The sequence below is a fragment of the Mizuhopecten yessoensis genome, unplaced genomic scaffold (genome assembly GCF_002113885.1).
Source record: "Mizuhopecten yessoensis strain PY_sf001 unplaced genomic scaffold, ASM211388v2 scaffold11045, whole genome shotgun sequence".
In the NCBI taxonomy this organism is placed as follows: Eukaryota; Metazoa; Mollusca; class Bivalvia; order Pectinida; family Pectinidae; genus Mizuhopecten; species Mizuhopecten yessoensis.
The window spans coordinates 189,536-314,367 of record NW_018408851.1 but is presented as its reverse complement, the minus strand read 5'-3'; the positions used below and the strand labels follow the sequence as shown (position 1 = coordinate 314,367).

At 34.0% G+C, this 124,832-nt stretch overlaps 6 protein-coding genes across 10 annotated transcripts in view; 5 read left to right on the top strand and 1 right to left on the bottom strand.

Moving 5' to 3' along the window:
- Nucleotides 1–3,348: 3,348 nt before the first annotated feature.
- LOC110464959 lies at nt 3,349–20,623 on the top strand. Of its 2 annotated transcripts, none has more exons than XM_021520469.1 (19): nt 3,349–3,473; nt 3,950–4,015; nt 4,685–4,737; nt 6,842–6,898; nt 7,392–7,479; nt 9,537–9,607; nt 10,499–10,558; nt 12,281–12,386; nt 12,783–13,045; nt 13,666–13,759; nt 14,439–14,524; nt 14,936–14,995; nt 15,375–15,519; nt 16,166–16,210; nt 16,686–16,826; nt 18,133–18,210; nt 18,526–18,687; nt 20,093–20,107; nt 20,538–20,623. In XM_021520469.1, the coding sequence occupies exons 1-19, from the start codon at nt 3,434–3,436 to the stop codon at nt 20,558–20,560; spliced, it is 1,653 nt and encodes a 550-aa protein (XP_021376144.1). In that variant the 5' UTR covers nt 3,349–3,433; the 3' UTR covers nt 20,561–20,623. The 2 variants fall into 2 exon arrangements, with proteins under 2 accessions (XP_021376144.1, XP_021376143.1); XM_021520468.1 differs by having other exon boundaries at nt 18,130–18,210.
- A 7,454-nt stretch (nt 20,624–28,077) lies between these two features.
- Nucleotides 28,078–42,405, top strand: LOC110464985 (uncharacterized protein PB18E9.04c-like). Its single transcript, XM_021520523.1, has 20 exons — nt 28,078–28,169; nt 28,721–28,841; nt 29,909–29,965; nt 31,012–31,114; nt 32,057–32,134; nt 32,365–32,573; nt 33,459–33,552; nt 34,212–34,297; nt 34,421–34,480; nt 34,723–34,867; nt 35,204–35,236; nt 35,884–36,027; nt 36,628–36,669; nt 37,343–37,390; nt 38,092–38,139; nt 38,944–38,991; nt 39,347–39,388; nt 40,564–40,725; nt 41,849–41,863; nt 42,320–42,405. The coding sequence occupies exons 1-20, from the start codon at nt 28,078–28,080 to the stop codon at nt 42,334–42,336; spliced, it is 1,644 nt and encodes a 547-aa protein (XP_021376198.1). The 3' UTR covers nt 42,337–42,405.
- Nucleotides 42,406–44,973: 2,568 nt separating this feature from the next.
- Nucleotides 44,974–49,448, top strand: LOC110464984. Its single transcript, XM_021520522.1, has 7 exons — nt 44,974–45,097; nt 46,645–46,709; nt 47,014–47,067; nt 47,451–47,595; nt 48,055–48,119; nt 48,847–48,906; nt 49,287–49,448. Exons 1-7 carry the CDS (start codon nt 45,058–45,060, stop codon nt 49,446–49,448), a joined length of 591 nt encoding a protein of 196 aa, XP_021376197.1. The 5' UTR covers nt 44,974–45,057.
- Nucleotides 49,449–50,939: 1,491 nt separating this feature from the next.
- On the top strand, nt 50,940–74,062 carry LOC110464997. 4 transcript variants are annotated; one of them, XM_021520538.1, is made up of 25 exons: nt 50,940–51,094; nt 52,897–52,955; nt 53,402–53,455; nt 54,401–54,503; nt 54,996–55,054; nt 55,836–55,892; nt 56,382–56,487; nt 56,795–56,859; nt 57,413–57,469; nt 57,846–57,948; nt 58,235–58,422; nt 58,879–58,990; nt 59,862–59,983; nt 60,392–60,479; nt 60,769–60,851; nt 62,125–62,184; nt 62,531–62,663; nt 63,421–63,663; nt 67,203–67,283; nt 67,786–67,881; nt 68,314–68,388; nt 70,801–70,875; nt 72,002–72,133; nt 72,454–72,528; nt 73,861–74,062. In XM_021520538.1, exons 1-25 carry the CDS (start codon nt 51,031–51,033, stop codon nt 73,998–74,000), a joined length of 2,430 nt encoding a protein of 809 aa, XP_021376213.1. In that variant the 5' UTR covers nt 50,940–51,030; the 3' UTR covers nt 74,001–74,062. The 4 variants fall into 4 exon arrangements, with proteins under 4 accessions (XP_021376213.1, XP_021376212.1, XP_021376214.1 ...); XM_021520537.1 differs by having other exon boundaries at nt 52,891–52,955; XM_021520539.1 differs by lacking the exon at nt 67,786–67,881 and having other exon boundaries at nt 50,941–51,094; nt 52,891–52,955.
- A 3,774-nt stretch (nt 74,063–77,836) lies between these two features.
- On the bottom strand, nt 77,837–100,961 carry LOC110464983. The gene is made up of 24 exons (XM_021520521.1): nt 100,877–100,961; nt 99,887–99,934; nt 99,439–99,465; nt 98,859–98,903; nt 98,392–98,421; nt 97,124–97,236; nt 96,746–96,814; nt 95,075–95,180; nt 94,802–94,870; nt 94,360–94,401; nt 93,628–93,663; nt 93,395–93,436; nt 92,911–93,066; nt 92,362–92,388; nt 92,081–92,125; nt 91,739–91,780; nt 90,198–90,239; nt 89,412–89,453; nt 88,273–88,425; nt 87,595–87,621; nt 86,203–86,234; nt 84,597–84,734; nt 78,564–78,578; nt 77,837–77,881 (listed from the first exon to the last, which is right to left on the bottom strand). Exons 1-24 carry the CDS (start codon nt 100,923–100,925, stop codon nt 77,837–77,839), a joined length of 1,440 nt encoding a protein of 479 aa, XP_021376196.1. The 5' UTR covers nt 100,926–100,961.
- Nucleotides 100,962–112,806: 11,845 nt separating this feature from the next.
- LOC110464982 (mucin-2-like) overlaps nt 112,807–124,832 on the top strand; it is a 41,394-nt gene continuing 29,368 nt past the window's right edge. The window contains exons 1-11 of the mRNA XM_021520520.1: nt 112,807–112,889; nt 113,287–113,334; nt 113,658–113,684; nt 114,007–114,051; nt 115,280–115,309; nt 115,847–115,959; nt 116,260–116,322; nt 116,690–116,795; nt 119,950–120,411; nt 121,039–121,089; nt 121,674–121,826. Of these exons, the coding sequence (XP_021376195.1) occupies nt 112,853–112,889; nt 113,287–113,334; nt 113,658–113,684; nt 114,007–114,051; nt 115,280–115,309; nt 115,847–115,959; nt 116,260–116,322; nt 116,690–116,795; nt 119,950–120,411; nt 121,039–121,089; nt 121,674–121,826 (1,135 nt within the window). The 5' untranslated portion in view covers nt 112,807–112,852. The remainder of the gene's footprint in view (nt 112,890–113,286; nt 113,335–113,657; nt 113,685–114,006; nt 114,052–115,279; nt 115,310–115,846; nt 115,960–116,259; nt 116,323–116,689; nt 116,796–119,949; nt 120,412–121,038; nt 121,090–121,673; nt 121,827–124,832) is intronic.

Sequence of the window (124,832 nt, the reverse complement as noted above, 5' to 3'; positions counted from 1 at the left end):
TAAGGAATATCACTGTATTGGTTCACTGTTGTCTAAGATATAAGGAATATCACTGTGTTTGTTCACTGTTGTCTAGGATATAAGGAATATCACTGTATTGGTTCACTGTTGTCTAAGATATAAGGAATATCACTGTATTGGTTCACTGTTGTCTAAGATATAAGGAATATCACTGTATTGGTTCACTGTTGTCTAGATATAAGGAATAGCACTGTGTTGGTTCACTGTTGTCTTAGGTAAAAGGAATAGCACTGTATTGGTTCACTGTTGTCTAAGAATTAAGGAATATCACTGTATTGGTTCACTGTTGTCTTAGATATAAGGAATAGCACTGTGTTGGTTCACTGTTGTCTAGATATAAGGAATAGCACTGTATTGGTTCACTGTTGTCTAAGATATAAGGAAAATCACTGAATTGGTTCACTGTTTTCTTAGATATAAGGAATATCACTGTATTGGTTCACTGTTGTCTAAGATATAAGGAATATCACTGTATTGGTTCACTGTTGTCTAAGATATAAGGAATATCACTGTATTGGTTCACTGTTGTCTAAGATATAAGGAATATCACTGTATTGGTTCACTGTTGTCTAAGATATAAGGAATATCACTGTATTGGTTCACTGTTGTCTAAGATATAAGGAATATCACTGTATTGGTTCACTGTTGTCTAAGATATAAGGAATATCACTGAAGTGGTTCACTGTTGTCTAGATATAAGGAATAGCACTGTATTGGTTCACTGTTGTCTAAGATATAAGGAATATCACTGTATTGGTTCACTGTTGTCTAAGAATTAAGGAATATCACTGTATTGGTTCACTGTTGTCTTAGATATAAGGAATATCACTGTATTGGTTCACTTTTGTCTAGATATAAGGAATATCACTGTATTGGTTCAATGTTGTCTAAGATATAAGGAATATCACTGTATTGGTTCACTGTTGTCTAAGAATTAAGGAATATCACTGTATTGGTTCACTGTTGTCTAAGAATTAAGGAATATCACTGTATTGGTTCACTGTTGTCTAAGATATAAGGAATAGCACTGTATTGGTTCACTGTTGTATTAGGTAAAAGGAATAGCACTGTATTGGTTCACTGTTTTCTTAGATATAAGGAATATCACTGTATTAGTTCACTGTTGTCTAAGATATAAGGAATATCACTGTATTGGTTCACTGTTGTCTAGATATAAAGAATATCACTGTATTGGTTCACTGTTGTCTAAGAATTAAGGAATATCACTGTATTGTTTCGCTGTTGTCTAGATATAAGGAATATCACTGTATTGGTTCACTGTTGTCTAGATATAAGTAATAGCACTGTATTGGTTCACTGTTGTCTAAGATATAAGGAAAATCATTGAATTGGTTCACTGTTGTCTTAGATATAAGGAATATCACTGTATTAGTTCACTGTTGTCTAAGATATAAGGAATATCACTGTATTGGTTCACAGTTGTCTAAGATATAAGGAATATCACTGTATTGATTCACTGTTGTCTAAGATATAAGGAAAATCACTGAATTGGTTCACTGTTGTCTTAGATATAAGGAATATCACTGTATTGGTTCACTGTTGTCTTAGATATAAGGAAAATCACTGAATTGGTTCACTGTTGTCTTAGATATAAGGAATAGCACTGTATTGGTTCACTGTTGTCTAAGATATAAGGAAAATCATTGAATTGGTTCACTGTTGTCTTGGATATAAGGAATATCACTGTATTGGTTCACTGTTGTCTAAGAATTAAGGAATATCACTGTATTGGTTCACTGTTGTCTAAGAATTAAGGAATATCACTGTATTGGTTCACTGTTGTCTAAGAATTAAGGAATATCACTGTATTGGTTCACTGTTGTCTAAGAATTAAGGAATATCACTGCATTGGTTCACTGTTGTCTAAGATATAAGGAAAATCATTGAATTGGTTCACTGTTGTCTTGGATATAAGGAATATCACTGTATTGGTTCACTGTTGTCTAAGAATTAAGGAATATCACTGCATTGGTTCACTGTTGTCTAAGATATAAGGAAAATCATTGAATTGGTTCACTGTTGTCTTGGATATAAGGAATATCACTGTATTGGTTCACTGTTGTCTAAGAATTAAGGAATATCACTGTATTGGTTCACTGTTGTCTAAGATATAAGGAATATCACTGTCTTGGTTCACAGTTGTCTAAGATATAAGGAATATCACTGTATTGGTTCACTTTTGTCTTAGATATAAGGAATATCACTGTATTGGTTCACTGTTGTCTAGATATAAGGAATAGCACTGTGTTGGTTCACTGTTGTCTAGATATAAGGAATAGCACTGTATTGGTTCACTGTTGTCTAGATATAAGGAATAGCACTGTGTTGGTTCACTGTTGTCTAGATATAAGGAATAGCACTGTATTGGTCCACTGTTGTCTAGATATAAGGAATATCACTGTATTGGTTCACTGTTGTCTAAGAATTAAGGAATATCACTGTATTGGTTCACTGTTGTCTAAGAATTAAGGAATATCACTGTATTGGTTCACTGTTGTCTAAGAATTAAGGAATATCACTGCATTGGTTCACTGTTGTCTAAGATATAAGGAAAATCATTGAATTGGTTCACTGTTGTCTTAGACATAAGGAATATCACTGTATTGGTTCACTGTTGTCTAAGAATTAAGGAATATCACTGCATTGGTTCACTGTTGTCTAAGATATAAGGAATATCACTGTATTGGTTCACTATTGTCTAAGATATAAGGAATATCACTGTATTGGTTCACTGTTGTCTAAGAATTAAGGAATATCACTGTATTGTTTCGCTGTTGTCTAGATATAAGGAATATCACTGTATTGGTTCACTGTTGTCTAAGATATAACGAATAGCACTGTATCGGTTCAATGAATTTGCAAGGCAAACTAAACAGTTGAAGTCGAAGGATGTGTTGAGGGGTGACTTGGTCACCACTCTCACATTTCTTACCACTTAAAAAGTCACACGATAATATTGTTATATTTATTTCTAAAATAAATAATCTTGAATTCTATATTCATGACAACAAGTACACACTCGTTCGGAAACATAGATACATTAGCAAATGATATAAGAGATAAAACAGCGCAAGACATGTCTCTTAAACACGGTCCCAACATATATTTGCTTCAATTTGAATACATATATACAATAATGATTTTGTATTTGGCTTATTCTTTCACAACGTTGTATATTAAAGTGCTCTTTGCAGAAACCAGTGCCCGCGCGCCCGCGCTACACGTTGAACAATTTCCCCGGAACAGTGACCTAAGCGAGTGAAGGTCTTTTGTCCGGTCTTATACGTCATTCTGAGATAACACGAAGTTACCGAAATCACACTATCCTGAATCGAGGTCATAAGACGATAGGCGGAGCATACTCTCTGTCGTTTCTTTCGCAACGTGAAATATGAAGCTGTATTTCATATCTTTGTTTCTCTGCTGCTTAGGTAAGATTTTTTATGCTGGATAACAGTACAATTTGTTTACTATGGGTGTCTGGTATATTTATGGTGTCAAATGCTTTACACTATTATAGAGTAACGGAGTCCTCATAATCTTTAAACGAAGAAATTTCAAATAGCTGATATAGATAGCCTATCAAACACCTACGTCAACGCAAGGTACTCAGTGAAAACAAATTCAGACCATGTTTAATGAATAATACAGTGCTTTTATCCCGGTTTGGCTATCGGCATCATATCTGTTTACTTAACAAATGTATTGCCAAATCTTTGAAAACAGCATATTTCCTGATAAAAGTATCCACAAAATCATAATATGCTACATTACTGCTGTTCCAAAATTTAAAAAAAAAATATCATTTTGGAATAAAAGCTTATTTTGGTAATGTGTTGAGCAAGGTCTTGTTGTTGTTATTGTGTGACCTCAAAACAGTTATTGCAAAGTCATGATATTTTTACAGGTTCGATCGATGTGACCTTGGGTCTATCAAAGCGTGTGCACCACCATCCAGGCCACCCAGATCCACGTACGTGTTATAAAAATGATATTGTGTACGAATTTAGCTTGAAAACAGACGTTTTACGATTACCTGTAGTAACATATTGTAGACTGCGGGTTATGTGATTGATTCATGAAAATTATATAATATAACATGGTTTAAGTTGTCCTTGATCGAATTGTGCACATCATATGGACACCCTAATGGTATTACGTTAGACTCGCGCATTTTACAGTAAAATTGTATTATTTAAGTGACCAGGAAGATATCGTTTTATCTTTTGAGAAAAACGAAAAAATAGGTATATGATTGAATACCATTAACAATATTACACCAAATTCCTTGCAGTTGTTTTAAGCCTACCATTCTTGTGTACAGTACATGTGTGACGATAAAGAAGCCAATCGGCCCTCTAGATATTGAATATAGCAAAGATTGACAAATTTTAGCTTGGTGTTATTTTTGCGTTACCGTGTGCAATGTAACTATTCACTCAGAGTTAATATAGTGGTATCAAGACTTACATTACGGCAAATTAATATTAATATTTCCATACAAAACATGTTTCCTTCCGTTCAAATTATATTTTAATTAATGTGCAAGCATAAATATGATGATTTTAAAGTCACTTTTAGTTTTTGTCTCCTGTATATCACGAAATCAAACATGATGTTTAATGTTTTCGTTGTATTTCAGAACAAGCCGGTCATATATTCTGTGTTGACAGATATTGCGATGACCACAAATCGGTAAGATCAATCGTTTGAACAAAAAATCACCGCCGCTTTGTCAGCTGTGATTACCCACGTGACAGAACACAGACACCTTCTATACTGACGTCACACTGAGATATCATGGATTGTACCAGTTTGACACTGAACTATAAGATTTGAAAGCGAGACAGAAAATACTTATGTGTAACAGATAAATGTAGGAAATATATTCAGCATTCGTAACTGAATGTAAATATTCTGAAAGTGCACCAAGTAAGTGTTGTCTAGTGGCACTACTAGCATTGATAATATCACTTACCTATTTTAAGATTACAGTAGATTTCCCAGCTTAAACTCAGAGGTGACAATTGGGCCATAAGAAATGCAAAGCAGCTTCTAGAGTACGGATGAATCAAAAGTTAATTGAAATGAATTCAATGTAAAGTACACATAAGCTAATTCTAAGCCAATATTTCTTCCTCGATCGTGCTAAAATAATATTTTTTATTCTATATTAGTTTCTTAAATTTCTTATTTTTGATGTTACTTAAAGGAATGTGCGCGATTTCTAAACAAATTCCCGATTTAATGCCGATTTAATGCCTGTCTTCAAGTTTTTTCACTCTTAGTTGACAACAATATTTTAACAGAATAGTTAACTTGGTAAAGCACATCATCAATTCACGTACTTAACACATCAAATAAAACCGTTGTTAATCCTTGTTTAATTAATGAGACAAAATCCGGGTCGTAGTTTGTCGACAAATGCATTACAATAATTATCTTTCTGACCCACTTTAGTCTTCTTTTCTAATTATTATGTGCATATGCTTATTGTTTCTGATTTCGTTGTTTTTTTGTAAAAGAGAAATATGTTATACATTATAATGTTGACTACCGGGGCACCTGTAAAACATCTAAATTATAATGTTGACTACCGGGGCACCTGTAAAACATCTACATTATAATAATGACTACCGGGGCACCTGTACAACATCTAAATTATAATGTTGACTACCGGGGCACCTGTAAAACATCTACATTAAAATGTTGACTACCGGGGCACCTGTACAACATCTACATTATAATGTTGACTACCGGGGCACCTGTACAACATCTACATTATAATGTTGACTACCGGGGCACCTGTACAACATCTACATTATAATGTTGACTACCGGGGCACCTGTACAACATCTACATTATAATGTTGACTACCGGGGCACCTGTACAACATCTACATTATAATGTTGACTACCGGGGCACCTGTACACCATATACATTATAATGTTGTCTACCGGGGCACCTGTACAACATCTACATTATAATTTTGACTACCGGGGCACCTGTACAACATATACATTATAATGTTGACTACCGGGACACCTGTACAACATATACATTATAATGTTGACTACCGGTGCACCTGAACAACATATACATTATAATAAAAGCATACTTTAAATATACCCTATGTGTGATCAACTGGATATGACACAGAATGACTGATGTGTTAGCGGGAAATAGTTTTAGAGCATTATTCACTGTTTCAGCTGATTGTAAATTAAACTGTGCACCTTTGGGCTGAAAGTGTAGAACTTTGACCGCTGTAAATGTAATACGTTCGCATAACCCCCTCCTTATAACCGATAACCAGTCTTATATATATATTGTCTTTTTGCAAATAATTGGATTGAAAATAAAAATAATATGGAATTGCCGACAATGATCTATTTTAACTACCTTAACCCTGCTCTTACAAGCATAGCTTAACTGTGAAATACTGGATGTAAAAACATTGTCACGGAAGGGAAATATGTGACAGTAACGGACCAATTAGACCCTTGGTACTGACCTTTAGATAAAAGGGAATAATTCAGCCGGTTATTTATAGAGACACTTAACTTTTGTTGTATTATTCATGTTGTATTGATAGTAGATGTATTTAACACGGCATAGTTTTTAAATCAAAGTTAGACCTAATTAGTATTAAAATTGGGGGGAAATCGAATTAATAAACTTACATGTATTTCAAATGTCCTTTATTTATCGGACATTCAATTATAGAAAAAGAGAATGTGTCTTCAAACGTTGTAAATACCTGTCTGATATGTTGATTTACATTTCTCTCCATATTTAGAGCTGTATAATGCAAGTAGATGGTCCACACATACATGGCCATTGCGCAGAGCCTCCGGTACGTATTCTTCATTATACAGACTATGATAGAAACTTAGTTGAATGCCAATCTAGGGGCGAATAAAGTGTCTACCAGGAAAAAGGCTGGCTCATTATTTCAGATAACAGTTGACTTGATAGTCTCGGGACTATACATTTCCTAATCTGGAACTTTCAACTGTGCAGGTCAAGGAATAATACTATGTCCTAATGCATATATAGACTAATAGGGTGTTTTCGGCATAGGGGACATTGAGGGAAACATTGTTTTCTGTTTCCCCATTAGCAGCACTTCAGACTTTTTTTTTAAAATCTCTCCCAAAGAGTCATTTTGTCAATAGGCGAACGTCTACATTTGACCTTAGTTGCTATGAGGATATAAACAATTGATCATATAAATCCCAATATTACCCTTTGACATCAGCGTCAACACATCATGACAAAATACCAGCCATAGCAGTATATATATGAATTTTGTGGGATTTGGTAATCGTTATAATGACATGTTTTAGCATTGCGACCATCTACAAACGTGTACTGGAACTATGCACAACGGAGAGTGTTGCTGCCGAACCCCAGATTGCGTCACTAATTACTTGGGTAAGTGTTAAATATTTAATATCGCTATTGTATCAAGATTTCATATGGTGATAAAGGATAGTAAATGACAAGTAAGTATCTATGTTTTCGAAAAAACATGACGTACATTGTATTGTTCCATTATCATTTTTTTGTAAATATAAAGTTAGTTATCACAAACTATAGTATATGATGTTAAATATGAGGGGTTAGTACATTGTGATAAATATAGTGTGATAATAGGATTTGCGTAACATAACATTTTGATAGCGTGATATGTGGACTGATTAAAAACATTTTAGTATAACATGATTGGTTAGTGATATTATGATATGTATGAAAGTGCGTTGTGATATAATAATCTTAGTAATATGTAAATTGTAATATAATAATATGAAGGATAGGTACATTGTGATATTATTATAAGACTGATTGTATATGAGTGATTGATACATAAGGATATAATTATATGAGTGATAGGTACATGTACATTGATATGCTATAATATGAGTGATTGATACATTGTGTTGCTATAATATGAGTGATAGTGCACTATGATACTACATTGTATAGCGGTTTTATTTCGCGGGGTTTTTAATTTCGCTATATTCGCTCTTTGACTAACTAATATTCGCAAATTCTAAACACCAGCAAAGTTATCGATATTGTTAACCACTTTTACAGACCGTATCACAACATGTTAAATTACTTTCATACCAACGCTGTTATGCAAGCTTAAATGATCTCACATCAGATTATCACCTGACAACTGGGCCGTCCATGTAAAACAACACTTACATATAAGTCGCCACAACATATTTATGTGTACTCAGTATAGGTGATTAGTTGATTTTCTTTCCAGTAAAGTCCAATCGTTTTTTCCTCGTGCTATACTAGACTGAAACAAATTACCATCTGACATCGTTAATGCACCCACTTTCAACTCTTTCAAACCATCTCTTTAAATGCACACCTATAAAATTGAAGATGCAGAGTAATTAGTCAACAGATTTTACATAATAAGTTAAACACTTTTCTTCTTTTCCCCCTTTTCCGAACAAGCTTTGTAGGTGGGGGTTGCCCAATCACTGGCTTGCTCGGATCTCGCTCTCGAACTCTCCTCGAATAAAATGTTCCTTCTCTTAACTCTACCTTCTTCTCCACTTTAGTGCTGACTGACGGTCGGGATCGTCCCAATCACTTGCTAGCTCAGACTATACTGCCAGTACAAACCCTAACCCGTCTATCCTTTCCCCTTCCTTCAATCTGTTACCTTATCCTCTGAATAACTAAGTAGATAATTATTAATTATTATGTAAAATATATAGTCTTTCATTTGTGCTGCGTAAACCCAATTTCGTGACAAAATGTTCAATTAGTTGAATGTGGTCACTATATGGTTGAAGTCACTGGCGAATGATGACGCTAGGGATACGTGTTTTCAAACGGTTTACCTGTATTTCGAGGTTTAACCCTTAAATGACAACACTCAAAATACTTTGCACGACACATGGGATTCGGGTGCACAGCGGGTGAATAGGAAACCGCGAAATATTGAGCCCGCGAATCTTAAGCCCTATACAGTAATAAAAGTGATGGGTACATTACAACACTATAATATGAGTAAATGGTACGTTGTGTTATTATTATTTGAGTAATTGATACATTGTGTTACTATGATATGAGTGATAAAAACATTGTAGTAATATTATAAGATTGCTATGTACATTGTGATATATCAATATGAGTGTTTGATACATTGGTATGCCATAATATGAGTGATTGATACATTGTTATGCTATAATATGAGTGATTGGTACATGGTTATGCTATAATATGAGTGATTGATACATTGTTATGCTATAATATGATTGATTGATACATTGTGATGCTATGATATGATTGATTGATACATTGTTATGCTATAATATGAGTGATTGATACATTGTTATGCTATAATATGAGTGATTGATACATTGTTATGCTATAATATGAGTGATTGATACATTCAATTGTTATGCCATAATATGAGTGACAGGTATATTGCTATAAAAACACAGTTGTTTGACTCTCTTCAGCTGCAATACATACACCACATCAACCGAATGTTCTAAACTGTTTCGGATCTCACTGCAATAGCGACCACCAGGTAATCTTACAGAATAAGTCAATTATTCTCATGGATTTCTTATACAAACTTTCTTAATTAAGGATTTACTCTTATATTGTTTGATCTAGCCTAATGTGTTCTTATAAAAATTAACAAAGACTTTTCAAAAGAAAAAATCACCAAAAATGCATATTGTGTCCACCTGGTTTCTTCAACCGATCATAACACGAACACGAACATCCGGTCCAACAAGAGTGATTAGTATAAGATTTAAAAACTTGTTTCATAATTGTTGTAAGATAAATATATAGATCACGAATACGAACACAAGGACATAGTTGTTACCTCTTCCCATTGACTCCTATTTGCAAAATTATATCTAAGAGAAAAAAGTTTAATTTAAAAGTTGGCAATTTCTCAGGAAGTACATCCTTAATGATAAATTACGCAAACATTTTGTTGTGCGACAGTTTATTATTTTAAAACATGAATAGTTTTAAAAGTTCACTAAGTGTTGTTTAGGTATAAAGTCGGGCAAACAACTATCATACAAAATATTCGAAACCAAAAACGAGATAATAAATATCCCAAAATTAATTTACAATTTTTTTCGGGTTGATTCTTGAAGAATATTAACATTTCATATATACAAATATATTTTAACTCCTAAGTGGTAAGTGGTAAATAGAACATGCACTTTTATAAAAAGTTCTGTAAATTTAAAATGTGTAGTATCATAATGTTGCAATTTCATGAAGCCTGTTGTGTTATTGTTTATGTTATTGCTATGGTTTTATCAGTTATATTGTTTAAACATTTGGACAGTCTTTCACTTGTTGTTTATCTTGATATATTCACTTTTATTTTCTTGGTACTTTATTTCTATATATTTGTTTTGATAACATAAACCTCTATTATTCTGACCAATAGGGTTGCGTCGTCAGTCATAGACCTGGCGGGTCCATCAGTGGGTGGTGTGAGGATCACCACGTAAGTATATATGTACCATGAACAAACACACAAAGTAGAAGGAATCACAATATGAACCTTTGAAAACAATGGAGGCTTACCAGGTTCTCAACAAGAGTAAACCATTCCTGTTCGGCATTATAGTGTAATAACGGTCTGTTAAACCTGTACAACTGAATCAGAAAGGTGTCTTACGTCAAACGTTGTCAATACTATAACTCAATAAAAATATTTGCAAAACTTAATACAGCACAGGAATTGTTATTAAGACTTTTCAAACAACAACAATTGAAAGTTGACACGGTAAATAATTCATAATATTTTCCTTTTTTTTTTCACTACCTTTTTGTAATAGCAGCAATGTATGTTGCAGAAACCTAACAGTCGATGTTATGACCTGACTTTTGAGTATTTCAGAGTATTTCAGAATATTTCAGAGTATTCAAAATATTTCTTTGCATCTGAATCGTTAGTAATTGGTAAATCAGAAACATCATCACATCACATCACATCACATACATCACATCACATCACATCACATCTGATGTTATCATAAACCCGCAACAATTAGCGTATTACGTTTTCACGTAACGTCCGTCAATTGTTTAAGCAAGTGAATTTTCGACCAAAGCTTGTTGCTTTTCGCGTGTCGTGGATCATATTGTTCGCAGATATCGTGAATAAACCTTGTTATATAATGTACGGTAGTTATGACCCTTTCTCCAACGCCAAAGCATTTTTTTTATAAATAGAAAAATCAACAACTTGCAAACCCTTAGCCATTTTGTTAACAGTTAAGAAGAATCTTGTCTGATTTCCATTTTAACAAATCTCAGAAATATTTCAGCTTTTCTAGGTAATGAAGTACATTTTTTTTCTTGTAACATTCTAATACTGTATAGTAGTAAAAGTTTGTTTCAGAAAACCTTGCAAAGAGTTCCAAGTGCTTGCTACTACCAGCATCGATCAACCCGATTATCTTCAATTATGTATTGTAGTAAGCTTTTGATTTTGTCTTTGAACTTAGACAATGTTCTTTCTCTATTTTACAAATTCAACAAACATCTGCCAAGCCTAGAGATTGTTAAGAATTAGAGATTATCTTGGTCTCAGTGTTATTATTTGACACCATTTGTGGGATATATTTCCTTCATGATGAACGCCTCTATCAAATGATCTCTACTAAACCAACCTGATGATTATTTTGCTAGTTTATTGTAGATCATTGTATAGCAGAACCATTGTTGCCCCTCAAAACCGCATAAACTTTACGTCATGTTAATCATTTCATAATTTTTGCATTCTTATAATGAATCGGTTTTTAAGCACACCTTGTATTTTTTAATTGTAGTCCGACCATATTTGGATTTCCCCTTTTTTGGTCCCCAACACCATTCGATGGAAGAAATAGCTGTCTGGAGCGGTGTAATTAGTTGTTTTGCCTACTCTATCTTTAAGCCAATTGTATAGGTACAACTACATGTGTGTATACGACGTGTATCTAATGGAACACGTGGTCCTGTTCTCGATGTTCTTTTTCAAGAGTCTCCATGGAAACATATCCTTGTTCATAATTTGTTCTGGTTTTGTCGATTTTGAGTTTGAATTATGAGTTTGTTTTCATTTCTAAATCCAAACCTATGAAAACGAATGGACACTATTTACACAACAAAGGGTATTGTACTATCTTAATGATAGTAGATTACTAATAATAGTCCATATTCCATACATTATTTTTCGCAGCATTGCGATAATGAATACTGGGGGTGTATAGAAGGAAATGGACATCTAACACATCACCACGAATGTTGCTGTAGAGATTCACAGTGTATCGCAACTCTGAACAATGGTAAATATACCGCATCTTGAGGACATATGCTATCTTATCTTAATTTGAACCTTCTGTTTCAAAAAAGTCCCACTCTAATAAGTTTTATACCATAAATACTATTAAGAAAATATTGAAATTGATTTAAAAACTAATGATACATGTGTTAGCTTCAGAAGAATAGAGGCAGTTAAAAAAATCGGGTCATTCTAAATATTGATAATATTTGCAAGTTTTTAACAATATCGAATTATAATTTTATGACAAGTTTCTAATATAATGTGTTAAATTATCAAAGAAAAACGATGACAACATATGTTGAATAGCATACAGTTATTAAAGACTGAATGACAACAGTTAGATATTTTCTACGCTAACAAGGTAACAAAACGCAGATTTTCTATTTTCTCGCTAAAGCTTATTTCCCGACCAAAGCCCCTATTACCAATGCTCCTGTGACACAAGCTCCCGTGACACAAGCTCCTACGACCGCCGCACATGCAACTGTTCCGGTCACAACAAAAGCACCAACGGTCCAGATAACAACACCGACACCGCTCTACTGCCCTGTATGCGCCGATGATTTCACTGCAGACTGCCAGAGGAATGCCATGTGTAAAGCGAACGAAGGATGTATGCTTCAGGTTATTGCAGGCAAACTTCAGACGGGCTGTGCTGAGGTAATTATCGATTAGATTTATATTATGCATAATCACTGCTTGACTGGTTCTGTCGATAAAACAAACGACGCTTACCCTTCCGGAATGTTTTTCTCAATTTGTTCTTGTGCTTTTTCAAATGTGTAAATATGTTCTTTGGTTATATTCTGCCTTAGTGTTATCGAGTTTAAGCTTTTACTATTGAAATGTTATGCTTCGATTTTTTTCTTGTTTTCTTTTTGCATAACATTTTGTGTGTTTCACCGTGTTCGGTATGTAGTGCTATATTTTCTTTCGGGTATACAATTGTGGCCACTGTTATGCATACGGTTATATTTTTTCATGGAAATCGGTTTTTAAAGTGTTATATTTTTCATGAAAGAGTTCATATGTTATTTTTTATATATAATCTCGTCAAGATACAAGTAGAGAAAGACATTTTAGACCACGCCATATTTGCTTACAGAAATAAAATCACATAATTTTATAACTACATAATCGAATAAAGCTTAACTCGATATTCTGTACATAATGGGTTCTATGGAATTTTAATTCAAATAAACATTTGAGCGTAAAAGGATATAGGATATAGCCGTTCTCTAAGGTTAATATGTAAGGTAGCATATTTCAACCTTTTTCAGATTAATGACTGTGAGTACCACGAGAGAGTTGGTGACAGTATATGTTGTAAGGACAAGAATTGCACTGACTACGCCTTCCGGAACATGCACTCTAGTAAGTAGAAACGTCCGGTGGTTCATTGGATGTGGTGTTCACCATTACCCGATTTTTATAGCATAACTGAAAGATTGCAATCGAATCCCGTTTTAACTGATATCGTTGGATGATTTTCAATAGTAATATCTAAATGGTTAAATATTGGAAGATAAAGCATATTGATGAATTAATTGCAAAACGTGTATGTGAAAAAATGAGCGTCATCTCAAACAATTTACTTCATACATCATAAAAATACGGATGTGATGAGTTCTTTATTACTACATTGATAGCAAAACCAAACCAGAGCAACCTTTTTGCAAGTACCTCATTTCGAAGATATTTATTGCTATTCTTTAAGTTTTGTGTGTAAGAAGGCTTAAGTTTTTCGTAGTTCATTTAAAATTGGACAATAAATTTCCCTAGTTTCACAAAAATAAAAGTATCCATTTATAAGTAACATGCGCAATTTACAGCATTTCAGTTTCGTTTATGTCAATTAAATGTGTCAAGCTTTCCCTTGTCAAAGTAACATATTTTGTCTTATTTATATAGTTGACCGGCAAATACCATTTAGAAAAATCAATATAACTTAAGGTGATAATATTGCAATACAGTTTGGACTGATACCTTAGTAATTTATATTACTCTCAATGGGCCACACTCCAGTTCTTCATAATTGTTTATGTATTTGTAGTGAGTTACACCTGTCCGACTTGTCAGAACACTCAAAATCCAAATTCATGTTTGGCCCATCAGGGTAAATGTTCTTATCGCAGCAAGGTAAAGTATGCAGAGTTTTATTGTGTTTCCAATGGTTATTTGATTCAAGGTGTCTTTCTATTCCCTATGCATAAAGTTAGTTACCTCATACAAATATTGGATGTAAATATCCAGTTTTCAGAGTAGCAAAGATTTTTATTCATAATGTATAAACTTCGTTTTTTTAGTTTTTATCTTCTACAGTATTATAACTTTACAAAACTTTGACAAACATGACTTTTTTTTTTTTAAATAATAAAGTGTTCTTTGTTCTTCGGTAGTAACATACCAGTCTCCCCTGCGTTGACATGCCACAACTGATATGCTTACACAAAGATTATTCTGTGATCTTAGAGGCTAGCAAATCATATTGAACTATTCTGTTTGATATAAACAAAACCGAACATTATTGTAATTTTTTCGTTAATCAAGGGTTGCATGATAACACACAACAACGGAGGAATTTCATCTGGCTGTAATTCACATCCAACGGTAGGTGATAATTGTCTTTTACCTAAAGAAGCATTAAGTAATTAAGATTCCATGAAATTTCGCCTTGAAAAGAACAAATGCCCACAATACGACGCAAACAAGATGTCTTGGGCGACATCATCATAATCAGATCATACACGTAAATAAACGTTTCACTTGATTCATAGCATGTTTAAATGCTCCAATTGTTACATCATAACAACAGAAGGTAAAAATGACATCTTGCTGACAAGATATTTATTTTACAATCGCAATTGTTTTAAAATGTAATTATTTTCGTTTCGGATCTCATTGATTTTTTATGAAGTATTCTTATATCAGTTTCCGGTTCCGGTTTCTTTATGTGATGAACTGATTACTTCAATACTTGTTTATACAGGCTTGTCATATGGCAGAGACGACAAACAGTGTACTGTGCAATGTTCATCCCATTCCCTTCGCTTTTCAACCAGCACTGCAGTGTAGTTTCTGTTGTCACAGAAATGCAAGTACATGCATTTTGGATGCGCTGGGAGCACATGATGGTACATTTATACAATATTTCTAAACTGAAAAATATATCACTTATATAATTTAATCAAGATGCATCTGCATGTTTTTCTATCCTATCGTTTAAAAATTATTTGTATAATGTCGTTGTTCATTAATTTGAAATAAACCAGTACTCCTCTCAGTTTTAAAATTCATAATAAGGGGTTTTACGCACTGTCCTTTTGTTTCAACGGCACTAAAGACTATTGGATTTCCAAAGTTTTGGCTCCAAGCTTTACTGATAAGTTCTAGTAGAACGAAACAGCTCTATGATGCAGCGTAGTTCGTTTTTGGCTTGTTATATCTGTTACCAAATTTAAAAGGTGTAGTGTAATCACATGTTAATGTGTTTCGTTCATCTTTCTTTCTGCATGTTTTTGATAAAAAAAAATTAGGCGTTTCTGGAACTTAAGTCGTTATGGAATCACTGCGTTATATAACCTGTCAAAATTCTGAAAAATCTTGAAATTTGAATTAATTATTCTTTCACTCTTGTTCAACAGTATGAATGGATCCTGTGTAATCCAAAAGTCGTCAAGTCTGAATTCAAGAATTATCTTATTGCTGTTGGCTTTAGTTAAGAATCTTTGTATCATTATACAATATTATCGCTATGGTCTTTTTGTGTTTTTATTCTAGTATCAACCCCTCCGCCGACGTTGGGTCATACGGCTGGAACCACAGGTAACTAACTGATAAAGCAAAATTACTTAATTAAAAACTCTCTTCATTTGTCCTTGATGTTTGTAGATTTGTTGACTTCATTTCAAACCCTCCAAAAGGTATTCATTAATTTTGTTAGAGTAACTTTTCATTTAATCATATCAGAATTTGTTTTTACATACATTACTGATTACATTAAATAACAATACTACTGTCCTATTTTGGCTTGTATATTGTTCAATAAAGCAGGGCAATTCACATTAAATATTACAGCAAACATGGTCTTAATTATTTATGACTAATAAAATGGATTATTCTAACATATTCAATACAATTGTATGCATCGTTAATAGAGAACTTTATCATTAGTTAAACAGTTCGTATAATATAGTAAAGACTTATTACACCACTGCTATCAAGCTGTATCATTTAGCAAGTGCTTTCCTAATGTGGCAGTACTCACATACATTTTGAGTTATCTCCATCATTTATTCAGCGGCGTCCTGTTTCGATATCGAGGATGCTACGTTCAACTGTAAGAGTTTCGACGCTACGTACAACCTCTGTGTCCACTCCAGTGGTCTGATGGCCCAACTAGCTACTACTAAGTGTCGTAAAACGTGCGGTATATGTGGAGGTATATACTACCGTTTTATTTCCTTACATAGATAATTGAATAAAGAGATTTTATGTTACAGATGTGTGACCGCACATCGCACAAAAATACCGTGTGCACACCGTGCATACATCGTTCACACACCGTCCGCACATCGTCCACACATGGTGCGCACAACTGTGCGATTTATCAATCGTTCGCCCCGTTGTGCGCTTTTCTCCGCACAACTGTACGATTTGGTTCAATTTGTTGAACAATATTACGGAACGCAAAAAATACGGAAGGCTCGTATGCAATAATGTACACTGTATATATTACTGTAATTTCTCATCACAATAATTAAGATTATGTACAATTTTACAATACGTGTTACAAAGTGTTACAGTGACCGTTATACTGTCAAGAATGGGTTTAGCTTCTAGGTAACAGAACAGGTAAATAACAATTTGATGAGTGACCGGAGTTTTAACTGGCCTGCCCCTGACACATAGAGCTGATATGTGATACCGTATGACCGTTATGAAAACACAACTGGACGTTAAGTATTTGTTATTTGCATTCGTTTTGGTCTATAGATCCCCTTCACCTGGTTTTCACACCTTGGCAAGTTACGTAAGTGCCCCGGGCGGAGGATAACTACGGTCTAGGTACAGGTACAAAGTGGCTATGTTTACCTGTATTGCCGAGAATGTGTTGTAATTTTACATGGGTCGATTTAGGCGGGTTAAAAAACACCGAAAACACCATTTCTAAATTTAAGAAAATATAGACAGAAAGATAAGCTTTTAGATGTAGCTAGACTATAGAAATATACATAAAAATCAAGTTTATATGTTTAAATACAAAACCGTATATATTGTTAAGGAATTCCTCAATTTACATCAACCACGATTGTTATCGCACAACATTCGCCAATCGTCCGCACAAATGTGCGCAAGCAATGATCGTCCAATTTTTTTATCGTTGGCACTTCGTGCACACATCGTTCACACATCGTTCACACACCGTGCACACATCGTGCGCACACCGATCCCACAACTGTACTTACAATAATGAGAAACAGTGTATCTAGTTATATATTTTATCACTCATCAAATAATTCGTCTGAGTGTTATTCATCCAATTTTGCATATTTGAATTGAGACTCTAAGAATAATGGCATGGTTCGACATGTCTATATGTAAACAGTATATGCAGTTTTTAATAATGATAATAAATAATATACAATTACTTAACAAATTATGTATAAACACAATTCTTAATAACGCACATTTAAAAATATCTATCTACGTTGCCATAATATAGTCAATTTACATTTGATAAGCAGGATCAGGTGGAGTTGTTGGTGGTTCGGGAGCTGCTGGTCCTACCGTTGGGGTGACTGTTAGAACAACGACGCCTGGAGGTCAGTGGTTACATTATTATAGGATTACATTTTCTTTCCATTAGCCAGATGTTACGTCAAATAGAAATTTGAAGATATAACTATCTACCTTTAAAGTGTATACAATATTAATATGATGTTAGTTTTAAAAGATCAATTTAATCTAAATGCAAATACTTAAAACAAAAATGGTTTCAACTTATATTGATCACTATCGTTTGATCGGAAGGAAGCGCACAGGTGGATGAAGCAAGTAGGAAACAAAACGTGATTGGGCAGGTGACCCCATACCTTTGAATTGTGATTTGAGCATGTTCTGATATATTTGTTGAACAGCTACATTTCCAACGACGACCCAATTTCCCTGCATCGACCACGACATCAACAATAACTGCGCCCTAATGTCAAGTGTACTCTGCCTATCACAAAACAACCACGCAAGAAACTATGCAATTGCTAACTGTGCCAAGACCTGTAACCTATGCAAAGAATATCACCGTAAGTTGTTTAATGATTAGATTAGCATTGTCTACTTATAAATCAGTGAAAAATATTTTCCTTCAATTGTTCTTATAACAAATTACTTCCTGCCATATTATACCAAAAATAGATTTACTGATTATCTATGGAACGATCATAGGCAAACAACAATATTTCATTGATCATTATAATAGCGTTCGCTTAACAAATGAGAATTATCTTTACAACGAATTAATGTGGTTTTGGTATATATCTACTCCGTTTTCATATTTTTGGACGCGTTGCTCTTATTTCAAATATTCTTTCCGAATTATTCGTTAATTTCTCAGAAATCCATTCAATAAGAAACGACATAATCTAACAAAATACTAACAAAACACATTTTACCTCAACCTAGGCACACTAGGACAAATTGTTCAATAGCGTCAGCTCACAGCCATAGCTTACCACAGCGTCAATACACAAAGTCAAATTATACCACTAAGTCAAATCACAAACAAAAAGTATACCACAGCATTGAAAGATAAAGTATACTACGGCTTCAAAACACAAACCAAAGTATACTACAGCTTCAACACACAAAACCAAAGTATACTACAACTTCAACACACACAAACAAAGTATACTATAGCTTCAACACACAAAAACAAAGTATACTACAGCGTCAACACACAAAAACAAAGTATAATACAGCTTCAACACACAAAGACAAAGTATACTATAGCTTCAACACACAAAAACAAAGTATAAACCAGCTTCAACACACAAAAATAAAGTATTCTACAGCTTCAACACACAAAAACAAAGTATACTACAACTTCAACACACAAAACCAAAGTATACTACAACTTCAACACACAAAAACAAAGTATACTGCTTCAACACACAAAAACAAAGTATACTACACCTTCAACACACACAAAAAAGTATACTACAGATTCAATACACAAAGGCAGAGTATACCACTGAGTCAAATCAAAAACAAAAAGTATACTACAGCATTTGAAGATGAAGTATACTACAACTTCAACACACACAAACAAAGTATACTACAACTTCAACACACAAAAACAAAGTATACTACAGCTTCAACACGTAAACAAAATATACTACACCTTCAACATACAAAAACAAAATATTCTACAGCTTCAACACGCAAAAACAAAGTATACTTCAACTCACAAAAACAAAGTAAAGTACACCTTCAACACACACAAAAAGTATACTATAGCTTCAACACACAGGGACAAAGTTACCACAGCTTCAATACACAAATACAAGGTTTACAACACACAAAGACAAAGTTTACTACAGCGTCAACATGCAAAGACAAAGTACACCAGAGTGTCAGCACACAACAACTTTACCTTGTTTTAGCACACGAAGACAAAATATTTGTTTATGTTTCGTTTTTACATTGTAGAACACTTATCAGGACGTAAGTAAAACTTTAAAGATAAAAATCTGAAAAAAGACAAAGAGAGATTTGATTTTAATAACCGAAGAAATTGCAGAAAATAACTTTGATAAAATATTAAGGACTAACATTTAAAGGTTTATTTCCTGCCATACAATAGTGACTTGAATTGTAATATTTGTTCATTTGATATATAAATATTTAAAAGCAGTACTTGCTATATGTATTAATGTTAGTTACAATATATATATACACACGAAGAAAGTGCTCCTGTGAAAAATCTTATTACTTCTAAACAAAATCTTCAACAGAAATAGAAAATCGTTTGTCTTTTAAATGTCGGTCATTACAAAAGCATTAATAAAAATCAGTCTTATATTAAAACCTATGATATGATTCTTTGTTAAGTAATGTTGCATTGCATTGACTGTTGATTATTGTTTAATTGTAGTTACCGTTCCGGGAAAAAGATAAAGGAATGCTTCTTTATACGTGATGTATTTGTATAATTTGGAATTAAAAAAAAGATGAACACACCATCTCTGTGCTATTTTTTTTTTTTTTTTTTGCGACATTTCTAAACTGCTGTAAAATGCTCATTTGCATATTGATAAGCTTTACTGTAACTCTGTGTATTTTAGGAGATATTAATTTTCACGTTCATTCGTGTGCTTAATCCCTGGATAATTAATGTTTAACAATTTTGGTATAACACCCCTGTAATCCCGAATTAAAAAAATGGTGAATAAAGTCTAAAAAAAAGCGTTTTACAGTATATTTGAGAATCGATAACGAAGCCGTATTTAAAATTCCAATGCAAGTCGCAATATTTCAGGACTGCTTGAACAATTTGTATAGAAGAAAGGTCAATTTGTTCCCAAAGTTGCTGACTGGAGAGAGTAAAACTAACAAACAAGTAGTTGTTTGATTAAAGTGTACAACTGATTGTTGAGGGCATTTATGTAAATATGTAATAAGACTCGTGTGAAGTAACAAAGAAAACGTGTAGCAACATTATTTTTTATTTATTGCACAATTAATTAACAGTACACATCAATAACGCGTCTGCAAATTTAGTGTTTGGATGTGGCCAACATATGGACCATCATGCTCTATTGTAATAATATATAGGGTTGTAAATAGCACACCCGTAAAGTGCACTGCTTTGTCATATAATCAATCTAAAGGTATTGTAACACAAATTCTCAAGATTCATTACTTCATGCTTATGATTCATGCTTTTAGAATCTTTGCAAAGACGTTATGTAAATACCACCCTTTTATTTGTTCAATTATGTACACATTGCTTGCTTAAAAGTATAAAAGTGATTGTAAGCCTTTGTTTTTTGTTTTTACAATTATAACCATTACTACTATCCATATGTTGTAAAGCTCTTTAGAGTAATTTTACAAATTATATAGGGCGCTATATAAATGTTGTATATTATTATTATTATTATTTATGTCAAATTAAGACATTAAACTTGATATTCGAAGGTCAATACAAATGCAAAAAAAGCCCTTTTAAAGGATGAGTGCGATAAGGCACTGGTATATCCTGTATATCCGAATTTTTACCTCCTCAATTGGTCCATAGATGCCTTATAGTATCACATGCGCAAATACTAAGGCAAAAGCTTGACCGAAAGTGGGTTTTTGAGGTACCAAAAGCGGTAGGCTAAACCACAAATATAATTTCCTGTTTTCAAAATGAGCTAAAACAACCAAAATGATACCACTTTTGGTTTTGGAACCATGTTTAAATCAAACAGGTATATCTAAAAGAATGAAACATTTCCGAAATTCAATCGTAACTTAAATATTGTTTATACAAAACCGAGGATTAAAAAGTCAGGGGGTTATTTTAGGTAATTTTCAAATGAAAAGTGTTTTGTTTTCTCAAAAGAAATTCCTTCCTCATTTATATTTTATGTTGAAATTTACAACTCATTTTAGTATACTTACATAAAAAGGATATTCACTACACACTTTCCTTTTGATTTATACTCAATCATGGCTTCTGGACACATTTCAAACTTGGCAATTTCAAATATCTCTTAATCTTAAGTGAAATAAAAGGTGCAGGACACCCTTTATATGCTATAAGTATAAGATATTAATAGTTAATATTATGCATTATATATCTGATAATATTTGCTCAACACCTGTGGTCCGGATTAGTTTTCTTACTAATCAAAATAACCTTAAAAAGAAAAAATGTCATTTGCCACCACAACTACTGTAAAATGATTAATCTAATATATGAAGCTTGATTTACTGGTAATTTTAAGTCTCTTTACCTTAGGAAAAGTTTCTGTTTTAACTGTTACAGTTACAATTGTTCTGCCTATTTTCAATAATAAGGGCTGATTGTACATAAAAGGCATTTTGTGATAAGCATGTAACTTGCGAATATATTAGTTATATGATAATATTTAATTTGTTAAAGTTTCATACCTATCTCACAATGACGTTTTACTTAAAAACATTTTTTCTTGCGTTTTGGAGTACAACGACTAAAGTGCATCTCATTGCTTAACACCAGATATTTCCTTACAATACATGCCAGTCTATATGAAGGTATGTAAATTAAACAGGCTCAGTAAGGTGTAAATAGTTGTCAGAGGTGCGTATGACATGCCAGGCTGACCAAAAGCCAGAAATTTCATATTTTGTATTGACTAGTATTGTGAGAAATATCTGGTTGGTTGCACTTTAGTCCTTGTATTCCAAAACACAAGAAAAGTTGTTGTTTTTTTAGGTAAAAAGCTATAAGTATGAAAATTTACAATGGATGCGATTGAAAAAGTACAGCATCTCATTACTTCCATGATTGTATCAAATACAATGAAGATCGTATTGTACTTTTTCAGAATTTATTCCATGAAACTCACAACCATTTATCATTAGATGTCATGCTAAATGGTTGTGCGAGATGTGATGAAAATGAAAACAAACATATTCTCCTATCTATATCCAATTACATTTTAATTTCAAGAAGATTCAGGACATTTAACTTCAATTTTGAAAGAAATTTTACTTTTTATTTATTTACACTCTATCTATTTATTTACATTTTATTTTTTCTCAATGTAATTCTTCTGATTTCCAGAAATGGTACATGAATATTAATATTAAGATTTCCTATTTGTCTTCATTGTTTATTTTTAAATATTGTTAGTGAGGGGGGATGGGGTTCAGAAGACCAGTTATACTATTTTATTAAAAAATATTGGGAAACAACTACATAAATAAGAATATAAAGCTTTACAACATGTTAATTATATATCAAACCTGTGTTTAATATGCATAAATTAAACTATTTGGTGGGATTGAATTTCCAAACTCATCAGTGGATGGCCTTGTGTGATACAATGGACTTTTTGGCCTGTATCTGTTGGGTGCGATAATTTAATCCCATCAAATGTTTATACATGCAGCTCCATCAACAAATTATTTTTCTTTTCTTTTCATAATATGTATATATGTATATATAGATACATTATATGTCTTTTCGATATCAAAATAACAGGTTGGAATTTAAACCATTAGATTCAATTATAATAAAAATGAGTATTAGTAGTTGTTTCCCCTAATTTGATTATTAATTTGATAATACCAACTTATATGTGTTTGTATGTGTTCTAATGTCTATGTCTATGCTTGTACCATTGTCTGTTACTATGTTTGGAAAGGGCTTAAATAGGCTATGCCTGCTGTCCAATCCATTTGTCATTTGACAATAAAGTTATTGAAATTGAAAAAGTACAGGAAGAATAAGACAAAGTGTTCCGAAAGGGTAAATGTCTTCTGCTTCATGAACGACACCTACACTGTACATCGATGTCAAATCCAAGTAATGAGCCTAATAAAAAAAAAAAAAGACCAACATACCACACAAAGAAATAGCACATTTCCCTACAGGATCATGATGGCGACTATAAAACCTGTCCTTGCATCTTTGGGAACCTTTTGTTGTAAGTCGGTGTCTATCACGGAAGTTATGACATTCGGATTTATATAGCGTACATTTAAAAACTTACATGACAGCATATAAATACTGTTCGATAACATGATCATAAGTATATTATAAAATAATGAATTAACATATTATTATATTAGTACATATTATATGAAAGTTAAATGCTTCCTTATTTAGGAATGGCAAATACGAATGCAAAAAGGAATAAGATGACAATAAGAAAGATTGATAAGGGGTAGGCATAACCTTTTCGTGAGTATACGTTTTATGCATTCCCTGAACTTGTGTTAGGTATCAAAACTAATGTGAATAGTTTAGAATTTTAAATGCTATAAAACTAAGAATTAAGACACGTGCAACTATTCAGTGGTAACTGTCCAGGGTAAGAAAGGGGTGTAGGAAATTTCTATCTTACAACCCATTTCACTTGACATCACGTCACAATAGCTCAACAATGACCTGACGTCACGAATTTGGAACTCTCTGATGCCACAATGCGGAAAAGGCGACGTGATGAAAGTAAAACCAGTTGCGATATATTTACCGTACACGTTAGAAAGATGAGATTGTTTTTTCTGTGCAAGCATTGTTTGCTGATAAGGGATATGCTAAATCTGGCTGACTGATTCGTTTTCGTCTAAAAAGAGGGGGAAATTGATATTTTCAAAATGGTGGCCAGTCCAAACGCATTTTCATGGTTTCTGAGCTTGTTCTGGTGGTTGGAATGAGAGAAATATACTCTTTCATGACCCAGTATGTAGGATAGGGAAGTTCCACCTCGGACTTTTCAAATTTGGCAAAACCCTCGGCAAAACCTAGGTTTTACCAAATTTGTAAACCCCTTTGGGGGAATTTCCCTATCCTACACCCCTGGGCATGAAAGAGTCTTATTTTCTTCACCAATTCGTCCAGAAAACTCATACGTTGAACATCACGATTACATTCAAAACCATATCTAGACCTCAATATTATAACATACTATTTACAAATTAAGAATGCTTCGTAGTGAAATTGATGCTATGAGGTATTTCACGCATTGTTTATTATCAACATATTTTTTTGTTTTGTTGTAAGACAGAAATTAAATCAAAAGATGGAATGCTGACTTCTCGTTAATAAACCTGCAAGGCGATATGCATAAAAACTTCGTATTTTCGTATTGTACAAAAATGGTAACTGTTGTTATCATACTTGTTAATGTAATGTGGTATTGTTTATAATATAAAAGTAACGGGAACCATCTTCGTTAAAAGAGCCGAAAGATAATGTGTTTAGTAGACGAATTCTCGACATTACATCTGATTTAATTTCTTATCTCTTTTTCTCTGCTATATATAATAGTGACGACAATAAGGTTTTTGTCAAACGTACATTGAGGTCGTTTTGATAGATAACCCTACGTAAGTGGTTATTTGTCAATATGACGCATTCTTTCAGAAAAGTATTGATACATATTAGATTCTCTGGAAAATTGCTAAGCTGTGACCTCAGTACACCATACACCATATAAGTATTATCCTTAGGACATTGTAATTATGTTCTACAATGGGAGCAAATGGCCAAGGTCGACTTGGAGTGTCTAGAGGTTCATTGATAATTTGAGTAGGTCACAATCATTACTCACAGTATCAGTTAAGGTCAAGTTTACGCCTTAAACTATTACAAAGATAAGCCAAGGAAACAGAATGAGTTGGCGTAAGAAATCGTGCAAAATTGGTGAACTGGGCGGATGTGTGGTCACAATAAACAAAACTTACGTCTGTAAACCGTCCAGGGACCATAGCATTATCAACATGAAGTCATATGTTGTGACTTTATTCATCTATTGGATATGTAAGTTATGTTACTGATCGTGGACAATCTATCATCTTTTTAGTGGGTAATATATGTATACATCAACATCACTAATTAAAAACAGTACATTTTATAAAATCGAACAAAGCATCCGTGTTGATAAGTCGCTTATTAAATAAATATCAAAATAATATCTCAATCAATAATTATAAATATTTTCACATTAACGATGACCAAAACTGAAAGTGAACGTTTCAATCCACATAATTATAATTTAAGCTATACCATTGAAGGTATATGGAGTGCAACAGCAGAGATTTTGGACTGTTTCGGACACCAGTGTGGCGGCCATAGTTCGGTAACCAATTTTACAGTTAGAATCAATTTATTTCTTTTTATTATCTTTCGACATACAGTGAAAGGTGAAGCATGTTTATCATTACGGTTATAATTTCTTTCTCAATTTATTGGAATAATTACCTATTCGATTTGAAGGTCCATGCTACGTTGGAATAGGAAAATCATATCATTTACATATCGATTAGCTTTCTGTATTCAATCAGTTTTGTTCTAATGTAAAATTGAAATAACACAGAAAGCTGATCGCACACACAATTTTTGTTGGAATGTCGACCTATTCAATTTAAAAATAATAGTTCAATCAAGTAAAAAAAATAAAAATTGAAAACTAGATTAGTCAATGATGCGGTTAATAGCAGTGCTGTCTTTGGCTCACACTAGCCGTAGTGTATATTAACATTTAATATTCAACTCTGTTGACTGTTCTGTATTTTTCTATTGATGTGCTATGATAAAGGAGTAGAACGCTCTGAAGATTTTTGACATCGTTATATTTTCGATACGCTTTGATTCGCTTGCAATATCCCCCTTGCCACGCAAGTAATTCGTATCCTACTAACAATTGGATTTTACCGTTGATATTCCTTCTTTGACCAATATATATTCATTATTATGCACGCTTGTCATTTTCTTCACATGTTTGTTTATGTGTATGATGTTAAGACTCTCCATATAGTTTTTTTAACATGACTGAATATGTCATTGGGTACATGAAGTTTAGTTATGAAATTAATTGAATGAAAGTCTACAAGGTTATCTTCTGTAGAGTTAATTAAGTGTTCTGATGACGCTATGTTACTTAAATCAGTAAACATAACTTACACAAGTGTGCCTTTACTTTCATCAATTCCGTTAATGTTTGTTATATTATTACTTTATTCTGCTGTATGTTTGTTTGTGGTGGCAATACATGGAATATTACTAATTATGTTACGATGTTATCGAAGAATGAACGCTAACATACTGTCGAAATTATTCAAATGTTGCGATGTCCACCTCACATAGCCGCTCACAGATTGACATCAACATTTAACTCTTCTGTCATTTCTTATACTCCTTTTAAACATACATTTGGTAGTTCTAGAAAGAAATCTGCAAGCATAAATTGTGGGAGTGTTTTAGATTGATATTTGTACTCTTTTTTTACTGCACACAATGGTGCCAAACTCGTTGTCTTCAAATTCTTATTTTCAGAGGCATAATAAACACGATACAACAATCATACAGTATCGAGAACACCGTGTCGTAAAGTTTGTCTTAAAACAATGGAACAGCCGAAATATATTACGGGAATATATCACTCAGATTCCCAGCCTTCCTTCGTCTTTTGTTGTTTATATTTTCTTTTTTACTAATGAACGTGCTATGTTTAAGAAATATCAGAATATAAGCGTGTATCTTGATCACACTAGAATATATCAACAGGGTGAGATAATAATTGAAAAAATTATCATAGAAGGCCCCTTTGGCCTTAGCCAATTAAAACAAAATAATACGATTCCCATATTATATATTCCACCAAAATAGACAAAGATATGTTGATAATATCTATTCTATTGCGTTCAATGTAATGTAAATGTGTTTTCGTGTCTAGATCACTACCCATACACAATGTACGATATTTTATGCATGTTGGCGTACATGTGGATGGTATTTACATTTCAACTTGGCTGTTTTTAACGCGTGCAAACGTTTTGCCTATTTAACCTGGATCTATTTGGGTAGAATCATATTCGCCTGACAATGTTTTTGATTTATATTAAGTTTACAAGAGACGATGAGAAACAAAAATAATGAATTGTGGCCGCTTCCTATGCGCGATTTCCCTCGTCAGCAAGTTGTGTTCAGTTTAAGTATGACTGGTGGAAGTCAACAATCTGGCAGAAGTCGCCTTGTTGATCGTGAATCCGCACAAGCTTCATTAACAGTCGCCATTTTAGCGTTTTTGTTAGAACATAATACATGCATGCTTATGTATTAATGTCCAGAAACACTTGACTATTTACGAATGGAAAGCGTCGTTACATTGTAGGCGTGGTTGAATTCCTAATAACACACTCCTCTCCACTCGACTGATAAATATCTTCTGTTTTTTAATTATATAGTTGTTCAATAGTGACAAGTATACGTTGGCGAATGTAAAACGTTGGACAGGAAGAAATATCGCGATTCAAAGTATCCCTTTTTTTCTTGTCAATTACAGCTATGCCTTGTCAACAAGGAACATACTTTTTCTGGGAAGTGTGTGAATCAAGAGGTAAGTATGGTGAATGTTATTTCATCATTTTCATATGTTTGCATCACGCAATCTATCTTATTGATGCATATTTAATATAATAGTCTTATATCAAGATAAGATAAAGCAGGTAGATACATTTAGTGAAATATCAGCACCGTCAAGTTTATCTTGGAATAGAAGTTTTTCAAGACAAATGTACAACCATAAATTGAAGCATTGAATCGAATTGTATTTTAATAATGATTTTTGGTCATTGCAGCATTGTCGGCACCATTCCAGGTGTACTGCTGGTCACGAAGGACACGGTCCTGGTCACGAGGTTCACGGTCCTGGTCACGAATGCTGTTGTGAGGACCAGCAATGTATCGATAGCCTTCGGGGTAGGGCGTGAACACGATTGAACTGCAAGTGAAGATGAAAGCTTTAATAATATTATATTGATAATAGGTATCATGATAGCATCAGTATTTTCAGACAAAGGACGTCTTTTCTTTAATGTTGCTCATGGAGGTATTGCATGCAAAGCTGTTAATTGCATACATATACATATACGAATGTATAACTAAAACATGTTTCCACGATGTAGTTTTGTGCATTGCAATATTGCTTAAACAAATAATCGAAATTATTGAGAAAGGCTGTTATCAAAGGCTGAAGGACAGAGTTTATTTTTGTATCATGAAAGCAAACACAAATGGTTCCTTTCATTTCGACAAGAGCAAACAGTTTTATACAGAAATAAACCTTTTTATTATCATTATCCTATGTCATATGGCTAATATCTCTATATGTGTACGGTAATGCGAATGTGCTGGAGGCGTAATTTGTATTCTTGTTTTGTTTTGTGGGACCGTGAATATTACAAAACATTTTTCTATTGTGCAACTTAATTTAAATGTAACCGGTGATTGAATCATGCGCGTCTGAATGAAAATTCGAAGTGTCATCCAATCGACCTATTCTGCTTTGTAACAGATTCGATTGCGAGAAATTACAATGTTAGGTTTATTATATGAAGGAATAATCTCAACTTTTTGGAAACTCTAGAAGCTTTTTTCAAGACACTGAATGCTTATTCTTTTCTTTATGATAGACGTCTACACTGGAACCATAATTAACTGCTTCGGAAAACGTTGTGATGAACATCATTCGGTACATACTGTTTTACATTGTTTTGTTAGAAATATAAAATTTCTAATGTAAATATTTGTTATTTTGATTATTGCAAATAAATGTATATGAAGCCATGGTGATACTTTAAAAGTACTTTCGATAACCACGACAAATATCAACATTTCAAAAAATATATATATTCTAAAAGTTTATCATAATAAGGCTTGACGTCATTCGTTTCTAACTTGTTAGCAGCAAATTTAACAATCTTAAATATCATTCACCGTGAAAAAAGCCTAAAGCGTTATGAAATGTATCTTGCTTTTGGTTACAGATGTGCGTTATCGAGAGGGAACACGGCAGGCTAAGTGGGTGGTGCGACGGACCGGATGTCAGTATTATCTTTATCACTATTTTTTTTGAAACATGTTATTTATATTTAAAGTTAAAATATACGAATTGTTTTTTCAATTATGTCACAAAAAAAAGGATTTGTTTATTCATTCAACGAAAAACCCAAATTTGCAATAAAAATGATTAAATACGATTTTGTTCTAGCATCATCATCACTACTCAGCCTGCACTACCACTCACGTTCACGCTCACGTAAACGACCATGATTATGAGTGTCGCTGTATGAACCAGCAGTGTATCGACGGACTTATGCCACCACTGCTAAACTGTCTTGGGAAAATATGTACTGGTAATCACCCGGTAACTCAAGTAGTCTTATTAAACAACAACACAATCATTACAGTGTTATGTGTAAATAATGTCAAATCAAAATTGTTTCAAATCATTTCAACGATTAAGTTTTCAACTATTTGTAGAAACACCGTTGGCTTACAATTGTGTTTTCCTTTTCACTTGAAAATTGAAAAATAGAAACAACATATAAATGGACCCATTCAATAATTTGAATTATGTCAATTACATACCATACCTCCGATTAATAAAATATCGTTTGGAACAAATATATCGTCACCAAACTCATGTTTGTAGCACTAAATGTCATTATTTTTATACATTTACACCAATGCTAGAATTGTGAAATTCACAAGGAAAATGGTCATCTTGTTGGACATTGCATTGAAGAAAGGGTAGGTAACATTAAAATCAAATGAATACTACTAATGTAACAATGATTTAACCAGCAAATGATCACAGCTGGGTCTATTCATCAATATGTTTAAGATATGTAGATGGTCACTGATCAAAGAACAACTGTGTATACTATCATAGGATAAATAGCCTTGATAAGTTTACTGATAACCAAAAATGGCTGACTAGGTAGATAAACAATACTTGTAATGAAATCTGACTATCAAGGTTTCACTACTTATTTAAGAAAAATTTAAGTATGATATAATAAGCGTTCTCTGTCTTTTCGTCCAAGTAAAGATTGTCTATTACGTTCTAATTGTTTTCGATCCTCAGCAATGCACGGAACACCACCGTGGGATATGTACAGGTGAACACGACACGCACGGCCATGGAGGATGCTGCTGTCAGGATGATAAATGTGTCGCTACCGTCACAGGTAATGTCAGTGATAGTGTTGGTTTTCAATTGTTTTTACAAGGTGCTTCAATTTTCGTATTAATAAGTGCCTCTTTACGTCAACAGATGTTTTACTCTGCTGTCGAACTACTAAGCATCAGTCGCACACCGAGGTTGGCTGTAACCTTGTAGCTGGACTGTAGTCTAATTCGGTTTTAATGAAATACTAGCTTGAGATTAATTTATCTACTATTAAAAGTTGTAAATTGAGAATTTTATAAAAGGTTGTATATGCACTTCCACCCATATGTATCATTTTCACATTTTACCTTACAGATCAATTCCAGGTAATTGTTTCAATCAATCTTTTTCATTGTTTCGCTCTTGCTTCAACATTCGAATGGTTAACCTTGCTAGACGAGATCGTGACTATGTTGTTTACATTCTACGATTTAACGAGATACCATAATCAATAGCACAAGTTGTGCAAGAGACATTTATCATCAAGTGTCTTTATACTATCTTACTATTGTAAAATTGCGTTGAACGGACTTTAAAAATGGGACATTTGACTAAAATGTATCTGGCAGGTGTAGCATACCCTCACCGCTTCGGAATACCTGGTCATATACCCCTTTTTCTTGTTAATGGTATCTATTTAAACATTTCCTTTTGTTCATACTTGCCCTATTTTTATGGACTCTGATTTAATAAAAAAAAAAAAAAACGGTTTTGTTTGTATTAATCATTTTTGGTATTTTCTATTTACTCATTTTACAGAACAATAATGCACCATTGACCCAATGTTATGCATTTCTGTACTTATATCTAAGGCCCATAATACAGGTTAAGTTAACCCATGTTTACTGAAATAACGACCCGCTGTAGCTGGTTTGTTTGATTTATTCTTATAAGACAATATCACTAGTTTTTCTGAATGATTGGTATATTTTCATAAAATCTATAAATTTTCTCGCATTAGTGATCACCACTTCGGCCCCTTTGACCAACGCTCCGACGACAAAAGTTGATGCGGTCACGACGGATGCTACGACCAGTGGTAAATACATTTCAACAATTCGTGTATTACTATATACCTACCCTTAAAAAAAAGTTCTTGAATGGATCGTACTCTAAATGATTGAATTTTATTCGCCGTTTCCAAAACTGAAAAAGTGAAATGATATGGATGTCGCGACGTATGCATATTTTTCGTACAATAAATACTGTAGAACGTAAATTGTAACACAATTTCTTTTACGGCATAACAACGTCTAGTTCTTTTTACAGCTTCTAACACAACAACAGAATACCAAATAAGCATCACAACAGTCCCAATTGTCACAGACAGTTCAACAACTGCCACGCCCAATGTCCTTCATTGCCCAACATGTACCGACGATTTTGTAGCCGACTGTCAGCAGAATGCTGAGTGTACTGCAGATGAGGCATGCATGCTGCAGGTTACTGAAGGACAACTTCAAACAGGATGTGTAGAGGTATTTATTTACCTTGATATATATCTTACTGTAAGTCAGTTTTAACGAAGATATTTTTCAGCGGCAAATACCTATACTTATCAACAATTGACCTTATTTATATTCTGAGTATTGCCCAAAAGGATGATATATTAACATTGATGTAAAGATGTTTTAAATTCCTAGATCCATACGTAAACTATTTGCGTTTGATAGCATTTGGATTCCGTCATATGATAATGATAAAGATTACTCGCAGGTTTTGAGACCTATAAAATGAAACTTAATGAATATGTATTAATGTGTTCGTGCCTGTCAGTACTATGTTGTACCCAGATCTCATGTTTTAATTGTTTTGGGAAATCTGGAAATACAATCTCTTTCTGAATTAGGAATTGCTTATCTATTTATTTGTCACATCTGTCGTATGTGATCAAATACATCAATATATATATTGTACCAACGGGACTATAGACATGCTGTTATTTAACTAATGATATGGTAGTCTTCTTCATTAAAAAAACTTTACGGCCACAGACACATTTTGTCACACTTGGTTCCCCTTGATAGACCATTGCCAGAATACATGACATCATCTGTTTTCAATACTACCGGTTCGAAGATGACATCTTTCAGTGTGGTGGCACATTCAAATAACACTTAATTGGTCACACCATATATGAAAATGTTGCCATATAACCGTCACCGTATTAAAGAGGTGTACTGTAAAAGCACGAATAAGTTAATAAATGATAAAATGAATATATATAAATTAACCACAATGTCACTGAAAGTAATCGAGAACCACCATATATCAAGTAAGATATCTTATTAGTATTCTATACTACAGATCAACGAGGAAAATAGATTCTACAAAGACAGGAATATGCATGTGATTAATTTCAGATAACTGATTGTGAGTACAACGCCAGAATAGGAACTAGTATATGCTGCAAGGACAAGAACTGTACCGACAACGCCTTCAGAAACTTTCATGATTGTGAGTAGTGTATTTACCATCATCTTTTACTATTGTCTTTTGTGGCGGAATTAGTGATGTTGTCATAGTGTGTCTAAGATAATTAATAGTGACTGAAAAAGTTAAAGTAAAAACTAAAGTAACTGCATCCACAAGAAAATGTTTTAAAAGTTACTTCAAACAATAGACAAGTACCTTCAAGAACAACAAGTAAACAAAAATAATCTCAAAATCACCCCGAAGGCCGGATTACTAAGTGCTCTTAGATCATTTGGTTATGACACAACACACTTTTTAAAGTCTGTTGTAATATTACTCTGTATTTTTAAATAGATGGCCATACACTTTTTTGGAAGATCTGCTCGAAAGAGAAATGAACAGATTTAACTTATCAGCCGTTCTGTGCATATTTAAAGCAATCCTTTTTTAAATTAAAGGAATTGTTTATATATATATGAGTCGGATTTGGATCAATCATTCATTTGTTTACTAAAACCGATTTAAATACTTTAATGTCACTATAAGGCAAGGTCTAATTGAAATAAATGTATCCATCATTGTGTAGATGTTAAATGTCTCATTTGTTGCCAAAAATGCAAGTTCATAGAAAGAAATATTAACTAAACATTTTAAAGGATATAATTACTTTATCATACCTATGAATTATTTATTTCTTGTAGTCATTTTTACTTGTCCGACTTGTCAGAACACCCCGGACCCCAAGTCTTGTATGGATACGCAATGGAAGTGTGCTTACATGAACAAAGTAAGACGCACACATCTTTTCTTTATTTATTATTTCGGGGAGGTCTTTTTTATATTAAGAAACAGATTATTTTTCGTTATTTTATTACATCATTTAATCATATTTATGTTTTTCTTACATCAGGGCTGTATGATTTCACTTACTACCAGAGGATTTACATCTGGTTGTAACACAAATGGAACGGTAAGTAAATATTGAATAACCTTAACAATAGGTTGATTTTTTTTTTATAGATTTATCAATATATACATATATGTCAATTTGACTATTTTCAAATGTGTTGATAAGACGCGTTCTATAAGAGGTCGTACCCACTCGATCAAAGTTCTATAAATCTCGCTAAATAAAATTCATGTGGAACACCTTCTGTCTAAAATCAATAATTTTGTTTTATAAACCTCTTATACCTTACACTTTTTAAACAGGATTGTCATCAGGCGCAAGCAGCAAACAGCGCTCTGTGTAATATAAACCCTATTCCCTTCGGCTTTAACCCAGACCTACAATGCAGTTTCTGCTGCCACCAGAATGAAAATACCTGTATAGTGAACGCATTGGGAATACATGAAAGTGTGTTTATGTTTCTATGTAACATTTTATAAAAAAAAACTTGTTGTCCTCAAAACAAAAATGAATAATGTATTTTCAAACTAGGATCAATTGCAATTTTTCATGTTGCGTTCATTTTCTGTCTACAATAACTATTAAAGCGGAACGATCTATATCAAATACAGTAAAACGTTTCTCAAACTATAATCATAAGAATGATTTGGAAATAATAACAATTATAAGGTCAGTGGAACATATTGTTTTGCTGTTCGTAGCATCAAAATGTGCATAGGAAGATAAGAGGGGAAACGGAAGATGCTTCACTTATGATTGAAATGTTGTTTATTTTTTATCTAGTAACAACACCGCCCGAAGTCACTGGAAGTGCAGGTACATAACGCTGACGTATATACATGTATAAATAAACAACGTATGTCTATGATGGCTCTTTATAAGATCAAAATCAATCCATACGTGGTATCGGTTCAGATAGGTTGATCAGTCAATCACTAACAACTATTAACACATTATATTTAATAACAACATACAGAACATTGGGTAACATGACAAGAAATATATCTACAAAAAATCAGATTAAAATACTGAATATTTTCCTGCACTTGCGAGTTTCAATAATTCTGCCCTGAATGCTATTTGAGGAAAGGGATACTTTGAATCGCGATCGCTCTTGCCATACAACGCTTCGCATTTCAAACTGCTTGTTAAATACAATGCACATATTGATTTTTTCGAAGCAAGTCAGATGATTGTTTTTTTTTATATGGTATGGGTATGGCTCTATCATTTTAAAAAAAGAGGTTAAAGTAATTTCATGATTAATTATAACCTAATTGAGAAGTTGAATCTGTAACATTCGGATGAAAAAACTCGTTTTGAGTGCTGGTTGTAAACACAAAGACGAAACAACACTATACGAAAATTTAAATATGTATGGTATGCTTAAGATTTTTGTTGATAAAATATATTGTTTGTTTAATCTTAACGATATATATTCTATACGCCTTTATTCATTACAGTAGGCTCAGCCTGTTTCGACATTGATGATGATACGTTCAACTGTAAGATGTTTAACACGACGTACGATCTTTGTGCGCAGACAAGTGGATTATTGGGGCACCTTGTCGTCACCAAATGTCGTAAAACATGCGGTGTATGTACAGGTATGTTGTCACTTACACCTTCTCTCAAACAATAGGATGGCATACGGTTATTTGGTTATAGTTCGCACGTCCGGTTATTGACAAAATATCGTCTTCTTTTACATTTACTCTTGTGTCTTTTCCGGAAATATAGACTACCTTATTTTACGAGAGAATTTCGATAGTCCGGAAGATAGTAATTAAATTTCTTCTCTTTTTTAAGATTTGTAAACGTGATTCCTATTCTAATGATTCACTCGGCGGGCTTCTTAAGCCAATGCCAATCATAAGGTTCGAATCTTCCTGTGTTCATGATTTTATTTCATTTACTGATTTTAGGGAAACAACTCCATTATGTCTAACTTTTAAGAAATTCTCTAAACCTTGTTTCTATGTAATCACTGAAACGCATTTGTGAAAAGATGAACACGAACACATTGATTAATTGATTTATTTAATCAATGACTATCAGGTTATTATCAGAAATCTGTGGTTATAATCTTTTTAGATAGCGACGAATATTAAACTTTGGTTACACATATTTTAACAGTTGTCCATTGAAACAGTGTGATAAGTAAAAACATTACATGAAATGACTGAATATTATACTTTTATATCCAGACGGCAGTCTAACCACTGAAGGTGTAAGTGTTGCCACGACAGGTAAGTTACTCATCTCCTGCATTCCGTGATTATAGAGTATTACCCAGTCAATAATTTATCATTAATTTTGTCATAGTGATTATAAAAACAACATATATGTTATGTCATATGAAATATCGTTTAATCATAAGCCAGATAAAAACATATTCAAAAAATCGTGCTTTCAAAACATGAACCATTGAAATGTTAAACAAAGAATAAACCCTGAAAACAACTCTTTGCAAAGATCAAGTTTTTATGACTTCATAATGACAAAAAAGGAATGACACGATCTCCAAATTATATAAATGCTATAGTTCTCATGTGAAAGCATATATTCATGTTCGTCAACATACACTATTAAAATTATGAAATATGAAATTTGTTTAACCAAAATTGTGGTGTTATTTGTCTTAAATGCGTATATTGAAGTACAAATGATAAGTTGAGATAGAAATTTATCAAAATTTATTATTTTAATAACAGGGAAAACTCTTGGAACTTATCATTTAACTTAAAAATGCATGCCCATTATATGCCAGATTTCTATGATGGCATAATGTTGTTTATGAATTGACAATTAAGTTATAAAACGTCCTAGCGATTAAACTTAGAAATTGGATAAGAAAACAAAAACAAAAAAAGCCCATCTAATTCGATGCTAACCACGGTCATGTTATACTGTACTCTACAGGTATCAGTGTAACGAATGAAGGTGTAAGTGTCGCCATGACAACAACAAGTAAGTAACGCATACTCTGTATTTCGTTTGTATAGGATTTATATATTATCCTGTAAATTAATTATAGCTCACGCTGTTCCAATGCTTGTGTGACAAACAAACATATCAATTTAAAAACATTTACAATTGATCGGTAGACAGATTCCATACTATCGAAATGATATGCTAACTAAACAGTAATGGAAGCAAAAATTGGACCAGTTTGATATTTTGAGCGTTTGGGTCTTTAAACTATTCAGCATTGAAATGGAGAGAGCACGAAGTTCATTCCGGACGTAAAATACATAAAAACCTGCGTTCTCGTAGCACCACCTTATATTCATAAAGGCCGTGACGCGATATCCTTCTGAAAAGAATATGCTTTAGTTTATATGTGACTGTACAGATACGTCAACATTTTATGTTTCTGAAAAATAAAATTGGCCAACTGAAATGTTGAGGTGTTTTGTTTTGAAAATGTATTCTATGTATATACCCTATTTAAGCTAGCAATGGTAAGTTGAGGTAGAAAATCTTGTTCATGTGAGTTACAAAAATACAAACTTGAAGGGAATTAATGTAATCAATGATCGATGTTTTGATATTATAATTCTTTGACGTCATCGTGTTTATTGAGTTTGAAATGGCCATTATGTAATAAAATGTCTTAAGCGTAAAACAAGGTATTGAGAAAAGCAAACATGATAAATTTGTATTTCCAGGTGGCAGTGTAACAACTGAAAGTGTTAGTGTTGCCATGACAACAACAAGTAAGTACATGTAGCCAATGTTCTGCATTCCGTGTATACAGATGTTATACATTATATTTATCGTTGTTCCAGGAGTTGAATAGTCAGTTAGCATGTCGTGTTATACGGTATACCGTTCCGTTCGATTGTAAGCTAGACAAGATAGACACTTTTGGCTTTGGACTAGATCAGGTGCTTTGAGTCCTGAATCCATTCACAATTGAAATGGTAACTCAGAACTTATTCTGGAGACAGAGGATCTGAAAGACAGCGTTCTTTTTACGACGACAAATTGCATAAAGGGAGTAACACAACATTTTAATTAAAATGCTTTACTAGATACGTCAACCATATATATAATATATAACTGAAATTGTGAGGTATTTTGCTCTGAACTTTATATTTACAAAATTGACAAATTTATATCTATTTAGCGAGCAGTTGTAAGTTAAGGTCTGATATTTAATTCATTGATCCTATGTGTTACTAAGATAAACACTTAAATGAGTTGATGTGATAAAGTATGGCTGTCTGATGCCCCATTGCTGGGAAAGCCTTATCATTAGTATGAATTATCCACTAGGTTATAAAATGTCCTGACGATTGAGCTCATAAAACAGATAAAAAGAAAAACATCCAATTCAATGATTAAACATGATCGATATTTCCTCGTCACGGCACCACTGTCGAATAATAAGAGACGCGTCTCTTCATTTCCCCGGTTGGTTTATTTCTTATCGTTAACCATTATGAAGACACGATTATGATGACGTCGTAAATACAAAGGACATAACTATACATTTCGCGGCATACTTTTATCTCCAGATGACAGTCTAACAACTGAAGGTGTAAATGTTACCATGCCAACAACAAGTAAGTGACATATTTTCTGTATGCCGTGTTTATGTAATGTTACCTAGAATTTGTCATCAATTGGTGTTTGTTCACATTATGTCCATGGTTGTTTTAGCAGTTAGTGTGTCATGTCATATAAGTTATCGTCTGATCGTAATCCAGAAATGAAACTTGAAAATAAAATATTTCAACCCTAAATATATGGTGAACACAGAACTTACCATGGCGATAAAAAAATGCATCCGTTAATTATTATGTCATTAAACTGTTAATTCTTTCACATAATGTTTTGACGCTAACATTCCTGGAATGTGTTGTGCTAATTATGAATTTTCCATTAGAAAATATTATGATAAGATTATTTTGTGTTCAGGTGGCAGTGTGACAACTGAAGGTGTTGCCATGACAACAGTTAGTAAGTCATACATTTCCTGCATGTTGTTTCTTTTTTCACAAAATCTCCTTGGGTGCCATTTCATTTACATAACCGATTTTGTTAGCCTTTGATGTCATTTATGTTATTATTATATTGATATGAGCATATAATAACCTAAAAGATAAAATGGTTTAACACAGATCAGGGAATACTGAAGTGTCAGTTAAACCGTTATCTGAACTCTAAAAATCTGTATAACTAGGGCAAAATAAGAACAAAGGAAAGGTTAACATGGAGGACAATTGAACAATACAAGGAAAATATGAATATGTGTTGAAAGATAAGCGATAAAGAAACTGACGCCATATTGATATCAAGATGGTTATAGCTCTCACGCTTCCAATGTTAAAATGTTCACTTAATGAAATAGGTAAATTGAAAACGTGTCATGTAACTTTTGCAAAAAGCATGTATGGTTAAAGCATGTATAAAGGTAACAATGCATATATACTATAATGTCAGTGTTAAATTGTGAATAGAGGTCGAAATTCTAAGCTAATAATTATACAAATAATCTAACATATAGTTTACATTCGAAATGAATTGATATCATTATTAAAACACCTTTGAGCTAAAATTCTGAGTTTAAATGTGTGGATTGAAATATTTATATGGAGCTTCGAAACCAGATTAAAGGACTGCAGTCTAATTCAATGATCACGATCACATTTTACTCCAGATCGCAGTGTAACAACTGAGGGTGTAAGTATCACCATGAAAACAACAAGTAACATCTTTCCTACATTCTCTGTATATAAAATATTAGCTGATAGGCTATCATGTTTTCCTCATCCAAACTTCAAAATAAAAAGCAATCAAAAGGGGGATTCCTATTTGCAGAGGACAATGTAATCAATATATATTTGTGCCTTGAAACAGTCACCATGGAAATGGTGAGCACGTAAATTACTCGGACGATAAACCATCTCAATAACTAAGTTCAACAAAATATTAACAGACTTATACATCTTTCCATTATATCATGTTAATGTGTTGTTTTCCTTACCAAGACAGTTAACGTATTGCTTTTGAGTAGTTTTTATAAATATTAGCGGTAAACATATTTTGTAAATGCGCAATTACGATACTAAAATTTGATGCAAATGGAACCGTAAACATTCATATATCATGTGATATCGCTATTTATTTTTAAGGTTCTCCTCAGCCAACTACTCCAATGCCTTGCATCGACCATGATGTAAACAACAACTGTGATTTGATGCGCGACGTTTTATGTCATGCAAATGATCCCCATATCATGAACTATGCTGTCGCTACGTGTGCTGAGACCTGCGATCTCTGTGCGGAATATCTTCGTAAGTTTGTAAATGTCGGTTCTGAATATCTCTAAAGGTGTTATAATCTCTGTACTGATTATCTCTAAAGGTGTTATAATCTCTGTACTGATTATCTCTAAAGGTGTTATAATCTCTGTACTGATTATCTCTAAAGGTGTTATAATCTCTGTACTGATTATCTCTAAAGGTGTTATAATCTCTGTACTGATTATCTCTAAAGGTGTTATAATCTCTGTACTGATTATCTCTAAAGGTGTTATAATCTCTGTACTGAATATCTCTAAAGGTGTTATAATCTCTGTACTGATTATCTCCATAAGTTAGTTTTGCATCCATACGGAATATGTCTGTGCTGATCATCTCAGTAACTTTGTAAAATCTCTTCACCGGATATCCCCTTAAGTTTGTACAATCTTTGTACTGAACATCTTTATTTATGTGTAAGATCTCTGTACTGAATATCCCCAAAAGATATTTACGATTTTTTTCACAGTGTTATATGCTGTTTTATGTGATATATTTAACCTTTTTTCATAGAGTTCTACGAAAAATATATAAAAAAAAAAGAAGACTTATAAGGTAGTTTATATCTGACAGACATCATAATGTTATATTAAAATATATCTAACGAATATTATAGAGATACTATGAACTATTCAGTTGAATAGCAACAATAAAAGAATACCAAAGTGTCGACAAAACTCTAATTCAAACGCAAACTCGGCCAAATATGAACGGAGTAAAGGTTTACATTGATATTCTTGTAACATACAAGGAGATTACGACAAAGTATCTGGAAGGGAGAGCGACTTCTCCACTATCGATCACACCGGCCAAGTCTGTGTACGATGTAATATCCTGCCCTCAATATAAAATAAAACCTCGGGTATTGAATCTTACTTAAATTTATGCTATATACATGTAGTCTCAAAGATTTGCTATTGATTTCATGGTATAAAATACAACGGAATACAAAATGTTTACCACGACATGTGATTACTTCAATTTTTGACGTCGGCCTTTTGACTTGCCATTTTACTAAAAAAAAATACATTATACATGTACCTACCGATCAATTGATGGTAATGGAATACTGAGGTCTGACAGTTTGTTATATTCATATATGTTTTCTCTATTTCAGAACATTTGTCTGGACGTAAGTAAACATCTGCAACAGTAAGCTTTTACTATTGACACCTTTTTTGTTGTAAAGACTATTATCTTTGTCAGTATTTAACATTAATATAATAATTGTACATCTTTGGTAGCCTTTTGGTTTGTTGGCCTATTGGTAAGAATAATAATACATTTATTCGTAATAAACAAATGAACTATAACGTATATTATCTAAGCAAAATAAGGCAATTTCTATAAAGTTTAGGTATGCTAATCAAATATGTTCCTCTGTTGAATATTTTATTAAGCCCGACTTGTGTTTAAGTTGTTAAATCTCACATCAACTACTAAAATACAAAAGTTGAATTTAGCATATTCTAATTAGAACTAAAAACAACATTCATGATACGAAATTCATATAAAACCGGCGAAATATGTCATTTGTAATCAATCAACTTGTTTTCTGTTTGATTAAATGTAATTGTTTTTCTTGCAGTTGTCGTCACTCCGTAATAAAAGGCAGTGCACGTGCGATACATTTGAAACGTTGTAAAACTTGAAAAAATAAAAAGGATACATCTTTGTTATTGTCCGAGTATTTCTTCCAAATATATGAAAGATAGCTCTGAAGGTTAGGTGTTACAAAGCAATGATTTACCAACATGTCACAACATACTGCATAGTCTGGTACAATATAAAGACACCCTCAGTATTGCATTTCAACAGTTTAGTTGTTTGTGGTGTACGTCCGTTTAACAGCTATGATCGTTCCAGGACGTACCAGGGTTTGCTGTTGAGGAAAACCGGAGTGCCCGGAGAAAAAACACCGACTTGCGGCTGTATCTGCCGACAACTTCATGTAGGCCTCGAACCCGCGACCCAGTGGGAGAGGGCTAGTGATCATAGACGGTCAGACGCCTTTATCACTTAGCAATTGCCCAACAACGTGGTGCTCACATATTACCTTTCACTGTTAAGTGAGAGTACAATTTGTGCGGTGTGAAATACAGTCAATTGTTAAATTTAACAAAATTAATTACATTTTGAATTAATAATAAAGAACAAATACAAATAAAACTGACCCGCCCCAAATCTTCTCGTTTCGAAAAGAAAAACAAGTATTTTGGTACCGTTTAACGGTAACATACTGACCGTTCAATACCTTCCACTATTTTTTCATATTTCATTTTTTTTTGTGTGATCATCCCCGACTTTACACGAGGAGGAATTGGTAATTTTCTTTCGAATAGGTAAGGAGTTGTAAATACCGACCTTAAGTTTGAACACTCAAATGCCTGCTCAGGATCTTAAAACCCTTCATCTTCAAACCATCAATCAGCACTTTAGCCACTTCTGGGTATGTAAAGGATATGACAAATTTCTTTCCGGAGCCTCTTTAGTAATACAGGTGAATCATTGATCTGATAACAACCTGATTAGCTGTTGGGGGATACCTGCGTGAATGTGATTTGGATTTCTTGTGTGTAATGATCAACTCGCTACCACTTCTTTGATCTTGATTTAACACCCTGCCTTATTTCATTTATATATATATATTTACAAAAGGGTGACACCCAACCAAGTGTGATCGGAATAAAAAGATTGTCGCTGGCAAACACTTTGATTATACAATAATAGCGTGTCATGTTATTATACAAATTTTGTTTCCCAATGTTGGTCAAGCATTACTGCACGATTGACACCTTCCTTGAATGTGAGCTACAAATCCACATTAATCGATCCCTACGATTGAGCTGGATCCCTCACCTCTCAAAGTCGAGACAGAATGTAATATTGTCGCCAACCACAACCCTTGAATCACTTATAAGCTAACATTACCGCGAGTGATGTTAGAAGTACACTTGATGAAGTGAATTACCTGATGTGTTGTCTTGCTTGTCATGCTTGAAGTTCCACCAGTCGCTGAAACCAGCATGGCCTGGACTGGGGGCTAGACATAGAGTTGCGAACTGCATTGGTGCTGTTGATAGTTGAACAGGAACTTGATCTGCATTGGAGTTGGATTGGGGGCGCATGGTGATTATTGGCACCCAGGTAGCTTGCTGAACCTCGGCATAGTAATGAATTCGCAAACAAAAACAAAGATAATTATTAAATTAAAACCAATTTTTAAAATGTAATGCAAACATACTAAACCTTGAATTAATTGATAACCAATTTTCTAAAAATTCAATATCACGGATTGATTAATTGAACTGATTTATATAGATTATTGATGGAGATTAACATATCTTCCTATTCCCATCCGTCCAAACAACAACAATGAATGTGCACACTCTTGGCTCCCAGCTCAGCCAAAGCACAACACATGCACTTCCAACAAACCATTTTACGAATCTTCAAGTAGAGTATATATATGCAAATATTACTTCGAAAATGTTGAAGAGGAAAAGACAGTTGCAATTCTTGCATGTCTCAAAGACTGAACAGTATCTATTAAGATTAATTGAATTTTTTACTACTGTAACATAACTTCTTATAATGTGTCACAAGCAATTATGAATATTTTTTTCTCAAAAAAATCTTATTCATTGTAATTTCATCAGTACACAATATTTGTTCAATGATTCCAATACAGTTTGTTTCAGATGCAGTTATAAAGAGTAAAACAGTAAATACATGTTGATTACAATAATACGGGCATAACAGCAGTTAGAGAAAAGTACTATACGTTTTGCCTGTGGACTTGACGTCTTTTTTAAATCCAGATAAACTTGGAGTTCATCCCTGGTGCACTAAAATGTTTACCTGGATTCCGGACGGAGTGTTCTACTAGTCTACATGAAGTTGACTCCGACTACAACTAGTTACTTTAGACTACACACAGTTTTGTGTCATTTTCTCTGTTTAAATGCAATGACGATTTGTGTTAACATCTTACGTGTTTCCCATCAATAAAATGCAAAACAACTTTTTACAGAAAAAATACAATACAACCCTGTTCTTTTCAGAGTGCAAAACTGTTATTTATTTCATTTCAACGACATTTGAGATATGTCTTATAAATGTGTCTGCTTACAGTTCTATACTATCTAGGACATGATATAAAGGTATTATCCTGGCCTTAAGTTCAAAAGATTACTATAATGCCAAGGCTAACTTTCAGGTTTCAGATAAGGTAAGTTCTCTGTAGTATTAACAGTTGTCAAGGCGAACAAGATACGATCTCTGTTCAGAACACCCTGATAGACCTTGGAAATTCGAAGCAAAAAAATGAAGTTATTTCTTCTAGCTGTGTTCCTCTGCTGGTTGAGTAAGTCCATCCCCATATTCGTATAACCATATCGGCTATTTGCGTGTTTATTAGGGTTTTTCACTTATGGTGAAAAGACCTATTGTTTTTGTTATGTTTCTTCTTCTTATCATTATTATTATTATTATTCTGTCATGATTTTGTGGCCACCTCATCTTTTGATTGGTAGCAGATATGTTTATAGTCTTACAAATACATTGTAGGCCAAGGTCAAAAGATGTCATTGCAACAATTTTAAGTACATGTAGGTCAAAAATCGATTATGGCCGCCATGATGTCAAAGAATAAAATCTTATTAAAATGGACATAACTCAAAAACCATTGATTGTACAGCAGTTATGCAATTATATTACTTGTAGACATTTTTCGGGGTTGACTTTTTTCTTATTACATGTTAATACAATTAAAGTAAAACAAAATATACTCGCTTTTGAGTCAAAGATCACCAATCTTTTAAAAAAAATCATTTTTCAATTATTTATTTTTTTGTATACGATGGAAAATTGCATTACATTGTCTTCATATTTTCTGTAACATTCACCGTTAACTTCTACGCCATTTTGTATATTTCCTTTGAACTTTTTGCAAGATCGACAATATGTTAAAACCGTTTTCTTTTGATATTCTGCTACGCAGATTTCATCCAGTGTAGGTATTTATGTTTCCCCAGTCTACCTACCAAATTTTTGGAAACTCTCTATTTGATCCCAAATCGAATATGGCGCCATGACGTCATATCCGTTTTTCTACTAATTGCAAAAACTATTTAACGAATAAAGCCATCAAAATGCATCTTTGGATATGATATGTAGACAAACTTTTTCTCAGGAAATATTTTTGTGTCAATGGTCTACTTTCGGTTTTTGGTAGGAGTCATAGTTAAAATGCACTTTTTTCGGGAACAAACTTTGAAGAGCTTGATCACAAGTTCTTCAGGGTCTTGAGCCTTGATATTTGATACGTCATATGCTGAGAAGGTGCGCTATCACGTTTGACAAAATGGTTGATTTGGATTAATGATCAAGGTCATAGAGGTAAACAGTCTAAAACAATAAATAGTTAATGAAAATAAAGCTCACTTTCAGAACTGTGGTTCATATTATCCTTTTCTTCATAGAAGGTAAGGCCATGAGGTTTTAAAAAAAAATTGTTTGTGATCAAAGACCAAATCATTCCTAACGGTGAAAAGCTCGTCAAATTGTTAGCCAACAATTATCTAGTTTAGATTTGTAATTATCCATGAACATAATTATTTAAATACGGGTTCAGCTTAAATATTGACTTAATTGTACCATTTACAAACGAAGGCCCTTTACGTTATCTGTTGAGCCCCTTTAGTTCCAAATTACTCCCTTTTAAACGATGTACAAAGTTAAATTAACAAATTGACGAAGAAAGGAAGTAAATGGTTAGGAGCAATTTGAACCAAAATTCTTACATTTAAAGCACTTTGTTTAAATTTGTTGTTGACAATATCCTGTAAATCTAGGTTGTTGTTCTCAGCGAAGTGGACTCGGAGGTTTACTCTATCTGTTATAATGTTAAAGGTATCGGGTATACTACGGCAGCGGTTAGGACGTGCTTCGGAGAACACTGTAGCACTCACAAACCGGTACGTATCGAAACATCTCATCACAAATGACGGTATTTCTGGGGTTGGGAGGTGGGCTCTGTATCCCAAGGGTATCTTTAATTTCACGTACAATGGGAATGGAAGAATATCTGAAGATATACACGCATTATCATGTTGCGTTTAAAATTAAAAATATTTTGGAATTATTAGAATTAAATAGATCCATACTATGGTATATAAACAATGGTTCAACTACGTAAACAAAGGTCAGTAATGAGCAATGAATTGTTTTTATTAATTTGTTTTTCATTTCATTAAATTGGTTCGTTCTGAATGTTTACAGGTATGTCTCGTGAACAAGGAGCATGAAGTAACTGGACATTGTGAGGCAGTGGAGGTCAGTGTCTGCTATTTTATTTAAGATATGGACGGAATAGGAAACAATTCATTCTAAATTTGAAAGAGTGGGCTATATGCTTGCTTTACCTGACTTAAATGTCAAAAAAATCAAGTTTTAAACTATCTCATATAAAATAAAATAAATAAAATACTGAACAGTAACAATTTAAAAAAAAAAAAAAAAAAAACTCCTTAAAGGTCACCTGGAACTGTATTCTTTATTTGTATACAAAATGACAATAATAAAGTTATTATCAATAAACCTGAGTACAAATGAATATGTTCTAAGCATTTAAAGTGAGAAACTCATTCAAAATTCATTCTCTCGAAATCAAACACAATATTTCATAAAATATAACATTATGAAAATATGATTTACAGCACTGTCATCATATTTCGGATTGCACTGCCAGCGGTGGTCACGAACACGGACACGGTCACGAGCACGGACACGGTCACGAACACAATAAATGTTGTTGTATGGACCAGCACTGTGTGGACGTACTCAGCAGTAGTATGAATGATTGTAATCAAACTTAATAACAAAACGAAATAGCCGAACCGTTAACCAGATATTCACATGCTGGTTGTTGAAAGAATTAACGAAATAAAATGCGATACAACAGGACATGTTGTTATAAGACCATCAGATAATTGTTATTAAAATAAATAAAACAAAACAAATATAACTTTTTAATCGTCAAATAGTTATGTTTCGATATTTAAAATAATATCTGCGTTGCTGCTCCTCATAAAACTGTAAGAAGAAGAAGAAATGACTGAACCATGACTACAATGTAGACTGTACAAGGTGAAATACAATTATTTAGAATCTTGTCTTTAAATCGACTATGGTCGACCGGTAGCGACAATTTATTGAACATAGAATACTATACTTAGTACACTTGACATACATCATTCATTGGATATCAGACCAGATTTTTTTTTTTTTTTCTAATTTTGTTTTGCTTGTTTACCCAAACAGCTGCGTCGCAGTTATTCACCACACCTATCTCCTGCCTCGGAGCCTCGTGTACAGGAGACGAACCGGTAATGTCAAATAATTCCTACCTAAATAACCAATTATTTTACTGATGTATACATGTATGTATGTATGTATCGCATTATCACTAAAAACACCTTAAACGGCTGTCAATTTTTTTTCTATATTTGATACTTTCCAAACTCTTAAAACATTACCGACAAATGTGCTTTCTGGTACTACCTCATTATGTGAAAATCGTTCAGACCTTGACAACAAACGACGGGTACTCCAGATGACTGAAAAAAACACGGGCCCTAAAGCATTTGAGACATCCGAGTCAGAACACATATGGCCTCAACAATCTTTGAGATATCTGAGTTAGAACACATAGAACCATCACTGTTTTTGAAATATCTGAGTTAGAACACATAGAACCATAACTGTTTTTGAAATATCTGAGTTAGAACACATAGAACCATAACTGTTTTTGAAACACATGTTAGAACACATGCATGTAGGACAACAGCAAACTTTGAGATATCTGAGTCAGAACACATAGGACCATAACAAATGTTCAGATACCTGAATTAGAACACAAAGAGCCATAACAATCTTTGGTATATCAGAGTTAGAACACGTGGGACCATACAAATCTGATATATCTGAGTTATTATACATAGTCTTTTAAATTATGTATTAATCAATTGGATAGGGCACATTACCTCATTTATTGTATCATATTTATATTTTGATATATTGTTAAGATATTAACAAGAAAAATATTATTTACAGTATTGTCAAATTCACCTGGACACAGCCAATGTTTTAAGAGGGCACTGCATTGAAGAACGGGTGGGTAACATTTACGTCAGGTATTTACGTTGGTATCAATTCACGGTAAAAGGCATTTTAAAACCATAGAAGAGAAATAATTTGGAATCATAAAGCAGAAATATAAATTTTACCAGAGATATGTTCGAGCGAAAAAAATGAATGCTGAACTTTATATGTGTATTCAGTGACCGGTAAAGGAAAGCATCAAAACAAAACGGGACGAGACACATTTTTTATTGATACTATATTATAGCCGCAGGTTATTTTATAAATTGCCATTGACATCATTTGCCTCTATTCAAATCCTATTGAAAAGAACAAACTTACATAATTTGTCTCATTTTAAATGTTATCTGGTTGTGAATTTCTAATAGTAAATAATTTGTAATTTTCCTCAGCACTGCCTCGATCACCACCATCGACTGTGTCAAAGCATACATGACACGCAAGGACACGATGGGTGCTGTTGCCAAGACCAAACCTGCATTTCGACCATATCAAGTGAGGCATATGCAAATTTGCTTTCTTTTTCCTGCGATTTCTCAGTTTTGAATTCGTAAACCACACAGCTGAGTTAATTCATTCTCATTACTCAAACTGTAAGCACAGTCTCTATCAAGCTGCATCTCTGGGAACACTGTATTGTAAGTTTTTGTTCCGTTAGCAGCCGTCATTTGTCAAGGAAATATTGATATTCGGATCAAGCGTGAATACCAAATCAGCTGATATATGATAACAACGTAGTTAGGGAGGCAGGAATATAACCATCACGACAGTGAACAAAAAATCGAATTAAACACAATTATAGCACGTCTGAGTATAGTTATATGTCTCGTGTGTCATGTAGTCCAAAGTTAAAGTGGCTCATGTAGGTGAACGAACAAGTTCCTCCAGTCTGGTGGTACAGTATATTGTAGAGGGGAAAAGATCAAATGGTCTTAAAGAGGAAACATTTAAAGGGGTGATGTTCAAGATTAATTAAAAAATGTTTAGATTTTTTCAATAGTCACGCTCCTCTAATTTCATGTCTCAAATTTACAGTGTCACAATTTAAAGGTAAAAAATGTATAGATTGGATTCCTAAATAAAGGATGTTATAGTTTTTGATACTGAATCGCATGTGTTTAACGACATAAGATTTAATTGAGGTCTCACTAGCTCCTTTTTTTTCAATTGGATATCCGTCATGTCCTCCGACAACAAAGAGATATGATACCGTAGTATCGCATGTCTTAATGACATATATTAAAACGTTTACAGGCTGTTCTCGGTTGTTGTTATTGACCTGTCGTTTACAAGCTGTTCTCGGTTGTTATTGACCTGTCGTTTACAGGTTGTTCTCGGTTGTTATTGCCCTGTCGTTTACAGGCTGTTCTCGGTTGTTATTGACCTGTCGTTTACAAGTTGTTCTCGGTTGTTATTGACCTGTCGTTTACAGGTTGTTCTCGGTTGTTATTAACCTGTCGTTTACAGGTTGTTCTCGGTTGTTATTGACCTGTCGTTTACAGGGTGTTCTCGGTTGTTATTGACCTGCCGTCTACAGGCTGTTATCGGTTGGTATTGACCTGTCGTTTACAGGTTGTTCTCGGTTATTATTGACATGTCGTTTCAGAGTTATTTTTGTATATAACATCTTCACTTACAAAAGAGCTGACTTAACTTGATCAAAATTTTTAATAATTATGATATTATATTTTGATAGAAGTAGAGCAGTCAATGTCACTGTTTCCAGCTGCTATATTCATGTTAGATACGGTGGTGAGAGATTAATCCGAATTGGTCTTACATAGGTCGTACATATAGAAGGCTATACTATAAATTATTACGCCTACCTGTGACACCGATATCCATAGGCTCAAGGAAAGGTAAGATTCGTGACAAACTATAAACCAAGGCCATCACTACTCGACCTTGTATATTTATCATTTGTCTATGAAATCGAACAAAATCCTTATCTGTGGATATTAGTATAGGTCACTAGAGTCAATGGGTGTCAGGGGTAACGTACGTACATGGCTTCTAATGGCGTCATAGTCATTTGTTCTCAAAAAGAGACGAGTAGCACGGTCGGACGTGTTGCGTGGGGAATTCGACGTCAGCAAGGTCAAGGATATCTCTTGTATTCCTTTGAAATTCATTCAGATGGTGATAGAAAGTCAAAGAAACATGAAGGTATTCATCTTGGCTTTGTTCTTCTGCTGGACATGTAAGTTACCCTGGACACAATGGACATACTCAGTTCAATTATCTTGTTAATGTTACAATGTATCATCATTAATATATTGAAATTATCCTAGCACATCCTCTACGAATTACTTATCTTAAACTAAAACAAATGTTATCTTTTTTATTTATTTATGATATGTTATCGTTCATGAATTAGAAGTCTGGCAGCTTTGGAGTTTTGTGCTCAGCACTTTTTCAAAAAGTATGTGATTACGTGGGAGTGGATTCATATATCTTTTCTTTCATTTATGTCTGCATATTTCATATATACCCATTCAATAAGCAATGCGTTTTTGAACAGTTCATTCAAACATTTTTGTATTGACACAATTTTACATGGTACAAATATATTCAAATACTGTAATAAATTATACTTCAACAATACTTTACTACTATAATTGTATACACACATCGTTATAAATCATACGTAAGACTAATTTATTTGGCTCACTATATTTGTGACATCACATCCGGATGATCTGTTTATATCTAAAATTAACGATTCTTATAATAGTATTCGATAGCATGCTATCAATCTGTCCTTGTTATCTTCCTGTGTGACTTTAGTGTATAGTGATATTTTCTCTGAGTAATTTGGTAATTTGGTGGGTGGATAAGGAAAACGTTGATGTATATAGATATATATGTTTTAGGCTTCTTACTTTCCAAAACACCCACCACTTAGTTGTGTGATAACTAATGTATGCGACAGCTGATATTTAATTTATCCGAATATCTCCTAATGCTAGCATCTCCTTATCTCATGCACAGTGAATAACTTAGCTTTGCCTCTAAGCATAGTCCTTAATACAGATAAAGTTTTATCAGTGATGTATTCCATCTTTGCGTATTGCAGAGTTATCTTCTCTTGTGAGCAGGTATTGATTGTTACGTCATTGGTTTGAGTGAGAAAATTACGTCGTTTTCTCAAAAAAAAATAACGTCACTCTCACAAACAAATGACGTAACAATCAATACCTGCTCACAAGAACAGATAACTCTGCAATATGCAAGCACGGAATATATGCTTTTACTTTTTACATATAAGATATTACTAATTTAGTTATTCATTTAGTTCACCCAACAGTACATTTTACTATATTCTACTAGTATTGATGATTAAAATATATACTATTAAAAAGATGTATCAAAGATGTTATGCTGTTGATCAACAGGTTAAGTAAATTCTATCAGTTTTACATGAGTACTGACCTACAGAAATACTGTCAGAGATAAAAACTTTATTGCTAGGAAGGCCTATGATCTACGGTCTTATTCAAATGGAAATTGTGACCACGAGCAATTATTTCATGACGTCACTACTTTTTACTAAGTTTACTAATTTTCATCTCGATTCGTCTATCATCAGAATGTTATCAAAGCAAAACTGCATAGTTTGATTAATTTAAGCATTTGGTAATTGTTGTGATTTGTTGTGATTTTAATCCCAACAATAACTTACGTCAACCACCTTTATTATATACATGAGCATACTGGAAAATAAGATCCTTATACTGATTTTAAAAAGCTGAAAACGATATTTTAAGTGGCTTGGAAAAAATAAAACTGTTTTTGGGTTCAAAGCTTAAAGTTTCTGTTTTACGGGTTTTTTAGACCATTTTACCTACAACAACATTTAAAACTGACATATCTATTCGTATATCGTGAACATTATTTATACTTAGAATTAATCGTAGGTAGGTGAAAATACAACATTACATAGCTTACGATATCAAAGAAGTCTGGATGCTTCTTCACCCATAATTTCTGTTGAAGGTGCAGGCGCAAATGCAGCGGCGCATTTGAATTGCTTCGGCCATGTGTGTGATGGTCATAGATCGGTAATTTAACTTCTCACGTTTTCGTTATTTCATTTGAGCTAAGATTGTCTGTTTGTTCACATAAAGTATTGAGTATCTGTATCATCGTGTTCTGTATAAATGAAAGTTTCTAAAATTCCTTAATACTACATATCGTCTTATTAAGCTGTAAATAAATGTACATTAAAGGATATTTTTACAAAACCATATTTCAAAGAGACCTTATTCCACTGTGTTAGTTGATAACGAAATATACCAAACAAGGCTTTGCAACCACGTTTATATTTTCTATGATAAAATGATGTTGTAGGACTTCAGAGTACTCAAATATAACGTTCAAATATAACCGAGCGAAATCCTCGCATTACATTGTCTTTTTGATGAAGTATGGTATTTAGTAACATTCGGTAACACATATTCGTTAGTTAGCATTTTTTTTTCTTCAGACGCTTTCTTGTTTTTTACAGACTTGTCTCGTTAGAAATGACCATGAGCTAACAGGCAGATGTGAGGATGCCCACGTCAGTACAAAATACCTTCATTGTTTAGATATTGTTTTACTTGTGACTTGTGTTAGAGCCACCTACCTTATATTTAATACCTTCATTGTTGAACATTTCGTTTTATCTGCGACTTGTGTTAAAACCACTTCCTTTATATGAATATTTTACTAGCTGTATGTAGAGATTAAATCATTATCAAAGTATCATTCTCATCAAATATTTACAAGTATCTCAACTTCAAACTCTTTCTAAAAGTCGATGTCCAATGTAACAAATATATAGCATTAAATATGCAGAGATATTATTTATTCATGAGATCTGAGCGATAGAAAATTGAATAAATTTGCACTTTTGTTAACACATTAATGAAAAAGAATATGCCGTTACGAGGAGTGCATGTTGAATAATAGCCATACGCCTTACAATACCATCATTTTACATTAAATTTACATACATTTGTAATTAAATTATTCAAATTTCGTTGAAGATTGTCCAAAGCTAACTTTTTCAACGAAAGAAAAGATACGAATAAAACAATATTTGTTTTCAAACTAATGACAGATTTATTTTTACGTTGTTGACATAAGCGCTTTATAGGACGTGTAAATAAAAGATAGCTATTCATACTAACTCAAAAATGGAATAAATCACTCAATATGTAAATACTAAACTATATATATTTGCTTTCAATTAAAAAAAAACATAAGGCCATCCTTCCTTTTTACGATAAAATAAAAAAGCATGTTTCTTATTCTAATTTGTTTTAGTAACGATATGTTTACAATATATAACATGTCTGTTTTGATATTGTAGGCTTCTAAAAAGTAGAAAATGAGCCCTGCTCACAATATATATCAACTAAATTTGAAGATTTTATCATCAAGATGTTATTTTATTGTGTCCTTTGATATTGTTGATTTCATGTTTTGTCTTTGAAGCTGTTTTTTTTTTATATAATCGTAGGTGTGCGATGATCATTTCTTATGCAGTGCAAACCATCAGCCTGAGCATGGTCCCCACCACGAATGCTGCTGTACAAGCCAACATTGTATCGACGCCTTTAAAGGTATGTATAGGGCGGCGTTAAGTTTATGTCATAATTAGAAAAGAAAAAAGGGTGTTGTTTTATCATTTGCTTAGAGAATAGTAGGAAATAGAAATTAAACTTAACAACAACAAAATCAACAGAATCCTAAATCTGAATCTTAATATATGAACCTCATCCAGGTGGCAAATATCATAAGAGGACCATCTGAACCTCTTATTTCATATGAATATGTGCAAAATATTTTTATTTCGAGGATCTTAGTATATCACTTATACGTCAAATCCTCTTGCAAATAATGCTTCTTTTAACTCCTTTTTTATATGCACTGTCATATTTGTTTCTGGTTTTTTTAAACACAAGGAAACCAAATTTGATACGAAACAATTATTTGAAATATGCATCAATATTTTGGATAAAAAAGTATTTATTTGCAAAGAATTTCGATAAAGCTTTACTCAGAATAATATGGAATTGTGATATTTGTTAAAAACAATTGTTTTTTCATTAAAGTTTTTCAGTCTACAACACCATTGACCTGTTTTGGACAAATGTGTGGATCTTCTCATTCGGTAAGTGTGTTGACTGTTTGGTTCTGTTTGGGATGGTTTAGTATAATCACTGCCTATTAGAATACCCTTGGAATATCTTTGCTTTTAAAAAATATCCTGATGTTTTTCTTTCTATTATGCCACCAACAAAATTGAATTTATTACATTTTTACGAGTGGAATATCAGAAATGATCAGTATGATATATAAAAACGTTTATCTTCAATTCAGTAAGATCCGATATCGATTTGATATCGACCAGTCAAAATTGTATTTTCCACTTACTGCTGCATATTTTCTGTTCGGTAACGGGTAAAGCGATGGTAGAATAGCTGGTTGTTTTTATATAATTTTAGAGTATATCATAAGGTACTAATATAATTACGGGATTGATAACATTCTTGTAAGCAAAACTTTCCACAGGTAGAATAACTTTGATTCGTATTTTCAAAAGTGCACACAGCCGTGTTGTTAAGCACGACTTCATAAGAACATGGTGTCAAATTTTAAGATATTAACTCCCGCACTTTATTTATCGTTTTACTGGTTAAAAATTAAATAAATGGAACATTTAATGGTGTTTACGTTACATTTCTTATTTGTTTCACTCGTATAGCAGAATATACAGATATTTTCATCCTTGATGTTCTGCCATTCAATTGAAATATTTATGGTTTTTCACGAGAAACCATTAAATAACCTCTAAGTACCGTGCACATTGCAAATGTAAGCTACGCACACAGATAAGATAATGTATTGATAACCTTTAATAAAAAAATAAATACAAAAAATGTTATTTACAGATATGTCTTGTCAACAAGGAAGAACACGGTTTTACCGGACGGTGTGAGGCACCTGAGGTCAATATATCCCTATCACCTGTTCAATGTGCATATTATCAAAATCTATTATTTTTATCGTTGGATATTTTAGCAGTGTGACGGGTTTAAAGATTAAATGGATAATAATAATAAACGGAGTTGCTCATGAAAAGAAAATCCGTATGAAATTATGATATACCATTGCCACATCGAATTGACGTAAATAGCTATATGTGCACATTCAATAGTTTGAAAACGAAACAATATAAAAAAAAAAAAAGGTTTATACCAAAGTAATTATAAATTATGCTGACGGCTAGAAACGGGTCAGTTTAATTAATAACTGAGATTAATTAAACACTTTGGCTATTACAAAATCTCCGAAAAAATATTTGAAAGTCTCTGATGGACAATCTTAATAAACATAAAGTATCGTCTATGAATGACGTTATATTTAATTACAATAGCCACATGTTTTGAATCAATTAACAAAAAACACCACTTACTTTATGTTCTACAATGTTTTAGCACTGTCACCGCCATGCTAAATGTACTGCAAGTTACGGGACGGTACATGGCCCTGGACACGAGTGTTGTTGTATGGATCAGCAATGTGTCGACAATCTTAGCAGCGGTAAGTGTTCATGATTCTAATCCAATTTTTACAACAATACTCGATTTAAGATCTTACTAAAATGGCATTGCAGAGGGGCAAGAACAAGAAATTACAAATGGAACAACATAAATGCTTTACAGATTATTATTTTTTTATAATTTTAATGACATTTTATATCAAATATGTTGTGAATTCTGTTGCTTCAATTTAGAAGTATTTACTAGGTAAATTTTATTTCAAAAATGAATTATAGCATCCAAAAATTTATATTACACTGACCTGTTTATGTTTATTTATTATCATTTATTGTAACTTACTTCACCAGGTACTATTCAACATTCAGGGAGTTTTCTAACATGCCTTGGGCAAACCTGTGATGCGCACAAACCGGTAATTTAAATACCAGTGACTTAACTGAGAATCAATAAAATAGTACAAACATTTTATCTGAAAGCAATCTTACATTTCTAAATATTGTTTTACAAGAAATCGCATCTGATGCGTTTTCATAAGGTTGTTACAATATTGTTTTACTTATCGCTAGAATCATTTATTTAGCTTATTCTATTTTATTTATTTATTTCGTTGATGCCTACAGTAAAACAAAATTAATATTTACTTTTCTACGTTTTTGATTTGGAACTTTTTCATCTTTTTCATTTTTAATTTTTTTTCTCCAGGAAATGATTTTCAAAAGAATGACAATCGTTATCTAGAGTGTTCCGAAACATGTGGAGATAAAAAACATAAAGAGAGATATGTCTATATAACCCTTTGTAGTCTTAAAACACTCTTGCTTCAACTTCTTTGTAAAAGTTCTTGTAAAGCATACCTTAATAAAGTTATTATATATTATTTTTAGAAAACGATAATGGACTTTTAAAAATGTAAATCATTTTGTGTTCTTAACGTTACTTCTACCCTTTTCACATACATACCCCAGTATTGTAGGCTACATAGCGGAGATGATCACTTGACCGGGCACTGCATGGAGGAGTGGGTAGGTAATCTAAACATTGATATCAGCTTATCAAAGTTTATGCGCAACCATTTCAGCTTCTCTTCGATGAATGTTGTGAATTAAAATAAAAGAGGAAAAACAAAACACGGACCCTGCACATATCTTATTACTGAAAATAGATAAAGAAACAATGTTTGTCATATCTAGTTTAAGTAACCAAATATGTGAAAATAATGTCCCAGTGACGAAAATGCCAGACCTCACTTATAAAACGATGGTTTTAAAGAAATTCAATAAATATGGACTAAGAAATATATTCAAATATCAAAGATATTTTTTCTAGATATACAATTTATTGCCTCTTGTCCTTCCTTTGCCAAATAAATATAAATAATGATATTATTCTTTTCTATAGCAATGCATGGAACACCACCGTGGGATATGTAGAAGTTTATCCGACACACATGGCCATGAAGGTTGTTGCTGCCAACACGATACTTGCATAGACACTATAACAGGTGCGTGCTCGATTTGATAACAAAACAATTAACAGAAAAATACAAAATCGATAGTGGTTTCAGTGAAAATTGTACTTTAGATAGTTTGGGTAATATAATGTAGTTTTAATTAAATACTACTAGTTGTGGTTTAATAACAATGTAAGGTGACCTAAATGTTGTATGTTTAAACTTTTCTATCAATAAGCAATATATTTCACCTTCTAGCTCTTTTTGTTTGTTACATTTTTTCCAGATCATCTAAGCATTAAACACAATGTTTAAAAAAAGGTTTTGTATGTTCTAGGTACCCATCACGCTAGCAGCAGTCATACATCTAGTACCTCTGGAATATTTTCGAATGATCTACAATGTTCCGAGTGTAGTGATATTGCAACCCAAACCTGTGTTCACGATCATTTAAAATGTGGTGTGAATGAGGTCTGTAAAATAAAGCATACTCTACAGGGAAAAGTGTCTACTCAATGTGAATCAGTAAGTACATATCAGTGTACAAACAGACATGAGGAAAAATTAATGCATATCATATATCAAATAAAATATGCAAAACTTGTAAAATATTTCGGCGTCGATTCATCATAATGACAGTCAGCCTTAAAATAAATATTGAAGGAATATTGTTTTGGCTTTAGAGGGGAAATATCAAGTCATCCATCCGCCCGAACGGATTTCAATATTGTAAGTTGAATAGTAAAAAAGCAGTTTAGGCATTCTTACTGAAATTTATAGCATTGCCTGAAAATTATCGAAATTTAAGATGGTTTATGTGAAAGTTAAAATTTAACGCATCTTTTAGGCATGATAATACAAAAACAAATGTTCATTCCATTTCATTTTAACGCCCAGTTATGTTCTCTTGTAACAAGATGAATTATTCAGATAATGCTTAAAATGGTAGCACAGTTTATTTTAAAACAATTTAATTTGCAGATCCTGCAATGTGCCACAGACAAATTTGCGGACGCGAATCAAAGACAAACACTGTGCTGTGGCAGTGATCAGTGTACAACCAATGCAGTCCATAACATTACAAGCACAGGAGGCATGTAAACATACTATACCATCCACCGAATTAGATATATTAGTCTAGGAAAATATCCCTCACTCATTGGTGCATGGCTACATGTTGATACTTTTCATTTCTATTCAAATTATGTTCAAAGTTAATTTGTAACCATTAACATTATCATATCAACAAATGCAAAACAGCAATGCAAATACAGATATGCTACCATGAATGGCCTTGAAGTCTTTTCCGCTCGTAAGAAGTTAGACCATGAGTCATACAATCGAAAGAATTCAAATCCTTTACCTATAACCATACATACAACAGATAAGCATAACATTTCAAATATACATACCATGGAATTGGTTAAGGTCCCCACCCTATAACCACACATACAATTACTGAATATCAAAGATAAATACACATATGCTACCAGGTTTTGTAGCTAAGTCCCCGGATCAAAGCATTGAAACGGTTGAAATCCTCACCCAAAACAATATATGTTATTGTTGGGCAAATAACTATTAATACAGATATGTTACATTAATTGATCCCTGGTCTTTAAGTCTTTTGGTAATAGCATGGAAGAGATTGAGATAGTCACCCTCTTACAATATATACAATTTGCTTGGCATGAAGAGTGGAATACCGTTATGATACCAGTATTGGCCCTTGAGACTGGTGCTATCCTTTGATCTTTTTTACATTATAACTTTTGGTATGAATATTTTGTCATAATTGCTCAAATATTGACAATATGAAAGAACTGGCCTCCTGGGACCGTTTGTTTTTAGTGCAAAAGCTTTTTTTTTATTGTTTTGCTTTATTTCGTAAATGAATTGCACACCGTTCATAATTAATTTGAATGTGCTCTTTTACCTACTTCTACCCTTTCTTTTTTTATTAGGCCACCTGACTTGTCCCATCTGTAACAATCAATATCTTGGAGATTGTCATGGTGACCATCTGTGTGCTGCAGGAGACTCCTGTATGTTTGAAGCCCAAAGCGGGCGGTTGTCGACGAAATGTGTAAGTTGACGATGTAGTGTGATAAAAATATGGCCTTCAGATATAGCTTGCCTCTGGACTAAGGTTCTCTTGCAGACATAGGTATCTCGGGCTGATAAAGAATCTGATTTGGAAAGAGGCATGGGATATTCTTCTCATCTTATACTTACTTTCTAAACCTTTTTATTGCAATAGTTTTCAGTGAACAGTTAATCCCCGACAAAAACCTGTATTTTTGGTATCAAAGACTGTATGATCGCATTATATTTTTTCTTGTGCAATCATATTCACATTGTTTCTCCTTCTACTAGCCGACAGGGAGGTGCTTTAACGTCAGCGTGAAGTAGTGATAATGACTACATTATTATATGTATAAATATATCGTATATATATATGATATTATCTAATTAAAATATTGTTTCCCAACAGTCTCCCAATTGTCAACAGCAGGGTTCGAATACCTTCTGCTGTAACGATAACTACTGCGTTGCTAGCACAATCAAGCATTTTCACCAAGGTCAGTTGGATCGTTTATTTTGTTTCCGTTTACTTCGGCGATAGTGACGATGATTGTCATAAAAACAATGAGATAACAACAACTGCATAAGTAGCAAAGAAAAGAACAGATATTGATCATTTTTTATTAAACAAAATGATATTTTCATTTAGATATTTTAGGAGCCTGTATCACTTGCAGTATTTGTGTTTTATAAACGTTATTTCATATTACAATATGTTCAAATGTTTTGGCATGCTATTAAGTAATCGTATCCATCATATTTGATCTTGTGTATTCTTTATTATAGTTTCATTTGTGTGTCCACGATGTACTGACCAATCGAAGGATGTCTGCCTTGCGAGCACGATCACATGCTCCGGAAGTACTGCGGTATGAAAAGTAGATCCTCTCTTAACAGAACAATGCATAAATCGAAAATCAGTTAAAAACCTTACCGTCCATAAGCTACTCTATTTTACAATGAACTTTCGTATTTCCCTCTTCTTAAGAACTTTAATGCTAAATTAATTGAACAAAGTCAAACGACTCTTGATATGTACTTCCTATTCTATTAAAATGCTTCGATATACTGTAAAAGTTGAAATATTTGCGGTGTAGCAATGCACGCAAACAGTTATTTATAGCTTACAATTGTCACCGCGAAACATTGCTGCACCGCGTTCAGTTTACAGAGTCACAACGCGAACCTTTGTTCTCGCGCATGTTTCCACTTTTACAGTATGCCATTCAGGATTAAACGTTTTTTCTCTGTAGATTTGTAATAATTACTACAGTGCATGCTTTGTTCCCCCAATTGCGTCGACGCCACTGCAGCTTGGGTTTAGAATAATGATTTGAATTCCAATTTTGCTTAGGTAATCTCATGCTTCTTTGATTTACTATAGTGTATTATACAAATCCCGTCCATAGCATTCATCGTAAAGCAATTAAACATTTACTTACGGTAAAATGTCTTCGTTGTTAATCACACAGTTGACAAATCTAAGAAGTGTGTTTGTCTAAAAAGATATGGTACTATGGTATAACAAGTATTGTTTATGCTTCGATTTGAAAAATACACAATAGCGAGGGTTGACCTTGGGTAAGAAGTCCTGAGTGAGCAGTGTAGGCTAAGTAGTATTAAGTTTGTCAGTTTGGATAGGATGTGTTTAGTATTGAATTGGTAAGCAGTTTAAGTAGAATTGTTGGGAAACCAGTGTTGTGGAGATAGATAATGTTGTATGGGAAAGCAGTATTCGGTAAGTCGTGTTGGATATGCAGTGTTTGATAGGCAACGTAGGAAAGGCAGTGCCGTTTTGGTACGTAGTGTTGGGAAGGCAATGTCGGGAAGGTAGTGTGAGGTAAACAGTGTTTGGGTGGGTAGGCGCTATTGGGAAGACAGTGTTTGGCAAGCAGGTTTTGGTAGACAGTTCGGTAGGCAGTATTTGGTGGGTAAGCGGTGTTAAGAAAGCAGTGCTTGCTAAGTAGTTCTAAATCCAGCGCCATCGTTCTGATTTTAAAAAAATCACATGTAATATAATGTACCTATAATGGAATTTGTGATGTCCAATGAAGTCGCTTGTTCAAAGTTTTAAGTGAATTCAATCACAATTACCAAAGTTAGTCTATCTTCGTGCTACAAACTTTAATATTTATTTTTTAGGGCTGCTCTATCGTCAGAACAGAGAGAGGGTTTACTGCAGGCTGTTCCAGTAGTTTTCAGGTAGGTCTCGATACTGCCTCTCAGATTTGCCGGTGGAAATATTTTTCTAGAATAGTTGTGTTGTGATTAATATAAAACATATATGTTTTAATTCCTGTAAATAACGAAAAACTTTTAAGATCCATAGCTCTATATCAGTGAGATGTAAATATTTCTTATCCTGGTAACAAAACGGAATAGTCAACACACATAGAAATATGTTCTTTTTTAAGAGGCAACATAAATAAATAAAATAGATAAATCAAAATACATCGATGATTAATTAATTCAACATCATCAAATAATAAATGTTAATAAATTTTGACATATTAAAAAAAAAATGTTATTAATTATTGAGTTTTTATAGGACTGTATGGCAGTGGCAAATACAAACAGTGCAGCGTGTGCTTTATCATCACCCATCGACAACACTACGCATTGTCAGACATGTTGCCAGAAAGATGACGCAGACTGTATAAGGCAAGCCCTATCTGTACATAGTAAGTGAGATCTACCTGTACACACTAGCGAGTGTGTCTTTGTCTTGCCTAAACGAGCTCCAAGTGTAAACTCTGCTTGGTGTATCAATACCTAACTATATATACTGGTGAGTGTATTCCTGTTTGCCCTAGAGAAGGCCTTAGTAAAAACATTTATGAATGTGTTATCCCTAACGATAGGCATTGATGAGAGTACATCAGTATATCGGTATGTCATAAGAATGCTCTAACTGCACACTATGAGGTGGATGTTTTTTCTATACGCCATACGCACGATATCCTCATTGCTGTGTGTGTCTGTATTATCTAATGAAAGTCTGATTTTACACATATCGTATAAACTGAACATGCTTTTGTATGCTTAAGGCTTCCCATACTGTATACAATGACAATAGTGTTTGTGTTTGCCCTTTGCAAATTCTAACTTTGCAGAATGGTTGGTGTGTTTCTGTATGACCTAGTCACGGCTTAGCTTTACTCATTGTTGAGTGTGTCTTTATCCTTTAGGTAAGACCTCGCCATACACATAAGTATGTGTATATCTGTTTGCCATAGAAAGATACATGAACACATTTTTGGTGGCTCTTTATAATTTAGGAGAAATACTTCTACAGGTATTATGAATAAATATCTGTTTAGTTAAGGTTGTAGTTTGTTTTTGGCAATTATTAAATTGTTTAAAGTTAGAAGTTTCAGCTTTGTCACGATATGATTTATTAACTATAGGATTTAAATGCTTTTCTTTATTCTTGCTTAGATACAGTAAATAATATGCCTACAACAGGTGCTCCAACAATGAAGGCCTCCACAGTTGTACAAACACTCGAGCCTACAACAGGTGCTCCAACAATGAAGGCCTCCACCGTTGTACAAACACCCGAGCCTACAACAGGTGCTCAAACAATGAAGGCCTCCACAGTTGTACAAACACCCGAGCCTTCAACAGGTGCTCCAACAATGAAGGCCTCCACAGTTGTACAAACACCCGAGCCTACACAAGGTACTCCAACAATGATATAAATAACAGTTGTACAAACACCCGAGCCTACACCAGGTACTCCAACAATGATGTATGAAACAGTTGTACAAACACCCGAGCCTACACCAGGTACTCCAACAATGATATATACAACAGTTGTACAAACACACGAGCCTACACCAGGTACTCCAATAATGATATATACAACAGTTGTACCAACACACGAGCCTACACCAGGTACTCCAATAATGATGTATACAACAGTTGTACAACCCCCCGAGCCTACACAAGGTCCTCCAACAATGATATAAATAACAGTTGTCCAAACCCCCGAGCCTACACCAGGTATTCCAACAATGATGTATACAACAGTTGTGCAAACACCCGAGCCCACACCAGGTACTCCAACAATGATGTATGAAACAGTTGTACAAACACCCGAGCTTACACCAGGTACTCCAACAATGATGTGTGAAACAGTTGTACAAACACCCGAGCTTACACCAGGTACTCCAACAATGATGTATGAAACAGTTATACAAACACCCGAGCCTACACCAGGAACTCCAACAATGATGTATACAACAGTTGTACAAACCCTCGAGCCTACACCAGGTACTCCAAAAATCATATATACAACGGTTGTACAAACACCCGAGCCTACCCCAGGTACTCCAACAATGATGTATGCAACAGTTGTACAAACGCCAGAGCCTACACGAGGTACTCCAACAATGATGTATACAACAATTGTACAAACACCCGAGCCTACACCAGGAACTCCAACAATGATGTATACAACAGTTGTACAAACCCTCGAGCCTACACCAGGTACTCCAATAATGATGTATACAACAGTTGTACAACCCCCCGAGCCTACACAAGGTCCTCCAACAATGATATAAATAACAGTTGTCCAAACCCCCGAGCCTACACCAGGTATTCCAACAATGATGTATACAACAGTTGTACAAACACCGAGGCCTACACCAGGTACTCCAATAATGATATGTACAACAGTTGTACAAACACCCGAGATTACCCCAGGTACTCCAACAATGATGTATGAAACAGTTATACAAACACCCGAGCCTACACCAGGTATTCCAACAATGATGTATACAACAGTTGTACAAACACCGAGGCCTACACCAGGTACTCCAATAATGATATGTACAACAGTTGTACAAACACCCGAGATTACCCCAGGTACTCCAACAATGATGTATGCAACAGTTGTACAAACGCCAGAGCCTACACGAGGTACTCCAACAATGATGTATACAACAATTGTACAAACCCCCGAGCCTACATTAGGTACTCCAACAATGATGTATTCAACAGTTTTACAAACACCCGACCCTACACCAGGTACTCCAACAATGATATATACAACAGTTGTACAAACACCCGAGCCTACACCAGGTACTCCAACAATGATATATACAACAGTTGTACCAACACACGAGCCTACACCAGGTACTCCAATAATGATATATACAACAGTTGTACAAACACCGGAGCCTACACCAGGTACTCCAACAACCTTATATACAACAGTTGTACAAACACACGAGCCTACATCAGGTACCCCAACAATCATATATACAACAGTTGTACAACCCCCCGAGCCTACACCAGGTCCTCCAACAATGATATATACGACAGTTTTACAAACCCCCTAGCATACACCAGGTACTCCAACAATGATAAATACGACAGTTGTACAAACACCCGGGCCTACACCAGGTACTCCAACAATAATATATACAACAGTTGTACAAACCCCCGAGCCTACATTAGGTACTCCAACAATGATGGATTCAACAGTTTTACAAACACCCGACCCTACACCAGGTACTCCAACAACCTTATATACAACAGTTGTACAAACACTCGATCCTACACCAGGTACTCCAACAATGATGTATTCAACAGTTTTACAAACACCCGACCCTACACCAGGTACTCCAACAATAATATATACAACAGTTGTACAACCCCCCGAGCCTACACCAGGTCCTCCAACAATGATATATACAACAGTTATACCAACACACGAGCCTACACCAGGTACTCCAAAAACATATATACAACATTTGTACAAACACCCGAGCCTACATCAGGTACTCCAACAATGATATATACGACAATTGTACAAACACCCGAGCCTACATCAGGTAACCCAACAATCATATATACAACAGTTATTCAAACACCCGAGTCTACACCAGGTACTCCAACAATCATATATACAACAGTTATTCAAACATCCGAGTCTACACCAGGTACTCCAACAATCATATATACAACAGTTGTACAAACACTCGAGCCTACATCAGGTACTCCAAAAATCATATATACAACAGTTTTACAAACACCCGAGCCTACACCAGGTACTCCAACGATCATATACACAACAGTTATTCAAACATCCGAGTCTACACCAGGTACTCCAACAATGATATATACAACATTTGTACAAACCCCCGAGCCTACATCAGGTACTCCAACAATCATATATACAACAGTTGTACAAACATCCGAGCCTACACCAGGTACTCCAACAATGATATATACAACAGTTGCGGGGTCATCACTAGCTCCAATATTTGATTCAATAACAGATTTGATCCAGGCCCTTACTGCACATATTGATAAAACGACTATATTTAGGCATGCCCTACCTATATATAAACATTGCTGAGTATGTCATATTCTTTTTCTATACACCCTGGTGATGGTGCGCCTGTATGCTTTTGCTTTAGATATTTGTGAATGCGTTGACCTCANTACAAACGCCCGAGCCTACACCAGGTACTCCAACAATCATATATACTACGGTTGTACAAACACCCGAGCCTACACCAGGTAACCCAACAATCATATATACAACAGTTGTACAAACACCCGAGCCTACAACAGGTACTCCAACAATGATGTATACAACAGTTGCGGGGTCATCACTAGCTCCAATACTTGATTCAATAACAGATTTGATCCAGGCCCTTACTGCTCATATTGATAAAACGACTATATTTAGGCATGCCCTAATTATATTTAAACATTGCTGAGTATGTTATATTCTTTTTCTATACAACCTGGTTATGGTGCGCCTGTATGCTTTTGCTTTAGATATTTGTGAATGTGTTGACCTATGTTTGTACTTTCAAGGTTTGTTCTAACTATACACATTGTTTCAGACATGTTCTTACTATACACATTGATGAGTGTGTTTATTATTACCTGGTTGCATCATTACGTTACATATTGATAAACTTGCTTTGTATGTCCGAGGTACACCCTTACTTTACATAAGGGTGAGTCTGATCCTGTATGCTCCAGACACACTCCTATTATAGACATTGTGTAATCTGTACGGTTTATGTTAATCACAAAATGGATATATATTTTGTATATGATTTTATAGACATTTGTTTCATAATTTAATATGTTGTTTTTATTCCAGAAACATGCATTCATTTGTATTATTTCAACGTTGCCTTATCTTTGATGGAATATGCAAATGGCTATTATATATTTTCTTTGCGCGTGTTAAGGTTCGACGACTGGTATGCCTATAACAGTTGCTCCAGCAATGAAGACTTCACCAGTTGTTCAAACACCCCAGCCTACACCAGGTAAACAATGATATATACAACAGTTGTGCAAACACCCAAGCCTACACCAGGTAAACAATAATATATACAACAGTTGTACAAACACCCCAGGCTACACCAGGTAAACAATGATATATACAACAGTTGTACAAACACTCCAGCCTACACCAGGTAAACAATGATATGTGTAACCGATCTGAAACATCACAGCCTCCAATACGTGTTTCAATAACATTAAGTCCAAATCGTGCAGTTTACAAAAACAGAGCCGCCCCTGAATTCAACAAGAGGTAGCTACTTGATTCAAGCATTTCATAAAATAGAAGCAATTGGGGGAGGGGGGATATTTCCAGCTGAAAGGAACTTAAGGACAAAAACTGTTTACACTAATCCAAACTTTATATGTTGAAAACTACAAATGAGTGATAATTCTGTAAGTAATGAATTTAGTTCACATTCGTTTGTTATTTGACTAAAACAAAAGAACCTACCACACCTAATGTTATTCTATATCTATCTATAGGTTGTCCTCCGTTTGACCTATCTTGTCCGTCAGGATGCGCTACATATGATGTACATTTGTGCCCTATTTGCGATCAGAGTACAGTTGATTGTCGTGGTGTGTACATATTTTTTAAACGCCGGCTTCAATGTTAGTCACCATAAAAATCCCGTGTGCCCTGCCGGGTTTATACATTACAATTATCAATTTAAAAAAATATTACTTTCTTTCTCTACTGAATCTATATTTTATCTAGTTTGTTAAGTAGTGATTAAAAATAATTGACATGGAAAAAACGTTTCTCCTCGGATTCTTAATATACACGTTTAGACAATTGATTCACTAACAACTATTTAAATTCTACCTCGACTTTGTAATTGTAGTTGAAAACTTGTTTCATTGTTAAAAAATTATTTTGGACAATATCCTGTTAGGTGGTTTTGTATGCTGTGCAGATAATACGTAAAATATTAAAATATAGCTTTCTTTGTCTTTTTTTAAAATTTATTTTAACATATTCATATAAGTGAATATAGGAATGTTTTTTAGGAGGCACCAATGCTCCGGTTGTAACTGCGTCTGTCACTACAGCAAGTCCAATGATAACAGAACCAACAACGAGTGGTGAGTTATTCATCCTTCTGTAAACTACGTCCGTCCGCTTTGTGTTTCTAATATATGGAATCCTGTCATTTTTATGCACAAATCGAATGTTTAAGGTTCATCATACGTAAGTTTAAAATGTTAAACATATCGACGAATTAGTGTGCTTGTTGCATGCTAATTAAAGGAAACTACTATGCATAGCTAATGCGTTTATTCTTTAACAACGATGTCATCAGAACATACTCAGTTGATACTGGCTTGGTGACAGACGCTTTTTGCTGAAATGACATTACATACAGTGTCAGTGTGACCACATTACCCGGCAATTAAACCAGCTACGTTCCCGAGATAGTGGTAAATGGTGAGCTGGCATGCTTACTTATGATCAGGAGACAACAGGGCTTGTGGTGTTTTACTGCATAAGGGATTAATTATAAAATGTTCATTGATTAGTTTAGTACCTAATATCCACTATTGTCACATCAGCCGACCCTAAGTGCTTTGACGTTGAAGACCAATATTTTAGTTGTGTCGAATTAAATGCCATGACCGGACTATGTATACACACCACTGGTCATTTCGGAGAAATCGTTTACACGAGATGTAGGAAGACATGTGGCCACTGGGCCCACTTGTATAAAACATCTCAAAGTAAAGGAAAATCTCAAGCAATGTATTGTCTATGGGAAATCTTAGACTTGAGGAAATCTCAAGAGTTAAAATGTTTTATACAAGTGGGCCCTGTTATGGTATGGCTCCTTACAATGCTCGATTTTTTGTCAATAACCAATACATCCTAAACTCGGATCCTTACAAACTTAATAGGAACCATAGTATAAAAATGTTTAATAAACATTATCTATGAACTGTTTCTAGTTTACTTTCTGTCGATTTCATATGGCATCTATGTATCATCCATATGCTATTTTCTAAAGGTGCAAAAGTATGTTTTATTATTTTCATACATTTCTATATAATTGTAAATACCTATATAAAAATATGATTCCGGAAAGTCGGTAACAGCTTAAAAAACCATAGGGAAACATCTAACGATTAAGATTGAAATAGCAAATCAATACTTGAACCAACTACCAAGTAATACAAGTTAATCAATTATTATTCAATATAATATCAATAATTAAAATCATAGTTTGAATTATGAAGTAAGAAAGTAACTATTTAGTTGAAGTAGTCGATGCAGAAAGCCAAGCGAAGAATATATACATATGGCCGTTTTTGTAGTTTTGGACCCATCAGTAGTCCTAAAGAGCAAAATAATATAAGCATTGTCCAAAATAATCTAGTACATTTGTACAAACACAGAGCAACTTTAAAACTTTTATGTCATTACGAGTTAACAACTTTTTAGCTACGACAAATTATCAATATTTAAACTAGTATGTATTTCATGAATACATTTGATAACGATTTACAGCTTGATTGTAACGGACAACCTCGGGGACTGTTAGCCTACCAGTAGAGATTTCGATAAAAATGAATCACTAGAAATACCAAGTAAAGATCACATATTTGAATATTTAATATAGTTGCAAAAAAGTAAGTAAAGTAAGAAAGTAAAATATTTTATAGACTAGATTGTTCATTTAGTAAACAGTAGTTATATAAAATATCAAAAGAATATTATAAATGAACGTATTGTTCCTAAAGATACGCAGAAACCAACAAGGTAAAACTGTTCATTATGACGTAACCATTTCAATTACAATTGTCTACAAGAAATGAATCATTTCTTAACTTGTACTTCATGCATACCGTGCCGGAACATTTGCTTCTCACAATTATAATACGGCTATCGTAACGACCTTTGCAAATGACAGATAAATCCACAGGAGTATGCTCGTCTTTTGTTGACTAGCTGGTTTTTTTCTATTTTTAAATGTAAAGTCAAGGGACAGAATCCTGACGACCTGCATATGTAAATGCAGGCCTGAAAAGGTACATTTGTGTCCCTTCACAACGCACCGAAATGACTGTACGCACAACGTGCAGATCGCCTGCACTGTTGTACAGGATGGTCCCATTGTGCAATAAAATGCGATTTGCAAATATTTCATTTCAACAAATTTTATGTTCAATAACAATTGTAGATGTGTGCATAAACACATTTGCATACCAATACTTACGCGAGATTTCATTAGTATCTGGCAAGTATTTTCTGTATTTTCGGGTTTGTAATTAGGCTCGCAATGAGAAAACCCAAGGCAAAACGGTCTTTGACAGTAATATTGTTCATGTCATAATAACTGATTTCCAATGTTGAAGTGGAATGCTACATTCTAGTAAGTTTGTCCGTTGTAATATGGTTTGCTTCCACTGTGTTGGTAATTAATGTTATCAGTGGTGCTTATATCTAGAACACATAAACGTTAAAAGAAATAGCTTTGAAATGAAAAATATGTTTATTTCTAGACACAAATACGTTTGCAACGTCAACGGCAGCACCTGTAGTAACATCAACACCGACAGCAACAGTTGCACCAAAAGGTATTGTTTAATAGAAAGGGTTACTTGCATATCACCCTAAACCTTCTGTTTCTCACTGCATTTAATAGTAAAAGGCAACCAATGTGCCCCACTCTCTGAGAATCGTTAGCTTTCTTCTTTATCTTCTGTTCAGGGGACATTGAAGAAACTGGTGTTGATATTTTCTCCAATTAAAACACTCTAGGTACATATCTTTCATTCATGCTTCCCTTAACTTCCATTTCGCTGGTACATCCCTATTCCAATCCACATCGTCGCCACATGACCTTAGTTGTTGCGACGAGTAAACCTTATCCACAAAGAACAACGCAAAAACAAATAACTTCCAATGTTGCCAAAAGTGGAAATTATATAAATAGCATCTTGACTTTGATTACGAAATAGGATGATACTAAATAACAGACTTCAGAAAAGAAGACATATTTGGATAACGTCCTTGAAACGTAATATTCTCTTTTTTAATTTGTTATTCATTATACATATATATCCTATTATCACTCCTCGAATTTGTCATACTGCAAAGCCATTTATAGGTTGGGACTCGTGTTTGCCAGAAAACAGATACTGTGTAGGGCGGTAATACGGGAATCTTCGAGTTATCTCCCTTACAACAGGCGCGCGTGCTCTTATGTACCCCGGCAAGGATACTAACATAGCTTCAGGTACCTTAGCAATTCGACCAATCACCGTGCGACATTTTTCTTTGCAGTATGACAAATTATTGTGTCCTTTTTCAAAAGCTTATAACCTTCCATTTTAGCTGTTGATGCCACATGTTATTCGATGTGATTTACTTTAAATCTTGTTAATTTCATAATTGGTCAATAAATTTTACATTCAAACCTGTTCCAGAGACCATCTTTACTAAGAGACCGCCTATGTAAAGAGAACTCTTTTTATGCCACCCTGTGTAATTTTTTATGTCTACCGTAGGGCCGTATTGTAAACTAGACTATGTCTTAAAATGAAACCCTGTAAAAATAAAAGATATTATTATTATTATTATTTTATTATTATCAGTGTTATTATATAACTTTCAATAAATGACCACTATGTGGCTTTCCTGCAGGTGTTTTCTGTCTACGGTTTTTACTGTACATACATTTGAAATATTAATTTAATCTAGTGTGTGTTGATAATGACCCCCAAAGCTGCCAGGCCTTACACGGAACCCTGTGTACAGCCACCGACCTACCTATTCACCACCTGGCCGTCGTCACCTGCGCTAAATCATGTGGTTTTTGCGATGAATATTTACGTACGTTATTTACTGTTTACCATACGAAATTTTTTATTGTAAAATAAGTATGAAAAATACATGAAATTCTAGTAAGATATGTGTACAGTTTATTGACCTTTTCAGTTTGAATTTTAGGTTTTCTCGTTCAACGTACAAATGAGTAACATTGATTTGTATCCCACGTAAAGGTACTAAAGTAAAAGCTTATTTTTCTCAACAGAGCACAAGCTATCCTTATTGAATTCCTTATAAAAATAACAGGAAACATATTTTTTAGCTTGAGATACGTTTATCATTATATGTCGTTTGTAATGCACAACAAAGTTGATATTGTCTAGAACTTGACGCCACAACAACGGCAACATCAGCGCCTCCGGTAACAACAACACCTAGAGCCACAACTACACCCAAAGGTACAAGAATATTTCTACAAGATATCTGTAAAAACAATTCGGAGCACAAGGTCGTATTCGCCTTATATTGTTTCAGTATCCTCATGACATATATTGGCCTAGTTTTATCGACTTCAATTCTAATTAACGTTTTGCGACACTTAGTTATTCTCTCCTTATTGTTTATCTACAAATATATGATGATCGTTTGGGATTTTCTAAAAAATTAATATTGAAGATAACAAATGATATATAACTTGATTACCATTGATATCTGACGATAAGTTGTAGTTGTACAAACTAGTCCATTCGTCGTTATGATGATAATAAAAACATCTCGCGAGTACCTCTGCCGTGGTCGTGCTTTGAATAACCTATGCGCGATAATGATAATTTGAGTTCACAAAAAAGACTTATATAAGATTGGCGGTTAAGTGTCGTTTAGATAACGACTTCGATGTCAGTCAGGAAAGAGCAAGCAAAAAGATTGTCTTTCTTCATATTTTTTTTTTTTTTTTTTTTTTTTAAAGTACTGCTTACATAGCATTAGTTAATGTTGATCCACAGTTAAGAATGAGATCTACGGTACGTAATTGACTGGTGCCATTTAAAAATGTTAAGACACAAAGAATAACGGATAGGTCTTTCATCAGATCCTTTACATCTTCACAACTGTGATGTCACTAACTTCGTTATAATTTAGTGAAGTCATATAGATACGGGAATATATAAAGCATTAAACTTTTAGCTTAAAATACAGTGACAAATAGTTGTCAAATTTTAAAATTACGTGATCCAGATTGTACTTCATAGAGATGATACTGTGTTGCACAAAAAACTAGTCTGACTCAGTTGGTACATAGACATTAACGTATTGAAAACACAGTCTGTGGCGAAAGAGTGTTTTTGTTTGGCATCGTTTTTCAAAGCCAGATGATTGGCGAATCTGATATTTCAAGTGGCAAAATAAAATGTGAAATTTGATTGATATTTGTTGGAAAATGAAATTTGGATGATAAAGGTAAATAAAGTCTAGTTTAAATATGTTCTGGAACATTACATGCGTGCAAGTATATCAAGCCTATTTGTTATTACTGCCTGTGTTATGTTCTAGTTTACAAACTTGTATAAACTCAATTACAAAGACTATTTTAACTAGTAACATATTCATTATTTTGAAGCAGATATGTTTTGTGATTAATACATACATGTTTTTATTTTTTTCAAAAAAGATCAAAATCTCTCTTGAAAAAAATGTGCTTAAAAACTTATTTAGAAAATGAATGCTTCTTTAAGATAACTCAGTTGCATGCATATAAAGCATGTTTATTATATGTGTGTGTTTTGTTGCAGTATGTATGGATATGGACCCGGATAGCTGTCTGCGTATGGAGGCAACATTATGTCCAGCAGCAGATCCAAACCTACACCATATGGCTGTTGCCACCTGTGCTAAAACGTGTAACTTTTGTGACGAGTTTTTGCACTTGTAAAGTACTCTACGGACATATTTTCTACAAAACAAAACATTCAATAAATTGTGTATGTCGACAAATTGGCTTTTATTGTGATTCTGACCTTAAGCTGTTAAATAAACGTCATTTTTATTTATTTAAAAAAATTCTTATATTCTTCTCTTATTGTCTGTATATTCGGCAATAGAGGGGTGTCACCGTACCGGGATGAGATGAGATGATGTTGGCATACCCAGATAAAGTTATCAGATGTGTGTCAACAGATTGTCAGGTATTGTTTGAACATCTGGGTCAGGATAAACAGATTTATTTTATTTTTAAGCTGCTGATACTGAATCTGATAGATTCTATCCTGTGTAATACTGTTTCCAATCGAGCATTCTGCCGTTTTTCTCAATGACCGCCACGAAACTCACAATTATCCTAAGGTTCATGTTCAAACAAACGTCGGGAATCTAAGCTTGATGGTGTGCTTTGTTACAGGTACTGTGATTGGTTAATAGTAGTACATGTGACCCAAAGAACAGCTGTCATTATCAGTATGAACGGCTGTTTTTTCCATGGGATTACTTTTTAATTTTCCAAATCCCCATTTTTCTGTTAGCAATTTAATTGCTGCTCGAGTTGTCTCCAATTGCCTAAACTAAACTCGCCGTGAACAAAAATTGCAAGATCTACTGAGGTTTTTTTAATTTTCAATTATTGTATCTTTGTCTTATTGTTTATCTTAAGTATAAGAACTTTTAAAAATAGATAATTTCTAAACTACAGTTGACCCTATTCACAACAGTGACATGTACTGTCGTCTGACGAACCGACGATATCAATCTGACAAAGTTCAAACCGACAATATTTCGATGTCACATATGGGTCCGCACAGTGATCAAAATAGAGACGATATTAAGAATTAATCTGTATGTTGCAAACATTAGAAAATATCAACTGAAGTGAATTTGCTTACACATATACTGTATTATCCATGAATTTCCTCCAACATGACGAACGTCACTAGGCCTAACACGCTGCAAATAGCAAGGCCGAGACAACAAACCACCGAACACCGAGGAACGCGGGGTTGGAATTACGACACATACTGTTCCACCCATTACATACAAATTAATCTTCTTTCACATTTGTTATCTATGAATGATCCATGACACAACAAATGTGACAAGTCTAGCTACTGCACTTTCCGTCATAATAAACACCGCTTTCCTCAAACCGGGTGACAACTCCGGCCTTTCCGTTCTCCAGAATCATCATCCGTGGACTTCACCGTACACTGTTGTAAACTTTCTCTATGAAGAATCGTCTAAGTTTAAGTATAGCTCATACGCAAATTAAACCACAGTTTCTTCAATGTTTTTATCAACAAGGTCGCTCAAGCCGGATGAAGCGGCCCTGAGGAAATTTTCACGTGAACTAGTTTCGAGATACCCGAATTAACGAAAAGACGTTGCGATGTTACGTCATATTACTACACTAAATTTATGAATGAATGAAAAAAGTTCATAATTTAAATGACGTTTTCCTTCCCGTAGATAGTGATTTGGAATGTAGGATTGGATCTGGATATTTCCAGTGTTCATGCAAGTATGAACGGGGAAAAATTACTTCAAATTACCACACCAAATGAGCGGCCGTAGCGAAGCGATGGCCGTTCATGTTAAGTGTGTAAGTAAATTTCGTCCATGTATAGAGAGATCGTCAGTTAGTGTGTAATCAGCTAGACTCACCATAGTTTATTGGAGCGACAGAACAAGAACATATGTGTTGGGTGAGTTATTCTAAATTCATCTATATTTAGTTGTTGTAGCGTTTATTTGCAATTGAAAAGGTGATGTTTCATGTTAGGGTACTATCAATGCTGATAACTTGTTACCCCGAATTCGACTTTCAAAAAATGCCTTGTTACTTAAGGTTAATGATTACCTTACAAACAGGCTTAATGAATACAGTAGCACTGCCAAAACGTTTAACTATCTTCGCATTGGAAACTGTTTTTCTGACATGATAATAGCTTTGATAAATCATTTCTTACAAGAAAACCATGGCTTCCGGGACTTTTATGAAAAAGTTGTAGAGATGAAATAAAAAGCATATAATCAACAAAAGTGTTCTGAGTGTAAACATTAAGCGAGGCTAGACCACGATATTTGAACCCTGGCCTTAATTTTGTTATGATCTTGCTCTAACTAACTGAGCTACCTGGCCAACGCAAGCGTCCTAACCAAACAGTGCTTCAGTTATATCCAAAACGAAATTTAGAGGATGTTACCGTATATACGAAAAACCACAACCAGTGGGACAATGATGCTTTAAGAGTCGAATCTGTAACGTATTATGAAGCTTTTTATAAAGTCCTTTCCCTTTCGCTAAAGGACGAGCGAAATTGAGAAAATTAAGGATTCCTGTTCAACTGCGGGCAAATCACAACAGAATTCCACTGCTGATTCTCATATATACAATAATCAAATTTTCATTGAAGTTTCCCATAAATAGGCTTCTTTTCAGAAAAGCTATTACTAAGCTAGTAAAAAGGTTCCAATGCAGAACTACTTTTTTGAAAGTGGTATGCTTAATCCTTAAAAATTTACGATTCTGGCATTTATATTTATACATTCGGTGTTTTTTTTATATATTATCATAATACGTGAAACAAGGATTAGCCGCTGGCTAACCACAAGGTAACACATCTCATGTTCGATTTTCACTAGATTTTCCTTTCTCCGTCCTCCTTTTTCTCCGTATAGCTTCTAAGCTGCTTAGAGGTATTGGCAGATGAAAAAGTTATTCAGACATGCAGTCGACTGTTTGACAGACCATCCATACTAAGCAACCCACTCTCTCTTTACTACCTACAATTTGCTCATCTCTACAAAGCAAAATATATTTTTAATAATTGTAATATAATTTGTTTATCTTAAACACTACTTTAGGTAACATTATAAGCAGACTTAACTCTATCAATCTTGATTGTATTTCATATCTAAATAAAAAGTTCTTAAAAGCTACTAAGGTTTTCGATAACAAGCACCTGTTTGAAAATATATTATATTAAAGTTTTACTTTACATACTACAAACAATTTACGTATTAAAGGTGTCGCAACGTTTCAAGACCGACTGGTGCCTTACAATGTTTCCGTATTAAGTACAACTTTGATATAACTACCAAGGTTAGTAATTACACAGTGATTAGTATACTAGTATACTTTACCTCATCGATGTGACTCAATGTCTGATTACATTATTTACATGACGGGGAATAAAAGCTTCCTCTTACCCTCCCACGCTCGAGTTTCCCAAGTTGTACCTCCCTTATTCGAAACCTCTCTATATAAGAATGACCAAGGAGACTTACACCATAGTTTCGTGTGACTGACGCAGACGACGGAAATGACGCTTATTCCTGATCATCTTCAAATTTGATTTACTTTAATGGTTCAATTATGGTAAAATAAAATATGTGCCCCCTCCTTTAACCATGCTTAACGAGGGACAACATGATTATAGTGTTACCTAACAACAGTGGCAATACAAGTTAATTATTTCAGCCAATCAGTGTACGTGTGTTGGCGCTGATATTAATATCGTGTATGACTTTTGCAATGGCAATAACATCGGGTGTTATATCGTTAAAGTCTCCTAATAACCAGTTTCGGAATATACAAGTGTTAGTTAATACTGGTTACTCGGTAACAAATAGTTATTATAATTCAGATATAATATTCGCAGGTTGGAGAATGATTATTTAATTATGTTTGAGAGAAAAATGTATATCTGTTCAGTAGTTACGAATACAAAAACCCAGGAAAATCGGTACCAAAACTTTATTATACAGCAGTGATGACATTTAATGGCAATCAGGAAGGTCTTTATCCAAGTAGTGGAATGTTCGCTGTAAACAAAAACAACAGTACATTATCTATCAGCTGTGGAATAATAACACGCAATATATAAGTACTCATTGAATTTGTTTCCAAGATAAGTTCCTGCTGATATTTATTACCAGGTTATTATTAGCGATTTACAAAGTTTTGTGACTACTTTTTCAAGAACTGAGATTTTTTCCCCACAGACACTATAGAACTTTAAAAGTTCATCGTAAATTAATATAGCTCAATGTCGTGCTAGGGGGTCGTGATGTGAATCCAACGTCGGTATGTCAAATTTAGGTGTATCACTATTCATACGGTCAAAACAAAACAATCCTGTTATCCGTGTGTTTGCCTGAAATGTTAGGGTTCAGAAAAGCATGTTTAATAGATGCTGAAAATATTTATACATGTTATATCTTGTGAAACAGCTTACAGTTCAGCAATATGAAATAGTTTTGCGTCATACCTTGATGTATGTTTTCCATTAAAATATAAAGCCATTTTTTTCATCACAACAAAAGAAACATGATGATCCCGCTAATATAGAATACATTTAACAAAAATATCTATTTCAAGTTCGAAGGTTGTGAGTATATTACAAAGGGCATTGATTCCAAGGCCAATTTCACTTATTACTTTATAATGTTTTCATGTCTTTACTCTTTCGTTTATCTTTTTTCTAGAATTGAAAAGTATATTTACCTCCGGCGAGTTGTTCTGAAAACATATATACGAACATAAAACATATTTTTTTGTGTGGCTAATATGTTTAATTGTAATACAATCAAACACTTTTAAAAACATTGCATCATACAGCGGTTTCGTCCTTCTACATCTGTGATTCTAGGGGCCAAATAAGTTGGAAATGCAAATTGTTTAAACAAATATTGAAACAGAGAGCTGGAATATATCACAGATTGCAGATAGACTGAAGAGATCACAAGGAATAGGTTATATTGAAATACTGAATCTTTAATTTAATTATAGCTCCGCCGTATTGATAGAATAGTTTCAGTAAAACAACACTATATCATGTGTGCACTTGTTACAAAGTACTTGTGACGGAAAAAAGGCAAGTAATATTTCAAATATGCTAACCATTGATAGCTAAACACATCGATAGCATTTAGAATAACACATCTAACTCATATCCTCCTTTAATAAGCTATGTAAAATATACTCAGAAAAAATATCAAACACACACAATGAAGAAATTTATTGTAGCTCTAAAGTTGTCTTCATTTAGCAAATAAACTATTAAAAAAATCTTATTTTTCCTTCAGTATATTTCTTTTTGATTCTGCATTATATATTTAAATTAGGTGTGGTATCAAAGGGCCCGAAGGATTTATATGGCTTGTATCGCTCACCTGAATATTTAAGCTATCATAGCAAAATATAATCATTAAAAATAGTATGGAAAACAAGACACCAGGGACAGGGTCAGTCCAAAGAACCAATCCTGGTAGCATATGCTAATCCAGATCTTCATGCTCATCAATTTTATATATCAATACAAAATGAGAATCATGATTGCTTCCAAATTGTGACCAAGCAAATATATCTCTAGGGGTGTTGCAAGAACCCAGGCTCAATCTAATATCATGAATACGTTCAACTCTTAATGCCATTATGTGGTTATGGGATGGGGGATCTCAACAGGAGGGAGGGGGCAACCCCCTTCATTTATACAATTTGGAAATCTCCAACGCTTTGGATGCTTCCAATCAAATTGGTTGACATATTATCAGCGGTTAAGAAGAAGAGTGGTTTGAATAACTTGTTGATGGACAGACAGACGCCACTGTACGGCATAAACTCACATCGGTCCCTCTAAAAGTTAACAAACGAAAGTATTTATTACAATAATAACAGGGGCTTGATAAAATCTTTCTTGAGAGGGATCCTTCTTGATTTCAATCCCTTCTTTAAAACTGCTCTTGTTTTTTAAGTTAGGTCCGTGTTTCCCGAGCAATCCTTGATGATGTAAGTAATAATTTAATACTACTTCACAAGTCGAATCAAGATAAACAAACCACAAAATACGTCTGTTTATGAATGGTTGTTGAAGAAAAAGAGACCTATTGTACGGCCTAAATTTATTATACAATACATCATCCGCTCAGATTGGTTTGTATCAGTAGGTGAATCATGGTTGCTGCTCAGGAAACTAAAATCTAATTACTAAGAAAAAAACCAAATAATTAAATATTCAAACCGTTCATGGTCTTAGTTTTCAGAACCAGAACTCATCCCGCTGGTACATCGATTTGGACCAAACATCATTAGTCATTTTACTTTTTAAACGGTAAATTACATTTTCACAAGAAAATTATTTTTTAATTTTGTTTATAACGATATGAAGTTCAAAATGGTCTATTAGACGGCTTCCAAAGAATAAGCAGTGTCTTATTTCTGACATCATCTTTAAAGAAGACAAGGCACATAGTATGACCTTTCGTGCCCTCTTTAGCGCTCTCCTTTCCGCGATGACCTTTACAGTTAGTATTTGAATAGTCAGATATGTAATTAAAACAGGGCAAACACGTATGCAATGAAGTTTACTTACGTAGATATTCTGTACAGAGGTTGCAGGTCTTTGCGCAGTTAGCTATGGCATAATTCATAGTATGGACATCTTTTGAGTTACACAGTACGTTAGCCATACTCCCGCAGTTGTTGTTAATGTCGTGATCGACACACTGCGCAGGGGTAATCGTACTGATAGTAGTTGTCGCACCTATTAAGAGAGACGCATCACAGGTATGTTACTTTCGGAGTTTAATCATATGAAACATGTATCCCATAATGTACTGTGTTAGCCAGTGAATATGTTTTGGCGTATTAACCCATGTAATATGACCTATCAGCCCTGTGATTAGTTGTAAGTTTTAACTGTTTCAATTGTGACGTCACGCCTAGTACAAGTACACGACGTCACAGACTTACGCACACTGAAGTCGAAATGGCGGCATTTAACATTTTAAGGTTTCATCCAAATTGTCGTTTTACACGAATAAATGCAACAAATCTTTATTATGTGATTAAAAGGATCTTATATGAGTTTTCATTTCATATGAAATTTATGAAACTCGTCACGAATTTCATCAATCTCATATGAAATGGAAACTCATATAAGATCCTACATACGTACATTAAGCTCAATATAATGATGGTATAATTAATGTGATTCAGGATGACAGATTTAACCAGCAATACGGTATCGTGTTCCTACTTGTGTTTTTAAATATCATAAAGAGACAAAGCATATACAGCCTGTGTGAAGTCGTCTCTGATATTAAATCTGGCAAAGATATACTTTACAAGTTTGTGGTAGTTGGTTAATCCATTTGGAGAAATGGGGTAAATGGTGTAGAAATGCACATCTGATCTTACGGTGAACAAGAAAGTTATATCAGATCTATGGTGAACAAGTCTTACATTGTAATAAACTCATTTCAGATGTTACGGTGAACAAGTCTAGTAAAGTCATATAAGATCTAATGGTTAATAAATCAAGAAAGTCATACTAGATATAATGGTAAATAAGCCTAGAAAGTCATACCAGATATAATGGTAAGTAAGCCTAGAAAGTCATACCAGATATAATGGTAAGTAAGCCTAGAAAGTCATACCAGATATAATGGTAAACAAGCCTAGAAAGTCATACCTGATATAATGGTAAATAAGTATAGAAAGTCATACAAGATATAATGGTAAATAAGCATAGAAAGTCATACAAGATATAATGCTGAACATGCCTAGAAAGTCAAACCAGATATAATGGTAAATAAGCCAAGAAAAGTCATACCAGATATACTGGTAAATAAGCCTAGAAAGTCAAATCAGATATAATGGTGAACAAGCCACGAAAATCATACCAGATATAATGGTAAATAAGACTACAAAGTCTGATCAGATATAATTGTAAATAAGCCTAGAAAGTCATACCAGATATAATAGTAAATAAGCCAAGAAGGTCATATCAGATATAATGGTGAATAAGCCTAGAAAGTCATACCAGATATAATGGTAAGTAAGCCTAGAAAGTCATACCAGATATAATGGTAAGTAAGCCTAGAAAGTCATACCAGATATAATGGTAAACAAGCCTAGAAAGTCATACCTGATATAATGGTAAATAAGTATAGAAAGTCATACAAGATATAATGGTAAATAAGCATAGAAAGTCATACCAGATATAATGGTAAATAAGACTAGAAAGTCATACCAGATATAATGGTAAATAACCCTAGAAGGTCATACCAGATATAATGGTAAACAAGCCTAGAAAGTCATACCTGATATAATGGTAAATAAGCATAGAAAGTCATACCAGATATAATGGTAAATAAGACTAGAAAGTCATACCAGATATAATGGTAAATACGCCAAGAAAAGTCATACTAGATATAATGGTAAATAAGCATAGAAAGTCACACCAGATATAATGGTAAATAAGCCTAAAAAGTCGAATCAGATATAATGGTAAATAAGCCTAGTAAGTCATACCAGATATAATGATAAATAAGCCTAGAAAGTCATAACAGATATAATGGTAAATAAGCCTAGCAAGTCAAATCAAATATAATGGTAAATAAGTCTAGTAAGTCATACCAGATATAATGGTAAATAAGCCAAGAAAAGTTATACCAGATATAATGGTAAATAAGCCAAGAAAAGTCATCCCAGATATAATGGTAAATAAGCATAGAAAGTCACACCAGATATAATGGTAAATAAGCCTAAAAAGTCGAATCAGATATAATGGTAAATAAGCCTAGTAAGTCATACCAGATATAATGATAAATAAGCCTAGAAAGTCATAACAGATATAATGGTAAATAAGCCTAGCAAGTCAAATCAAATATAATGGTAAATAAGTCTAGTAAGTCATACCAGATATAATGGTAAATAAACCTAGAAAGTCTTACCAGATATAATGGTAAATAAGCCTAGAAAGTCATACCAGATATAATGGTAAATAACCCTAGAAGGTCATACCAGATATAATGGTAAACAAGCCTAGAAAGTCATACCTGATATAATGGTAAATAAGCATAGAAAGTCATACCAGATATAATGGTAAATAAGCCTAGAAAGTCATACCAGATATAATGGTAAATAAGCCTAGAAAGTCATACCAGATATAATAGTAAATAAGCCAAGAAGGTCATATCAGATATAATGGTGAATAAGCCTAGAAAGTCATACCAGATATAATAGTAAATAAGCCAAGAAGGTCATATCAGATATAATGGTGAATAAGCCTAGAAAGTCATACCAGATATAATGGTAAATAAGCCTAGAAAGTCATACCAGATAAATTGGTAAATAAGCCTAGAAAGTCATACCAGATACAATAGTAAATAAGCCAAGAAAGTCAAATCAGATATAATGGTGAACAAGCCTAGAAAGTCAAACCAGATATAGTGATCTTATGGTGTCATGTTTGTAAACTAAAGCTAGTAAACCGTTAGGAAAACGTTTGTTAAAAATTGAATTTTTTGAACGTTTTCGAGTTTTCGGGTTGAGAATATAAGTGTAATGTATTGCAAAAATAGCAATATCATACACAACCAAGCATACATCAATGGAATACATCACGACTCCAAATAAAGGTCAGACTTCATTTATATGACCTTATAATTATCTTCCTTGTTGAAATACACCCCCAATGTATAAGAAAGGACATTCTTTTTGCTTATATTGATAAGCAGAAGATCTATTGTAATAACAGTTTTCCATGTACCGCCATGTAAAATCCTATTTTGAGGAAAGATCACATCATATAGTGTACTATCTGTACTTTCAAGTTATCAATGAAAAATCTTACAATAGATTACCCATTATCTGTCTTACAGTTGACTTCAGAAACGAAATTAAAATACCGTATAAAGATAATCTGTGAAGCTATTAGGATTATGTTTTCACTTGGCATATATATCCTGTTGTGGCTTTTTTTTCTCATAAGGCGTGGGGGCTCACATTCTGCACATATTCGTCTGGGCCTTATCAATCCGGTGTTACTAAGCTAATACCCCCATTCGCATAGGCAACTATACCACATATACAAATGGTTTGTTTCCCGTGTTTCACAATGAAGCGGCTTCCAGGTCACCCCGTAACCCCGTTAACTCAACATGAACTAGAATAGACCTCTGGTACAGTTTAGGGCCGAAGTGGACTCCACCGGACCGGCGACATACTTCACAGTCGAGTTTATAAAGCCCTATCGTACAAAGACTGTAGAGTTTATTTGCAGTACTTGTACACCATTAATAATCCATGGACGTTTTCGGCCGGGCCTATGCCACTTCTTCGAGATTTGAAAAGGCCAAATAAGGTTATGTGCAGTGCGGGTGAATACCCGTATGTTGCTCAACATGGTTGCATGAATAAATTATATGAATCTTAACTCCTTTGCTTGTTGTTGATTCCTTAACAAATCATATATACACTTACGTAGCTGATGCCGAAGCATTTAGAATTAAAATGTTTATGTTTTCAAATGAAGTATTTGTATAAAGACATTGTAACTAATTATCCCTACTACATATTTAAAAAGAAGCTTTGATCAGGTCCATTCTGAATTCGGTATCTTTTAAAGTTAACAGCGTCAGTCTTTATATCACGTAAACTGAATAGCTTGGACTATCATGTCGTGGTGTACAGTTGGTGTTCCGTATATTTACCAGATAGGATTTGACACTTGTACAGATGGTGATTACGTACTTTGTCCACAGAAATTGCAGGTCTTTGCACAACTTTGTTTAGCGTAAGCCTGTGAGACGGGGTCGGATGCTGTACACAAGAAGCTGGCCATTCCAGCACACGTCGTGTCGGTGTCCACACATGGAGGACCAGTCGATGCTGTAAACATTACAACATAACCACACTGATTATATTTTGTATGTTCGATTGCGAAAGGTTTTGACGTTGTTGTTATTAAGGACACTATTTGGTATATACCTAGAACTGAGGAGAGTGGGCTTGCTGACAGTACAAGGTATGGACTTTGCAGCTAAAATTGATTGAATCAAATTTTATATTTGAAGCTATGTTAATTTTGTTCATGTTAATGAATATTAGAAATATAAGCAATCACTTTGAGACTTTTCTATATGTACATGTCTATGTATGTATTTACTGTGTTGTTCTATTTTGCCTTTAAACTACTTTGTAGTTACAAATTTGCAAATAAATATTTTTAATTAGAATTTTGTTTCGACACTTAATACGAAATGCAGTAGGGAGTCATCGAAAATAGGGAACTGCTAAAGGTTTGTTACGGCTGTGTTTAGAGGGGAGCAATCAATACTATCAATTAACTTATTTCCTCGGACGCATTGATGTTATTTTTCTCATTTAACCGCTTTACATGTACAGTTACGGTGTATAAAGCAAGGCTATTGCACTTGATCTCATCCAGTTCATATGCAGTTAAATAGGTCACCTTTGGTACTTTGGAGATCAATGAATAAAGGTCTAATCGCATAGCAAATATGTCAACAATTTGGTCATTTAAAGACAAACATATAGGAAAAACTGAAAACAAATCATGCACAGCAACATCAATTTTGTAAATCAGGAATTCGACGAAATGCACCAATCATTGATAATGCAGAAACGAAAGGCTAATAAAAGAACTGTATTTCAAAACTCCTAAAATAAACATAATAATGAAGTAATTCAGGACAGAAAGTCTCACACCAACATCCTCTAACATAGGGATATAAGGAAGCTAACTTAGGGGTTACTAGATTATGTTTTTGAGACTTGAAGTGGTCTAAGCTAAATGTGTTGGAACAAAATCGAGTATTGATATTTTGCAGTAACTGAACATTCACTTGAATATACATTGTACTTCAACATTGCTCTAACACAATTTCCGATTTCTTTGTTAGTCTTCTGTGTATTAGTAATTCATATTACCGGCAGCTGTTGTAGAGGTGGCAGGTTCGGAAGTTGATAACGTTGTTGATGCTGCCGCCGTTGACGATTCGGTGGTAATTGTTGTTGTTGGTTGAGTACTTGTTGTTGTTGTTGTTATTGTTGATGATGATGTTATTGGTGCTGCAGTGGTTGGTGTGGTTGTTGGTTGAGTAGTTGTTGTTGTTGGTTGAGTAGTTGTTGTTGTTGATGATGATGTTGGTGAAATAGTGGTTGTTGTTGTTGGTGGTGGTGGTGGTGTTGTTGATGATGTGGTCGATGTTGTTGTTGGTTGAGTTGTTGTTGTTGTTGTTGTTGTTGTTGATGTTGTTGTTGGTGCCGCAGTGGTTGTTGTTGTTGTTGTTGGTTGAGTTGTAGTTGGTGTTGTTGTTGGGGGTAGAGTTGATGCTGATGTTGTTGTTGTTGGCGGCGTTGTCTGAACTGCGGGTATTTTAAAGCAATGTTTTTATTATATGTCTTAATGATCAACATATGTCTTTAGACGCAATTTCTCTGAAAGATAAATCAGTGTGTTGACTACAAGGATGGTTCCTTGATTTAATTTGTATAATATAAAATATGTGCATAACTTAATACTTAATCTGTTAAACAGAGATGGCGTATTTCTCTTTATTATCAAAGAAAATGATTCTACGGCACGTAACAATAATTGGATTATAGTAGAGTGCAGGATTGTATTAATTCAAAAAGTGACCTTGCTATTCCCTGTTGTCTTTCACCTTATTTGGAAGGTGAGTATACTACAGACATTTTTTGCTGGTTATGGGTCTGCACTCAAGGACACAAACATATCCGAGGATTCGATCAACTATACTATTTGGTCACGAAAAACTTTTTAATTTAAAATACCAATATAAAAATACATCAAATTTAGACTTGATATCTTTTGATATAGGGGGATTCATGAAACTATATTCTCGATAGTATTTATTCAAGGACATGTCTGACTAACTTTGAAGAATTGTTTTGATAACGTTCATGTATGACGTGTCTATCAACGAAATCATGCAAAAGATATAAATTGCTTGATTTGATTAATATATGTTCAATGCTAATTTTAATAAAAACGCAAAAAAGTCGATTAGTGTCAAGCTAAAAAGGTAAGAGTGGGAAAATATATCGTATGAAGCAACTCATGTGGGACTTTTTGTGCAAGAAGGGAAAAAAAAATTGCTTAGTTTCCTCATTATCTCTATTTGACGGTGTCTTCCTAGAAACCTCTGTTCAGAACCTATTGTCAAATTAATGTGACCGGATAATTGTCACGCTACCATGTCCTGGATATTGATATTACATAGAGATGGCACTTTGAAAACATCTTTGAGTATCGCCATAATATACCTTTAACAGTTGCGAGGGCACAAAATCACTGAAAATCATTGGGGTGAAAGACAGTTAATTGAAGCATTTGAAAAGAGGCAGAAATGCAAGCTTTATCTAAATACGAGTCACACAATTTATCTATTATTGAATCTAAAGGAAAAGGAAGGGGGTTTATTACGCAAACGTTTCCTAAATGTCTTGAGCATTGTAACTCTTATAAGACGATTATGTAACTTTAACATTACGGTGTGAAAGATCACTAATACTACAATACGGGGACGTGGCTTCGAAGCGTATGTGTGTCTCCGGGCACTTTGATTTTCCTCCACCACCAATATCTAGCACGTCTTTTAAATGACCATAGTTAATAGTTAATATGACGTAAAACACAAACAAACCAAACCAAGAGGGAGTCTATAGCGGATTGTGTTTGGTGGATGAAAAATAATCCAATTACCTTGTGCATCATACAGCTTCTGGCAATCTGCAATTTCAATAATGTATATTGGGTTAGTTGATACATTATGATATATTATTACGGTCACATCAAGTTCAAATCAACAGTTGTGACCATCCACTATTAGGTTTTGTTTAAAAAAATCAATATATTTCTATTATGGAATGTATATGGATGGTGAAACAAAAATAGAAAAACATATAAGAAAACGGGACTTAGTCATCCAATTATTTAAGCTATTAATCATGAAAAGTGTCGTTACATCCGTGACGTAGTAGAATTGATATTAATGTATGTTATTAAATGGGGAATCATTTGTACATTATTTGGGCCATTATTTTCGAGCTACAATGTTTATACATTGACTATAAAGTATCAATTGCCGAGTGCTATATGCATTTCCTACGTTTTGAAAATTTGTATTAACTGTATCTTTAAAATGACAAAAAATCGTTATATCAAATAAAAGATATTTCATTGCAGTTTAAAACTTTTGTTATTAATATGATTAAAAAATAGTGTAGATGTTTATAAATCTTTTTATCAATAAAAACCAACATATTTCTGTATATTTACTGTAAAAGTCATATAACTGCATTTTTCATTAACGACCACGTGTATAGCAACGAAATGATAAATGATGGAAAAGAAATCGGCATAATTAAGTCTGATACTAACACTCGTCACAAAAACCACAGTATAGTGGACACTGGTCCACAGCGCGATCATGACCCGAAGAGGTCCAGCCACACAATCCGGAATCCTGGTCAAATGTTTTGCATACAAAGTACGGAGGATTGTCATGGTCCATACACATCAGTGTACCGTTACCTAAAAGAACAAATACATAGAGGATATTTAATGATGTCTTCAGTTATAACAAATATATTACACGAGTGTGGCTAATATTTTGATATTTTTTCACGAGTGCGCAGCACGAGTGAAAAATATCAAAATATTAGCCATACGAGTGAAATTTATTTGTTATTACTGAAGACACCATTTCATTTTCTATTATTACAATTTTAAAACATTAAACATGAAAAATGTAATGCATTAAAAAAAGGCAGAAATCAGAAGCGTCAAAATTAGCGCCATATTCTAATGACGTCACGCTTGACAACAAGGCTGCATGGGATACTTAATGCAATTGCGTCGTTTTTTGCTATTTTCTGGTATGATTGCTTATAAAAGCGATATTATTTGTATATTTATTTAAATACTTAAGTGTGTGTACCAAACATTTACCATTAGTACCATTTATTCTACAGTCGCCTTATTTGAATCTGAGCAAAAAATGCAGCGAATAGAAGATACCGTTATGATTGGTCAATACCAAAAAGTAATATTTTCACACTGAAAATATCTCTTTTGATATTTTTCACAATTTGAAAGATATCAGTTTTATCAAGTTGATAGAATCCGATATTTCACTGGCAAAATATGTAATAAATGTGTTTACTGATATTCATCTATGTTAAATGTCTCATCCACTAACACAGAAAACGCCATATCACTGCATTGAATATACATATGTACAAACTTATTTTCCTAAATATCTACAACGATGCTACAGACAATTTTCAAATATTTTAAACACGTGTAGCATTTCATACTGCTGTCACGCTGCATACAATGATATCTACACATTACATACTTACGACACTTCGTTATTCGCAAATGTAATCAAAATAAAAATGCATTTCGAACGAAGTCCTTTATTCTTAATATCTTAATAAATCAACCACACATAATTTGCGCTATGATACCTCCAGATTATAATACGTAAAAATGTAAGAAGACAAGACATGGCTTACCTTGCTTGCACGGTATTGAACGTACAGATGTGGTTATTGGTTCTGAAGAAAATCATCATTCGCAAAAGTTGTTATTGCTCGCATAAATAATAATAACTTAAATGTTCCAACAAAAGATTCAAAAATAGATAAAATAAAATAAAATAAAACAGAAATGATTGCATCAACATACCAGATTAAAAAAACTGATATTCAAAGTTGCTTGGAGAAGAAAACAACAGAACCTAATGAGATGCAACGAAATACCATACGAGATATATTGTAACAGAAGTTGTGTAGACCTTTTTCAATTTAAGGAAAATATCATATATAAATCATATATTTAGATAAAAGTATGACAAATCAATAAGCAATGCAAAATAAAGGAGAGCATACTCTAACAGAAACAGTTTATTTGAGAGTGCAGGGGAAATACTTGATAATCCCACTGTACAGCACATACTGCAACCTCTTCTTAATTTCGTATGTGATGTATCGGTAATGAAGTTGTGTCAATGAACTACGTCGACCAGATAAATCAGTTGGTTAGAGCGACAGTATAAGAATCGAGAGGGCCATGCATCGAATGCTGGTCTACCCGTTATATTTCTACACTTTAAATGTGCTGTTAATTGTTTATTGTACTAATTTGATTTTCATAAAGTTCCAGAAGCTAAAGTCGACTATTCAGAAATGATTTATCATAATAAAAGCTTTGCTGGGGGGAAAGTTCCAATGCATAGTTCCAATGGCAGTGGTACGGGAATTATACAACTGTTTTATTAGAAAAATCAATGGCTTACATACTCGGTGTGGACGTTGCTGATGGAACGGTTGTGGTAGTAAGTTCTGAAAAACAAATCATCGAAATTGAATAGAAGTTATTTGCTTAGGGATGTTGGGAAGAAAAGAAATATGCTTCAATCAGAGAAATATTCCAATATCTTTTTAAAGGATTTTAGTGACATGTGGCAGTAGATGATATATGAATATTGAAAAATTAAACAGGAAACATTTATTTTCTTTCAGAAATCAAAAAATAATGACATCACAGCTGTAAGATACCAGCCTCCTGTATTGTTAAAATCTTTAATTATTGTTGATATTCATTATTTTTTATGCATTGTCTATCATTTTCAATAACCGTTGACTGCATTTTGTAATATTTTTATGTTTACGTCTGCAGAATTTCAATGTCAAGCTGAATTTGTGCTGACTGTAGAAAGGAATCATAATTATAATTTTCACTTTTCATAACATCACAAATGTCAAGAGTTATTAAAAGTTTGGGCTGTGGGACCATTAAGTGTTGTAAATGATATACAAAAAAACGCTGTATAGAGAATGTATAGAGATGATGTACATTATATGCAATATACTTAATTAAGGGGTTTTAATAGTTTCAAATATACTGCAAATTAACAGATAGCGAAATTTATTTTTCAACACGTCTGTGGAGTTACATTCCTTACAATGGCTTTGTTCTCTATGAAAATTTCTTAATCTTTAAGTCTAAATGAATGCGAAGAAGAACTTAATCTGGTGAGACATACATGTATACTATAATTTACTGGAATATACTTCGTAAGATGAAATTGAAGAGGAAAAAATCGTACAAAATTCCATAATTAACTTTTGGTTACTAGCACCAAAGGCATGTGATATAGACGGAATAGTAAATGAAAACTGCTTTGAATATGTGTATTACCATACTGCATAAATCATTGAATAATGTGAACAAGATATACAGTTAACATTAAAATGACACTTGTCATTGGTTACATTATACTAAGAAGGTATTAAATAACTCGGTGCTGAACTTATATGGATATATCAAGCGACATGTAATGTAAGCGAATGATTTTTGAAACATACATTGAAAAATAGGTTATATGACCAATTTATTCAAGCATGACTAGAGGAATCACTTTAATACTTTACTATATGAAGTGGAAACAATATAATGAATGCATAAAATTTAACACCAAGAATCATCCCTAAGACACTTGATAGTACAGACTATGGCTTACCTGTATTGAAATCCTATTGTTCTCTAACTGACACATAAACCCACCTAGCATATACCCAACACCTTACCTGTACATAGGAAAATACTTAAATGTTTGCTAGGTGAGTCGGCACCGTCAAAACAATCGTATTTCCCTACGACAAGGGCATTACATGTTTACTATATAATTGAAATGTAAAATGCAGAATAATTATGTAGTTTTGATCGATAGGGGAATTATATCCGAAAAAATAGAATTCGAGTCAGAAAATATAATGCAATTGGCATTGCTCTAGACGTAAATTCGAATGTAACGGAGATAAATCAACGGCTTACATACTCGGTGTGGTTGTCGTTGTTGTAACAGTTGTGGTTGTAGGTACTGAAAAACAAATCAATATTGAATAGGAGTTATATATACTGAAGGGTATAACAAGGGAAATATTCGCGGAAAAATATTAGTATTCTATTCTAAATATCCTTTCTTAAAAATCAAAAAGCAATATTTCAAATGGAAAACCTATTCTGCTTTTCGATAGATGATATAAATATTTTCCTTTTTATCATGAACCAGTAGCATGCTAAATCTATTATATGGATGCCCAATTTTGGAAGGAAACAATTTTATGTGAATATTGACATAAAAACAAATTTAATGAAGGCTAATGCATGGTTTACATACTCGGTGTGGGCGTTGTTGATGGGGTGGTTGTTGGTGTTGTTAGTCCTGAAGGGCAAAACCGTCATTAATCAGTTCTCAGTTACATTAAGAATCAAAATTCCCAAATGCAATTTGCTTAAGACAATTTGGTATGTTATAAAGCACGGTATACCAAAGCTTCAAAATTAAATAAAATGTCTATACATAGTGGTTACGAGAAGACAACGATGATCAAAAAGGAAATACTAGAACAAAAGACTTGTTTGAAAGATGGCATTATAGACGAAAAACAAGCCATTTACCTTGTGCATTGTACAGCAGCTGGCAATCTGAAATTTCAAACATAATCACATCACATACAGTACAAGTATCAAAAAGAGATATAACGTGGATAACGTGTTCTCATGGAAAACCAGACTATCGAGTTAAAACATTGACGGTGTAGAGTGTCGAGTGGTACATGTATAATCAACGTTAATGTTTAAAAATAGAATGTGCATTTTTGTAATCAAGAAATGACATAAATACAAAAGAGAGAAACAGAAACAACATTCTTCAAATTAATGAAGCTTTAAGTTTTGGTATCAATTTCTTTTAAAAAATAGTATCAATATTTGTATTTTTGTAATCGTAATTGTAGATGTATAATAATAAACAGCCCAATCATCTATATACATCTTTGAGTGTGTATAATGTATTTAAATTTCATGTTAAAACTGTATAGTTTGGGTACCATCGCTGATTTATGAGAGATAAAACACCGAATTATATAGTAACGCCTTGTATTAATCAGCAGCCACATGTGTGACGATGAAATGTTGAAATTAAAATTGGTGAAATCGGATTCTTACACTCGTCACAAAAGCCACAGTATTGAGGACACTCCTTAACTGCTCGATCATGGCCAGAAGTCAAGCTACACAATGTGTTGTTATGATAATGATCATACTGTGAACATGTGAAGTACGGAGGGTCGTTAAAGTCGGCACACTTCAGTTTACCGTCCCCTGAAATGACGAATACGTATGTACCTTATTTAACCCGGGAAATACGAAATTTAAAGTTGACCTATAAACTATTGGCGATACTTAAATACTGGTGTATGGATAATGTTTAATGTATCATATATGAACATATATAACATTGAACACTTATATCTCTGAAACAATATGGTTTGTGTGACAAACATAACTAATAACTGTAATCGCAAAATTAACATTTATTTTAATATGCAGTTTTACAAATATGAAGATGTCACACAATCTTTCTACTTATATTTTACAAAACGTATTCTAGATCTAATCGCTATCGAAGACAAAGCAATGGTTCACCTACCTTGTTTACACGTTGTTGACGTTAAAGGTGTGCTTATTGGTTCTAAACAAAATAAACCAATATATCACAGAAGTTTCACCAAATGCAATGTGTTAACGATAATATAATATATAATAATAGAATCTACCATTTGTAGGTATCCATGATAGGGCAATTTACGTCAAAATTGTAAAATTTGGGTTTTAAAACTAAATAATACGAAAATATCGCAGACAAATGTATAGCTTACATACTCTGTGTGGATTTTGTTGTTGGAAATGTTGTTGGTTCTGAAAAATAGTCACAATAATTGTATAACCATCACGTGCTTAGAGGTATTTAGAACAAACGAAAATATATAATTGAAATAAAAAGGTACTTATAGAATGCGTCATATGAAATAAGTTGTAAAGAAATTCGATCCGAAAGTGTAAAATTTTGGGTCAGGGACAAAATGTCCTTGACAATGCTCTATACATAAGTAATAAAATAACGAACACCAATCAGCGGCCTACATACTCGGTGTGGTCGTTGTTGGAACAGTTGTGGTTGTTGGTTCTGATAAAAAAAAAAATCATCGAAATTAAATAGAAGGAATATGCGATCATATTTCACTTATGCGGAGCATCTCTAGAAAAATGTACAAAAGCCAGCACAGCCCATTTCCGACTTGCTGAAGCAGACAACAATTACAGGTTAATCTGATCATATTTACTTTTATATGTTATTGTTTATTTCAATATATTAAAATGTTTATTGGCCTCGTGGTTGGAAAACGCGATTCTTTATTTCTCTTCGATTTATTAGGCTTCGCCCTCGTCAAAACAATCGTATTTCTCTACGACAAGTGCAACAAAAGTTTCATACATAACTGAAATGCCAAACGACTGCAGAATGCACATATTTGTGAAGTTTTGATTGATAGAGGAATTCAACCCGAGAGAATAGAATGTTAGTCAGAAATGAAATGTCCTCGGCTTACATACTCGGTGTGGTCGTTGTTGTTGTAACAGTTGTGATTGTAGGTTCTGAAAAAAAAAATCATCGAAATTGAATAGAAGATACATGTTAAAGGATATTAAGAATAAGGAAAAAAATTGTGTCCTGACAAAAATAATCATACAAAATAGCAATAAAAACAATCTGTTGGGACAGAATATGTAAAAGGCATGCTATTGTTCCACTCGGGCAAATTTTTGTATCGATTATATTTTTTTATTTTTTATTTTTATATTAAACATAGTTTAACAACGTTTGTTATTTCCGTGAAGTGATGATAGATGCCGACTGTGTTTTTGTGGCAGGCGTTCTTCCGCTGAATAAAACGGCAAATAATAACGATAGCTTTGTCGTTTTTGAGCTCGAATTATGGTCTCCCTTCTTCATCCAAACGTCTCTGTAACATTTAAAATATAACACCGCACTTACTTGTTGAGGTGGTAGTAGTGGGATGAAGTGAATAGATTAAATTCGAAATGTGATTTAGCTGAGCTGGACCTGGGAAAAAAGAGTACATTATTATTGCTCGCTTTAGATGAAACATTTTCTGATCATTATTCCAAGCTATCATTTGTCCATTATCATATAATACGAAAATAACGCTTCATTACAGTGTAAAGTATTAAACATCATCTGTATAAATATTATTTGTTTAAGATCTGTTTGATGTTAAGATGATGCATTCGCCTGACCGTGACATACCTCCATTACACAGTTTTGGTTGACTACATGTCCTAGTCCCGGAGGCACTCCCGTGGTCTGGCTGACTACAATGGTGGCCACCCGAGGACACATGGGAGGACTCCCACTAAAACGACATACCAGAATTGTTAAATCGTACAACATGTTGCTTTGTTTCTAAGTGAATTCGAGTGTAGGTAACAGTACCCAAAATGGCTCACCAAACCATCATTTTCTTCATTCATTGCATATTCAGCAGATTAATTATAATAGTTCATGGTTGTATCAAAATAAGAATATCGATGGGTGTTCAGATAACCAACGAAATAAAGACCAAGGGCTCACGTGAGATATTTAAAGAACACTCTGACATCACCAATAAGCGTTTCCAGTTTTTTTGCACTGTCGATACCCAAAACAGAGCACAACTTGACTTGTGAAATATTTTGCGCTTCAAATGAACATTTCTTTGTCAACATTTTAACATTTTATGGTGGTCTTTGCAATTTGAATGAATACAAGTATTTCTATATTATGAATTTATTCTTACAGTCCAAAACAAAACAAAAACAAAGATCTCGCATGGCCCATTTTTAACAACGTAAACAAAGAAAACTAGATTTTGAGTTTAAAATACGTCTTCTAGTGCTATTTGAACCTAACAATTAATTATCTCTAGACTAAATGACCCATAACTACGTATTATAAGGATTCATTATTGTTATAACTTAACTGTTGACACATTTATTTATTTATTTAGTTATTTCAAATAATATTTGCAAAGAGTGTTCTGACTTGGTTACTTATCCGATCTGGGTCCTGCCTTCTTATATTTTATTTTATATTCGAATTGTCTTGCATATCACATGCCAAATGTGCAGTTTTTACTCTTAATATTAATTTTGTTCCTCGTACACTTGACTCGTTTTAGCAACTGAAAGTTTTCAGATTTTTGACGTAGCACGTGACCCAAAAAATACCATGTTACCTACGTGTTTTTCATGTCTTACACTTGAGCACATGGCTCTAATATCATACTTTAATGTAGACAAATGCCGCTTTATGTCTAGTGGCAGATAACAATTTGTGAGAGAGTCAATCGGCTTGTGTCTTCGTCACAGCATAATGTCTCCGTTACATCTATGATGTACGACACTGTGATAATTAGCAGTTGTCAGCATATCAGAAAAAAAGTAAAATGGTGTTCTGGATTCAACCAGATATGGAAACAAGCTGAAATATTTCAGAGGAGTGATTGGATACAGCATATGTATCAATTTTAGGATCATTATTATGGTCAGTTTTGGATTGTGGACACATCGTAATAATACGGTACCAGGCATACATTCATACAAACAGCACGTCTAGTCTAAGGTAAACGTCTCATGCATCTTTACATACCTTAAGTTTCAAGTAAACGATACCTCCTAATATATCTAAGATTTAAGGTAAAGGTACCATACACCTTGATATACGTCAAGTTTGAAGTAAACGTTCCATACGCCCTGATATATTTTAGGTTTGAGGAAAATGTACCATACCTCTTCATACACGTCAAGTTTGTGGTACACGTACTATACATCCTGATATATTTTAGGTTTTAGGCAAACGTTTTATACATCCGTACATACCTAAAGTTTGAGGTTAACGTACCACACATCCTGATATATGTCAAGTTTGAGGTTAACGTACCATACATCCATACCTGTGTCGGGTGCGAGTCGCTGAATCATGGTTTGTGTGAGTTTCGTAGTAACACACCTTAAAAAGGATAAATAGAAATACATTTTTCTTGTTTGTCTTTATCAATATTGCTATATCATTAGTACATCTGCAATATAGAAACATCATACCCTGCTTTATGAGATCACATTTAGAATATAAATTAAAATACAAATTACTCCTTAAATTTCGTACTAGCATAAAATTCAGTTTACATACGAGATGAGATCAACTTATGCTCGTTAGTAATTCAACTATGTTAATCACACGTGTTAATTTTTCATAAAAACTATATCAACATTATGAGATATATACAGGACATTACAGGACCATGTGGTGTGTACTTACTGTTTGTGGATGACAGGCAATGACAGTGTTACACTGACCATAGAAATTATCCTCAGAACATCCAAAACATAACCTCACATTGCTTTTTAATCCCTCGTCCAGAATATGTAATGCTACAAATATACAAATATTTAACCCTTCAGCCACTATGTTGTAACCGTATTGAGATCAGGCTTTCTACCATTACTGTACAGAATTTTGTCCTCGTTGTATGATATGCCTTTACTTTAATTCTTCTCTTGGCCCGGATAGGTGTATCCACACTTTTCCCGATATAAGACATCCATGTGTTACCCTAGGGTTGTTCAATTGGTTTATATTAATAATGTCGTTGAAATGTAGATTTAAATTATTCAAAATGTGTACAATTACGTAAGTCTCACTGAATTCTTATTTACATTGGATACGCATCCCAAATGTCATACAGCTCTTAGCAAAACTGAATGTTGTCTTCGTGGAGTTTTACTCTCTACATACGTTTACTCTCTACAACTGTTATTTACTCATACTATTTACATACTTAACTCTCTACAACTGTTATATACTCATACTATTTACATACTTTACTCTCTACAACTGTTATATACTCATACTATTTACACATGTTTACTCTCTACCACTGTTATATACACATACTATTTACATACTTTTACCCACACGACTGTTATATACACATACTATTTACACATGTTTACTCTCTACCTCTGTTATATACACATACTATTTACATACTTTTACTCTCTACAACTGTTATATACTCATACTATTTACACACGTTTACTCTCTACTTCTGTTATATACACATCTATTTACACACTTTTACCCACACGACTGTTATATACACATACTATTTACACACTTTTACTCTCTACGACTGTTATATTCACATACTATTTACACACTTTTACTCTCTACGACTGTTATATTCACATACTATTTACACACTTTTACTCTCTACGACTGTTATATACACATACTATTTACACACTTTTACTCTCTACGACTGTTATATACACATACTATTTACATACTTTTAACTCTCTACAACTGTTATATACACATACTATTTACACACTTTTACTCTCTACGACTGTTATATACACATACTATTTACATACTTTTATTCTCTACAACTGTTATATACTCGTACTGTTTACACAGATTTTTACTATCTGAAAATGTTATGTACACATACTATTTGCACGAACTTTTACTATCTAGAACATGTGCGTCAATATTTACTCTCTATAATTGTTATACACCCTTACCGTTTCTGCCTACTGGATGTACACCGAGGTCTGGAGGAATAAAGGGGAAATCTTTAGAATATGCTACTAGTGTAGAATTGAAATAACGTTTTAACCTTCACTGTTTTATAATAACATAATCAGTTTTATTTCCACAGTCGTATGTTTGATAAAGAAAAATCTGAGTTAGTAAACTCTTTCTTTTTGATGTCGAAATTTCGATCAGCTGAAATACAGACAGTAACACATATCTGATGTCTAATTGAAAGTTGGAAAGTATGATAAAAGCTCTGCCGTACACAGGACTTCAATTAAATTTGATTTCCGTGCACCAATTTTTGGTTTAAAAATAACATTGAAAATCAAGTAGTTACCGCTATTTAAAACTCCTGAAACATCGTGATAACAATATAGATTATATACGACAAGTCAGGACTGTTTCGTTAATTGATACTGTCTTAGAGTTACGCATTAAATGACATACTAACCTATTCTACATCTGCTGTCGATCTCGGGATCATCATGGCTATGTGCTGTAAAGAAGTTCACATAGAAGCATGGAAATGTGTGGTATAAAAGTTATCAATGTTTTGCATCGCTTTGTTGGTTTGTGATACATCTGTTGCTTAGACTGTTGGATAGATAAAATAATGGCAAATGAGTCAGGGGGAAAATATCGTCATGCATGAACTATATAAGATAAAAGTAACGAAACGACAGCATCACAATTGAATTTATTCCGTCACGTAAGCTTTAGAAATGATGTACACTGTTGCTCGATATTTAAACCCCCATCCCGTTACATAGTGATAAGGACAGTCTTCTTAAATATATACTCCTGAAGGACACTCATGTTCAGCAGAAATACGTTTCGTTTCGCTCAGACACAAAGGTAAGACAAAGAAGTTATCATACTTAAAACAAGAAATAATATTAAAATGTAAACGGCGAAGTTATTTGAAATAAGGCATCCCTACTGATGATGCCATCTAGCACGATGTATAACATAGAAGGGTTTCCCAGCGATTCTCAATTCGCTCTGTAATGGCTATGCCGAAAATTACTTACAGCAGTCTGGTGGCGGAGAAACCTTTCCTGAGAGTGAGGAAAGTAAGCAAGACAAAGAGTTATTTCAGTATACAAGTAATACCAGGAATGGAATACAAATAAGTTGACATGAGTAAAATAACATTGCACTATTTATACATACCGTATGCTATTAAACTTGATATGTCAACAATATTATCTCCTACTTTGTAGCCATTCATATCTTATTATTTATACCGGGTTTTTTTCCTGAAATGTGCCTGAATGTTTTAGTTTTTCAATTGTGATTTATGAGGAAAATGTCTTGAAGAGTTCCTTCAGATATTGATTTTTCCTCAGTTGAAACACCTGTGTGATATTAAGAGACTATATTGTCCCAACAATTGTCATAATGTTACATCTTGTTCCTTTAACTGTCATTGTTTAATTATTCGATCTATTTTTAAGTGCTAATAAATCAGAATCTTACCTGTAAAGATATCGTCACATGAATACTCGGCCTGTATTCTGGTAAATACTGAAAAGACATGATAAACATAAAAAGATAATTGTGTTATCTGTGCAAAATACAAACAAACGGATAAATCCGTATTTGAATACATTCAATAAAAATGTTGAAAGATCGTTTGATCGCTTGGAGCGTGCTAAAAATTCTGATGTAAACAGATTTAAATTGTCATTTTTGTGTAGACAAGTGTTTTTTTTGTAAAGGACTTTTTCGTAAAGCAATTAATTAGAAGACTAAAATGAATTAAGTTTCACTTCTATCACTTTGTCTGTGAAATATACATATTGGGGTTTTAACAGCATTTTTTTAAACATCTGTATTTGTGAGTATATTTAAATGTAATAGTATTTTACGAAAGTAAATTGGGCAGTATTTGAACAGAATACTCGCATCTATTCAATAGTAATTAAATTGAAGGGAAACATGGCTTAATTTGAAGGAGGTATAGACAAATGAAATCATTATACTATATTATTAATGGCTAAATATGGTAATATAGCATCACAATAGTGGTAAAATATTATAGCCCCAAGGCAAATAAGAATGTAAAATGTTGAACTCTTTGAGACATTTTTAACTAGAAATATTGCAAGTCCTCTGTAGTTTACTCTTTCTGGGCGTCATCTTGGTCTTTTCGAAAACTGCATAACTCAACCAAGGCATCCAAATACAAAATTGCTCATTTAGTGTTCGATGTTTTAATAAAGATCCTCTCGAAGAACGTTGACACGAGGAAGTATATAATAAAAAGATGTCATTTTGAAAATTCGTGTCTGGCAGTCGTCTTTCAACAGATAGGCAACCTCTGAGGGATGACGTATAAGTATATCAGAAATGTAAGGAGTAGCCACTTAGAATATATGAAACAGGATGGCAATGCAACTGTTTCTATATTTGTATAAATTATCATTGATTATTAATTATCACATGATTAAAAAACTGCCGACTTACGAGATATTATGATCAGCACAGTCGAGACGAAATCCGTGCTAGCCGACATTTCTTACAACTAGGATAGTATGCTTGGATATAGAGTGTCGAACCCTGTAGATAGTGATAGAGATCCACGTCTGCCTGACAATGACCTAGTAATGATAGGAACATATTTTATCATTTATGGATCTTATTTTATTTGGTTGTATGGATACAAAGAGATCTGTGTAAATCTGTAAAATCTACTGTGACTTCAATTATATTTATAGCTTATAGAATGAAAAAAAAATAATGTTTTATTGTTCAATAATTGCCCAATTTAGAAAATCACGGATAGAAATGTATTCCACCCACTCGTTCTATTTTTTACTATAGTCTAAAAGCGTCGCTTTATCTTTTTATAAGGATTACCTGCAATCCAAAACTGGCTGGTAATCCGCAACGTTATGGCTTACATTACAATGCAAACTATGCTACAAGCACTGGCGGAAAGCCAATGTAGCCGTACAGCAACTAACACCGAGAAAGTTTAGTAGATTTAATGTTTCGGATATGCTACTGAAAACTTGTAATACTATATACAACAAACAGCGGTTTTTGAAATATGAATACTTCTCTAAAAGTATCATGAAAATGTCTTTTGGGGTTTTGAATTTTGGATGCCTCTGTAATTAGTGGAAAATTTCATTACTTAATGAAAGTTGAATTCAGGAACGTTTTTCTTATTAAACTTTCTTTTAGATACCATAGAGCAAACTCCTTAACAAATTTCATATTTCTCCTAAAAGGTGTTCAAGTACACGCCCCATTGGTATAAAGGTTCCTTTCAATAATATGCTCTTTAGTTTCCAGGAGAAAAAATAGTGAAGGAGAGGGGTGATAAAAATTACTGAACATTAATTGTTTTTCTTATTTATGAAAAAATATTTCCATGACACCATAACTAAAATTACAAAAACGTCTTCCGATTTGTGTTGGAGCAGTATTCAAAATTACAGTCATTTTCTATCTCGACCTCGCAATCGATACATGAATGAAATTCAATCAAGAAATATTGACGCTATATGCTTTATAGAGTAGAACTCTTTTAGAAGGTAGATACGTGTCACATTAAGTACTGAAGTACATAATATAATTATAACTGTTGTATTTCGCGGATATTTTTAATTTAATTTTACTTTTTTGCCTCAGTAAATTGTGAACAATTGAAATTTCATTCAAAGCAATATCTTACAATAGGGTGATGCAAGGAGAGCTAAGACACATTTTAAGTTTCAATCAAAAGAACACGATTGACGTGGAATATTATAATATATATTAATTTCTCTACAATAAATGATAGGTACTGGTTTAGCTGTGCAATGCCCATTCTAAACAATGAGCTACTGTAATACAGCTACACCTGATCTGTTGTCCCAGTCACCAGCATCAGCTGCCAATTTTCCATTTTTATTTTGTTTCAATGTTTCACTGTTAAAATTTTGCCCTTATTTAACTTGTAACAAAAACAGCCTGGTTAACATACGGTGTTTTCTAATCCATGCTTTTCTTCTTCTTTTTTTTTTGTCATGGGAAAATGAATTGTCATGTAGAAACAAAGCAAGCGCTGTGTAAGTGCTCAAATCGTATATTGATATGGTAGATATATCGGTAAGGGTAACAGAAACGTGACGAATCCTTAGATAAGGAATTGTACAATCTGACGATAGCGCTTGCATAAGGCAGGAAATTCATGAAAGCATCGTTGATTCTTATCTACTGAGCAAGGAAACAGTGTCATGGCATAGTTTCAATGTTACTTACAATCATGTTGACCGTATACTAAGTTTATATTCGTGATAGGCCGTCCCACTCATTTATATATAAGTGCTGTTACAGAAGAGCATGAAAGTCGTGGATATTTAGTCCCGTTATATAAAACTGCTTTACCTGTGGGGCATGGGCTCTCCCGTCGTCAGTACATTTGCCGATGGGAATAATGTCTAATTTTATAGTAACGATAACAGTTTTTATGTCACAAACACGAAATTACTTTGCCGATTAATCTTTTCAAATTATCCAGAAAAAAATGTGGATCACCAACTTTGCTAACAAGAAAAAGAAAGTCCCAGTTATAATTCTTTCAGCAGATTTACTCTGTACACTATCATATAGGGATTGAATGGATTTGTTTCATGTTCATTACGGCAATGGATAGCAGTAGCTGATCTACATATCCTGTGGAGCGCGATAGCACCGCATAGTATATATTTTAAAAAGTTTATGTCCGCACTATTTCAAATCATCGCTCACAATAGTAACTATCGGCATTGTACATAGAGCTCATTTGAAATTAAATGTACAGCTGTTGAATATGCTTTTCGCTAAAAAAAAACTTGCATATGTAAATGATGATAAATTAGCGGAAGAAGTGCCCTGTGTCATGACAAAGTGCTCTGGGTTTAATGTGCAGGTTGATGTCGCGGGGATTACCTAGCCGGACGTTTGGTGTCAGGAAGTTCGTGACCACGAGGAACCGATTGCGAGTCGGAAGTCAGTTTTTTATATCACAATGTTATAAAAGTGGGATTTTTAATGTCAAATTAAGAAAATAATAATAATAGTACAATGGTGCACCATTTATGATTTTTGCAGTGTTTATAATTATTTCTCGCAACTTCGTTATCTCGGCGAAGGGGATATAATTCTTCTTAGAAACGGTACTATGTGTAGTAATGATTTGTCGTTGTGTGTGAAATCAGCTGACCGGTTGCACGACAATCGTTGTATTCGTAGTGTATTCATAGTAATATGAAACAGGCAATGCATGAAAAGAGCGCACCAAGAAAGAATACCAAATTGAGTTTAATTTCACCAATTCGTACGTACCTGCTTCATATGTGAACACTGACATTAAGTTGAAGTTATTCTGTTAATGGTTTTATTTTTACAAACGATTAATTAACAGTTACTATTTAGATGATAAGTGGATATATATCAAATTATTGAACAAATTTAATAAATTCCACATAAAATAGTCACGAGTGTAAGATATGAGAATGTAAATTTATCAAAGCTCTGTAATTAATTTCTTTTTATAAGACGGTGGAGTTTCCACTCAGACTGTATGTGTTTCTCTGCAGGGACACAATCGTCCAAAGTCCTATATTTCTTCTTCTTTAGGTTATCAGTAAACTACAGTATTTATTGTGACGTTTGACATAAATTATTTATGATGTCACAATAGTGTTATTACACATGTCTTACACAATATTTATGACATAACCCGTTAGCTGTCGTATGAGAAGAGAGAGTAAATAAGGATCACGGGACATTCCTCCAAGATGGTAGAATATTTGAGATAAAATATTATGCAGTCAAGTCCAATGAAACTGGTACAGGTCGCCCAAAATGGACACACGACCTGGTAAAATACTCAGTTGAAATCCCGACCTTATTGTCCGTTTCGAGGAGATCCTAGCTATGAAACAGGCAGTGAGGGTTGGTCACAGTCGAATTGAGCAATGCATCAACCATGAACTTGAGATGATGATGATGATGATGAACGTACCAGTTACAAATGGATGATGCAAGGCGCAAATTTACTGCTATCTGTGCATGCTCTTGGAATATCTGCTGCTGAAAATCAAGGATTTTAGCTGGTGGGTGGTCTGTTGTGTCAAAACCGCCTTCCCCGACGGCCACAACCTTCTTGGCTTTACACATGCTGTGCAAATCTCGAAGCCACCTTTGTTGCGTTATATTGCGGATACTTTCTCTCTCAGCAGTAGAAGGCCAGTTACGTGGATAGCAAAAGTTGGCAACCAAAGCCTGTAATGATGTGTGTTCTTTATTCCAAGGGGGTAGTGAATCATGTCAAGATGGAAATGTGTATCTATGGGCTGTATAGTGTTCTGAAGAAGTTAAGGAATTGGTAGATCATTTGTCAACAAATGTGCGGAGTCAACAACTTGAAGTAGAGAGGCCAAAATTCTCCAATGGAGCAGTGCCGACACTGTTCCTGTCACCTTCTCTGCTGAACAAAACTGATCACAAAACATTTCAATCCAAGTTATTTCCAAAGGTTGAAACAGCAAGCCTGTCCACTGCATTACCATTCCATTTTCTGTCGCGTACTGTAAAAGGGAGGAAAGGGATTCTCCACATTTTACATGTGAAATTATCCGTACAAGTAAACCATACATCAAGCTGATCCATTTTTCAATGGCAACTACACATACCTCTCCCTGATGATATTCTATCTGATGGCTCTTGAGAAAATCTTCTTTACCAAACTGAAGTTGGCAAATACTACAAGCAGTAAGTGGGGAACAATACCAAGGTAAATGTTCCATGACAGCATGCCTACGTGCATGAGTAAACCTTTCCTGGCAAACATGACATGCTTGACCCTTCCTTCCCCTTCTACTGGTAACCCCAGGTTGTCTTTATTCTCTTCCTCGTCATAGTCTGGAATGAAGTATGCCTCATCCAGGGTCTCATCCATACTTGTGACTGTAAGATATATGAAGAACTGTACAATTGTATTTCAGAACCCCCTTGTTGAATATATCTCTTTTCAAGATACCATGTAGACCTGACATCAGAATCTCCGATGCAGGGCTAGCACAGAAGTAAACCTATTTTTCACAGTTTCAGAAAACTATGTTTCTAAGTTCATTGAAAACCTGATCATGGCCCCTATGCATAATGAACTAATGTATAGCAGGACTGAGCTAGGTTACTATCAATGATAGGTATGGAGATTTAAAAGTTAGAGCATCCATTTACAGTAAAGAGGTCATGGGTTGATATTTCATCAAGCCCATTTACATTTTTTGTAGCATGTACAATATATGTTATAGAGGTAAAGTGGAGTTAGCGGTATGGACTGGTTCGCCCATTGTCAGTATGATGTGCCCTGGTGGGGTGCCATTCTACCGTGTACCGTGCCCAGGTGTTGTATTTCAATGTAAAACATATTTGTCACTCTCAGTAGCTAATTAGGCCCATCAATCTTGAACTCCAACCTTACATAGAATGCAGAATATTACCAAACAAAACCAAAACCTCCCCTAGTGAGTTTGGTGTTGCTTTTTTACTGTGTTTTGGGGTAATTTATATACCGGCTTTAAAGAGGCAGCACTCAAGAGAGTGTATATAGAATGTAAAGTCATGTTTTGTTTTAAAGAAATTTTGTAGGAATCCATGTCTTTTGGTTCTGGCGATAAAGTTGCAGAGAACTTTAACAAATGTGTTGTCTGACTTTTTTTACCAACAGGCAAATCAAATAACTGTCTTTCAGTTCTTCTTAACCTTCAGAAATCATATGATTTGTTGTACATATTTGAACCCTTTGGACTGTGAAAGTATGTGAAGGTCTTTTTTTTCTTTTTTCTTTTGTAAAACCTGTTTGGTGCCAGATGTGCTAAAAATGAAGTTCTACTTGTATTTAGTTTTGTATCTATGTGAAATTGAAGCAGAAACTGCATATATATTTTTAGGAGAATGTGCAAAAAATAAACACATGTGAACTCCCCCTTCCTAGGCCAATGTTCTATGCATAAAGGGTTATTTATATATATATATATGTATATATATATATATACCACAAAACTGTCTTGTTCTACCATGTTATACAACTATTTCATAAATATCGTAAGACAGATGTATGTATATTTAACACTATTGCGACGTCATTAATAACTAATGATGTCACAATAAATTAAAACATCGCATGGCTTTAATCCCTGTAGAGAAAATGTAGGGTCCAAATAGAATTTGTCTGCCTGATATAGAAATCAATTTGAGAGTTTTCACTTAAATTTTCATAAATATGAGTTTTGTGATAAGCGATTTGTTTGTTTTGTTTGGTTTATCGCACTATGAACAGCCATATAAATGTATCAGAATCTCCGACACAGAAATAAAATCCCTCTTATCAAAATTGTTTTTAAAAACAATTATGATACAGTCTCCATACCGATACCATAAGAAAGGGAGTGAACTTGAATTGAAGTAATTTGCTATTGTAATGTTATTCTTGTGTTCAATACCTATTCTTCAGTTATTGTTTCTTCAAGCTCTTTTGCGTGAGTAATAAATGACATATCATTTTGCAGGAATCCAAACAGCTGTTGTGTGCATTTTGCAATGTTGGCAATGCGTGACATTTCATCAGATCTTGCTCTTGTTGTTGAGGTGTCTACTTTGTGACATATCCGGTCTTCATTCATGAAGACTGTGGGATGCCGTGCAAAGTCTGGGTATGAACCCGTTGCTCCAGATGACTTTGCACGGGATAGTGCAACAAAGAGAGCTCCAGGATTTCTGGATTCATAACCTCTTGTTCCTGGATTTATGACGATGTAACAATTTACTTCACATGATCCAATCGTCATTCCTTGACATTTGTGTATTGTTGTTGCCCATCCTAACCTGAGTGGTATTTGTTACCGTTTACATAAGAAATATCTGCAATCAAAATGTCTGGAAACTGGTACAATGGGAATAACTTTTCTGTTTCAAAAATGAAGGCCCTGTGTAGTTTGGGAATTCAACCATGACAACGTCGGGTAAAGACTGCGGGGGTCTTCTGTTTTCCAGATATATGATGTCGGTGACCCTTCCCATTGCATCATTGAAAAGCCCATAAGGCAAAAAGATTGACAGAAAGCGTTACTTTGGCATTTCTGCACAGAAGCAGAGTGTCTAAAATACCCCCAGCGTTACAGCTTTCTCCTCATTTTGAATGTGGCCCTGTGCTTACAGCAATACATTTTGCAATTTTGAAAATTCCTGTTTGCCTCCAACAACTTGGACTTATTAAGCTGCCACTCTTTAGCATGAGTTGGAAACACAAACAAACCTTCAACGGACATGCGATACAAAAGTTCTTCTCCATTGTTCCATTGAAATCGTTGCAGCCACTTTGCTTGAGAAACATTGTATTGCCGCAAAGATTGAAGAATATCACGAAACTCTTCTTCCTCTCTTCCTTGACGAACAATGTTTTGAAAATGTACTGCATTGTCAAATTCATTACAAACCAGAACACCGTGCATTGAAGCAGATATGGGACTTTTGCAGTGGTATACAGGTGCATCAAGTACAGGAGGAAGTAGTCCGAATTATTCTGACGTTTTATCGACTTTTTTCATATCGGTCTGTCGCCGATTAACGTCAGAACTCTGTCCCTCTATAATATGCGGGAAATATGCGACCCGCGCCCGGAGCGCACTTCAAACTGATATTTTAGAAACAAATCGTCACTTTCACACACATATCGCACATGGATCGAAAGATCTATTCTTTATGCACTAGGTGGTATCAATAAGATGTTTCAAAGACCATTACGAAAAGCATTTTCCAACGTTTTCTCTACCAACTCATGTTTTTTATGGAAAGTAAGCCATGAGAAATGTCACATGACTTGACGAGATCTCGCGTTACCGAAGGTATTTCCCAACGTTATGACGTAGGCCGGCGAGATTTTAGTCACGTGGCATTGGAAGGCGGGGCTATCAAAAAACTAGAGTAAAACAGAGTAAGTTTGAAAAAATATGTTTTTAGTGATTGTATTAGTTGTTTGAGGCATGTTATGTATGTTCATCTTGTTCATAAAGAATAGATCTTTCGATCCATGTGCGATATGTGTGTGAAAGTGACGATTTGTTTCTAAATTATCAGTTTAAAAGTGCGCTCCGGGCGCGTGTCGCATATTTCCCGCATATTATAGAGGGACGGAGTTCTGACGTTAATCGACGACAGACCGATATGAAAAAGTCGATAAAACGTCAGAATAATTCGGACTAAGGAGGAAGCTGCACATTATCTCCAAAAAAAATAACATCAGGAAGTCCTCCCCATGATTGATCAAACTTTGATCCAGCATACATTCCACATTTACACATGAATTCCATCCAGCCAAGGGTATTTGCTCCAATTAGTGATTGCTCATCAATGAACAGAACATGCACACCACTGCAGTTGTTTTGGAGGATTTCACTAGTTGTGCCTTCCGGTTGCTTCATTTCCTTTCCTCTTTGACGAGTTTTCAGGAAGCTGTGAAGGGTAACGCCAGATATCAAATTGGCACTGTTACCAGTGGGACATAACACCTGCACTGATTTGTTATTTTTGAATAACTACGATTAGCTTTTACTAAACATTTTATTAAAAAGGACTTTCCAGATCCAGCGGTACCCGATACAATCACCCGCAAATGTTTGAAATCCTTGTCCTCCTCTATGAAGCTATTTAGTGTTTTCACAATTATGTTGAATGCCATCAATTGATCCTGATTCATGTTAGTTAAGTCAACCTCTGGAATTTGCAATAAATCATCTGGTGGATGGTAATTTTCATTCAACTGTTCAAGCCAGCCTTTCCCCATGTTTTCTTGATATTCCAATGATACTTCACTCCTGTTATGATCTTGGCCACCATCATCATACTGAAAGTCTTCACATGTACCTGGATCTTCAAAATCTGGATTTGGACGAATGATCTCCATCCACTCTGGCTGTTCAACAGCTTTATCCTGTGAGTCATCATCTGTATATTCATCTGCATCTCTGTTTCTGCTCTGATGATGTTTTGACCTTACAACATCAGCTTTTACAAAGTTTGGACAGGATTCAGTTTCAAGAAACTCTGTATTTTTTTCAGTCCAGAATATATTTTCACTCTTGATATCTGAAATTTTTCTCCAATTTGGGAAATGAAGAAGGATGGTGGTCTTGCAATAATTTTCTTCTAATGGCCATGGTGCTTGACCGAAGCTGCCTGCAACTACTGGAACCTTGCCAGTTTTACAGATGTGTTCGTAAAACGAGCAACAATTTCACTGTTCTCGCGCAATGTATCTGTCTAAAGCATTTTTCTTAGTCAAAGAAATACCATCACACTGAAGTAGCCTGGCTCCTGAAAAACTAACAGACTGGAAAGTGCGACTACAGCAATACAGTGGAAGGGAGGATAACTCATAACATGACTCTACCGCTGACACATCTCTCTTCACAGTTCCAAAGAGCAGTTTGAAGACACAAAGACTTGGCAGAAGCACCAGTTGTATCCTCTGCACAATTCACCATGTCATTAAATAAATCAGCAACAGCTCCAGTCCCTTGATTTCCCTTGCATGCATAGCCTGTAATGTACTTCTCTGTAGCAATTATTTCATCTGTAGATGGATTTTGTGGAGAACTTTTTGAGAGAATTAAAGAAATATCTTCATTCGCTCTCCATCCTTGGGTGTGATACCGCGAGTGTTGATCAAGAACAGGATGATCCCTCGTCATTTCAAGACGCAAAGATTTGTTTTTATCCCGAACCAATGCCGGAGTTTGTCTGGTTAATTTATGAAATTCCATACGACAGGTCTTTGTGTTTGAATGTTTTACATTTTGAAGACAATTTGTCTGTGAACACCGATGGAGCTTGATGCGGTTAGTGAGAAGTATATAATCCTCCAACAATTTTTCTTGTATAGAACTGACATCCATAAGAAGTTTTTGAAGGGGATTATTTTCTTCTGAAGGTGGTTGTGCTGTCCCTTCTAGAGGTGCCCATAATGCTTTATGTGGTTCCCCACCGTCCTCTTTGCCAGCTGGGTAAGATGCTGACATACCAAATTCTGAAGAAGCCCATTGAGCCAACTTTATAGCACATTGATCATCAGATAGTCCAGTTTGCAAAGCTTCATGAATTAAACTATGTGGTTGTTTATCTGATCGCCAGCATAAGCCATGCCAATGATCCATGCCTCTTGATTTTGCAAACTCCTGGCGGTACCAGTAGGTATCTACCCCAAAAACCGGTTCCATGACATAATGGAAATAGGAAGTTGTTCTCAAATCAAAGTAGTGTGCTACAATATGGGCATTTTGCTACACAATATTAAAAAGGACTTTCCTATATTTTAAATCCATATTTCTTCCTGTTGTATCTTTCACATAAATAGCAAGAAGTCTTCTAAGAGAAGGAAAATGGAATTCTGCACAACTTTCGGTTGTAAAAAATGATGTTAGACCACTGCCTTCATTGATTTTATATTTGTTTAGTGAACGGAGTTCTTTACCTCTTTCTGCCCAATACTGGTTGCTTCCACGTAGAGAAGATCCGAAAAATAGGATTTTTTTTGCCAAAATATGCTTCGATAGTAACATTTTCATTTTCAACATCTATCGGCAGAGACTGAAGTCTTTCTTGGGATATAATGATGTCATAGTATGCTGGATTTTTATTTTTCAGCCATTGCAGAGCATGTTGTAATGTATACCGCCTAACTTTAAAATCTCGTGAAGAATCATTTTCCCCCTGTTTTCTTACCCTTAATACTTGTATTTCTTCTGGTAATCTGGGAAACAACACTGCTGACTCATTAACCTGTTGTGGAAAAGTTACGCAGTGGCCACTTGAAGCAATCCCACGATGTTTCAGCATGTGCACAATAATACATGGTGAAATCCTACATATTAACTGTTCTTCAATTACTGTCAAATCAGATAATTCGGGGGTTGTTTTCCTGGAAACAAGTTATTTTTGGCAGAAAACGTTTTGTTGTTTTCTTTGTCTGTTGCGCATCTTTTGCATAAACCATCATGTGACATTTTCATATCTATGCGTCTTTCATGGCATGTCATGCAGTGGTTGTTGGGACCCCTATTCCATCAACCACATACAACAATTAGATACCTAAAAATTACAAAAAAATAAATTCTTTGAAATGCCACCTCCTATGGTCAATTGCACTCCAACCTTGTAATGGTAGAAGAAGATATTTGAATCTTACCAGTTCACAACTAGGTCTGTGTAACGCCAGCTGAATTCAGGGGCCTGTGTGTTTACAAACAATGCAGCAGACGATAGGCTGTGACCCGTGACGCCACACCAGTTGGCCTCTGTCGTATCCAATCAGAATCGGAATTTGCGAACAGGGTCCCGAAAAGGTAAAATTATATATCATTTTGATGTTTGACTTATTTGCCAATCGGGAACCGTCGTGCGTAACATTTACTGCAGTAAAGGGAAGAAAATTATTTTAATTAAAATCGTCAGATGATAAAAAAAAACTATGTACTTATTACATATAAAAAACGTCACATGTATCGACGAAGCAACAGAAAAGTATGTGGAAACAACGTAAGCTTAAATACTCTTAGAAACAGAGGCCCGGAAAAGGTCTATTTATTTTGTGACTGTTTGAAACGTCATATTAGCATTGCTTTTTTCGCTAAAGATAATACATGTTTGCATGAAATAAAAAAAAATTGATGTGTTACCCTACGATTGACTTCTTTTCATCGTGTAAACAAGAATTGCAGTAGTCTAAATATATCCGGATTTCCACCTGGTTTGACGATTCGTATAATTTCCGGTTTGGGTTGCGAGAACCAGATCCTAAAGAGAGAGTGTGGTAAGGTTATTCAGTACTTTAAAAATAGGACTGCGGTAACTCTATACAAGCTACTTCCGCAAAGAAGGATCTTGGAAGCATAGCATTTCGACGTTACCATGACTTCAATTGTTCGTACATGTTAGCGGAAAAGAGCTTCGCTTCTTGCGCCAAAGCTGCGTTCTTATAATAGCAGTTGTTTTCAGTTGGTAGATTCATGTACAGAACAAACATCAAGAATGTAAATATAACATAATAATCAGCTCATTCTTTGACGAAAATCGATCATTCCTGTTAGTGTTGCTGTTTTCTTTGTCAATGAAGACCTATATTACGATGTTAACATATGAACTTTCATAATAGCCTCGAAAAAATAGGTAAATAATCAAAAAAGGGAAGGTCATCAACATCAGTCTGTTTGGGTTTTTTTATGATTTTATTTCTTCAACCGTGAGCGATTCTACATTTCATGCCTAAATTATAAAACTATTATTTATTATTACATAATATCCCTGGTTGGCAATGTTAAAGTTTGTAGTCGTCCGACCTTGTGATAAGTCTTATCTTATCGGTTCTAGAGGCACTATCGGAGTTACAGGAGGAGTTGTCTGGTAACAATGGATTACATTGGGACTCTGTTGATCTTTATATCTGGTTTGTTCTATAGTTCGTTTTAAAGGCAGAGTGTGTCAAGTATCTTTTTATCAAAATTTACTTTCATAGAAAATATATATGTAAACTTACTTTGAAAATATGTTTTTGAATCAAGGAAGTTTTTGATTATTTTACTTTTTAATAAATCTTATAATTAAGTAAATAATTGTGCTAAGTGTATGCAAATTAAGAGAAGCTAACTTATTAAATAAAGTATTAAGTGCAAGCGAAATAAACATGTTTTGCATCATCACCTTATAAAATACATTGGCAGCATAATTTAAGAAACACTTACAGAAACCATCGTTCCTATTTGTTCAAAATTATTTCAGTTTTGCTGAAATGTACTGAAAATTCAAACAAATTTACTAACCGTCATTAACTTCGTTACCATCAGTATGTTTAAGGATACAGGCCAAGTATACATGTGACGACCTATTTACAGGTGAGTTGGCTTGATACCAAAAGACTATTTCCTCGAGCGTACAAATCATTTATAAATGTATGTAAATATCTACACAGATCCCCTCTCAAAAGAGTTCTACAGCAGGATATAGAGTTAATTCCCATTGGAATATAATGAATGGATGACAGATTCGTGTATTGACTTTTGATATATATTTTTGCCATGTCTGTTTTGACGTTCTGCTTTGATTTGACTATCTTACTATATAATTCATCGATATATGATTCTAAAGGATGTCTATACAGATAAGGTTATAACCGTTTCCAGCTAACCATTCACACTAATCAATTGTTGTTTTTCAGGGAAGGTTTCCCCATCAGCAGACTGCTGTAAGTACAATTACGACAGAGCATTCAGTCTTATCATAGACTTAATAACAAACAAAATGTTATCACTCCGTATAGCATTGATAACCTACAACAAGGAAGGCTCTTCACCTAATCATGTGACTTTAGATGATAAGCGTTTCTGTTGTATAGTCCGGGTAAGTCTACAAGAGAAAAACAATCTGAACGAAACAATACCTAATTTCTACACATTTCACAGCAAAATTACTAGTTATCACATATTCAATATGAATTTACTACATTATTTGAGAATATTTCGTATACTGTACAAAGTTGATCACTGATTGCATCCTCTCTCCATCAGCCCACAGCCATGATAGAGCTGAGATCGACCCGAATTGTAGGATAGGTAAGTATTCCGTTTCTACCACAATCTCATGATCATGCACACATGTGTTGGTTGACAAGGCTGGCGTAGTGATATGACCCATATGTAAAAAGTCACTCATTAATATTCAAAAATGACTTTTTTTTTACAAATTTAATAATTGTCAAAATTAATGTTTCGGCAACGACTTCATGAAAAAATATTACAGTTGAACGACTTAAAATATTGGGTGTAGCAGTATTGCATTATGTTACATAAATTAACCACGGACTATATGCGCGTAAGCATATCGTACGAAGTCTGTCTCCCGCCAAGTGACGAAGACGAACTTATCGCTGTCAATGTCCAAAACCATATGCCTACGTTTCTTCGTGACGGTTCTATGGTTGACGTTTATAGTGACAGTTCAGCCATAGTCAGACCGTCCAAATAGCGATAACGGGACGTTGGGAGAATGAAATATTTTCCGACACTGTGACAGATCTTGTTTTGGTTTCACGACCTGGACACGCGACGGTGCGACGTCGAAACGATATCGAGCGTCTGTAGCAATTTTGCCTGAAACTAGCGATCAAATCTTTAATTATCATTTTTTTTGATATTGCCTTGATAAACCCCTTTTCCGCACAACCTCACAAAGTCACCAACATTTGTCGGATGTTGACAGCAGACGACGTAAACAAAACAGATTGTGGCAAAAAGCGCATGGAAAAAGTAGTCCCGGTCAAAGTTCATCTTCTCGACTAATCAAAACTCGTGTAGGTCATATACCACGTGTGGCATATAACTCATATTTATCTAACAGTCTGCGTGTTTATACAATGATCTGAGAGTGGAATAACACAGCGTATTGTGGTAGAAATCAAGTTATCATATCGATGACAGAGGTTCTTACGATTTTCTTTAATCAGTACAGCGTTAACAGAGTTATTTCACATATCCAAGGCTATTAATGGGATGGTATCGTGGTACTGAAAATCTCACGCTAGTATTTGTGACGCTTACTCTTACCGAACACCTGGTCATGCTCTCCTTGTAATCTCTTTATTGTTTCCCTCTGTTTATATTTCGCCATATGGTCTTATTTTCGATTTTGAGTCCGAAGTATGGTTTTATTGACCCATCGGTATTCCCGTGTTGTATTGTTGAATAGGTTATCGTATATTTAACGTTAGTATTGTAATGACAGAGGTATTTCACATATCCTGAATACCAAAATGAAGATAGATGTGTTTTATTTCTGTTCCAGACCTTGCAGTGACTTCAGATAGCAATGTCGGTAAGTACATATTTAACAACTGTAGGATGAAATATTGAAACGTACACAGTATGTGTATACAACATGTGTAGAGAGTAAACTTTCAGTGTCACATATCTTAAGCAAGTATAACATTGAGTTGTTTCACAAAAGCGCTAACAAGGGATGTTTCACATATCTTAGGTTAGTATTGCGTTGACAAAGGTGATTGACATATCTTAAATAAATATCCATATATAAAACTAGGTACGTTTCCTGATAAGGACTTAGAAGAAATTCTTAATAGCAATATATAGAGGTAAGTGTAAGAGTTGTAGGGGGAAAGGTTCACACGTACAGTGCATATATAACAACGCTATAGGATAAACGTCCTCGCACGTAGTAGCTTATAAACACAGATCGTTAAGTAGAACAATAACACTCATGTTCAAAGAATATCTGACCATTTTCCACAATTACTCAAAATTGAGAGGCCTCCTTTTCTGAATCGACAATCCCACATTCTTACCACTTCAGTGCTGAACCTATTATCAATTAAAATGATTTGTATGTTTCTAGTGCTGACTGCTCTAAGGAAGGCGTACTACAGCAATGTAAAGTTATGTTTTGGATGTCCCGAGAATGATTTCTACGGTCAGTGTAACACTGTCATCGCCTGTCATCCACACACAGTAAGTATATGATTATAACGTCTGTCAATATAGAGTTATGTCGAATAGATTTGGATCTGACTTTGAAAACACGTAATTTTGCATTATAATTATCAATCTAAAAGAAAATTTGAAAAATAAAATTGATGTAAGAAAGTGGCCCTATTTTCTCTATGTATATGCATTTTAAGCTATACAAAATCAAAAGGGCTAGATTTTGCATCTATCAGTCTTAGTTTTCCTGAACACATGATACTATATCAAAAGAGTTTGTCAATTAAAGATAAACGAATACTTCATTTTACCTTTTCTTTTCCCCAGGTTTGTTACAACGAGACTCATCGGGACAAGGAGCATAATACCAGACACATGTATGGATGTATCGTACGTCTCATAACTACTCCAAACACTAAATCGTCTAATGTTTCTAAAACACCTTCCGAATACTTACATCGTAGCTGATCAGACGGCTACACGGCTGTATCTGCTTAACCTTTACCGAACATCATTCGTGGCAGGTGACATGTTCAGAGCATTTCATTCACCATTGAGCCCTGTTTTCTCTGAATATTGTTCACTTTCGATTAAATCAAGATATCTTATTGACATTCTGTTTAAAAAGATGGTATAACAAATCGATGTAACATTGGAGTTGTGATTTTGTAAGACTTATTTATCCCAAGCAGAAATCTTCTTAACCTGACACTTCATTACTACATTGTACATTGATATTTCTTTGATGTATTTTCAGTGGGAGTCTAATAATGTATATCTCAATGGCCACCATTGCAGTCAGCCAAACCACGGAAGTAACTCCGGGACAGTGACATGTAACCATTCTAAACTCTGTAACGGAAGTATGTTGCATTTTCATCAGACTGAACAGACGTATATCAACCATAAGAAGCCAAACGAAATATGTAATCGTAGTTCTTATATATTTAGAAGGAGCCTAATTAGTGAATATTTTTCATATATCTTGAATGATAGTCAAATTAGTGAATCCTTTTCATATATCTTGTATGAAGCCAAATTAGTGAATCCTTTCCATATATCTTGTATGGTAGCCTAATTTGTGAGTACGTTTTCATATCCGGTTCAAAACTAAATAGTGTATACTTTTCATAGATCTTGTATTAAAAAGCCAAATTAGTGAATCCTTTCAATATATCTTGTATGGTAGCCTAATTTGTGAGTACGTTTTCATATCCGGTTCAAAACTAAATAGTGTATACTTTTCATAGATCATGTATGAAAGCCAAATTAGTGAATCCTTTCAGTATATCTTGTATGGTAGCCTAATTTGTGAGTACGTTTTCATATCCGGTTCAAAACTAAATAGTGTATACTTTTCATAGATCTTGTATGAAAGCCAAATTAGTGAATCCTTTCAATATATCTTGTATGAAGCCAAATTAGTGAATCCTTTCCATATACCTTGTATGAAAGCCAAATTAGTGAATCCTTTCCATATATCTTGTATGGGAGCCTAATTTGTGAATCCTTTCAATATATCTTGTATGGGAGCCTAATTTGTGTGTACGTTTTCATATCCGGATCAGAACTAAATAGTGTATACTTTTCATATATCTTGTATGAAAGCCAAATTAGTGAATCCTTTCCATAGATCTTGTATGAAAGCCAAATTAGTGAATCCTTTCCATATATCTTGTATGAAAGCCAAATTAGTGAATCCTTTCCTTATACCTTGTATGAAAGCCAAATAAGTGAATCCTTTCCATAGATCTTGTATGAAAGCCAAATTAGTGAATCCTTTCAATATATCTTGTATGAAAGCCAAATTTGCGAATCCTTTCCATATATCTTGTATGAAAGCCAAATTAGTGAATCCTTTCAATATATCTTGTATGAAAGCCAAATTTGCGAATCCTTTCCATATATCTTGTATGAAAGCCAAATTAGTGAATCCTTTCCATATATCTTGATTGAAAGCCAAATTAGTGAATCCTTTCCATATATCTTGTATGAAAGCCAACTTAGTGAATCCTTTCCATATATCTTGTATGGGAGCCTTATTTGTGAGTACGTTTTCAGATCCGGATCAGAACTAAATAGTGTATACTTTTTATATATCTGGTATTGGAGCAAAATATATAAGTCATTATATTTTGATATTGATATTCTGATACGACGGCCTTAATAGTGAGTACTTTTTATATCTGGTATTGGAGCTATATTAGTGAGTAATAATCATTTATATGGTACGAAAGCCTAAATAGGTATGGTAAAGTGACTAATCAAGTAAAGACTTTCCATTTCTATGTTGGGGGAGGGGGAGAGGGGGAGGGGAGGGGAAGGGTTTAGGGTTTATAATTACTGAATACTATTTTATATATCTGGCACGAGGGCCTATTGTTTAATACTTATTGTGTATCTAGTAAAGGGGCCTAATTAGTAGTTATTTCTTATGTATCTGATACGAAGCATAATAAGTAATTATTTATCATGTACCTGGTACGGCGACCACATTAGTGAGTTATTTTCATATGTCTGGAACGGGTGCGTGGTGAATAATTATTTCTCATGTATCTAGTACAGGGGCCTGATTAGTAATCATTTGTAATGTATTTAGTTAAGGGGCCTAATTAGTAATTATTTCTCATGTATCAAGTACAGGGGCCTAATTAGTACATTTTCTCATGTATCTAGTACAGGGCATTAATTAGTAACTATTTCTCATGTATCTAGTACAGTACCTAATTAGTAATTATTTCTTTTGTATCTAGTACAGGAGCATACTCAGTTATTATTTCACCTGTATCTGGTTAGGAGACCTTTTCAGTAATTATTTCACCTGTGTCTGGTTAGGAGATCTATTCAGTTATTATTTCACCTGTATCTGGTTAGGAGACCTATTCAGTAATTATTTCACCTGTATCTGGTTAGGAGATCTATTCAGTAATTATTTCACCTGTATCTGGTTAGGAGACCTATTCAGTTATTATTTCACCTGTATCTGGTTAGGAGACCTATTCAGTAATTATTTCACCTGTATCTGGTTAGGAGACCTATTCAGTAATTATTTCACCTGTATCTGGTTAGGAGACCTATTCAGTTATTATTTCACCTGTATCTGGTTAGGAGACCTATTCAGTTATTATTTCACCTGTATCTGGTTAGGAGACCTATTCAGTAATTATTTCACCTGTATCTGGTTAGGAGACCTATTCAGTAATTATTTCACCTGTATCTGGTTAGGAGACCTATTCAGTTATTATTTCACCTGTATCTGGTTAGGAGACCTATTCAGTAATTATTTCACCTGTATCTGGTTAGGAGACCTATTCAGTAATTATTTCACCTGTATCTGGTTAGGAGACCTATTCAGTTATTATTTCACCTGTATCTGGTTAGGAGACCTATTCAGTAATTATTTCACCTGTATCTGGTTAGGAGACCTATTCAGTAATTATTTCACCTGTATCTGGTTAGGAGACCTATTCAGTTATTATTTCACCTGTATCTGGTTAGGAGACCTATTCAGTTAGTATTTCACCTGTATCTGGTTAGGAGCATACTCAGAAATTATTTCACCTGTATCTGGTTAGGAGACCTATTCAGTAAATACTCTCCAAATATGGCACGAGGACCTTGTTATGTATCTGGTACTGGGCCCTATTAGTGGACCATTGTTTTGTATCACATATAGGGGCCTGGTGAGTGAGTTCTATATTTATATTTTGGTGAGGTTATACGTTGATAAATATAGTTGCGCACGTGTACATTAAATAGATGGCGAATATAGGTTTCGAAACAAGAGCTTTAGAGATTCACACGATAGTTAAAATAACCAAAAACGATAGAATTACAAAAAACATTGAATTACTATCAAATCTTTAAATAAACGAAAGAAATTTGAGAACGAATACTAACCCAAATTTGCTTTACAAATAACTGATAATAAGTATTTCAGATATTTATATATTTACTTCATCTGACATGGCATTGCTATGTATCCTTTCTATGTTACACTGTAACTTGTATTTACAGACTCACACCATCTACACCACATCGTGAATTCATTGAAAACAACGACAACCACCACAACACCTAAACCAACAACACCAACTACAACACCTAAACCTACCACAGTATTACCAACATCCACGACCACTCCAACACCAACAACTACAACCACAACACCTAAACCCACAACAACCCCAATAACAACAACCACAACGCCTGAACCCACAACAACAACAACAACCACAACGCCTGAACCCACAACAACAACAACAACAACCACAACGCCTGAGCCCACAACAACAACAACAACAACGCCAAAACCCACACCAACTACAATGAAAACAACGTCGCCTATGGAAGAGTTATCCACTACAGCTAAAACGACGTTTATAACAGAACAGTCTACATCAACCGAGCAATCCACTTCTGCAGCATCTATGACGTCAACGTCAAATGCTGCATCCACCGATACCTTAACTCATACGCGTAAGTCTAATGTTATGATAGCAGTTTATATATGACTTTAACAATTCAAACAATAAATGAGAAATCAGTTTGTAAACATATTATTTAATCTAAATGTGTTATTCCTTTGTGGGGGTGGGGGTGGGGGGGGGAGGACATTCAAACATTTTTTTCCATACCATACTCTTTAAAAGTTAGTAAGTCACTGATCCTTTCGTTCTTGTATCTTGTTATATTCTTATCAAAAAATGACATTTGCCCTTATGACCAATAAAATGTAACTAACCAATCAGAGAGCAGTGTTTAGTATAAAAACAGGTATTATCAATTTTGACATCATTGACGCCCTAAAATTCTTTATATTTTTATAACAGTGACGTCACAATACAGCATTCCTTATTTCGATAGTTTTTTTGGTAAGATGTGAACATTCTCTTCACGGAAGCTGATGTTCTTATTAAGATTAATGTAATAATAAGAATTGTTTGGCCTGTGGATGAATAACAGATACACTTTACTCGGGAGTTTATATATTAACATTTTCCCTCACATCACACACGAAAAAAATATGAAATTTTGAACATGAAACCAAAAATGTAACTGTTCTGTCATATAGAAAAAGACGGTTTTTTATTATTTTGTTTCCAGAACAGATAGAAACGACAATCACGTCTATTTTACCAACACCGTGCAAACAGGGTATGTTAAATATCTAAGTATGATCGACTTTTACTTTAGACTTTTGTCAAGTCTGTTTGTTGATGAATACAATTAGTATAAATATCAATTTCGCTGGAGATATGCCAAAAGAGTCTAAAAGCTTTTATTTGAGCCACGAAAGATAATTGTTTCTTTTAAATGAAATCAATAAAACATTGTATTAAATATGACTTCGCAATGACATGCTCTTTTACTATAGTTCCTATGTTATCCATAGCAAATATCTGTGTTTGTTATTTATCATACACGCTTGCTGTTTTATTCTCAATATAAGCAAACCAACATATTGTTTATTTATGTAATGAGTATCTGGATTGCAATGTACAGTTACATGTATATTCGTTGATTTGAATATTACTAATATTATATATTTTATATATTTGACATTCATTTGACATAATGCGATTACGACATGTATTTCCTCTCTTAAACATTCATATCAACATACCTATAGTATATTATATCATAACAACATCAAAACCTCATGATTAAGGAGACTGTGATGCTTTAGTGGTCAGTGTTGCGGATCTACCCGAAACACTAATGCGTAACTGTGGTTCCAGGGAACGGTACTCTGATGTGTATTGACCATAACGATCCTCCGAACTTTGTATGTGAAACATTTGACCGTGAAAATGGTTTGTGTGGCTGGACGTCTTCAGGTCATGATCGTGCTGTTGACCAGTGCCCAGTATACTGCGGCTTTTGTGAGGAATGTAAGTATTAAGACTAAAGTAAAACGATTTCTATTCCAGGAGTACATTTGTGATGTTACCTAGCTCTACGTTTCTTTGGAAGTGATGTTTCCTCCCTTTCAGCTCATTTCTGTATATGTTTCATTACTTGGATTCGACTTTATATAGTGTGTGTCGGTGAAGTAGGAGACGCTAACCCTTCTGGAACATCTGGTCTTATTCTCCATCGGAGAATGGTTTTGTTGACATTTTGGTATTCATTTAATGTTTTATTTTAACTCGAATGTATCCAATACTACGTTCATCTCGATGTAATGTTTCCTCCCAGATAAAATATTTCTATGCTAGTTATCACAGGTACAACAACAAGACAATTTATTTTTTCCGAAATGCTATATATATATATATATTAAGTATGACCTGATATACGTTGCAACCATACCTTTTTATTTTTGGCTTAGTTGTAGTTTGGCGAGCTTGGATATATTTATTCTTTGACAGTATAAAGCATTGCTCTTGAAATTACAAATGTATACCAAACACACGTGTATGCATTTCTCAGATATATAATGTAGCGTAGAGTAACGCTACTTTTGTATATATCAAAGTTGATGTTATTAACTATGTTTAAGTTAATTCAGTCACAACGGTTGGCTTAAGTTTTTACGTTAGTTCATAAAGCATAGCCAGTGAAATGTGTATGTGTGATTTATACGATTTGCTGCCTTAAGGGGGTGATACAAGTCATATGGCATATCCACATGCATATACAACCTAGTGAAATATTTCACTTTAACAACAACAAACATACCCTTATCAAATACCAAAATGTTCATTAGAACATAACGATCATTTATACGTAATAATAATTTTAAAAAAATGACTCAAAACATTCTGAGAACATATTTAAATTTATTGGATGGTTGCGTCCCTACCTCACACAAGCTAAGTCCTAAAATTCCAAAAACATCATATTTAATATCTTCAATCCATAGTCTATGAAAACCTAGAAAAGAATTCACTCAAAATCCATTTACAATGAAATACTGGCACAATTTCCTGATGGTTGTTTGGCTAAAATTGGTAGCCATTTCTTGCTAGAAAGTAGTCCATGTAGTCAATGAAGCAGAAAGTATGGAGGCCCAAAACTGCAAACTGAAATTAAAAAAAATATTTCCCTCAGTTTTGGCTCTATCCTCTTAAACCTTTGTAGACTACATTATGTTTAAATGCAGTTTTGATTTCCAAATTGAATTATGCTTTTAAACAATCTTTGAAAGAGTTATCAACCTTTATTTTATCTCCAAGCAGTGTCTTTAAATCTGCTTGGCTTTGTTGCTACAACATGTAGTTGTGCTTTTCAATTCAGCATTTGAATTTAATTTTATTTCAAAGCATTGTTCCCCCTTATTTCTTCAACATTTTTAAAAAGGTTGTCCGGAGATTTCTTCTCTCGGTTTTTGACCAACATTGTTGAAATTTGGTAGGCTTTATTTTCATGAATTGTGTTTGTGTTTCCCAATTCCCAATTATTTATTGAACAATATTTGAAATAGTTATCTGTACCGACACCATTATGGAAAACAAAAACAAAGGATAAACCTTGCATATGAAATTCATGTGATCTATTATGATCTGCAGACAGGAGCCTTTCTGTTCAATGTATCTGTTGTCTAGGAAGCCAGATAGAATCTACAGTGTGATAGCTGCATTTGTCAAATCAGTAAACATATAGCTGTAAAACATGACTTCCATAATTGTTGGTTGTCTGAAAATATAAATTAACAACACATCACTAATAATACTGTTAATATGATTCATTATAAAGATAAGCTGAAGATATGCTCTTAGATTTCGACTATCTTGACTATTTTATCCAAATTAATTAAGTGAAAGATATACATCGTCATAGAATAAGTTAACCCAACCTAATCATAACATGTTTTCCATGGTGCAAGACCTGAAAAGTATTTTTTGCACAACCTAACTCACGGTAAGCAAAAACAGTTTTTGGGGCCATTGTACATATAATCAACATAAAAATGAAATGTCCAGTGAACCATATATACTTGTATAGGGTTATTAGCAAATTTGTTGTTGAAATTGACAACATGTGATAGGTGTGAAAATTGCCTGCTGAAGTGCAGTTTGGATTATTTCTGCAGTTATACTTACCGACGAGAACATTGAACACAAAACTGTTTGATGACTGGCCACTTAGTTACACTCCTGCTAAGGTGGGGCTTGAAATACTGGTTGACTTGGTTGAGTAGCTAGCTCAGATTAGGCTATTTATCTCACTGGTTGGCTGGGATATTTGTGCGACTTAGGTTGGATTGCTTTTGTGTTAGATGCCTGCACTTATATCTGAAAATATCAAACAACCTTTTCAAAATATTAGGCTAAGTAGAGAATGGGTCTATGGTGTTTGATAACATGACAAACACATCTAGGGAAGGTCAATAGCAGGGGAATGTTGGAATGAATGACCAACTGTGCTCAAATGGACACCACTTGGAAGAAGATGAAAAGAATTATCAAAATAAATCTACCATAGCATCACAAAACATGGACTTGTATGTGTTAGGTACAAGGTCACTTGTCCATGCCCTATGCAACACCTGATGGACAAGAGTTTTGCAAGTTGTAAGTAATGATCAATTGTAATATGTTTACCAAGGAACAATTGTAATATGCTTACCAAGGAAAGGATTCATTGACTGACTGTTATCAGATTTTTATGAAAAGGCTTGCAGGATAAGGATAGGTAGAAGCTATTTGGCTGGCAGTCTGGTGAGTTGGCAGAGCTAGTCGGCTGATTTGACAAGGTTGGTTTGCTAGAAATTCAAGTGGCCCAACTGCTTCGGTGGGTAATGTGTAGTGTATCTGTCATCTATAAAATAAGAAAAATATAACAATTCTACTAAAAGCATTTTGTGAGTGACATATTACCTACACAGTTTGTGTAGTAAAATATTTCATTTACGTAATTCGTCTGCACTATGTAACTTCACATCAGGTGGCATG

What these genes read in the sequence shown, in the direction of transcription:
- LOC110464959 (XM_021520468.1), top strand. Translation starts at nt 3,434, where the DNA reads ATGAAGCTGTATTTCATATCTTTGTTTCTCTGCTGCTTAG. An exon ending in GCCATTGCGCAGAGCCTCCG is followed by an intron (nt 6,899 to 7,391) that starts GTACGTATTCTT and finishes GACATGTTTTAG; the next exon opens with CATTGCGACCATCTACAAAC. An exon ending in ACTGCAATAGCGACCACCAG is followed by an intron (nt 9,608 to 10,498) that starts GTAATCTTACAG and finishes TCTGACCAATAG; the next exon opens with GGTTGCGTCGTCAGTCATAG.
- LOC110464985 (XM_021520523.1), top strand. Translation starts at nt 28,078, where the DNA reads ATGACTGGTGGAAGTCAACAATCTGGCAGAAGTCGCCTTGTTGATCGT. An exon ending in GTTGTAACACAAATGGAACG is followed by an intron (nt 34,481 to 34,722) that starts GTAAGTAAATAT and finishes CTTTTTAAACAG; the next exon opens with GATTGTCATCAGGCGCAAGC. An exon ending in TGTTACCATGCCAACAACAA is followed by an intron (nt 38,992 to 39,346) that starts GTAAGTGACATA and finishes TTTTGTGTTCAG; the next exon opens with GTGGCAGTGTGACAACTGAA.
- LOC110464984 (XM_021520522.1), top strand. Translation starts at nt 45,058, where the DNA reads ATGAAGTTATTTCTTCTAGCTGTGTTCCTCTGCTGGTTGA. An exon ending in TGTGTTCCTCTGCTGGTTGA is followed by an intron (nt 45,098 to 46,644) that starts GTAAGTCCATCC and finishes ATAATGTTAAAG; the next exon opens with GTATCGGGTATACTACGGCA. An exon ending in CGTGTACAGGAGACGAACCG is followed by an intron (nt 48,120 to 48,846) that starts GTAATGTCAAAT and finishes TATTATTTACAG; the next exon opens with TATTGTCAAATTCACCTGGA.
- LOC110464997 (XM_021520537.1), top strand. Translation starts at nt 51,031, where the DNA reads ATGGTGATAGAAAGTCAAAGAAACATGAAGGTATTCATCTTGGCTTTG. An exon ending in CCTGTGATGCGCACAAACCG is followed by an intron (nt 56,860 to 57,412) that starts GTAATTTAAATA and finishes TACATACCCCAG; the next exon opens with TATTGTAGGCTACATAGCGG. An exon ending in AGCCACAACTACACCCAAAG is followed by an intron (nt 72,529 to 73,860) that starts GTACAAGAATAT and finishes GTTTTGTTGCAG; the next exon opens with TATGTATGGATATGGACCCG.
- LOC110464983 (XM_021520521.1), bottom strand. Translation starts at nt 100,925, where the DNA reads ATGTCGGCTAGCACGGATTTCGTCTCGACTGTGCTGATCATAATATCT. An exon ending in ACCAAAACTGTGTAATGGAG is followed by an intron (nt 94,871 to 95,074) that starts GTATGTCACGGT and finishes CTTTTTTCCCAG; the next exon opens with GTCCAGCTCAGCTAAATCAC. An exon ending in GCTGCTGTACAATGCACAAG is followed by an intron (nt 92,126 to 92,361) that starts GTAAATGGCTTG and finishes TTTGCCCTTCAG; the next exon opens with GACTAACAACACCAACAACC.